This window comes from Bombina bombina, chromosome 7 (assembly GCF_027579735.1).
Source record: "Bombina bombina isolate aBomBom1 chromosome 7, aBomBom1.pri, whole genome shotgun sequence".
Classification (NCBI taxonomy): Eukaryota; Metazoa; Chordata; class Amphibia; order Anura; family Bombinatoridae; genus Bombina; species Bombina bombina.
In genome coordinates, this window is record NC_069505.1 from 462,224,553 (window position 1) to 462,368,731 (window position 144,179).

The window sequence follows — 144,179 nt, forward strand, 5'->3', positions numbered from 1 at the left end:
GTAATGTGTATAACTGTGTGTGTAATGTGTATATCTGTTTGTAATGTGTATAACTGTGTGTGTAATGTGTATATCTGTTTGTAATGTGTGTAATGTGTATAACTGTGTGTGTAATGTGTATATCTGTTTGTAATGTGTGTAATGTGTATAACTGTGTGTAATGTGTATAACTGTGTGTGTGTAATGTGTATAACTGTGTGTGTAAGGTGTATAACTGTGTGTGTGTGTGTAATGTGTATAACTGTGTGTGTAAGGTGTATAACTGTGTGTATGTGTGTAATGTGTATAACTGTGTGTGTAATGTGTATAACTGTGTGTGTAATGTGTATAAATGTGTATAACTGTGTGTGTGTAATGTGTATAACTGTGTGTGTAATGTGTATAACTAGTATAATTGTGTGTAATGTGTATAACTGTGTGTGTCTGTAGTCTCACACACACAGGGTTAATCGCTATACTGTATATAATACTAGTCACACACACAGGGTTAATCCCTATTCTCTATATGATACTAGTCACACACACAGGGTTAATCGCTATACTGTATATAATACTAGTCACACACACAGGGTTAATCCCTATACTGTATATGATACTAGTCACACACACACGTGGTTATTCACTATACTGTATATAATACTAGTCACACACACAGGGTTAATCACTATACTGTATATAATACTAGTCACACACACAGGGTTAATCCCTATACTGTATATAATACTGGTCACACACAGGGTTAATCACTATACTGTATATAATACTAGTCACACACAGGGTTAATCAGTATACTGTATATAACACTAGTCACACACAGGGTTAATCACTATACTGTATATGATAGTAGTCACACACAGGGTTAATCACTATACTGTATATAATACTAGTCACTGTCACAGACATGGTTAATCACTATACTGTATATGATACTAGTCACACACAGGGTTAATCACTATACTGTATATGATACTAGTCACACTCAGGGTTAATCACTATACTGTATATGATACTAGTCACACACAGGGTTGATCACTATACTGTATATGAGACTAGTCACACACAGGGTTAATCACTATACTGTATATGATTCTAGTCACAGGCACACTCAGGGTTAATCACTATACTGTATATGATACTAGTCACACTCACACACAGGGTTAATCACTATACTGTATATGATACTAGTAACACACAGGGTTAATCACTATACTGTATATGATACTAGTCCCACACAGGGTTAATCCCTATACTCTATATGATACTAGTCACACACAGGGTTAATCCCTATACTGTATATGATACTAGTCACATACAGGGTTAATCCCTATACTCTATATGATACTAGTCACAGTAACACACAGGGTTAATCACTATACTGTATATGATACTAGTCACAGTAACACACATGGTTAATTACTATACTCTATATGATACTAGTCACAGGCACACACAGGGTTAATCATTATACTGTATATGATACTAGTCACAGGCACACACAGGGTTAATCACTGCTCTATATAATACTAGTCACAGGCACACACAGGGTTAATCACTATACTGTATATACTAGTCACAGGTACACACAGGGTTAATCACTATACTGTATATGATACTAGTCACACACAGGGTTAATCACTATACTGTATATGATACTAGTCACACACAGGGTTAATCCCTATACTCTATATGATACTAGTCACACACAGGGTTAATCCTTATACTGTATATGATACTAGTCACACACAGGGTTAATCCCTATACTCTATATGATACTAGTCACAGTAACACACAGGGTTAATCACTACGGTATATGATACTAGTCACAGTAACACACAGGGTTAATCCCTATAGTCTATATGATACTAGTCACAGGCACACACAGGGTTAATCACTATACTGTATATGATACTAGTCACACACAGGGTTAATCCCTATACTGTATATGACATTAGTCACACACAGGGTTAATTCCTATACTCTATATGATACTAGTCACACACAGGGTTAATCCCTATACTGTATATATTAGTCACACACAGGGTTAATCACTATACTCTATATGATACTAGTCACACACAGGGTTAATCCCTATACTATATATGATACTAGTCATACACACAGGGTTAATCAATATACTGTATATAATACTAGTCACACACAGGGTTAATCACTATACTGTATATGATACTAGTCACACAGGCACACACAGGGTTAATCACTATACTGTATATGAAAATAGTCACACGGGGTTAATCACTATACTGTATATGATACTAGTCACACACAGGGTTAATCACTATACTGTATATGATACTAGTCACACAGGCACACACAGGGTTAATCACTATACTGTATATGAAAATAGTCACACAGGGTTAATCACTATACTGTATATGATACTAGTCACACACAGGGTTAATCACTAGACTGTATATGACACTAGTCACACACACAGGGTTAATCAATATACTGTATATGATACTAGTCACACACACAGGGTTAATCACTATACTGTATATGATACTAGTTACACACACAGGGTTAATCACTATACTGGATATGATACTAGTCACACACTGGGTTAATCCCTATACTGTATATGATAAGTCACACACATGGTTAATCACTAGACTGTATATGACACTAGTCACACACACAGGGTTAATCACTATGCTGTATATGATACTCACACACAGGGTTAATACATCACGTGTATGTAATTAGCTTGTTCTACAGTTCACAGATTGTGTGATACCTATAAAGCGCGTGCACTGACGGGTGTGCACGCGCAGTTCTACTGCTCTTTACAATAGACCCAGTTACAAATAGTAGTATAGAAGGCAACAGTAATGTAAGTAAAGCGCCAGTAGAGGGAGCCAGAGAAACACATGTAATCTTTCAGCTGTGTGTCAGTCTAAAGTGACTCCGCCCATTTATCCATATAGCTGCTCGGGATTTGTGCCGCAGTGCATGGTGGGAGACAATGGAGATAATTAATAGACGCTGCAGCTGATAGCAACGACATGCGTACTAAGCACGCGGATTTTTACGTGGTGACGTCATTAGACTGCACGCTGAGAGGCTTTACATTTTATGTGGTTAGTAGAAGCTCGTGCGCGCGCTCTTATGCGGGTAACCGGGTTAGTCATTCACCTTTAGATGGCGCTATAATCAGTGTAATGTATATAACTGTGTGTGTTTGTAATGTGTATATCTGTTTGTAATGTGTATAACTGTGTGTGTAATGTGTATATCTGTTTGTAATGTGTGTAATGTGTATAACTGTGTGTGTAATGTGTATATCTGTTTGTAATGTGTGTAATGTGTATAACTGTGTGTAATGTGTATAACTGTGTGTAATGTGTATAACTGTGTGTGTGTAATGTGTATAACTGTGTGTGTGTAATGTGTATAACTGTATGTGTATAACTGTGTGTGTAATGTGTATAACTGTGTGTGTAATGTGTATAAATGTGTATAACTGTGTGTGTGTAATGTGTATAACTGTGTGTGTAATGTGTATAACTAGTATAATTGTGTGTAATGTGTATAACTGTGTGTGTCTGTAGTCTCACACACACAGGGTTAATCGCTATACTGTATATAATACTAGTCACACACACAGGGTTAATCCCTATTCTCTATATGATACTAGTCACACACACAGGGTTAATCGCTATACTGTATATAATACTAGTCACACACACAGGGTTAATCCCTATACTGTATATGATACTAGTCACACACACACGTGGTTATTCACTATACTGTATATAATACTAGTCACACACACAGGGTTAATCACTATACTGTATATAATACTAGTCACACACACAGGGTTAATCCCTATACTGTATATAATACTAGTCACACACAGGGTTAATCACTATACTGTATATAATACTAGTCACACACAGGGTTAATCAGTATACTGTATATAACACTAGTCACACACAGGGTTAATCACTATACTGTATATGATAGTAGTCACACACAGGGTTAATCACTATACTGTATATAATACTAGTCACTGTCACAGACATGGTTAATCACTATACTGTATATGATACTAGTCACACACACACAGGGTTAATCACTATACTGGATATGATACTAGTCACACACAGGGTTAATCCCTATACTGTATATGATAAGTCACACACATGGTTAATCACTAGACTGTATATGACACTAGTCACACACACAGGGTTAATCACTATACTGTATATGATACTCACACACAGGGTTAATACATCACGTGTATGTAATTAGCTGGTTCTACAGTTCACAGATTGTGTGATACCTATAAAGCGCGTGCACTGACGGGTGTGCACGCGCAGTTCTACTGCTCTTTACAATAGACCCAGTTACAAATAGTAGTATTGAAGGCAACAGTAATGTAAGTAAAGCGCCAGTAGAGGGAGCCAGAGAAACACATGTAAGCTTTCAGCTGTGTGTCAGTCTAAAGTGACTCCGCCCATTTATCCATATAGCTGCTCGGGATTTGTGCCGCAGTGCATGGTGGGAGACAATGGAGATAATTAATAGACGCTGCAGCTGATAGCAACGACATGCATACTAAGCACGCGGATTTTTACGTGGTGACGTCATTAAAATGTAAAGCCTCTCAGCGTGCAGTCTATGTGGTTAGTAGAAGCTCGTGCCCGCGCTCTTATGCGGGTAACCGGGTCAGTCATTCACCTCCTAGATGGCGCTATAATCAGTGTAATGTATATAACTGTGTGTTTAATGTGTCTAACTGTGTGTGTTTGTAATGTGTATAACTGTGTGTGTAATGTGTATATCTGTTTGTAATGTGTGTAATGTGTATAACTGTGTGTGTGTAATGTGTATAACTGTGTGTGTGTAATGTGTATAACTGTGTAATGTGTGTAATGTGTATAACTGTGTAATGTGTGTAATGTGTATAACTGTGTAATGTGTGTAATGTGTATAACTGTGTGTGTGTGTAATGTGTATAACTGTGTGTGTAATGTGTATAACTGTGTGTGTAATGTGTGTAATGTGTATAACTAGTATAATTGTGTGTAATGTGTATAACTGTGTGTGTCTGTAGTCTCACACACACAGGGTTAATCACTATACTGTATATAATACTAGTCACACACACAGGGTTAATCCCTATACTGTATATGATACTAGTCACACACAGGGTTAATCCCTATTCTCTATATGATACTAGTCACACACACAGGGTTAATCACTATACTGTATATAATACTAGTCACACACACAGGGTTAATCCCTATACTGTATATGATACTAGTCACACACACAGGGTTAATCACTATACTGTATATAATACTAGTCACACACACAGGGTTAATCCCTATACTGTATATAATACTAGTCACACACAGGGTTAATCACTATACTGCATATAATACTAGTCACACACAGGGTTAATCAGTATACTGTATATAATACTAGTCACACACAGGGTTAATCCCTATACTCTATATGATACTAGTCACACACAGGGTTAATCACTATACTGTATATGATACTAGTCACACACATGGTTAATCCCTATACTGTATATAATACTAGTCACACACAGGGTTAATCACTATACTGTATATAATACTAGTCACACACAGGGTTAATCCCTATACTCTATATGATACTATTATAAATGTGTATAATGTGTGTGTGTGTAATGTGTATAACTGTGTGTGTGTGTAATGTGTGTAACGTATATAACTGTGTGTAATGTGTGTAACGTATATAACTGTGTGTGTGTAATGTGTTTAACTGTATGTGTGTGTAATGTGTTTAACTGTATGTGTGTGTAATGTGTATGTGTGTTTAATGTGTAACTGTGTGTAATGTGTATAACTGTGTGTGTGTGTAATGTGTGTGTAATGTGTATAACTGTGTGTGTGTAATGTGTATAACTGTGTGTGTGTAATGTGTATAACTGTGTGTGTATAATGTGTATAACTGTGTGTGTGTATAATGTGTATAACTGTGTGTGTATAATGTGTGTGTAATGTGTATAACTGTGTGTGTGTGTGTAATGTGTATGTGACAGACCCCTCTGTCAACCTCCCTACGGATTATGGATTCAGGCATTATGTTAAGTCACCCTGTGCCCATTATAGGTACAGGGTGCAAATCCAACAGTACTGGAGGGGTTAACTTCAGTTTTGAGTAACTGTTAGTTTTGAGTAACTATTGTCTAAGACAGTTGTTGTTAGCAGTTGTAGTTGTTGCACCAGTTTTTAAGCAGTGGCTAGAAGCAAAATAAATAGCTGATTTAGACTTACACTTGGACTGAATTATTTAGACGACATTTTTAAGATGAGGATGTCTCTGCCTAACTAAAAGATATTGCGGATCCTACTGCCTCTCCGCTACAATTGGTGGCAGCGGTGGGATAGTCCTCATAGCCCAGAAGAACAACTACACATCCGGACCTAATGGGAATACAGTATGAAAGGCTGAAAAGAGCCACCCTTAAAGACCTGCTAGAACAACGGGGCAGACAAGCCAGTAACCTCAGGAAGAGGGAGATTATTACAATACTGACCGAGATGGACGGAGTACCAGGGCCCGAAGGAACCAATGATCCCAGCATATCAGACAGAACTCCCGAAGAAGCAAGCTTTGACTGGGCGGTTAAAATAAGACTGGCACATTATGGCCCCAACCCGACTGCCGAAATTATCGACCGGGTCATAGCAGCTGTGGATGCCAACCTACTTCGCCAAAGCAGCGCTGCAGCAGCCCAAGTCACAGCAACCCCAGTGGAAAAGAGGTACATTTTGCAGCTTTTAAAAACTTCATGGAAACAGAAGGAGAGATTGATGGGTACCTTGCGGATTTTGAGAGGCAATGTGCACTACACAAGGTACCCGCAGAGGACTGGGTCACGATATTATCCGGCCGGGCCAGCGAGGCTTTTCGGGCCATTCCAGATGAGGAAGTCGGGGATTATAATGCTGTAAAAGAGGCTCTGCTCTCCAAGTATGCGATTACACCGGAGGAATACAGGAGAAGGTTCAGAGACACTGTTAAACTAGCTGGAGATTCCTACGTCGAGTGGGCATATAAGGTGCACCGCACAGCAGCTCACTGGATAGCGGGGTGCCAAGCCATATCTGGGGAATACACATGAACAGTGTACAGCTCCACAGTATCACAGGTGCAGGTGGTGAGAGGGACTGTCAACCTCGACAAAATGTAGAAAAATAGAAAATCCACAGCACCACTAAGTTTTCAATGCTTTATTGAGACATCTTTATCCCATGCAGGTACAAAGTAGATAGGCAGCAACGTTTCGGGATGTTATCCCTTAATCATGCTAATGAGCCTCATCTGTTGAGGTACATTTATAGGCCTACATATTAACCCCATGTATAATGTTACAAAGTGATTTCTATCACCTAACACTACCACCTAGTGGTTACAAAAATTATTACAATGTTAAACACATAAGTAAAGTTAAAAACAATATACAATTTACCTATTCATATGTTGTTAAAATACATATAATTTCTTACCAATACTTGATTTTTACAAAGTAATTCATTATCTAAGGACTATTGCAATTTTTTATACTACATAAGTATATATTACAGAAATACTTTAAGGTCCAGTTCTCTATTAATGCCTTTAGGAATTAGAGCATCCAATTTATATATCCAGTATGACTCCTTTTGTTTTAATATGGTTTCCCTATTGCCCCCTCTTCTTAAATTATCCACTCCATCAATTATTTGCCACCTTAACTGGCTTATATTGTGGCCTGCACTCAAGAAGTGACATGATACAGGGGCTTCTTGGTCCCCACATCTGATATTGGATCTGTGTTGACTCATCCTATCTCGTACCCTTCTGGTGGTCTCACCGATATAGATTTTGGAACACGGGCATTTAATGAGGTATACGACATAGGATGAGTCACACGTATAGAAATTGTTAATGCTAAATTTTTTTCCGGTTTGGGGATGTTGAAATTCTGTCCCTTTAATAACTGCACTACAGCTTGCACAGCCCAAACATGGAAAGGTTCCATAACTCTTTTTAGTTATGTATTTCTGTTTCTTCCTAGATCCTAAATCATTTCTAACTAGAATGTCCCCCAGGTTTTGAACCCTGCGGTATGCCATCATTGGTGGGTTTTTAAAGGATACAACATCCATATTGCAATTTTTCAAAATGTGCCAGTGTCTGGATATAATGTTTCTAATTTCTCTATTAATGGGGTTAAACTGTGTTACACACACTACCCTCTCTTCATTCTCTTTCTTAGAAACACTAATTCCTTTCTCCTCCGGCTCCTGAACCCTTTTAATCTCACTTTCAATCAATTTCACAGGGTATCCCCTTTGTATAAATTTATCCCCCATTTCTTGAAGTCTATTCTTGACTAGTGATTCTTCATTGACTATCCTTTTCACTCTTTTAAATTGACTACGTGGTAGGGAATTTTTTAAGGGTTCATTATGGAAGCTCTCATACCTTAGTAAAGTATTTCTGTCTGTTTCCTTTCGGTGTAAATCAATCTTAAAATTACATGTTTCCTTATCAATATGTATTACTGTGTCCAAGAATACCACCTTTTCTTCACTGAAGGTTAATGTGAATTTTAAATTATTAACAGCCAGATTTAGTTCATCAACAAATGCCACTAGGGTACCAACGTCACCCCACCATACGCCAAATATATCATCTATGAAGCGCCACCATGACGCTCCATACTTAATGAACAACTCATTTTCATATACAAATTTTTCTTCAACACTATTCATGAATATATTGGCGTATGCTGGGGCGACGTTGGACCCCATGGCTGTGCCTCTTATTTGGAGAAACCAGTCATCTTGAAACAGGAAGTAGTTATTATATAATACCATTCTTAACAAACTCTCAAAGAACAGTATTTGAGCCTCATTATATAATGTAGAATTTCTGAGTGCCAAAATGCATGCACCTATGCCACTTTCATGATTAATTACCGTATATAAACTACTTACATCAAGTGTATACAAAATACATTTTGCTTTATCCAATGGTAAACCTTTTAATTTTTCAATAAAATCATTTGTATCCTTAATGTATGATGTTATTTTCTGTACCTCTGGCTGCAAAATTCTATCCAGATAAGTAGCTATATTAGTAAAGACTGACTCAATTCCTGCCACAATTGGCCGCCCAGGGGGTTCTGATAAACTTTTATGTATTTTTGGGACTGTATAAAAGATTGGAGTTTTAGGCCAATCCACATATAGATATTCACATAATTTTTTGTCTATAATGCCAATCTTAGATGCCCAGTTTAACACTCTTTTTATTTCTGCCTGTATTTTAATCACTGGGTTACTCTGTAATGGCTTATAGGTATTAGCATCTCCCAATTGTTGTTTAATTTCTGTGACATAATAGTTGGTATCTAAAACTACGGTGGCTCCTCCCTTGTCTGCTCTCCTTATCAATATATCTTTTTCTTTAAGTGTATCTATAGCTTTCTTCTGAGATGCTGTTAAATTAGGTTTATATCTCTGGGTTTTTTTTGACTTAATGCTGTTATATTTAGCCTTTAATTTCATCATATCACATTTGACCAATTCAATGTAAGTTTCCACACTATTATTACCCTGGGTTGGTATGTAAGTACTTTTCTTATATAAACCAGTAGATTTTAAAGTTAGCATATTCCCTCTAGGAGTAACAGTGTTATTAATCATTCGTGGACTCTCATTAAACATACATTTTAATCTTAGTGTCCGAAAAAATCTGTATAGGTCTTTCTCTAATTCAAAAAAATTAATGTCTTTTACCGGACAAAATGACAATCCTTTTTCTAATGTCTCGTACTCACTATCTTGCAGAGTCTTACTTGAGATATTAATCACTGTGGGCTCTTCTTTTTCGCCTTGTTGGCTTTCCTCCTCGGCTGGTATCTGCGGTCTTTCTCCATGCCGCTTGTGTTTGCGGCCGCCTCTGTGGCGCTTCCTGATGACGTCAGCGATTCGTCGCTCGACTCTAAAAAACTTTGCCCATCTGACGATTCAGTGCTGCTGGCTCTGTTTCCACCATCTTTGAACTTCTCTTTGCCTTGATTTCGATTGGCCCTCTGTGTTTTACCGGCCCCTCTTCTCCTCCAATGTGTAGGCTCACATCTCCATCTGTAGACATGCCCCTGGAGGTAATCCATTTCGTCTCGCTGGAATTTTAACCTCTTCTGTTCCTGCAGCTCTTTCTTCAAGGTATTAATTTTATCATCAACCTCCTTTATTTTTTTATCAAAATCCTCCAATGCCAGCATTTGTTGTAAGTCCTCTTTTTTCTTGTCTATTTCCAGCTCTTGTTTATCGATCTCTTGTTGCAATGACTCCACTGTTAGCACAATAATGTCGTAAGAACATTTATTTAATATTGCCTCAAATTTCTCGCAATATTGTGGATTGTCCTTAAGTAGAGTAGGTTGTGTGGACATGCGTAATCCTCTTGGGATCCTTTTCACCCTAAAGTATTCAGCAAGGGTAATCGCATGTAATTCCCATATCATATTTTTTCTTTTTAATCTCTCATACTCTTGTCCGCTTTTTTCTTTTGAGGCTTCTTTGAGGAAATCCCTAGACCCCCGAATGAGTGTGGTAATCCTGGCCGCATCAACATCTGAATAGGTAAAAGTCTTTGTACCATCAACTTTGGGTATTGCATCCATAATATCCGGACACAACAATTACCTGGAGCAGGTAAACACCATAGACAGTCTGTAATATCACAGAATACACATGAACAGTGTACAGCTCCACAGTATCACAGGTGCAGGTGGTGAGAGGGACTGTCAACCTCGATAAAATGTAGAAAAATAGAAAATCCACAGCACCACTGTAAGTTTTCAATGCTTTATTGAGACATCTTTATCCCATGCAGGTACAAAGTAGATAGGCAGCAACGTTTCGGGATGTTATCCCTTAATCATGCTAATGAGCCTCATCTGTTGAGGTACATTTATAGGCCTACATATTAACCCCATGTATAATGTTACAAAGTGATTTCTATCACCTAACACTACCACCTAGTGGTTACAAAAATTATTACAATGTTAAACACATAAGTAAAGTTAAAAACAATATACAATTTACCTATTCATATGTTGTTAAAATACATATAATTTCTTACCAATACTTGATTTTTACAAAGTAATTCATTATCTAAGGACTATTGCAATTTTTTATACTACATAAGTATATATTACAGAAATACTTTAAGGTCCAGTTCTCTATGAATGCCTTTAGGAATTAGAGCATCCAATTTATATATCCAGTATGACTCCTTTTGTTTTAATATGGTTTCCCTATTGCCCCCTCTTCTTAAATTATCCACTCCATCAATTATTTGCCACCTTAACTGGCTTATATTGTGGCCTGCACTCAAGAAGTGACATGATACAGGGGCTTCTTGGTCCCCACATCTGATATTGGATCTGTGTTGACTCATCCTATCTCGTACCCTTCTGGTGGTCTCACCGATATAGATTTTGGAACACGGGCATTTAATGAGGTATACGACATAGGATGAGTCACACGTATAGAAATTGTTAATGCTAAATTTTTTTCCGGTTTGGGGATGTTGAAATTCTGTCCCTTTAATAACTGCACTACAGCTTGCACAGCCCAAACATGGAAAGGTTCCATAACTCTTTTTAGTTATGTATTTCTGTTTCTTCCTAGATCCTAAATCATTTCTAACTAGAATGCCCCCCAGGTTTTGAACCCTGCGGTATGCCATCATTGGTGGGTTTTTAAAGGATACAACATCCATATTGCAATTTTTCAAAATGTGCCAGTGTCTGGATATAATGTTTCTAATTTCTCTATTAATGGGGTTAAACTGTGTTACACACACTACCCTCTCTTCATTCTCTTTCTTAGAAACACTAATTCCTTTCTCCTCCGGCTCCTGAACCCTTTTAATCTCACTTTCAATCAATTTCACAGGGTATCCCCTTTGTATAAATTTATCCCCCATTTCTTGAAGTCTATTCTTAACTAGTGATTCTTCATTGACTATCCTTTTCACTCTTTTAAATTGACTACGTGGTAGGGAATTTTTTAAGGGTTCATTATGGAAGCTCTCATACCTTAGTAAAGTATTTCTGTGTTTCCTTTCGGTGTAAATCAATCTTAAAATTACAAGTTTCCTTATCAATATGTATTACTGTGTCCAAGTGGTGCTGTGGATTTTCTATTTTTCTACATATCTGGGGAAGAGGTGCTGCAGCTATTCCTGTTGGAACATTGCTTCAACAAGTTATCCGCAGGAGTTAGAGAGTGGGTTCGGGACCGTAAATCCTCCACTCTGCATGAAGCTGCTCGCCTGGCAGATGAGTATACGGATGCCCGCAAACTGGACATTGCTACCACTAAGATCCCTGCCAGAGTGGAGTACATACCCACAGTCACCCCAGCAGCTACCAGTTACCAACCCCTGGCGCACCGCTCTACCACACCGCCTTCAGCCACGAACTATCCTCAGACAGCCCGGTTCAACTCACGGGATTACTCACAGCCTATTCGGTGCTTTGGATGTAAGCAACTAGGGCACAAAAGACCAGAGTGTCCCCTAAACACAACGAAACGAGCACAGTCCTGGATAAGATCTGCCGGCGGAAACCCACGTAACCCTCAGCCTGCTGCCCACTGCGTAGAGGAGGAAGAATGCTGGGGCATCCTACATGAAGCAGACCCCGTGCAAGCTGCCCACCGGGATAACCGGCAACAACACCGGCAACTGGTTAAAGTGAATGGGAAGGAGGTCAGTGGTCTACGGGATACTGGTGCTACCATGACCTTGCTCCAAAAGAACTTGGTGTCTAAGAACCAGCACACCGGAGACACTGTGGCTGTGAGGGTAGCAGGGGGCGCTGTGTTCCGCCTACCTGTTGCCCAGGTACATTTGGATTGGGGAGTGGGCTCTAGACATGTGAATGTGGGGGTCATAAAGGACTTACCAGCTGATGTTCTCCTTGGAAATAACTTGGGCCCCCCTTGTTTCTGCCTACGCTCCCATGGGTCCCGCCGATGTTAACCCTGTGACTACCCGTGCCGCAGAGACTGACCCACCTGCTGCTGAGCCCCAGGACGCTGAGCTCAGTAAATCTGTCCCCTATTGATACGTGGAAGTCCCGCTACAATGCGCTGATGAAGGAGAAGAGTCAAGTAGAAGATAAAATGGTCACGTTAAACAATCGCGTAACGGTGCTAGCGGGAGAGAAGAGGAGCGCAGAGCAAAAAGCTCGTTTAGAACGGGAATCTCTGCTAGACAAGCTGCACCGACAGACCGCAGAAAACACCAGCTTCAGAGTGGAACATGAAACATTAAAGACTTAGCGACACTGGTGGAGAAGCTGACGCTGGCTCATAGTCAGGCGCAGCAACTCAAGGGCACCCTACGTCAGTATGACGGGCTTGTGGATACCTATAAAGAGCAGGTACAAAAAACTCGTAAAGAAGCTGATGAGATTTGTCTCCAACTGGAAAGAAGCGTCTCTGAAAACAAAAACTTGAAGGAATGTTTAGCCCTGGTCTGGGCACTGAAGAAGTTGATCCCTTATTTATATGGACAGGAATTCTCTCTCATAACGGGAATGCAGATGGATTGTCCTGGCAAACTGACATTCCTACCACCTCCTAGTCCGGTCATCCCCAAATTGACTCGCCAAAGGGTCAAGCCGGGTCTGCCGGAGTCTTCAGTGGATACAAAAGAACAAGAAGAAAAAATCCATAACAAAGATACAGACATTATACAAAAATACATTAACTGAATATAAAAGTTTTATCCACTTTCTCTTGACCTTTATAACTTAAAAAATAATCGTAGCAAATTCAGCTTTTAACACCTATGGCATATTTTATTATTAACCTGAAAACTAAATATAGGGGAGAAAAAGGAAAAAAAAAAGAGAAAGAAAGAGAGGAAAAAAGACCCCCCCCCCTCTCATTCTCCTCTTCCCCTCGTCGAGTGTCAAGAATATATCCTCATTGTTTCAGTTCAGTATCGTAATATTATGGGTCTCTATAGCCCCTAATCCAGGCCGCAGGAAAATCACCTAATAATACCAAATCATAAAAACTATCTGAACTTAAAAATGGGTATAGAATGGTTTTTTTTTAACTGCTTCCGGATATATCTTAATTATCGGTAACCATTTTGCTAAGAACTTCCTAACTTCCCTGAAAGGGAAGTTGCACCAGTTTTTAAGCAGTGGCTAGAAGCAAAATAAATAGCTGATTTTAAATTTAAACTTGGACTGAATTATTTAGACGACATTTTTAAGATGAGGATGTCTCTGCCTAACTAAAAGATATTCCGGATCCTACTGCCTCTCCGCTACAGTGTATAACTGTGTGTGTGTAATGTGTATAACTGTGTGTGTGTATAAATGTGTATAAGTGTGTGTGTGTGTGTGTGTAATGTGTATTACTGTGTAATGTGTATAACTGTGTGTGTAATGTGTATAACTGTGTGTGTGCGTATGTAATGTGTAACTGTGTGTGTAGTGTGTATATAACTGTGCAATATGTATGTGTGTGACTGTATACTCACTGATAGCACCTATACTACTAATACACACTCACAGCTATAAAAATATACTGAATCTACCATAAATACCCTACATTTTTATGTGTACAAGGGGGGAATCACAGTAATAGTTGTATAATGTTGTGTAATCTGTATAACTGTATGTGTGTAATGGGTATAAATGTGTGTAATGTGTATAGTGTGTAATGTGTATAACTGTGTGTGTGTGTAATGTGTATAACTGTGCGTTATGTGTATAACTGTATAACTGTGTGTGTGTGTAATGTGTATAACTGTGTGTGTGTGTAATGTGTATAACTGTAATTTATATAAGTGTGTAGTGTGTATATAACTGTGCAATATGTATGTGTGTGACTGTATACTCGCTGATAGCACCTATACAGGTATACCCCGCTCATACAGCGGGTTAGGGACCAGAGCCCCGATGTAAAGTGAAAAGTGCCTTAAAGTGAAACAAGGCGGTTTTAGCTTTCTTTTCACTTGCCAGTGTGTTTAAAGACTTAAAAACATGTTTGAACTAACATATTATTAGGGGTGCAATAGTGCTACGTTTAGTTTAACACTCGCACAGAACAGTATTCAATGAATACTGTACCTGTAAAATAGGGACAATTACTGTAGTAAAATTTGCCAGACTATAGCACTGAGACACAGATTGCACTGTAATGCTGTAAACAGAGTGAACTACGCATAATAAAATGGTGCCATTCACTTTTCTCGCAATCTCACAATGATTACAGTACTGTTTCAAAATCCTTGGAGGTTGAACTTCAACTCCACAAAGCGCTGTATTAGCAAAGCACTGTAAAGTGAAGCGCTGTAAAGTGAGGTATACCTGTACTACTAATACACACTCACAGCTATAAAAATATACTGAATCAATACCCTACATTTTCATGTGTACAAGGGGGGAATCACAGTAATAGTTAATAATGGCATTGCAGCCTTACTCGGGAATTAGCTCTAATGCCTTGTCTTGAGATTGCTGGCGGAATTGCATTGGGATATAATGGGTAGAAAATCATACTATAAATGTCTTTTTATATAGTTTAATATCTCACTGATTCTGCCTATAATCTTCTTTGTATCACTAATATTTCTGTAATGAAGTCACCCTCCTTTTGTCTTTATTTTAGCGGTGAGTGACCAGGAGAGTACCTGTTAGTGTCACAGACATCGCCTAAAGCACTAGAACCAGTTCTTGCAGTATCAGAGCTGATTCACGTGTGACCAACATGAAGACAACTGGGATAAACCAAACCTCAGAGATCTACATGGTGACTGGGGAGGTGAGAACGATTAGTCATATTTTCGCTTATCTGCTGCTGTGTGTGACGTCTGGTGCTGAGCGGCCTTTATACAGCACACTCATAGCACAACCACAGTGGGAGTGAGCACACTGATTATATGGTCTGTTCATGGTCACTGGCCCAGCTCTGGGTTTGTTCATGGTCTTTATACAACACACAGCACAACCCCAGGGGGAGTGAGCACACTGACTATATGGTCTGTTCATGGTCACTGGCTGAGCTCTGGGTTTATTCATGGTCTTAATACAACACACACAGCACAACCCCAGGGGGAGTGAGCACACTGATTATATGGTCTGTTCATGGTCACTGGCCAAGCTCTGGGTTTGTTCATGGTCTTTATACAACACACACACACAGCACAACCCCAGGGGGAGTGAGCACACTGACCATATGGTCTGTTCATGGTCACTGGCCAAGCTCTGGCTTTGTTCATGGCCTTTATACAACATACACACAGCACAACCCCAGGGAGAGTGAGCACACTGACCATATGTTTGTTCATGGTCACTGGCCAAGCTCTGGGTTTGTTCATGGTCTTTATACAACACACACAGCACAGCCCCAGGTGGAGTAAGCACACTGACTATATGGTCTGTTCATGGTCACTGGCCAAGCTCTGGGTTTGTTCATGGCCTTTATACAACATACACACAGCACAACCCCAGGGAGAGTGAGCACACTGACCATATGTTCGTTCATGGTCAATGGCTGAGCTCTGGGTTTCTTCATGGTCCTTATACAACACACACACAGCACAACCCCAGGGGGAGTGAGCACACTGACCATATGGTCTGTTTATGGTCACTGGCAGAGCTCTGGGTTTGTTCATGGTCATTTTCACAGTGCACTTTGTGGTTTTAATATTAAATTCTATTAAACATGTAATTATTTTTTATTTTTGAAGGAACAAATGGAGTTTGATGAAGTTGCAGTTTATTTCACGGAGGAGGAGTGGGGCTGTTTAACTGAAGAACAAAAAGAGCTTTATAAGGATGTGATGATGGAGAATTACCAGACCCTCAGGTCTCTAGGTAATAATTTATATAACTCTACAGGGAATGGGACAAAGACGCATATAAGTGACACCTAATCTAGTGTTAAACACATATAAGTGACACCTAATCTAGTGTTAAACACATATGTGACACCTAATCTAGTGTTAAACACATATGTGACACCTAATCTAGTGTTAAACACATATGTGACACCTAATCTAGTGTTAAACACATATAAGTGACACCTAATCTAGTGTTAAACACATATAAATGGCACATAATCTAGTGTTATACACATATAAATGACACATAATCTAGTGTTAAACAGCTATAAAATCTGTGTGTTATTACAGACCTTTGTTACATAATAAAATCATACATGAGATATACAGCCCTGTGTACCTTCCCTTGTACTGCTCCTGCCCTGTGTACCTTCCCTTGCACTGCTCCTGCCCTGTGTACCTTCCCTTGTACTGCTCCTGCCCTGTGTACCTTCCCTTGTACTGCTCCTGCCCTGTGTACCTTCCCTTGTACTGCTCCTGCCCTGTGTACCTACCCTTGCACTGCTCCTGCCCTGTGTACCTTCCCTTGCACTGCTCCTGCCCTGTGTACCTTCCCTTGCACTGCTCCTGCCCTGTGTACCTTCCCTTGCACTGCTCCTGCCCTGTGTACCTTCCCTTGCACTGCTCCTGCCCTGTGTACCTTTCCCGTGTACTGTTCCCTGCCCTGTGTACTGTTCCCTGCCCTGTGTACCCTTCCCGTGTACTGTTCCCTGCCCTGTGTACCCTTCCCGTGTACTGTTCCCTGCCCTGTGTACCCTTCCCGTGTACTGTTCCCTGCCCTGTGTACCCTTCCCGTGTACTGTTCCCTGCCCTGTGTACCCTTCCTGTGTACTGTTCCCTGCCCTGTGTACCCTTCCTGTGTACTGCGCCCTGCTTGGTCATCTAGCTGAGGTGCCACCACCAGTTATACATCACACACTGTGCTACTGGCCCATAGTGATCCTGTCATACCTGTGCTACTGTCACCATAAGGGCAGATGACCCTTATTTACAATGCAGGGTCTCATGTCACAGTAAGCTAAAGTGATGACCAGGACTTGAAACAATATCATTTGTTCTTTTACATTCACAAGGGTTGGTTTATTACACAAGCTCTAGCGTTATTGTTTATGGTGAAGTTGAGTTCCTATCTATATTAAGACCAGGCTAAGTAAATTTTATAAAATAACAATCTAAGAGTAGGTGTTAATGTTTGGTGTCATACATGAGATATACAGCCCTGTGTACCTTCCCTTGTACTGCTCCTGCCCTGTGTAACTTCCCTTGTACTGCTCCTGCCCTGTGTACCTTCCCTTGCACTGCTCCTGCCCTGTGTACCTTCCCTTGCACTGCTCCTGCCCTGTGTACCTTCCCTTGCACTGCTCCTGCCCTGTGTACCTTTCCCGTGTACTGTTCCCTGCCCTGTGTACCCTTCCCGTGTACTGTTCCCTGCCCTGTGTACCCTTCCCGTGTACTGTTCCCTGCCCTGTGTACCCTTCCCGTGTACTGTACCCTTCCCGTGTACTGTTCCCTGCCCTGTGTACCCTTCCTGTGTATTGCGCCCTGCTTGGTCATCTAGCTGAGGTGCCACCACCAGTTATACATCACACACTGTGCTACTGGCCCATAGTGATCCTGTCATACCTGTGCTATTGTCACCATAAGGGCAGATGACCCTTATTTACAATGCAGGGTCTCATGTCACAGTAAACTAAAGTGATGACCAGGACTTGAAACAATATCATTTGTTCTTTTACATTCACAAAGGTTGGTTTATTACACAAGCTCTAGCATTATTGTTTATGGTGAAGTTGAGTTCCTATCTATATTAAGACCAGGCTAAATACATTTTATAAAATAACCATCTAAGAGTAGGTGTTAATGTTTGGTGTCATACATGAGATATACAGCCCTGTGTACCTTCCCTTGTACTGCTCCTGCCCTGTGTACCTTCCCTTGTACTGCTCCTGCCCTGTGTACCTTCCCTTGCACTGCTCCTGCCTGTGTACCTTCCCTTGCACTGCTCCTGCCCTGTGTACCTTCCCTTGCACTGCTCCTGCCCTGTGTACCTTCCCTTGCACTGCTCCTGCCCTGTGTACCTTCCCTTGCACTGCTCCTGCCCTGTGTACCTTCCCTTGTACTGCTCCTGACCTGTGTACCGTCCCTTGCAGTGCTCCCTGCCCTGTGTACCGTCCCTTCCACTGCTCCCTGCCCTGTGTACCGTCCCTTGCACTGCTCCCTGCCCTGTGTACCGTACCTTGCACTCCTCCCTGCCCTGTGTACCGTCCCTTGCACTGCTCCCTGCCCTGTGTACCGTCCCTTGCACTGCTCCCTGCCCTGTGTACCGTCCCTTGCACTGCTCCCTGCCCTGTGTACCGTCCCTTGCACTGCTCCCTGCCCTGTTTTCCGTCCCTTGCACTGCTCCCTGCCCTGTGTACCGTCCCTTGCATTGCTCCCTGCCCTGTGTACCGTTCCTTGTACCCTTCCCGTGTACTGTTCCCTGCCCTGTGTACCCTTCCCGTGTACTGTTCCATACCCTGTGTACCCTTCCCGTGTACTGTTCCCTACCCTGTGTACCCTTCCCGTGTACTGTTCCCTGCCCTGTGTACCTTTCCTTGTACTGCTCCCTGCCCTGTGTACCCTTCCCTTGTACTGTTCCCTGCCCTGTGTACCCTTCCCTTGTACTGCGCCCTGCTTGGTCATCTAGCTGAGGTGCCACCACCAGTTATACATCACACACTGTGCTACTGGCCCATAGTGATCCTGTCATACCTGTGCTACTGTCACCATAAGGGCAGATGACCCTTATTTACAATGCAGGGTCTCATATCACAGTAAGCTAAAGTGATGACCAGGACTTGTAACGTTATCATTTGTTCTTTTACATTCACAAAGGTTGGTTTATTACACAAGCTCTAGCGTTATTGTTTATGGTGAAGTTGAGTTCCTATCTATATTAAGACCAGGCTAAGTACATTTTATAAAATAAGCATCTAAGAGTAGGTGTTAATGTTTGGTGTCATATAGTGACATATATGTGCTCATATAACCTGTGAATTATGCCCATACAGGATATGTTCATGTGAAACCTTTAATCGTTGCGAAGATTGAGCAGGCAGAGGAGCTGTATATGTGTAGTTTTCCAATAACCAAAGGTGAGTAATGAAATTTTATATATAGTCCCTTTTCTTGTTTAGTAACTTGACCATTTATCTTGGCTCACCCTAATAGCACTCACACTTTTTTTGATGGATAGAAACACCTTAGCCCCAACCCATGCCTGATGTCATACTTTTTGTTCTGCCGTACCAATGTGATGGTCACTTACTGCTATTGGGAAACCATTACTGTCTGTTATCTGAATCCTAGAACAGCCATTAGTCGTCCTTTACGATATTTTCCTTTTGGTCTACGTCTCTGTATGTTTATGGGGAGATATAGTTTTATAATCTTTATTTTATGTCCGCCCCAGAGCACCATAAACTCTATAGATGCTGATCCCATTTGCGCTTTATTAACTAGATGGACTTGGAGAGACCAGGTTAATATTCCGTCTCTTCTAATCATTGTTATGTGGAACCTAATGCAAATGTAAAACGCTTCCAGACCTTTTTCCACTGATCTGCATAGTTTTCATGCTGTGCTCCTTATACCATTAGCAGCTGCTGATCAGTGCAAATCTCATCTACAGATCCCGAGTGTCTTATATCTCCTACATCGTTGTAGGCGTTTCGAGCTGAATATTAAACAAAGCATAACATTTGCTTTTCGAATCCAATTCTATGCGTAGCTCCTGCTTATGTGGACCATCTGCCTAAAGTTGATGCAACTATTACATGAATGAAGAAGAAACCTACATTTAGGGGTAGATTACAAGTTGAGCTCTAAATATTGCTTACGCTAAAGTGATATTTGCGCTCATCTTAATAATACCAGCGCATGCTAAAGTGAGGAGCTGAAAGATCTTTCTACAAGTGATGTTTTACAAAGGTCCTCAAAAGAGCAAATATCTCCTACATGAACTACAAACTGCTGCTTTATAGAAGCCCATGTCGTACATCCCTGTTCTGCAAGTTAAATGTCCGCAGATCAGCAGATGCCAAATGTGGTAGGAATATAAAAAAAAATCTCTTAAAGTCAAAATAAGTCTTATTAATAATAATGGCAATATTTATTTTCATTAATGTTATGGTCTTTTTTAATTACCTCTCTTGTAATTCTGTTTTGATGAGTGCTGTTAACGTGATACACTGTAAACTGATATGAAAAATATGCAGTCCATGCATAACTCCCTTGTAATTAAGTTAATTGCCTCGAATGTTAGAATTTTTAGGAGGTTTTATACAACCGGACAGAGATAAGCATTTCATTTCTGTCTCTCCACTGTAAAGGTGACCTGGTGTGAGTGTCACTCATACAGTATCATGTAATGTATTCTTTAGTTCACTATAGGCTTTCTTAGTTTCTAGGTTTCATGGTTTACATATCTATTTTCATGACTTTTTAGCTATATCCTATTAAACATAGCAATTGTTAATAATATAACTGTGCACAAATAATAATAAATATAACCAGAAAAAAAGTCCAATAGATGAAAGGAAATGAGTCCACTTTATTTCCAGATCAATTCCAAACAGGAATTGGCAACGCAGTTTTCTTTGTTTTACGCTGTGTTTTCGTTTTAAGGTAACTGAGTTTCCAATTCCTATTTGAAAGTGATCTGGAAATAAAGTGGACTCATTTCTTTTCATCTATTGGACTTTTTTTCTGGTGATATTTATTTATTATTTGTATACAGTGATATAATATTCACAATTATTATTTTTAACACTTATTTTCTTTTGTGATTATAACATTGGTTTGTGACACTATATTGTTGAATTATTTGTAGATATATCAGCCTACAACAATTATTATTTTCAGCACTTATTATTATCGTTCCACAATTTTCAGAACTAAATTGCAGAAAAGGTGACAAAATAATTGTATATTGCATTTTTTTTTATTACGAACAACTAAAGCTTTTATATTAAATTGTTAAGGTCCTTGCTGTCACTTTTTAAACATGGCTATTATAGTGGTTTACAAATATAGGAAGTCAGGGAGCCATTGAAAAGGTTTCTTGTGTTTAGTAAACTGCCCATAAGCCCTAGTATGTTGTTTAGAGGAAAGTGTAGGGGTCATAGCCGGTCTCCTCCCCTTGTAGTAGACATTACCCCAATTCAGATGTGTTTTGTTTTTTTTAGCCTACAATAAATTAAAGTCCCCATTAAAATATTCTTAAATATTCTTGCGTTAATGTATCACATGACTTATATTGTATTTCTTGCCAACAGGTAGATTCAAAGACTACGATATTCCTTATCAAGACCAGAGGCTCATGGGAAATTTATGTTCTGAATGTGGGAAATGTTTTGCCAGGAAATCGAGCCTTATTAGACATCAAAGAATTCATTCAGCAGAGAAAGCATTTTCATGTTTTATTTGTTTCAAAATATTTATGCAAAAATCAGATCTTATTAAACATCTGAAAACTCATTCAGGAGAAAACCAATTTTCATGTTCTGAATGCGGGAAATTTTTTAACAAATCATCAAGTCTTATGACTCACCAGAAAATCCATTTAGAAAAGAAAGCATTTTCATGTTCTATATGTGGGAAATGTTTTACTCTGAAATCATATCTTATAGCACATCTCAAAATCCATACAGGAGAGAAAGAATTTTCTTGTTCTGAATGTGGAAAATGTTTTCTTAGGAAATCGGATCTTAATAAACATCTGAAAATTCATACGAGAGAGAGAGAATTTTCTTGTTCTGAATGTGGAAAATGTTTTACTCGGAAATCACATCTTATTACACATCTGAAAATTCATACAGGAGAGAGAGAATTTTCTTGCTCTGAATGTGGAAAATGTTTTCTCATGAAATCAGATCTTAATAAACATCTGAAAATCCACACAGGAGACAAAGCATTTTCATGTTCCGAATGTGGGAGACGTTTTCTTAGGAAACCGGATCTTACAAAACATCTAAAAATTCATACAAATGTGAGAGAATTTTCATGTTCTGAATGTGGAAAATGTTTTGCTCGGAAATCGCATCTTATTATACATCTGAAGATTCATACTGGAGAGAAAGCATTTTCATGTTCTGAATGTGGCAAATGTTTTCTTAGGAAATCGCATCTTATTATACATCTTAAAATTCATACTGGAGAGAAAGCATTTTCATGTTCTGAATGTGGGAAATGTTTTATTCAGAAATCTAATTTTATTATTCATCAGAAAACACATACTAGACATAAAGTATTTTCATATTCTGATTGTGGGGAATGTTTAAATAAGGAATCACAAATTACTGCACACCAGAAAGTTCATACAGGAAATATCTCACCTTGATGTTCAGAAACTGCAATGATGTAAACAACAGTATTAGGTCCAATAAGCTTCCTTTACCACTTGGTTCTCACAGAAGTGGTAGCAGAGCTCAAACAGGTGGACTGTAGAACAAAATGTTATATACTATAGGTGTTAGCTTCTGTACTAATCATCTGTGAGTTGCTGGGTGTCACGATAGAGGGTGGAGTGGTTCTGCAGTCAACATGCCCTTCCTGATTTCTGAAAAGGACCAGTATCCAACAGGGAGACTTGTGCAATCCTCATAACTATTGAGTCTGTAGCACAGACCCGCAGGTCACATCCTGCTCAGTGTGAAATTAATTCAGTTGACTCCAACAAGGTAATATAAGTCCATTAATCACAGTGACACAGCCAAAACTTTGTAAATTCTTGAAGGATTTTGTATAAATAGCACATCTTATCTCACTCCAGGTACCATACAACAATAACCACCAACACTTTCTTAGACACTATCAGTTAGCAGCCATAAAACCTACAATTAAGGAATTGTGACAAATTGGCATCCTGATGGCAAGTCAATTCAATAGTTCCTGAATGGTCAGTAACTTGACTCCAAAAAAAACAATCAGAGGAGCACCTACTTTCTTTGCAGTTTAATATTGAGTTTCCCTGGCTACAGAGTCTTATTAATCCCACTTACTTTCAGTGCGCAAAACAGAGAAGGTAGAAAGCGCACCATATGTATTGTGATATTATAGCTAAAGCCCCCGCATTTCTGGTAACATTATACAATACTTTTTTTTTTCTCTTTATTTACTTTTTAAGTAGTATTGACTTTCTTTTTGTCTATTTTAGTCTATCAGGTATTTTTTTTTCCTTCTGAGAGCCTCATATGCATATTTGAGGGGGGTGGGGGGGTTCTCAGCCATTATGGTCTATTAGAAGAGCCACAAAAACTTTATTGCTTTACTATTAATAATGATTACTAATGTTTTTTTTGTATTTTTACTTAACCGCTAATATTAATTCATGTAATTTGGAATTAATCTCATATCAGAATATTTTTTGTACAAACACTTGATTAGTCATAAATAATTTGTTGATTGTATTATATTTGTGTTCATGCTTGTTTTCAGCAATGTAAACCTTATAAATAGAAATAAAATTGTCATGTTTATTAACGTGTGCAGTCAGCGTGTAAGAAACATTGGATTAGATTATTAACGTGATAAGTCGATTTATTGTTTGTGTAAGGCTGAGCGCAAAATAACGCCCCATTGGGTATTACTAGTTGTTGTTTAATCAAAGCATTTTAATGACTCTGATGCATTTATTATATGCTCTACCCAGTGGTCATCAATTGTGGCCCTCCAGAGGTTTTGGAAATACATTTCCTATGATCAGACAGCATTTCAGCTTGGGAAATGTAGATCCAAAACCTCTGGAGGGTCACAATTAATGACCCCTGCCCTATTCTTTCAGTGACAAATAAGGGTAGCGGTGCGCTAGTTGTGCTCATATTACAAGTCATCGGTTGAGTTTTGCGCACACATGGTATCTGAAATATATCTTAGTTTTTTTTTAAACCTGGGCATTAATTGTCATTGCTTGCTATGGTACTTTTTAAAAACATGGCAGTTGTATAGCAAAGAACTCAACCAAACACTCCTACTAGAGCGTAGTTTTGCTATCGGCTTTGTACTAAAGCATGAACTGACATACATTTTAGTGCGGGTCCTCAGACATTTATTATCTGCACGACATTAGCACCGGAGATATCTGACGTGACTAGTGTAGCGTGTAATATACTGCTACTTATACCATATATATTAACCTTTGGTTTGTAATATGAGCACACAGTACCAGCTCACCATACCTCTTACAATTGTGTGTCACTAGTAATCTAGGTCATTAACAGTGAAACGTTCTGTACACACAGCCTAGATGCATTAATCACACGACCAATGGGCTTCCAATGCACTGCTTACTGCGGTTTCATTTGACAGCTCCAAAATCTCCACAAATCATCTCCAATACTGGTTTCTTTTCACCTACATTAGTGACGTCAACTTGTTCTCCTGTAAGGGACAGAGGGCGTTATTGGTGCATGAAAGCATTTATTACGCTTTGAAGAAACTGCGTACTGGGGGAGATTTATATTGACCAGGATAGTTTTGTAACTGACTTCCCAGAAGCCATTTAGGGCACTTTTGTACATGAATTCTAATGGTTTGAAATTGAGGCCAATGACTGTAGTGTTCTGTAGATTATTAAATAATTGTACTAAAGCAATCAGATATGTTTGTACTTGATTTTGATTAATAGACTCAGTAATACCATTTCCAAGGTGTCGTCATGCATGATAACTATACATATTTGTGAACAGCTGAAACACAACACCCAATAGTTAAGGGAACCGGATATTTTTACTGTTCCATATTAAAGAGAATATTTACAAAATGAATGATGGTTCTGTTTTGTGTTTATGTGCAGAGTAAACGATTTTATTTATTTAGTTTTTTAGCATATTGCAAACAAGATACATCAACAGAACATGAAAAATGATAAACAATCCGTGTATCTCACAATGTTGAATATTTCTTGAATAACCAAAAAGAGATCACTCTTGGATTTCATGTCTTAATAATGGTAAATAAACCACAGATCAGAAGGAAGCAAGTACAGCTTATAATGATAACAGCAATAATGAACAATTTAACCAACATCAGTGCTCTCAATTGACAGGCAGTATATTCTGCCCACTGTCCATGGTTACAACTGATATAAGTAAAACAATAATACAATATTTGTAAGAGATATGTTAGGGTGAGATGGTCTGTGTGAGCTAAGGTTAGGGTTAGTAAGATGGTCTAGGCGAGACGAAGTTAGGGTTACTGAGATAGGTCTGGGTGAGATGAAGTTAGGGTTACTGAGAGGTCTGGGTGAGATGCAGTTAGGGTTACTGAGATACGTCTGGGTGAGATGAAGTTAGGGAAGATGGTATAAATGTGACACCTGCAAGAGGAAAGGAAGACGCTATAAATGTGACACCTGCAAGAGGAAAGGAAGACGCTATAAATGTGACACCTGCAAGAGGAAAGGAAGACGCTATAAATGTGACACCTGCAAGAGGAAAGGAAGACGCTATAAATGTGACACCAGCAAGAGGAAAGGAAGACGCTATAAATGTGACACCAGCAAGAGGAAAGGAAGACGCTATAAATGTGACACCTGCAAGAGGAAAGGAAGACGCTATAAATGTGACACCTGCAAGAGGAAAGGAAGACGCTATAAAATGTGACATCTGCAAGAGGAAAGGAAGATGCTATAAATGTGACACCTGCAAGAGGAAAGGAAGATGCTATAAATGTGACACCTGCAAGAGGAAAGGAAGATGCTATAAATGTGACACCTGCAAGAGGAAAGGAAGACGCTATAAATGTGACACCTGCAAGAGGAAAGGAAGACGCTATAAATGTGTCACCTGCAAGAGGAAAGGAAGACGCTATAAATGTGACACCTGCAAGAGGAAAGGAAGACGCTATAAATGTGACACCTGCAAGAGGAAAGGAAGATGCTATAAATGTGACACCTGCAAGAGGAAAGGAAGACGCTATGTTACACCTGCAAGAGGAAAGGAAGACGCTATAAAATGTGACATCTGCAAGAGGAAAGGAAGACGCTATAAATGTGTCACCTGCAAGAGGAAAGGAAGACGCTATAAATGTGACACCTGCAAGAGGAAAGGAAGACGCTATAAATGTGACACCTGCAAGAGGAAAGGAAGACGCTATAAATGTGACACCTGCAAGAGGAAAGGAAAACGCTATAAATGTGACACCTGCAAGAGGAAAGGAAGACGCTATAAATGTGACACCTGCAAGAGGAAAGGAAGACGCTATAAATGTGACACCTGCAAGAGGAAAGGAAGACGCTATAAATGTGTCACCTGCAAGAGGAAAGGAAGACGCTATAAAATGTGTCACCTGCAAGAGGAAAGGAAGATGCTATAAATAAGGGGTGGGAAAGACTCAGAGTTCCTCCTGTATTTATATTATGATAAAAAGATGATGATTGTGACAATAAATATGTCTGTCACTTATGTACAACCTGATACTACACCTTACCAGTTGTTTGAAGAGCAGATAAAATGACAAAATATACAGCTGTATAGGGATGATGCATTTATTTATTTAATATACAATAAGGTGTTTGTTTTTAGGAGAATGCAGAGTAATCTGACGAGGAAGCAACAGCCCCTTCACCCTCAGGCATAGCCCTAACTAAAGCACAGCCCCCTCTTTACCAATAGTTCCTTACTCCCCCTAAAGCAAAGCCCCCTCCTCCCCCTCACGCATAACCCCCCCATCATACATACAGCCCCCTCCTCACCTTCACCCACAGCCCCCATCATACACACAGCCCCCTCCTTACCTTCACCCACAGCCCCCCTCCTCCCCCTCATACACAGCCCCCTCCTCACCCACACACACAGACTCCTCCTCCCACTCATACACAGCCCCCTCCTCACCCTCACACACAGCCCCCCTCCTCACTCTCACACAGTCCCCTCCTCCCCCTCATACACAGCCCCCTCCTCACTCTCACACACAGTCCCCTCCTCCCCCTCATACACAGCCCCCTCTCCTCACCCTTATATATAACCCCCTCCTCACCCTCATACACAGCCCCCTTGTCACACACAGCCTCCTCTCCTCATACACAGCCCCCTCCTCACCCACACACACAGACCCCTCCTCCCCCAGAAACACAGCCCCCCTCCTTATCCTCATACACAGCCCCCCTCCTTATCCTCATACACAGCCCCCTCCTCCCCCCCTCACACGCAGCCCCCTCCTCACCTTCATACACAGCTCCCTCTCCTCACACACAGCCCCCTCTCCTCACCCTCATACACAGCCCCCTCGTCCCCCTCATTCACAGCCGTCTCCTCCCCTTCATACACAGCCGTCTCCTCCCTTTCATACACAGCCGTCTCCTCCCCTTCATACACAGCCGTCTCCTCCCCTTCATACACAGCCCGCTCTTCTCATACACAGCCCCCTCCTCACCCTCACACACAGCCCCCTCCTCCCCCTCATATACAGCACCCACCTCATACACAGCCCCCTCCTCCCCCTCACACACAGGCCCCCTCCTCCCCTTCATATACAGCACACCCCTCATACACCGCCCCCTCCTCACCCTCACAAGCAGCCCCCTCCTCACCCTAACACACAGCCCCCTCCTCACCCTCATACACAGCCCCCTCCTCACCCTCATACACAGCCCCCTTCTCACCCACACAAACATCCCCCTCAAACACAGCCCCCTCCTCTCCCTCACACACAGCCCCCTCCTCACCCTCATACACAGCCCCTCTTCTCACCCACAGCCCTCTCCTCCCCCTCACACACAGCCCCCTCCTCCCCCTCATACACAGCCCCCTTCACACCCACACAAACATCCCCCTCATACACAGCCCCCTCCTCTCCCTCACACACAGCCCCCTCCTCACCCTCACACACAGCCCCCTGCTCCCCCACACACACAGCCCCCTGCTCCCCCACACACACAGCCCCCTCCTCCCCCTCATACACAGCCCCCTCCTCACCCTCATACACAGACCTCACCCACACACACAGCCCCCTCTTCCCCCTCACACACAGCCCCCTACTGACCATCATACACAGCCCCCTCCTCACCCTCATACACATTCCCCTCTTCACCCTAACACAGCCCCCTCCTCCCCCTCATACACAGCCCCCTCCTCACCCTCACATACATCCCCCTTTCTCACACACAGCCTCCCCTTCATATACAGCACCCCCCTCAAAAACAGCCCCCTCCTCACCCTCACAAGCAGCCCCCTCCTCACCCTCATACACAGCCCACTCCTCACACACAGCCCACTCCTCACCCTCATACACAGCCCCCTCTTCTCACACACAGCCCCGTCCTCACCCTCATAAACAGCCGCCTCCTGACCCTCAAACCCAGCCCCCTTCTCACCCACACAAACATCCCCCTCATACACAGCCCCCTCCTCTCCCTCACACACAGCCCCCTCCTCACCCTCACACTCAGCCCCCTCCTCACCCTCACACTCAGCCCCCTCCTCACCCTCATAAACAGCCGCCTCCTGACCCTCATACACAGCCCCCTCCTGACCCTCATACACAGCCCCCTCCTCACCCTCATAAACATCCCCCACACACACACAGCCCCCTCCTCCCCCACACACACAGCCCCCTTCTCCCCCTCATATACAGCCACCTCCTCCCCCTCATACAAAGCCCCCTCCTCCCCCTCATACACAGCCCCCTTCTCACCCTCATACACAGACCTCACCCCCACACACAGCCCCCTCTTCCCCCTCACACACAGCCCCCTACTGACCCTCATACACATCTGCCTCCTGACCGTCATACACAGCCCCCACCTTCCCCTCATAAACAGCCCCCCCTCATACACAGCCCCCTCCTCCCCCTCACACACAGCCCCCTCTTCTCACATACAGCCCCCTCCTCCCCCTCATACACAACCCCCTCCTCCCCCTCATACACAGCCCCCTCCTCACCCTCATACACTGCCCCCTCCTCACACACAGCCCCCTCCTCACCCTCATACACAGCCCCCTCTCCTCACCTCACACACAGCCCCCTCTCCTCACCCTCACATACAGCCCCCTTTCTCACACACAGCCTCACCCTCACACACAGCCCCCTCCTCACCCTCACACACAGCCCCCTCTCCTCACCTCACACACAGCCCCCTCCTCACCCTCACACACAGCCCCCCTCCCCCACATACACACAGCCCACTCCTCATACACACAGCCCCCTCCTCCCCCTCATACACAACCCCCTCCTCCCCCTCATACACAACCCCCTCCTCACACACAGACCCCTCCTCACCCTCCTATACAGACCCCTCCTCCTCCCATACACAGCCCCATCCTCACACACAGCCCCCTCCTCACCCACAGCAAACCCTACCCCTCACGCACAGCCCCCCATCATACCCACAGCCCCCTCATCATACATAGCCCCTTCCTCCCACTCATACACACAGGCCCCTCCTCCCCCTCTTACACACAGCCGCCTTCTCCCCCTCATAAACACAGGCCTCTCCTCCTACACAGACCCCTCCTCACCCTCACACAGCCCCCTCTTACACAGCCCCCTTCTCTTCCCCCTCATATAGAGCCCCGCCATCATACACACAGCCCCATTCTCACACACAGACCCTTCCTCACACACAGCCCCCTCCTCATACACAGACCCCTCCTCATCCTCACACACAGCCCCTCCTCACCCTCATACAGCCCCCTCCTCACCCACACACACAGCCCCCTCCTCACCCACACACACACAGCCCCCTCCAGGCTCCTCACCTTCACTCACAGCCCCCTCCTCACCCTCACACACAGCCCCCTGCTCACCCTCACACACAACCCCGCCATCATACACACAGCCCCCTCCTCACCTTCACTCACAGCCCCCTCCTCACCCTCACACACAGCCCCCTCCTCACCCTCACACACAGCCCCCTCCTCACCCTCACACACAGCCCCCTCCTCACCCTCACACACAGCCCCCTCCTCACCCTCACACACAGCCCCGCCATCATACTCCCAGCCCCCTCCTCACCCTCACACACAGCCCCCTCCTCACCCTCACACACAGCCCCCCTCCCCCACATACACAGCCCCCCTCCCCCTCATACACAACCCCCTCCTCCCCCTCATACACAACCCCCTTCTCTCCCTCATACACAGACCCCTCCTCACACACAGACCCCTCCTCACCCTCCTATACAGACCCCTCCTCCACCCATACACAGCCCCATCCTCACACACAGCCCCCTCCTCACCCACAGCTAACCCTACCCCTCACGCACAGCCCCCCATCATACCCACAGCCCCCTCATCATACATAGCCCCTTCCTCCCACTCATACACACAGGCCCCTCCTCCCTCTCTTACACACAGCCGCCTTCTCCCCCTCATACACACAGGCCCCTACTCCTACACAGACCCCTCCTCACCCTCACACAGACCCCTCTTACACAGCCCCCTTCTCTTCCCCCTTATACACAGCCCCGCCATCATACACACAGCCCCTTCCTCACCCTCATACAACCCCCTCCTCACCCTCACACACTGCCCCCTCCTCACCCACACGCACAGCCCCGCCGTCATACACACAGCCCCCTCCTCACCCTCATACAGCCCCTCCTCACCCTCACACACAGCCCCCTCCTCACCCTCACACACAGCCCCCTCCTCATCCTCACTCACACAGCCCCGCCATCATACACACAGCCCCCTCCTCACCTTCACTCACAGCCCCCTCATCACCCTCATACAACCCCCTCCTCACCCTCATACAGCCCCCTCCTCACCCTCACACACAGCCCCCTCCTCACCTTCACTCACAGCCCCCTCCTCACCCTCACGCACAGCTCCCTCCTCACCCTCACGCACAGCCCCGCCATCATACACACAGCCCCCTCCTCACCCTCACACACAGCCCCCTCCTCACCCGCACTCACAGCCCCCTCCTCACCCGCACACACAGCCCCCTCCTCACCCGCACGCACAGCCCCCTCCTCACCCGCACGCACAGCCCCCTCCTCACCCGCACGCACAGCCCCTTCCTCATCCGCACGCACAGCCCCGCCATCATACACACAGCCCCCTCCTCACCCTCACGCACAGCCCCCTCCATCATACGCACAGCCCCCTCCTCACCCTCATACAACCCCTCCTCACCCATACACACAGCCCCCTCCTCACCCACACGCACAGCCCCGCCATCATACACACAGCCCCCTCCTCACACACAGCCCCCTCCTCACCCTCACACACAGCCCCCTTCTCAACCTCATACAACCCCCTCCTCACATTCATACACACAGCCCCATTCTCACACACAGACCCTTCCTCACACACAGCCCCCTCCTCATACACAGACCCCTCCTCATCCTCACACACAGCCCCTCCTCACCCTCATACAGCCCCCTCCTCACCCTCATACAGCCCCCTCCTCACCCTCACACACAGCCCCCTCCTCACCCACACACACACAGCCCCGCCATCATACACACAGCCCCCTCCTCTCCTCACCTTCACTCACAGCCCCCTCCTCACCCTCACACACAGCCCCCTCCTCACCCTCACACACAGCCCCGCCATCATACACACAGCCCCCTCCTCACCTTCACTCACAGCCCCCCCCTCACCTTCACTCACAGCCCCCTCCTCACCCTCACACACAGCCCCCTCCTCACCCTCACACACAGCCCCCTCCTCACCCTCACACACAGCCCCCTCCTCACCCTCACACACAGCCCCCTCCTCACCCTCACACACAGCCCCGCCATCATACTCACAGCCCCCTCCTCACACACAGCCCCCTCCTCACCCTCACACACAGCCCCCTCATCATACATAGCCCCTTCCTCCCACTCATACACACAGGCCCCTCCTCCCTCTCTTACACACAGCCCTCTTCTCCCCCTCTTACACACAGGCCCCTCCTCATACACAGACCCCTCCTCACCCTCACACACAGCCCCCTCTTACACAGCCCCCTTCTCTTCCCCCTCATACACACAGCCCCCTCCTCACCCTCACACACAGCCCCGCCATCATACTCACAGCCCCCTCCTCACACACAGCCCCCTCCTCACACACACACACAGCCCCGCCATCATACCCACAGCCCCCTCATCATACATAGCCCCTTCCTCCCACTCATACACACAGCCGCCTTCTCCCTCTCTTACACACAGCCGCCTTCTCCCCCTCTTACACACAGCCCCCTCCTCATACACAGCCCCCTCTTACACAGCTCCCTTCTCTTCCCCCTCATACACACAGCCCCCTCCTCACCCTCACACACAGCCCCCTCCTCACCCTCACACACAGCCCCCTCCTCACCCTCACACACAGCCCCCTCCTCACCCTCACACACAGCCCCCTCCTCACTCTCACACACAGCCCCCTCCTCACCCTCACACACAGCCCCCTCCTCACCCTCACACACAGCCCCCTCCTCACTCTCACACACAGCCCCCTCCTCACCCTCACACACAGCCCCCTCCTCACCCTCACTCACAGCCCCCTCCTCACAGCCCCCTCCTCACCCTCACACACAGCCCCCTCCTCACCCTCACACACAGCCCCCTCCTCACCCTCACACACAGCCCCCTCCTCACCCTCACACACAGCCCCCTCCTCGCCATCATACACAACCCCGCCATCATACACACAGCCCCCTCCTCACCCACACGCACAGCCCCGCCATCATACTCACAGCCCCCTCCTCACCCTCACACACAGCCCCCTCCTCACCCACACGCACAGCCCCCTCCTCACCCACACGCACAGCCCCGCCATCATACACACAGCCCCCTCCTCACCCACACGCACAGCCCCCTCCTCACCTTCACACACAGCCCCCTCCTCACCCTCACGCACAGACCCCTCCATCATACACACAGCCCCCTCCTCACCCACACGCACAACCCCCTCCATCATACACACAGCCCCCTTCTCAACCTCATACAACCCCCTCCTCACACACAGCCCCCTCCTCACCTTCATACACACAGCCCCATTCTCACACACAGCCCCTTCCTCACACACAGCCCCGCCATCATACTCACAGCCCCCTCCTCACCCTCACACACAGCCCCCTCCTCACTCTCACACACAGCCCCCTCCTCACCCTCACACACAGCCCCCTCCTCACCCTCACACACAGCCCCCTCCTCACTCTCACACACAGCCCCCTCCTCACCCTCACACACAGCCCCCTCCTCACCCTCACACACAGCCCCCTCCTCACCCTCACACACAGCCCCCTCCTCACCCTCACTCACAGCCCCCTCCTCACCCTCACACACAGCCCCCTCCTCACCCTCACACACAGCCCCCTCCTCACCCTCACACACAACCCCGCCATCATACACACAGCCCCCTCCTCACCCACACGCACAGCCCCGCCATCATACTCACAGCCCCCTCCTCACCCTCACACACAGCCCCCTCCTCACCCTCACGCACAGCCCCCTCCTCACCCACACGCACAGCCCCCTCCTCACCCACACGCACAGCCCCGCCATCATACACACAGCCCCCTCCTCACCCACACGCACAGCCCCCTCCTCACCTTCACACACAGCCCCCTCCTCACCCTCACGCACAGACCCCTCCATCATACACACAGCCCCCTCCTCACCCACACGCACAACCCCCTCCATCATACACACAGCCCCCTTCTCAACCTCATACAACCCCCTCCTCACACACAGCCCCCTCCTCACCTTCATACACACAGCCCCATTCTCACACACAGCCCCCTCCTCTCCCGGTGTGTCCCGTTATTATGGCACTGACTTCGGGTCGCTGTCACACACAGCCGGTAACTCACATTACTGATCTCTTTATATAAAGTATAATGCGGTTACCCGGCATTAGCTAGTTCCTATCCCGCAACAGGACCTTATGAAGCACCACAGATGACTCACTTCCGGGTCCGTTAGCTAATTAGGATCCAGCTGCTTTTCATAAAATTACCCGGAAGTGTGACACAATGAGCTGAGGACGGTACTGAGGTCTGTGATGAGTTTATAACCTTAGGCTTAGGGAGAGGCAGTAACCCGGGAAGCTGGGGGTTAAACATGAGAACTAACCAAACGTATAAATATTATTATTAGCTCATCTATAGGAACTTACTGTTGATTGGCTGAGCTGATACTGACATCTCCCACAGACCTATTGGTAGCAGAATCGTTTGTTTTTGTAATTAACTTCCCTATAGGGAGATACACAGCAGCAGATTATTGCCTCTTTATTAGACTCACACATCATAATCCGCTAAACTAATCAGAGAGGAGGGAAATGAGCCTCAATATGTAACTGATACCTTGTCTCTGATTGGGATATTAGTGATGTAGGCACTGATCTGTACAGTAGTATCTAGTATGTGACACTTATACTCTCTAGTTATAGGTTAGTGTGAGTGACAAGTAAGTACCTGTTAGTGTCACACATCATAATCAGCTAAACTAATCAGGGAGGAGGGAAATGAGCCTCAATATGTAACTGATACCTTGTCTCTGAATGGGATATTAGTGATGTAGGCACTGATCTGTACAGTACTGTAGTATGTGACACTTATACTCTAGTTATAGGTCAGTGTGAGTGACAAGTGAGTACCTGTTAGTGTCACACACATCATAATCAGCAAAACTAATCAGGAATGAGGGAAATGAGCCTCAATATGTAACTGATACATTGTCTCTGAATGGGATATTCGTGATGTAGGCACTGATCTGTACAGTAGTATGTGACACTTATACTCTAGTTATCGGTCAGTGTGAGTGACAAGTGATGAGTACATGTTAGTGTCACACACATCATAATCAGCTAAACTAATCAGGGATGAGGGAAATGAGCCTCAATATGTAACTGATACCTTGTCTCTGATTGGGATTTTAGTGATGTAGGCACTGATCTGTACAGTAGTATGTGACACTTATACTCTAGTTATAGGTCAGTGTGAGTGACAAGTGAGTACCTGTTAGTGTCACACATCATAATCCGCTAAACTAATCAGGGAGGAGGGAAATGAGCCTCAATATGTAACTGATACCTTGTCTCTGATTGGGATATTAGTGATGTAGACACTGATCTGTACAGTAGTATGTGACACTTATACTCTAGTTATAGGTCAGTGTGAGCGACAAATGAGTACCTGTTAGTGTCACACACATCATAATCAGCTATACTAATCAGGGAGTAGGGAAATGAGCCTCAATATGTCACTGATACCTTGTCTCTGATTGGGATATTAGTGATGTAGACACTGATCTGTACAGAAGTATGTGACACTTATACTCTCTAGTTATAGGTCAGTGTGAGTGACAAGTGAGTACCTGTTAGTGTCACACACATTATAATCAGCTAAGCTACTCAGGGAGGAGGAAAATGAGCCTCAATATGTAACTGATACCTTGTCACTGATTGGGATATTTGTGATGTAGGCACTGATCTGTACAGTAGTATGTGACACTTATACTCCCTAGTTATAGGTCAGTGTGAGTGACAAGTGAGTACCTGTTAGTGTCACACATCATAATCAGCTAAACTAATCATGGAGGAGGGAAATGATCCTCAATATGTAATTGATACCTTGTCTCTGATTGGGATATTAGTGATGTAGGCACTGATCTGTACAGTAGTATGTGACACGTATACTCTAGTTATAGGTCAGTGTGAGGGACAAGTGAGTACCTGTTAGTGTCACACACATCATAATCAGCTAAACTAATCAGAGAGGAGGGGAATGAGCCTCAATATGTAACTGATACATTGTCTCTGATTGGGATATTAGTGATGTAGACACTGATCTGTACAGTAGTATGTGACAGTTATACTCTAGTTTTAGGTCAGTGTGAGTGACAAGTGAGTACCTGTTAGTGTCACACACATCATAATCAGCTAAACTAATCAGGGAGGAGGGAAATGAGCCTCAATATGTAACTGATACCTTGTCTCTAATTGGGATATTAGTGATGTAGATACTGATCTCTACAGTAGTATGTGGCACTTATACTCTCAAGTTATTGTTCAGTGTGAGTGACAAGTGAGTTCCTGTTAGTGTCACACATCATAATCAGCTAAACTAATCAGGGAGGAGGGAAATGAGCCTCAATATGTAACTGATACCTTGTCTCTGATTGGGATATTAGTGATGTAGACACTAATCTGTACAGTAGTATGTGACACTTGTACTCTCTAGTTATAGGTCAGTGTGAGTGACAAGTGAGTAGCTGTTAGTGTCACACACATCAAAATCAGCTAAACTAATCAGGGAGGAGGGAAATGAGCCTCAATATGTAACTGATACCTTGTCTCTGATTGGGATATTAGTGATGTAGACACTGATCTGTACATTAGTATTTAACACTTATACTCTCTAGTTATAGGTCAGTGTGAGTGACAAGTGAGTAGCTGTTAGTGTCACACATCATAATCAGCTAAACTAATCAGGGAGGAGGGAAATGAGCCTTAATATGTAACTGATACCTTGTTTCTGATTGGGATATTAGTGATGTAGACACTGATCTGTACAGTAGTATGTGACACTTATACTCTCTAGTTATAGGTCAGTGTGAGTGACAAGTGAGTACCTGTTAGTGTCACACACATCATAATCAGCTAAACTAATCAGGGAGGAGGGAAATGAGCCTCAATATATAACTGATACCTTGTCTCTGATTGGGATTTTAGTGATTTAGGCACTGATATGTACAGTAGTATGTAACACTTATACTCTCTAGTTATAGGTTAGTGTGAGTGACAAGTGAGTACCTGTTAGTGTCACACACATCATAATCAGCTAAACTAATCAGGGAGGAGGGAAATGAGCCTCAATATGTAACTGATACCTTGTCTCTGATTGGGATTTTAGTGATTTAGGCACTGATCTGTACAGTAGTATGTGACACTTATACTCTAGTTATATGTCAGTATGAGTGACAAGTGAGTACCTGTTAGTGTCACACATCATAATCAGCTAAACTAATCAGGGAGGAGGGAAATGAGCCTGAATATGTAACTGATACTTTTGCCTCTAGTTATCAACGTGTCTACTTACCTGCCTTCGCCGGCCCCAATACGCTCACCTAAGATCGCCTACTATCGCCGCCACAGACCTGAATACGCTCGGCAAAGTTATCAATAAAGCTGTCAAAAAGCCGCGCACCAAGTACAGGGCGATGAGCAGCGGACTGTGATAGTTATCACTCATCCGATCTCGCTGCTCTTCGGATTTTTCCCAGCTTTATTTCTAGCCTGTCACTAAGCACCCACACTAAACTACACTGTTCTACCCCCCTATACCGGCGCCCCCAGAGCCCCCCGCAACTAAATAAAGTTCTTAACCCCTAGACCCCGCCACAACTATAATAAATGTATTGACCCCTAAACAGCCGCTCCCGGACCCCGCGGCCACCTACATTATACCTAGTAACCCCTATCCTGCCCCCCCCCTATACCGCTGCCACCTATAATAAATTTATTAACCCCTATCCTGCCGATCCCGGACCCCGCCGCAACTAAATAAATTGTTTAACCCATAAACCGCCGCTCCCGGACCCCGCTGCCACCTATATTAAACTTATTAACCCCTAATCTGCCCCCCCTACACCCTCGCCACCTATAATAAATTTATTAACCCCTATCCTGCCCCCCCTACACCGTCGCCACCTATAATAAATTTATGAACCCCTATCCTGCCCCCCCTACACCGCCGCCACTATAATAAAATGATTAACCCCTAAACCTACGTCTAACCCTAACCCCCCCTAACTTAAATATTAATTAAATACATATAAATATTATAACTCTTATTAACTAAATGAATCCTATTTAAAACTAAATTCTTACCTTTAAAATAAACCCTAATATAGCTACAATATAAATAATAATTATATTGTAGCTATTTTAGGATTTATTTTTATTTTACAGGCAAATTTCAATTTATTTTAACTAGGTACAATAGCTATTAAATAGTTATTAACTATTTAATAGCTACCTAGTTAAAATAAAGACAAATGTACCTGTAAAATAAATCCTAACCTAAGTTACAATTACACCTAACACTACACTATCATTAACTAAATTATTCCTATTTAAAACTAAATACTTACCTGTAAAATAAACTCTAAGATTGCTACAATGTAATTAATAATTACATTGTAGCTATTTTAGGATTTATATTTATTTTACAGGTAACTGTATTTATTTTAGCTAGTTAGAATAGTTATTAAATAGTTATTAACTATTTAATAACTACCTAGCTAAAAAAAATACAAAATTACCTGTAAAATAAATCCTAACCTAAGTTACAATTAAACCTAACACTACACTATCATTAAATTAATTAAATAAATTAGCTACACATAACTACAATTAAATAAACTAACTAAAGTACAAAAAATAAAAAGTTACAAACATTTAAAAAATATTACAACAATTTTAAGCTACTTACACCTAATCTAAGCCCCCTAATAAAATAACAAAGCCCCCCAAAATAAAAAAAATGCCCTACCCTATTCTAAATTACGAAATTTAACAGCTCTATTACCTTACCAGCCCTTAAAAGGGCCTTTTGCGGGGCATGCCCCAAAGTATTCAGCTCTTTTGCCTGTAAAAGAAAAATACAACCCCCCCCCCCAACATTAAAACTCACCACCCACACACCCCTACTCTAACCCAAACCCCCCTTAAATAAACCTAACACTACCCCCCTGAAAATCATCCTACCTTTAGCCGTCTTCAGCCAGCCGACCACCGATGGAACAGAAGAGGATATCCGCAGCGGCCGAAGTCATCATCCAAGGGGCGTTAAAGAAGTCTTCCATCCGATTGAAGTCATCATCCAAGGGGCGCTGAAGAAGTCTTCCATCCGATTGAAGTCATCATTCAAGGGGCGCTGAAGAGGTCTTCCATCCGATTGAAGTCTTCATCCAGGCGGCGTCTTCAATCTTCATCCATCCGGAGCGGAGCCATCTTCAGACGTGCCGACGCGGAGCCATCTTCTTCCACCGACGACTTCCCGACGAATGACGGTTCCTTTAAGTGACATCATCCAAGATGGCATCCCTCGAATTCCGATTGGCTGATAGGATTCTATCAGCCAATCGGAATTAAAGTAGGAAAAATCTGATTGGCTGATTGAATCAGCCAATCAGATTGAAGTTCAATTTGATTGGCTGATCTAATATGCCAATCAGATTGAGCTGGCATTCTATTGGCTGTTCCGATTTTTTCATTTTTTGTAATTTAGTTTAGTGTATTTAATTGTATGTAATTGTAGGTAGTTTATTTAATTAATTTATTGATAGTGTAGTGTTAGGTTTAATTGTAACTTAGGTTAGGATTTATTTTACAGGTAATTTTGTAATTATTTTAACTAGGTAGCTATTAAATAGTTACTAACTATTTAATAGCTATTGTACCTAGTTAAAATAAATACAAAGTTGCCTGTAAAATAAATATAAATCCTAAAATAGCTACAATATAATTATTCGTTATATTGTAGCTATATTGGGGTTTATTTTACAGGCAAGTATTTATTTAGCTTTAAATAGGAATACTTTAGTTAATAATATTTAATTTATTTAGTTAGATTTAAATTATATTTAATTTAGGGGGGTGTTAGGGTTAGATTTAGCTTTAGGGGTTAATACATTTATTAGAGTAGCGGCGAGGTCCGGTCGGCAGATTAGGGGTTAATACTTGAAGTTAGGTGTCGCCGATGTTAGGGAGGGCAGATTAGGGGTTAATACTATTTATTATAGTGTTTGCGAGGCGGGAGTGCGGTGGTTTAGGGGTTAATACATTTATTAGAGTGGAGGCGAGGTCCGGTCGGCAGATTAGGGGTTAATAAGTGTAGGTAAGGTAGCGGCGACATTGGGGGGGGGGGCAGATTAGGGGTTAATAAATATTATGTAGGTGTCGGCGATGTTAGGGGCAGCAGATTAGGGGTACATAGGGATAATGTAGGTGGCGGCGGTGTGCGGTCAGCAGATTAGGGGTTAAAAAAATTTATTAGAGTGGCGGCGATGTGGGGGGGACCTCGGTTTAGGGGTACATAGGTAGTTTATGGGTGTTAGTGTACTTTAGAGCACAGTAGTTAAGAGCTTTATAAACCGGCGTAAGCCCATAAAACTCTTAACTACTGACTTTTTTCTGAGGCTGGAGTCTTGTTGGTAGAGGGTCTAATGCTCACTTCAGCCAAGACTCTAAATACCGGCGTTAGGAAGATCCCATTGAAAAGATAGGATACGTAAATGGCGTAAGGGGATCTGCGGTATGGAAAAGTCGCGGCTTGGAAGTGAGCATTAGACCCTTTCCTGACTGACTCTAAATACCAGCAGGCGGTAAAAAGCAGTGTTAGGAGCCCTTAACGCTGGTTTTGACGGCTAACGCAGAACTCTAAATCTAGGTGAAAGTAACTCTGCCTTCCCTCTGTTATAAATCTTATTGAATTTTAAGTAGTAGAGACAAGTAGGAAGAGGGAAGTATAGCTATGCCTCATTTATAAAAGGGGTCTAAAGTGTACTTAGAAAAGAGCCTGTGATCGGTTTTAATCTCCTTTGCTCTGTTAACTTTTTTCCATTAACCATAAACCTTAAACCAATCTCCTCTACACCTCCCTATATAAATACCAAAAAATAATCAAGAGAATGGAAATTAAGTTCACAATATATTTAGCTTTTACTTTTTCCCCTTTTTCTTTTTCCCCTTTTTCCTCAAGGGATTTAGCTTATATTCTCCTACCACAGGAGAGATTTTGTGAGAGTATTAATAGTCCCATCTAAAAGTTTGTAGTTTTACTACTGTTTGAGGCCCTCTGAAGATTTTTGAAAAAGAAAAGGTAAGATAGTACCTGACCCAGTTTTACCCAGTTTTACGGGTTCTGTCAGTCCCAGGTTAGCAGCCTCAGAGTACAAGCTCCGGTACAACTTCTAAGCTCCCCCGCGCAGCACTGGTGGAGGGGAGCAGGTCAAAGAAGCAGAGCTTTTTCAACAGCGTAAGGCAGCCTCACAGCGAAGGAAGGCGTCTGTCCTCCCAGGGCCATTCTTTTTAACGGCTTCGGAAGGTTCAATCTAGACAGCCAAGCAAAACAGCTCCTGCGCCAGCATCAAGAGGGACCGACCCGCCCCCAAGCGTGTGCAAGATTCCGGACAGAGCAGGCACAACCCACCAAGTCTCTGCTTCTAGAGTAATCACACCAGGGGATTTTCCAGCTGGACGCCGCCTATCCAAACCACAAAACGGTAGGCTCTCTGGTCACTCAATGGTAATTTATAGCTGCATCCTCAGGGGCTCCTATCTCAGGATCCTCACAGGACAGTTGTAGGTGCTTTTAAACCTATCGATCTTCCACTCCCCTTCACGCAGCACCGGTGGGAGGGGGGGTGAGGCTGGGGTTCAAAGTAGCACAGGTACTAAAACATAAGATTTATTCAGCTCCGTGTGTTGTTTATATGAGGGCTAAGTGTTAGAGAGTATTTGTTCTTCTCCTTTTTTAGATAGTAGCCTGTTCCTCCTTAGCATAAGTAAGAGACACTTTAACTCAGTCTGTAGTTTGCTGCAGACTGCAGCTCAGTGCGTTCGCTTTGCACTGCTGAAGTGTTTTGGAGCATGTGTTTGTTTGCTGTGTGAGTCACCCACGGACTAGGGTTTAGGCGCGGTTTCACTGCCAGTAGCTCTTGCAGGGAGCAGAGGGCAAGCGTTCACACGTCCTCACGCTTGTGCTCCTCCCAGAACACTCTAGAGCATGCAATTTTAAGCAACTTTCTAATTTACTCCTATTATCAATGTTTCTTTGTTCTCTTGCTATCTTGATTTGAAAAAGAAGGCATCTAAGCTTTTTTCTTTGTTCAGAACTCTGGACAGCAGTTTTTGATTGGTGGATGAATTTATCCACCAATCAGCAAGGGACAACCTAGGTTGTTCACAAAAAATGGGCCAGCATCTAAACTTACATTCTTGCATTTCAAATAAAGATACCAAGAGAATAAAGAAAATTTGATAATAGGAGTAAATTAGAAAGTTACTTAAAATTGCATGCTCTATCTGAATCACGAAAGAAAAAATTTGGGTTCAGTGTCCCTTTAATGTTCACTGGCTGAGCTCTGGGTTTGTTCATGGTCTTTATACAACACACACACAGCACAACCCCAGGGGGAGTGAGCAGACTGACCATATGGTCTGTTCATGGTCACTTGCTAAGCTCTGGGTTTGTTCATGGTTATTGTCACAGTCAGTGTAGTCTGTGTGGTTTACACTTTGAGTTAATTCCTGTTTTAATGGTTTGATTTATGTTTTACATTTGAAGGAACAAATGGAGTTTGATGAAGTTGCAGTTTATTTCACGGAGGAGGAGTGGAGCTGTTTAACTGAAGAACAAAAAGAGCTTTATAAGGATGTGATGATGGAGAATTACCAGACCCTCAGGTCTCTAGGTAATAATTTATATAACTCTACAGGGAATGGGACAAAGACGCATATAAGTGACACATAATCTAGTGTTAACACATATAAATGACACATAATCTAGTGTTAAACACATATAAATGACATATAATCTAGTGTTATACACATATAAGTGACATATAATCTTGTGTTAAACTCATATAACTGACACCTAATCTAGTGTTAAACACATATAAATGACACATAATCTAGTGTTAAACACATATAAGTGACATATAATCTTATGTTAAACACATATAAGTGACACATCATCTTGTGTTAAACACATATAAGTGACACATAATCTAGTGTTAAATACATATAAATGACACATAATCTAGTGTTATACACATATAAGTGACACATAATCTAGTGTTAAACACATATAAGTAACACATAATCTTGTGTTAAACACATATAAATGACACATAATCTAGTGTTAAACACATATAAGTGACACATAATCTAGTGTTATACACATAATCTAGTGTTAAACACATATAAATGACACATAATCTAGTGTTAAACACATATACGTGACACATAATCTTATGTTAAACACATATAAGTGACACATAATCTTGTGTTAAACAGCTATACAATCTGTGTGTTGTTATTACAGACATTTGTTACATAATAAAATAATGCATGAGATATACAGCCCTGTGTACCTTCCCTTGTACTGTCCCTGCCCTGTGTACCTTCCCTTGTACTGCTCCTGCCCTGTGTACCCTTCACTTGTACTGCTCCTGCCCTGTGTACCTTCTCTTGTACTGCTGCTGCCATGTGTACCTTCCCTTGTACTGCTCCTGCCCTGTGTACCTTCCCTTGTACTGCTCCTGCCCTGTGTACCTTCCCTTGTACTGCTCCCTGCCCTGTGTACCTTCCCTTGTACTGCTCCTGCCCTGTGTACCTTCCCTTGTACTGCTCCTGTCCTGTGTACCTTCCCTTGTACTGCTCCTGCCCTGTGTACCCTTCCCTTATACTGCTCCTGCCCTGTGTACCTTCCCTTGTACTGCTTCCTGCCCTGTGTACCTTCCCTTATACTGCTCCCTGCCCTGTGTACCTTCCCTTGTACTGCTCCTGCCCTGTGTACCTTCCCTTGTACTGCTCCCTGCCCTGTGTACCTTCCCTTGTACTGTTCTTGCCCTGTGTACCTTCCCTTGTACTGTTCCTGCCCTGTGTACCTTCCCTTGTATTGCTTCTGCCCTGTGTACCTTCTCTTGCACTGCTCCTGCCCTGTGTACCTTCCCTTGTACTGCTCCTGCCCTGTTTACCCTTCCCTTGTACTTCTCCTGCCCTGTGTACCTTCCCTTGTACTGCTCCTGCCCTCTGTACCTTCCCTTGCACTGCTCCTGCCCTCTGTACCTTCCCTTGTACTGCTCCTGCCCTTTGTACCTTCCCTTGTACTGCTCCTGCCCTGTGTACCTTCCCTTGTACTGCTCCTGCCCTGTGTACCTTCCCTTGTACTGCTCCCTGCCCTGTGTACCTTCCCTTGTACTGCTCCCTGCCCTGTGTACCTTCCTTTGTACTGGTCCTGCCCTGTGTACCTTCCCTTGTGCTGATCCTTCCCTGTGTACCTTCCCCTGCACTGCTCCTGCCCTGTGTACATTCCCTTGTACTGCTCCTGCCCTGTGTACCTTCCCTTGTACTGCTTCTGCCCTGTGTACCTTCCCTTGTACTGCTCCTGCCCTGTGTACCTTCCCTTGCACTGCTCCCTGCCCTGTGTACCTTCCCTTGTACTGCTCCTGCCCTGTGTAACCTTCCCTTGTACTGCTCCTGCCCTGTGTACCTTCCCTTGTACTGCTCCTGCCCTGTGTACCTTCCCTTGTACTGCTCCTGCCCTGTGTACCTTCCCTTGTACTGCTCCTGCCCTGTGTACCTTCCCTTGCACTGCTCCCTGCCCTGTGTAACCTTCCCTTGTACTGCTCCTGCCCTGTGTACCTTCCCTTGTACTGCTCCTGCCCTGTGTACCTTCCCTTGTACTGCTCCCTGCCCTGTGCACCTTCCCTTACACTGCTTCCTGCCCTGTGTACCTTCCCTTGTACGGCTCCTGCCCTGTTTACCCTTCCCTTGTACTGCTCCTGCCCTGTGTACCTTCCCTTGTACTGCTCCTGCCCTGTGTACCTTCCCTTGTACTGCTCCTGCCCTGTGTACCTTCCCTTGCACTGCTCCCTGCCCTGTGTACCTTCCTTTGTACTCCTTCCCTGTGTACCTTCCCTTGTACTGCTCCTGCCCTGTGTACCTTCCCTTGTGTTGCTCCTGCCCTGTGTACCTTCCCTTGTACTGCTCCTGCCCTCTGTACCTTCCCTTGCACTGCTCCTACCCTCTGTACCTTCACGTGTACTGCTCCCTGCCCTATGTACCTTCCCTTGCACTGCTCCTACCCTCTGTACCTTCCCTTGCACTGCTCCTACCCTCTGTACCTTCACTTGTACTGCTTCCTGCCCTATGTACCTTCCCTTTCACTGCTCCTACCCTCTGTACCTTCCCTTGCACTGCTCCTGCCCTGTGTACCTTCCCTTGTACTGCTCCTGCCCTGTGTACCTTCCCTTGTTTTGCTCCTGCCCTGTGTACCTTCCCTTGTACTGCTCCTACCCTCTGTACCTTCCCTTGTACTGCTCCTGCCCTGTGTACGTTCCCTTGTACTGCTCTTGCCCTGTGTACCTTCCCCTGTACTACTCCCTGCCCTGTGTACCTTTCCTTGTACTGCTCCCTGCCCTGTGTACTTTCCCTTGTACTGCTCCCTGCCCTGTGTACCTTCCCTTGTACTGCTCCCTGCCCTGTGTACCTTCCCTTGTACTGCTCCTACCCTGTGTACCTTCCCTTGTACTGCTCCTGCCCTGTGTACCTTCTCTTGTACTGCTCCTGCCCTGTGTACCTTCCCTTGTACTGCTCCTCCCCTGTGTACCTTTCCTTGCACTGCTCCTGCCCTGTGTACCTTCCCTTGTACTGCTCCTGCCCTGTGAACCTTCCCTTGTACAGCTCCTGCCCTGTGTACCTTCCCTTGTACTGCTCCTGCCCTGTGAACCTTCCCTTGTACAGCTCCTGCCCTGTGAACCTTCCCTTGTACAGCTCCTGCCCTGTGTACCCTTCCCTTGTACTGCTCCTGCCCTGTGTACCCTTCCCTTGTACTGCTCCTGCCCTTTGTACCTTCCCTTGTACTGCTCCTGCCCTGTGTACCTTCCCTTGCACTGCTCCTGCCCTGTGTACCGTCCCTTGTACTGTTCCTGCCCTGTGTACCTTCTCTTGTACTGCTCATGCCCTGTGTACCTTCCCTTGCACTGCTCCTAACCTGTGTACCTTCCCTTGTACTGCTCCTGCCCTGTGTACCTTTCCTTACACAAAGACTGTGACATGTTCTGCGGGGGAGGGAGATGACTATAGACAGATGTCAGTAGGATAAAGACTGTGACATGATCTGCTGACGAGGGAGATGACTATAGAGACGGATTTCAGTAGGATAAAGACTGTGACATGATCTGCTGGGGAGGGAGATGACTATAGAGACGGATGTCAGTAGGATAAAGACTGTGACATGATCTGCTGGGGAGACAGATGTCAGTAAGATAAAGACTGTGACGTGATCTGCTGGGGAGGGAGATGACTATAGAGACAGATGTCAGTAGGATACAGACTGTGACATGATCTGCTGGAGAGGGAGATGACTATAGAGACAGATGTCAGTAGGATAAAGACTGTGACATGGTCTGCTGGGGAGGGAGATGACTATAGACGGATGTCAGTAGGGTAAAGAATGTGACATTATCTGCTGGGGAGGGAGATGAGTATAGAGACAGATATCAGTAGGATAAAGACTGTGACATTATCTGCTGGGGAGGGAGATGACTATAGAGACAGATGTCAGTAGGATATAGACTGTAACATGATCTGCTGGAGAGGGAGATGACTATAGAGACAGATGTCAGTAGGATAAAGACTGTGGCATGATCTGCTGGGGAGGGAGATGACTATAGACAGATGTCAGTAGGATAAAGACTGTGACATGATCTGCTGGGGAGGGAGATGACTATAGACAGATGTCAGTAGGATAAAGACTGTGACATGATCTGCTGGGGAGGGAGATGACTATAGAGACAGATGTCAGTAGGGTAAAGACTGTGACATGATCTGCTTGTGAGGGAGATGACTATAGACAGATGTCAGTAGGATAAAGACTGTGACATGATCTGCTGAGGAGGGAGATGACTATAGACAGATGTCAGTAGGATAAAGACTGTGACATGATCTGCTGGGGAGGGAGATGACTATAGAGACAGTTGTCGGTAGGATAAAGACTGTAACATGATCTGCTAGGTAAGGAGATGACTAGAGACAGATGTCAGTAGGATGAAGGCTGTGACATGATCTGCTGAGGAGGGAGATGACTATAGAGACAGATGTCAGTAGGATAAAGACTGTGACATGATCTGCTGGGGAGGGAGATGACTATAGAGACAGATGTCAGTAGGATAAAGACTGTGACATGATCTGCTGGGGAGGGAGATGACTATAGAGACAGATGTCAGTAGGATAAAGACTGTGACATGATCTGCTGAAGAGGGAGATTACTATAGACAGATGTCAGTAGGGTGAAGTCTTTGACATTATCTGCTGAGGAGGGAGATTACTATAGACAGATGTCAGTAGGGTGAAGTCTGTGACATGATCTGCTGAGGAGGGAGATTACTATAGACAGATGTCTGTAGGATAAAGACTGTGACATGATCTGCTGGGGAGGGAGATGACTATAGAGACAGATGTCAGTAGGATAAAGACTGTGACATGATCTGCTGGGGAGGGAGATGACTATATACAGATGTCAGTAGGATAAAGACTGTAAAATGATCTGCTGAGGAGGTAGATGACTAGAGACAAATGTCAGTAGGATAAAGACTGTGACATGATCTGCTGGGGAGGGAGATGACTATAGAGACAGATGTCAGTAGGATAAAGACTGTGACATGATCTGCTGAAGAGGGAGATGACTATAGACAGATGTCAGTAGGATAAAGACTGTGACATGATCTGCTGGGGAGGGAGATTACTATAGACAGATGTCAGTAGAGTAAAGACTGTGACATGATCTGCTAAGGAGGGAGATGACTATATAGACAGATGTCAGTAGGATAAAGACTGTGACATGATCTGCTGAGGAGGGAGATGACTATAGACAGACGTTAGTAGGATAAAGACTGTGACAGGATCTGCTGAGGAGGGAGATGACTATAGACAGATGTCAGTAGGATAAAGACTGTGACATGTTCTGCTGGGGAGAGAGATGACTATAGACAGATGTCAGTCGGATAAAGACTGTGACATGTTCTGCTGGGGAGAGAGATGACTATAGACAGATGTCAGTAGGATAAAGACTGACATGATCTGCTGGGGAGGGAGATGACTCTATAGACAGATGTCAGTAGGATAAAGACTGTGACATGATCTGCTGGGGAGGGAGATGACTATAGACAGATGTCAGTAGTATAAAGACTGTGACATGATCTGCTGAGGAGGGAGATGACTATTTAGACAGATGTTAGTTGGATAAAGACTGTGACATGATCTGCTGGGGAGGGAGATGACTATAGACAGATGTCAGTAGTATAAAGACTGTGACATGATCTGCTGAGGAGGGAGATGACTATAGACAGATGTTAGTAGGATAAAGACTGTGACAGAATCTGCTGAGGAGGGAGATGACTATAGACAGATGTCAGTAGGATAAAGACTGTGACATGTTCTGCTGGGGAGAGAGATGACTATAGACAGATGTCAGTCGGATAAAGACTGTGACATGTTCTGCTGGGGAGAGAGATGACTATAGACAGATGTCAGTAGGATAAAGACTGACATGATCTGCTGGGGAGGGAGATGACTCTATAGACAGATGTCAGTAGGATAAAGACTGTGACATGATCTTCTGGGGAGGGAGATGACTATAGACAGATGTCAGTAGGATAACGACTGTGACATGATCTGCTGAGGAGGGAGATGACTATATAGACAGATGTTAGTTGGATAAAGACTGTGACATGATCTGCTGGGGAGGGAGATGACTATAGACAGATGTCAGTAGGATAACGACTGTGACATGATCTGCTGAGGAGGGAGATACTATAGAGATAGATGTCAGTAGGATAAAGACTGTGACATGATCTGCTGGGGAGGGAGATTATAGACAGATGTCAGTAGGATATAGACTGTAACATGATCTGCTGGGGAGGGAGATGACTATAGACAGATGTCAGTAGGATAAAGACTGTGACATGATCTGCTGAGGAGGGAGATGACTATAGACAGATGTCAATAGGATAAAGACTGACATGATCTGCTGGGGAGGGAGATGACTATTTACAGATATCAGTAGGATAAGGACTGTGAAATGATCTGCTGGGGAGGGAGATGACTATAGACAGATGTCAGTAGGATAAAGACTGTGACATGATCTGCTTGGGAGGGAGATGACTATAGACAGATGTCAGTAGGGTACAGACTGTGACATGATCTGCTGGGGAGTGAGATTACTATAGACAGATGTCAGTAGGGTAAAGACTGTGACATGATCTGCTGGGGAGGGAGATGACTATAGACAGATGTCAGTAGGATAAAGACTGTGACATGATCTGCTGGGGAGGGAGATGACTATAGAGACAGATGTCAGTAGGATAAAGACTGTGACATGATCTGCTGGGGAGGGAGATGACTATATACAGATGTCAGTAGGATAAAGACTGTAAAATGATCTGCTGAGGAGGTAGATGACTAGAGACAAATGTCAGTAGGATAAAGACTGTGACATGATCTGCTGGGGAGGGAGATGACTATAGAGACAGATGTCAGTAGGATAAAGACTGTAAAATGATCTGCTGAGGAGGTAGATGACTAGAGACAAATGTCAGTAGGATAAAGACTGTGACATGATCTGCTGGGGAGGGAGATGACTATAGAGACAGATGTCAGTAGGATAAAGACTGTGACATGATCTGCTGAAGAGGGAGATGACTATAGACAGATGTCAGTAGGATAAAGACTGTGACATGATCTGCTGGGGAGGGAGATTACTATAGACAGATGTCAGTAGAGTAAAGACTGTGACATGATCTGCTAAGGAGGGAGATGACTATATAGACAGATGTCAGTAGGATAAAGACTGTGACATGATCTGCTGAGGAGGGAGATGACTATAGACAGACGTTAGTAGGATAAAGACTGTGACAGGATCTGCTGAGGAGGGAGATGACTATAGACAGATGTCAGTAGGATAAAGACTGTGACATGTTCTGCTGGGGAGAGAGATGACTATAGACAGATGTCAGTCGGATAAAGACTGTGACATGTTCTGCTGGGGAGAGAGATGACTATAGACAGATGTCAGTAGGATAAAGACTGACATGATCTGCTGGGGAGGGAGATGACTCTATAGACAGATGTCAGTAGTATAAAGACTGTGACATGATCTGCTGAGGAGGGAGATGACTATTTAGACAGATGTTAGTTGGATAAAGACTGTGACATGATCTGCTGGGGAGGGAGATGACTATAGACAGATGTCAGTAGTATAAAGACTGTGACATGATCTGCTGAGGAGGGAGATGACTATAGACAGATGTTAGTAGGATAAAGACTGTGACAGAATCTGCTGAGGAGGGAGATGACTATAGACAGATGTCAGTAGGATAAAGACTGTGACATGTTCTGCTGGGGAGAGAGATGACTATAGACAGATGTCAGTCGGATAAAGACTGTGACATGTTCTGCTGGGGAGAGAGATGACTATAGACAGATGTCAGTAGGATAAAGACTGACATGATCTGCTGGGGAGGGAGATGACTCTATAGACAGATGTCAGTAGGATAAAGACTGTGACATGATCTTCTGGGGAGGGAGATGACTATAGACAGATGTCAGTAGGATAACGACTGTGACATGATCTGCTGAGGAGGGAGATGACTATATAGACAGATGTTAGTTGGATAAAGACTGTGACATGATCTGCTGGGGAGGGAGATGACTATAGACAGATGTCAGTAGGATAACGACTGTGACATGATCTGCTGAGGAGGGAGATACTATAGAGATAGATGTCAGTAGGATAAAGACTGTGACATGATCTGCTGGGGAGGGAGATTATAGACAGATGTCAGTAGGATATAGACTGTAACATGATCTGCTGGGGAGGGAGATGACTATAGACAGATGTCAGTAGGATAAAGACTGTGACATGATCTGCTGAGGAGGGAGATGACTATAGACAGATGTCAATAGGATAAAGACTGACATGATCTGCTGGGGAGGGAGATGACTATTTACAGATATCAGTAGGATAAGGACTGTGAAATGATCTGCTGGGGAGGGAGATGACTATAGACAGATGTCAGTAGGATAAAGACTGTGACATGATCTGCTTGGGAGGGAGATGACTATAGACAGATGTCAGTAGGGTAAAGACTGTGACATGATCTGCTGAGGAGGGAGATGACTATATAGACAGATGTTAGTTGGATAAAGACTGTGACATGATCTGCTGGGGAGGAAGATGACTATAGACAGATGTCAGTAGGATAAAGACTGTGACATTATCTGCTGGGGAGGGAGATGACTATAGACAGGTGTCAGTAGGATAAATGCTGACATGATCTGCTGGGGAGGGAGGTGACTATAGACAGATGTCAGTAGGATAAAGACTGTGACATGATCTGCTGGGGAGGGATATGACTATAGACAGATGTTAGTAGGATAAAGACTGTGACATGATCTGCTGAGGAGGGAGATACTATAGAGACAGATGCCAGTAGGATAAAGACTGTGACATGATCTGCTGGGGAGTGAGATGACTATAGACAGATGTCAGTAGGATAAAGACTGTGAAAGGATCTGCTGAGGAGGGAGATGACTATAGACAGATGTCAGTAGGATAAAGACTGTGACATGTTCTGCTGGGGAGAGAGATGACTATAGACAGATGTCAGTCGGATAAAGACTGTGACATGTTCTGCTGGGGAGAGAGATGACTATAGACAGATGGCAGTAGGATAAAGACTGACATGATCTGCTGGGGAGGGAGATGACTATAGACAGATGTCAGTAGGATAAAGACTGTGACATGATCTGCTGGGGAGGGAGATGACTATAGACAGATGTCAGTAGGATAAAGACTGTGACATGATCTGCTGGGGAGGGAGATGACTATAGACAGATGTCAGTAGGATAAAGACTGTGACATGATCTGCTGGGGAGGGAGATGACTATAGACAGATGTCATTAGGATAAAGACTTTGACATGATCTGCTGGGGAGGGAGATGACTATAGACAGATGTCAGTAGGATAAAGACTGTGACATGTTCTGCTGAGGAGGGAGATACTATAGAGACAGATGTCAGTAGGATAAAGACTGTGACATGATCTGCTGAGGAGGGAGATGACTATAGACAGATGTCAGTAGGATAAAGACTGTGACATGTTCTGCTGGGGAGAGAGATGACTATAGACAGATGTCAGTTGGATAAAGACTGTGACATGATCTGCTGAGAAGGGAGATGACTATAGACAGATGTCAGTAGGATAAAGACTGTGACATGATCTGCTGGGGAGGGAGATGACTATAGACAGATGTCAGTAGGATAAAGACTGTGACATGTTCTGCTGGGGAGGGAGATGACTATAGACAGATGTCAGTAGGATAAAGACTGTGACATGATCTGCTGAGGAGGGAGATGACTATAGACAGACGTTAGTAGGATAAAGACTGTGACAGGATCTGCTGAGGAGGGAGATGACTATAGACAGATGTCAGTAGGATAAAGACTGTGACATGTTCTGCTGGGGAGAGAGATGACTATAGACAGATGTCAGTCGGATAAAGACTGTGACATGTTCTGCTGGGGAGAGAGATGACTATAGACAGATGTCAGTAGGATAAAGACTGACATGATCTGCTGGGGAGGGAGATGACTCTATAGACAGATGTCAGTAGTATAAAGACTGTGACATGATCTGCTGAGGAGGGAGATGACTATTTAGACAGATGTTAGTTGGATAAAGACTGTGACATGATCTGCTGGGGAGGGAGATGACTATAGACAGATGTCAGTAGTATAAAGACTGTGACATGATCTGCTGAGGAGGGAGATGACTATAGACAGATGTTAGTAGGATAAAGACTGTGACAGAATCTGCTGAGGAGGGAGATGACTATAGACAGATGTCAGTAGGATAAAGACTGTGACATGTTCTGCTGGGGAGAGAGATGACTATAGACAGATGTCAGTCGGATAAAGACTGTGACATGTTCTGCTGGGGAGAGAGATGACTATAGACAGATGTCAGTAGGATAAAGACTGACATGATCTGCTGGGGAGGGAGATGACTCTATAGACAGATGTCAGTAGGATAAAGACTGTGACATGATCTTCTGGGGAGGGAGATGACTATAGACAGATGTCAGTAGGATAACGACTGTGACATGATCTGCTGAGGAGGGAGATGACTATATAGACAGATGTTAGTTGGATAAAGACTGTGACATGATCTGCTGGGGAGGGAGATGACTATAGACAGATGTCAGTAGGATAACGACTGTGACATGATCTGCTGAGGAGGGAGATACTATAGAGATAGATGTCAGTAGGATAAAGACTGTGACATGATCTGCTGGGGAGGGAGATTATAGACAGATGTCAGTAGGATATAGACTGTAACATGATCTGCTGGGGAGGGAGATGACTATAGACAGATGTCAGTAGGATAAAGACTGTGACATGATCTGCTGGGGAGGGAGATGACTATAGACAGATGTCAGTAGGATAAAGACTGACATGATCTGCTGGGGAGGGAGATGACTATTTACAGATATCAGTAGGATAAGGACTGTGAAATGATCTGCTGGGGAGGGAGATGACTATAGACAGATGTCAGTAGGATAAAGACTGTGACATGATCTGCTTGGGAGGGAGATGACTATAGACAGATGTCAGTAGGGTAAAGACTGTGACATGATCTGCTGAGGAGGGAGATGACTATATAGACAGATGTTAGTTGGATAAAGACTGTGACATGATCTGCTGGGGAGGAAGATGACTATAGACAGATGTCAGTAGGATAAAGACTGTGACATTATCTGCTGGGGAGGGAGATGACTATAGACAGGTGTCAGTAGGATAAATGCTGACATGATCTGCTGGGGAGGGAGGTGACTATAGACAGATGTCAGTAGGATAAAGACTGTGACATGATCTGCTGGGGAGGGATATGACTATAGACAGATGTTAGTAGGATAAAGACTGTGACATGATCTGCTGAGGAGGGAGATACTATAGAGACAGATGCCAGTAGGATAAAGACTGTGACATGATCTGCTGGGGAGTGAGATGACTATAGACAGATGTCAGTAGGATAAAGACTGTGAAAGGATCTGCTGAGGAGGGAGATGACTATAGACAGATGTCAGTAGGATAAAGACTGTGACATGTTCTGCTGGGGAGAGAGATGACTATAGACAGATGTCAGTCGGATAAAGACTGTGACATGTTCTGCTGGGGAGAGAGATGACTATAGACAGATGGCAGTAGGATAAAGACTGACATGATCTGCTGGGGAGGGAGATGACTATAGACAGATGTCAGTAGGATAAAGACTGTGACATGATCTGCTGGGGAGGGAGATGACTATAGACAGATGTCAGTAGGACAAAGACTGTGACATGATCTGCTGGGGAGGGAGATGACTATAGACAGATGTCAGTAGGATAAAGACTGTGACATGATCTGCTGGGGAGGGAGATGACTATAGACAGATGTCATTAGGATAAAGACTTTGACATGATCTGCTGGGGAGGGAGATGACTATAGACAGATGTCAGTAGGATAAAGACTGTGACATGTTCTGCTGAGGAGGGAGATACTATAGAGACAGATGTCAGTAGGATAAAGACTGTGACATGATCTGCTGAGGAGGGAGATGACTATAGACAGATGTCAGTAGGATAAAGACTGTGACATGTTCTGCTGGGGAGAGAGATGACTATAGACAGATGTCAGTTGGATAAAGACTGTGACATGATCTGCTGAGAAGGGAGATGACTATAGACAGATGTCAGTAGGATAAAGACTGTGACATGATCTGCTGGGGAGGGAGATGACTATAGACAGATGTCAGTAGGATAAAGACTGTGACATGTTCTGCTGGGGAGGGAGATGACTATAGACAGATGTCAGTAGGATAAAGACTGTGACATGTTCTGCTGGGGAGGGAGATGACTATAGACAGATGTCAGTAGGATAAAGACTGTGACATGATCTGCTGAGGAGGGAGATGACTATAGACAGACGTTAGTAGGATAAAGACTGTGACAGGATCTGCTGAGGAGGGAGATGACTATAGACAGATGTCAGTAGGATAAAGACTGTGACATGTTCTGCTGGGGAGAGAGATGACTATAGACAGATGTCAGTCGGATAAAGACTGTGACATGTTCTGCTGGGGAGAGAGATGACTATAGACAGATGTCAATAGGATAAAGACTGACATGATCTGCTGGGGAGGGAGATGACTCTATAGACAAATGTCAGTAGGATAAAGACTGTGACATGATCTGCTGGGGAGGGAGATGACTATAGACAGATGTCAGTAGGATAAAGACTGTGACATGATCTGCTGAGGAGGGAGATACTATAGAGATAGATGTCAGTAGGATAAAGACTGTGACATGATCTGCTGGGGAGGGAGATTATAGACAGATGTCAGTAGGATATAGACTGTAACATGATCTGCTGGGGAGGGAGATGACTATAGACAGATGTCAGTAGGATAAAGACTGTGACATGATCTGCTGAGGAGGGAGATGACTATAGACAGATGTCAATAGGATAAAGACTGACATGATCTGCTGGGGAGGGAGATGACTATAGACAGATGTCAGTAGGATAAAGACTGTGACATGATCTGCTTGGGAGGGAGATGACTATAGACAGATGTCAGTAGGGTAAAGACTGTGACATGATCTGCTGAGGAGGGAGATGACTATATAGACAGATGTTAGTTGGATAAAGACTGTGACATGATCTGCTGGAGAGGAAGATGACTATAGACAGATGTCAGTAGGATAAAGACTGTGACATTATCTGCTGGGGAGGGAGATGACTATAGACAGGTGTCAGTAGGATAAATACTGACATGATCTGCTGGGGAGGGAGATGACTATAGACAGATGTCAGTAGGATAATGACTGTGACATGATCTGCTGGGGAGGGATATGACTATAGACAGATGTCAGTAGGATAAAGACTGTGACATGATCTGCTGAGGAGGGAGATACTATAGAGACAGATGCCAGTAGGATAAAGACTGTGACATGATCTGCTGGGGAGTGAGATGACTATAGACAGATGTCAGTAGGATAAAGACTGTGAAAGGATCTGCTGAGGAGGTAGATGACTATAGACAGATGTCAGTAGGATAAAGACTGTGACATGTTCTGCTGGGGAGAGAGATGACTATAGACAGATGTCAGTCGGATAAAGACTGTGACATGTTCTGCTGGGGAGAGAGATGACTATAGACAGATGGCAGTAGGATAAAGACTGACATGATCTGCTGGGGAGGGAGATGACTCTATAGACAGATGTCAGTTGGATAAAGACTGTGACATGATCTGCTGAGGAGGGAGATGACTCTATAGACAGATGTCAGTAGGATAAAGACTGTGACATGATCTGCTGGGGAGGGAGATGACTATAGACAGATGTCAGTAGGATAAAGACTGTGACATGATCTGCTGAGGAGGGAGATGACTATATAGACAGATGTTAGTTGGATAAAGACCGTGACATGATCTGCTGGGGAGGGAGATGACTATAGACAGATGTCAGTAGGATAACGACTGTGACATGATCTGCTGAGGAGGGAGATACTATAGAGATAGATGTCAGTAGGATAAAGACTGTGACATAATCTGCTGGGGAGGGAGATTATAGACAGATGTCAGTAGGATATAGACTGTAACATGATCTGCTGGGGAGGGAGATGACTATAGACAGATGTCAGTAGGATAAAGACTGTGACATGATCTGCTGAGGAGGGAGATGACTATAGACAGATGTCAATAGGATAAAGACTGACATGATCTGCTGGGGAGGGAGATGACTCTATTTACAGATATCAGTAGGATAAGGACTGTGAAATGATCTGCTGGGGAGGGAGATGACTATAGACAGATGTCAGTAGGATAAAGACTGTGACATGATCTGCTTGGGAGGGAGATGACTATAGACAGATGTCAGTAGGGTAAAGACTGTGACATGATCTGCTGAGGAGGGAGATGACTATATAGACAGATGTTAGTTGGATAAAGACTGACATGATCTGCTGGGGAGGGAGATGACTATAGACAGATGTCAGTAGGATAAAGACTGTGACATGATCTGCTGGGGAGGGAGATGACTATAGACAGATGTCAGTAGGATAAGGACTGTGACATGATCTGCTGAGGAGGGAGATGACTATATAGACAGATGTTAGTTGGATAAAGACTGTGACATGATCTGCTGGGGAGGGAGATGACTATAGACAGATGTCAGTAGGATAAAGACTGACATGATCTGCTGGGGAGGGAGATGACTCTATAGACAGATGTCAGTAGGATAAAGACTGTGACATGATCTGCTGGGGAGGGAGATGACTATAGACAGATGTCAGTAGGATAAAGACTGTGACATGATCTGCTGAGGAGGGAGATGACTATATAGACAGATGTTAGTTGGATAAAGACCGTGACATGATCTGCTGGGGAGGGAGATGACTATAGACAGATGTCAGTAGGATAACGACTGTGACATGATCTGCTGAGGAGGGAGATACTATAGAGATAGATGTCAGTAGGATAAAGACTGTGACATGATCTGCTGGGGAGGGAGATTATAGACAGATGTCAGTAGGATATAGACTGTAACATGATCTGCTGGGGAGGGAGATGACTATAGACAGATGTCAGTAGGATAAAGACTGTGACATGATCTGCTGAGGAGGGAGATGACTATAGACAGATGTCAATAGGATAAAGACTGACATGATCTGCTGGGGAGGGAGATGACTCTATTTACAGATATCAGTAGGATAAGGACTGTGAAATGATCTGCTGGGGAGGGAGATGACTATAGACAGATGTCAGTAGGATAAAGACTGTGACATGATCTGCTTGGGAGGGAGATGACTATAGACAGATGTCAGTAGGGTAAAGACTGTGACATGATCTGCTGAGGAGGGAGATGACTATATAGACAGATGTTAGTTGGATAAAGACTGTGACATGATCTGCTGGGGAGGAGGATGACTATAGACAGATGTCAGTAGGATAAAGACTGTGACATTATCTGCTGGGGAGGGAGATGACTATAGACAGGTGTCAGTAGGATAAATGCTGACATGATCTGCTGGGGAGGGAGGTGACTATAGACAGATGTCAGTAGGATAAAGACTGTGACATGATCTGCTGGGGAGGGATATGACTATAGACAGATGTCAGTAGGATAAAGACTGTGACATGATCTGCTGAGGAGGTAGATACTATAGAGACAGATGCCAGTAGGATAAAGACTGTGACATGATCTGCTGGGGAGTGAGATGACTATAGACAGATGTCAGTAGGATAAAGACTGTGAAAGGATCTGCTGAGGAGGGAGATGACTATAGACAGATGTCAGTAGGATAAAGACTGTGACATGTTCTGCTGGGGAGAGAGATGACTATAGACAGATGTCAGTCGGATAAAGACTGTGACATGTTCTGCTGGGGAGAGAGATGACTATAGACAGATGGCAGTAGGATAAAGACTGACATGATCTGCTGGGGAGGGAGATGACTATAGACAGATGTCAGTAGGATAAAGACTGTGACATGATCTGCTGGGGAGGGAGATGACTATAGACAGATGTCAGTAGGATAAGGACTGTGACATGATCTGCTGGGGAGGGAGATGACTATAGACAGATGTTAGTAGGACAAAGACTGTGACATGATCTGCTGGGGAGGGAGATGACTATAGACAGATGTCAGTAGGATAAAGACTGTGACATGATCTGCTGGGGAGGGAGATGACTATAGACAGATGTCATTAGGATAAAGACTTTGACATGATCTGCTGGGGAGGGAGATGACTATAGACAGATGTCAGTAGGATAAAGACTGTGACATGTTCTGCTGAGGAGGGAGATACTATAGAGACAGATGTCAGTAGGATAAAGACTGTGACATGATCTGCTGAGGAGGGAGATGACTATAGACAGATGTCAGTAGGATAAAGACTGTGACATGTTCTGCTGGGGAGAGAGATGACTATAGACAGATGTCAGTTGGATAAAGACTGTGACATGATCTGCTGAGAAGGGAGATGACTATAGACAGATGTCAGTAGGATAAAGACTGTGACATGATCTGCTGGGGAGAGAGATGACTATAGACAGATGTCAGTAGGATAAAGACTGTGACATGTTCTGCTGGGGAGGGAGATGACTATAGACAGATGTCAGTAGGATAAAGACTGTGACATGTTCTGCTGGGGAGGGAGATGACTATAGACAGATGTCAGTAGGATAAAGACTGTGACATGATCTGCTGAGGAGGGAGATGACTATAGACAGACGTTAGTAGGATAAAGACTGTTACAGGATCTGCTGAGGAGGGAGATGACTATAGACAGATGTCAGTAGGATAAAGACTGTGACATGTTCTGCTGGGGAGAGAGATGACTATAGACAGATGTCAGTCGGATAAAGACTGTGACATGTTCTGCTGGGGAGAGAGATGACTATAGACAGATGTCAGTAGGATAAAGACTGACATGATCTGCTGGGGAGGGAGATGACTCTATAGACAAATGTCAGTAGGATAAAGACTGTGACATGATCTGCTGGGGAGGGAGATGACTATAGACAGATGTCAGTAGGATAAAGACTGTGACATGATCTGCTGAGGAGGGAGATGACTATATAGACAGATGTTAGTTGGATAAAGACTGTGACATGATCTGCTGGGGAGGGAGATGACTATAGACAGATGTCAGTAGGATAAAGACTGTGACATGATCTGCTGAGGAGGGAGATACTATAGAGATAGATGTCAGTAGGATAAAGACTGTGACATGATCTGCTGGGGAGGGAGATTATAGACAGATGTCAGTAGGATATAGACTGTAACATGATCTGCTGGGGAGGGAGATGACTATAGACAGATGTCAGTAGGATAAAGACTGTGACATGATCTGCTGAGGAGGGAGATGACTATAGACAGATGTCAATAGGATAAAGACTGACATGATCTGCTGGGGAGGGAGATGACTATAGACAGATGTCAGTAGGATAAAGACTGTGACATGATCTGCTTGGGAGGGAGATGACTATAGACAGATGTCAGTAGGGTAAAGACTGTGACATGATCTGCTGAGGAGGGAGATGACTATATAGACAGATGTTAGTTGGATAAAGACTGTGACATGATCTGCTGGAGAGGAAGATGACTATAGACAGATGTCAGTAGGATAAAGACTGTGACATTATCTGCTGGGGAGGGAGATGACTATAGACAGGTGTCAGTAGGATAAATACTGACATGATCTGCTGGGGAGGGAGATGACTATAGACAGATGTCAGTAGGATAATGACTGTGACATGATCTGCTGGGGAGGGATATGACTATAGACAGATGTCAGTAGGATAAAGACTGTGACATGATCTGCTGAGGAGGGAGATACTATAGAGACAGATGCCAGTAGGATAAAGACTGTGACATGATCTGCTGGGGAGTGAGATGACTATAGACAGATGTCAGTAGGATAAAGACTGTGAAAGGATCTGCTGAGGAGGGAGATGACTATAGACAGATGTCAGTAGGATAAAGACTGTGACATGTTCTGCTGGGGAGAGAGATGACTATAGACAGATGTCAGTCGGATAAAGACTGTGACATGTTCTGCTGGGGAGAGAGATGACTTTAGACGGATGGCAGTAGGATAAAGACTGACATGATCTGCTGGGGAGGGAGATGACTATAGACAGATGTCAGTAGGATAAAGACTGTGACATGATCTGCTGGGGAGGGAGATGACTATAGACAGATGTCAGTAGGATAAGGACTGTGACATGATCTGCTGGGGAGGGAGAGGACTATAGACAGATGTTAGTAGGACAAAGACTGTGACATGATCTGCTGGGGAGGGAGATGACTATAGACAGATGTCAGTAGGATAAAGATTGTGACATGATCTGCTGGGGAGGGAGATGACTATAGACAGATGTCATTAGGATAAAGACTTTGACATGATCTGCTGGGGAGGGAGATGACTATAGACACATGTCAGTAGGATAAAGACTGTGACATGTTCTGCTGAGGAGGGAGATACTATAGAGACAGATGTCAGTAGGATAAAGTCTGTGACATGATCTGCTGAGGAGGGAGATGACTATAGACAGATGTCAGTAGGATAAAGACTGTGACATGTTCTGCTGGGGAGAGAGATGACTATAGACAGATGTCAGTTGGATAAAGACTGTGACATGATCTGCTGAGAAGGGAGATGACTATATACAGATGTCAGTAGGATAAAGACTGTGACATGATCTGCTGGGGAGGGAGATGACTATATAGACAGATGTCAGTAGGATAAAGACTGTGACATGATCTGCTGGGGAGGAAGATGACTATAGACAGATGTCAGTAGGATAAAGACTGTGACATGATCTTCTGGGGAGGGAGATGACTATAGACAGGTGTCAGTAGGATAAAGACTGTGACATGATCTGCAGAGGAGGGAGATGACTATATAGACAGATGTTAGTAGGATAAAGACTGTGACATGATCTGCTGAGGAGGGAGATGACTATAGACAGATGTCATTAGGATAAAGACTTTGACATGATCTGCTGGGGAGGGAGATGACTATAGACACATGTCAGTAGGATAAAGACTGTGACATGTTCTGCTGAGGAGGGAGATACTATAGAGACAGATGTCAGTAGGATAAAGTCTGTGACATGATCTGCTGAGGAGGGAGATGACTATAGACAGATGTCAGTAGGATAAAGACTGTGACATGTTCTGCTGGGGAGAGAGATGACTATAGACAGATGTCAGTTGGATAAAGACTGTGACATGATCTGCTGAGAAGGGAGATGACTATATACAGATGTCAGTAGGATAAAGACTGTGACATGATCTGCTGGGGAGGGAGATGACTATATAGACAGATGTCAGTAGGATAAAGACTGTGACATGATCTGCTGGGGAGGAAGATGACTATAGACAGATGTCAGTAGGATAAAGACTGTGACATGATCTTCTGGGGAGGGAGATGACTATAGACAGGTGTCAGTAGGATAAAGACTGTGACATGATCTGCAGAGGAGGGAGATGACTATATAGACAGATGTTAGTAGGATAAAGACTGTGACATGATCTGCTGGGGAGGGAGATGACTATATAGACAGATGTCAGTAGGATAAAGACTGTGATGTGATCTGCTGGGGAGGGAGATGACTATAGACAGATGTCAGTAGGATGAAGACTGTGAGATGATCTGCTGAGGAGGGAGATGACTATATGGACAGATGTCAGTAGGATAAAGACTGTGTCATGATCTGCTGAGGAGGGAGATGACTATAGAGACAGATGTCAGTAGGATAAAGACTGTGACATGATCTGCTGATGAGGGAGATGATTTTAGAGATGGATGTCAGTAGGATAAAGACTGTGACATGATCTGCTGGAGAGGGAGATGACTATAGAGACAGATGTCAGTAGGGTAAAGACTGTGACATGATCTGCTGGGGAGGGAGATGACTATAGACAGATGTCAGTAGGATAAAGACTGTGACATGATCTGCTGGGGAGGGAGATGACTATAGACAGATGTCAGTAGGATAAAGACTGTGACATGATCTGCTGGGGAGGGATATGACTATAGACAGATGTCAGTAGGATAAAGACTGTGACATGATCTGCTGAGGAGGGAGATGACTATAGACAGATTTAATTCAAATTGAATTGATGGCACCACTCATAAGTAATATATAGGATCTTAACCGTTCAATAATAAGGTCACTGGCCCTAGTATCATCCAATAATATGTGGTTAGGTGCTATGTATCAACAAGTTACATTACAGGTTGGTTAGTTAGAGAAACTAACCGCAAAAAGATACTTTATAAGCACTCGAACAGACCCCTAATAGTATGGAGTAGAAACGGAATCACACAAATTAAAATGTAAATCTTTATTAGAAATATTTAAAATTAGGTTGATTAAAACTAAAATGCTGGTCTGAGAATCCCAGTACAGAGACTGGATATTATAAACTAGAACCTCTTAGTATAAAGATATCTAATGGCAGAATAAAGGACACTGGCTTAAACTGCACAATTATAGGCAATGTAAACTAGGGTCAACACAGTATAATTGTGCCGAGTGGTATAATCTCTGCCAAAATTGACTGTTGTGTACTCTTATTGCTACAAGAATAACATAATTGATCACAGGGAAGTTGGTAGTGAAAGTATCTGTGTTAAACACATAGGTAAAGTGATGTTATGAGGCAGTGATATTTAGAGGAGGAAATCACCTGTTTAGTAAATATGTTGTATTGGCCATAGTTAGCATAGTTATAAAATTAACAGCTTTATAGTTATAAAGCACATCTGGCCTATTATAATTATGAAAAACTTATAGGAAATTTCTTAGATGATTAGAAAAATTACTGCAATAGTGAATTTGCACTGTTCACCCTAATAAGAATTCTGGGTAGTAAAAGTAATATCACTTAACCTTGTATAAAGGGTTAAATAAGAACTTACTAGGGCCTAGATTTGGAGTTTGGCGGAAGCCGTGAAAACCAGCGTTATAGGCTCCTAACGCTGGTTTTAGGCTACCGCCTCTATTTGGAGTCACTCAAAAAAAGGGTCTAACGCTCACTTTTCAGCCGCGACTTTTCCATACCGCAGATCCCCTTACGTCAATTGCGTATCCTATCTTTTCAATCGGATCTTTCTAACTCCGGTATTTAGAGTCGTGTCTGAAGTGAGCGTTAGAAATCTAACGACAAAACTCCAGCCGCAGAAAAAAGTCAGTAGTTAAGAGCTTTCTGGGCTAACGCTGGTTCATAAAGCTCTTAACTACTGTACTCTAAAGTACACTAACACCCATAAACTACCTATGAACCCCTAAACCGAGGTCCCCCCACATCGCCGCCACTCGATTAAATTTTTTTAACCCCTAATCTGCCGACCGCCACCTACGTTATACTTATGTACCCCTAATCTTCTGCCCCTAACACCGCCGACCCCTGTATTATATTTATTAACCCCTAACCTGCCCCCCACAACGTCGCAGCCAGCTACCTACAATAATTAACCCCTAATCTGCCGACCGCAAATAGCCGCCACCTACATTATAGCTATGTACCCCTAATCTGCTGCCCCTAACACCGCCGACCCCTATATTATATTTATTAACCCCTAATCTGCCCCCCTCAACGTCACCTCCACCTGCCTACACTTATTAACCCCTAATCTGCCGAGCGGACCTGAGCGCTACTATAATAAAGTTATTAACCCCTAATCCGCCTCACTAACCCTATAATAAATAGTATTAACCCCTAATCTGCCCTCCCTAACATCGCCGACACCTAACTTCAATTATTAACCCCTAATCTGCCGACTGGAGCTCACCGCTATTCTTATAAATGTATTAACCCCTAAAGCTAAGTCTAACCCTAACACTAACACCCCCCTAAGTTAAATATAATTTTAATCTAACGAAATTAATTAACTCTTATTAAATAAATTATTCCTATTTAAAGATAAATACTTACCTGTAAAATAAACCCTAATATAGCTACAATATAAATTATAATTATATTATAGCTATTTTAGGATTAATATTTATTTTACAGGTAACTTTGTAATTATTTTAACCAGGTACAATAGCTATTAAATAGTTAAGAACTATTTAATAGCTAAAATAGTTAAAATAATTACAAATATACCTGTAAAATAAATCCTAACCTAAGTTACAATTAAACCTAACACTACACTATCAATAAATTAATTAAATAAAATACCTATAATTATCTCCAATTAAACCTAACACTACACTATCAATAAATAAATTAAATACAATTCCTACAAATAAATACAATGAAATAAACTAACTAAAGTACAAAAAATAAAAAAGAACTAAGTTACAAAAAATAAAAAAATATTTACAAACATTAGAATTATATTACAACAATTTTAAACTAATTACACCTACTCTAAGCCCCCTAATAAAATAACAAAGCCCCCCAAAATAAAAAAATGCCCTACCCTATTCTAAATTACTAAAGTTCAAAGCTCTTTTACCTTACCAGCCCTGAACAGGGCCCTTTGCGGGGCATGCCCCAAGAAGTTCAGCTCTTTTGCCTGTAAAAAAAAAACATACAATACCCCCCCCCAACATTACAACCCACCACCCACATACCCCTAATCTAACCCAAACTCCCCTTAAATAAACCTAACACTAAGCCCCTGAAGATCTCCCTACCTTGAGTCGTCTTCACCCAGCCGAGCCAAATTCTTCATCCAAGCGGAGCAAGAAGAGGTCCTCCATCCGGTAGAAGTCTTCATCCAAGCGGGGCAGAAGAGGTCTTCCATCCGATTGAAGTCTTCATCCAAGAGGCATCTTCTATCGTCATCCATCCGGAGTGGAGCGGCAGCATCCTGAAGACCTCCGACGCGGAACATCCATCCTGGCCGACGACTGAACGACGAATGATGGTTCCTTTAAATGACGTCATCCAAGATGGCGTCCCTCGAATTCCGATTGGCTGATAGGATTCTATCAGCCAATCGGAATTAAGGTAGGAATATTCTGATTGGCTGATGGAATCAGCCAATCAGAATCAAGTTCAATCCGATTGGCTGATCCAATCAGCCAATCAGATTGAGCTTGCATTCTATTGGCTGTTCCGATCAGCCAATAGAATGCAAGCTCAATCTGATTGGCTGATTCAATCAGCCAATCAGATTTTTCCTACCTTAATTCCGATTGGCTGATAGAATCCTATCAGCCAATCGGAATTCGAGGGACGCCATCTTGGATGACGTCATTTAAAGGAACCGTCATTCGTCGTTCAGTCGTCGGCCAGGATAAATGTTCCGCGTCGGAGGTCTTCAGGATGCTGCCGCTCCACTCCGGATGGATGACGATAGAAGATGCCTCTTGGATGAAGACTTCAATCGGATGGAAGACCTCTTCTGCCCCGCTTGGATGAAGACTTCTACCGGATGGAGGACCTCTTCTTGCTCCGCTTGGAGGAAGAATTTGGCTCAGCTGGGTGAAGACGACTCAAGGTAGGGAGATCTTCAGGGGCTTAGTGTTAGGTTTATTTAAGGGGGGTTTGGGTTAGATTAGGGGTATGTGGGTGGTGGGTTGTAATGTTGGGGGGGGGGTATTGTATGTTTTTTTTTTTACAGGCAAAAGAGCTGAACTTCTTGGGGCATGCCCCGCAAAGGGCCCTGTTCAGGGCTGGTAAGGTAAAAGAGCTTTGAACTTTTTTAATTTAGAATAGGGTAGGGCATTTTTTTATTTTGGGGGGCTTTGTTATTTTATTAGGGGGCTTAGAGTAGGTGTAATTAGTTTAAAATTGTTGTAATATATTTCTAATGTTTGTAAATATTTTTTTATTTTTTGTAACTTAGTTCTTTTTTATTTTTTGTACTTTAGTTAGTTTATTTCATTGTATTTATTTGTAGATATTGTATTTAATTTATTTATTGATAGTGTAGTGTTAGGTTTAATTGTAGATAATTATAGGTATTTTATTTAATTAATTTATTGATAGTGTAGTGTTAGGTTTAATTGTAACTTAGGTTAGGATTTATTTTACATTTAAATTTGTAATTATTTTAACTATTTTAGCTATTAAATAGTTCTTAACTATTTAATAGCTATTGTACCTGGTTAAAATAATTACAAAGTTACCTGTAAAATAAATATTAATCCTAAAATAGCTATAATATAATTATAATTTATATTGTAGCTATATTAGGATTTATTTTACAGGTAAGTATTTATCTTTAAATAGGAATAATTTATTTAATAAGAGTTAATTAATTTCGTTAGATTAAAATTATATTTAACTTAGGGGGGTGTTAGTGTTAGGGTTAGACTTAGCTTTAGGGGTTAATCCATTTATTAGAATAGCGGTGAGCTCCAGTCGGCAGATTAGGGGTTAATAATTGAAGTTAGGTGTCGGCAATGTTAGGGAGGGCAGATTAGGGGTTAATACTATTTATTATAGGGTTAGTGAGGCGGATTAGGGATTAATAACTTTATTATAGTAGCGCTCAGGTCCGCTCGGCAGATTAGGGGTTAATAAGTGTAGGCAGGTGGAGGCGACGTTGTGGGGGGCAGATTAGGGGTTAATAAATATAATATAGGGGTCAGTGGTGTTAGGGGAAGCAGATTAGGGGTACATAGGGATAATGTAAGTAGCGGCGGTTTATGGAGCGGCAGATTAGGGGTTAAAAATAATATACAGGGGTCAGCGATAGCGGGGGCGGCAGAATAGGGGTTAATAAGTGTAAGGTTAGGGGTGTTTAGACTCGGGGTACATGTTAGAGTGTTAGGTGCAGACGTAGGAAGTGTTTCCCCATAGCAAACAATGGGGCTGCGTTAGGAGCTGAACGCGGCTTTTTTGCAGGTGTTAGTTTTTTTTTCAGCTCAAACAGCCCCATTGTTTCCTATGGGGGAATCGTGCACAAGCACGTTTTTGAGGCTGGCCGCGTCCGTAAGCAACTCTGGTATCGAGAGTTGCAGTGGCGTTAAATATGCTCTACGCTCCTTTTTTGGAGCCTAACGCAGCCATTCTGTGGACTCTCAATACCAGAGTTATTGTAAAGGTGCGGCCAGAAAAAAGCCAGCGTTAGCTACGCGGGTCCTTACCGACAAAACTCTAAATCTAGCCGTAGGGTAGCAAAAAACTATGTGTTAACCTTAGGAGAGCGAATTGTACTAAAAATAGTAATTTGACTAGTAGATACTATATAGTAACAGGCTCACTGCCTGTGTCAAACTATTGTAAAAGTTATACTGTAATAAATAGATTCGGTAACATAATGTATTACACACTATATATCATACCAGTATATATTAATTTGCATCAGATAAGGTTAATATTGGTATAATCACCTGGATGAATTAGATAATGGTGAGTTAACTGTATTATTGCTATTAAGATTAGACTACCAGCTTCCTAATTTATAGGATATCCTTAGTTGGAAATTGCATGTTAAGCAAAAGAGGTGTTTTGTGTGCTTGGTGTTAACTTTGGCAGACGTTGCAATGCCTGTCTTTCCCATTCATTGCCCAAGTAGATATTGATTTTATTAAGCAATAGGTTTAGCAAAAATAATTGTATTAGCCTAAGAGGGCTAACATTAAGCCCAAATAAAAATAATGGCTATTATAAATTGCTATGTTGAGTGCTGGTATAGCAAATTGCGCAGCCAGGGGCTAGTATCACTTTAAATCACACACTGCATTAGCAAACTTTCAGCGTTCATATACTATGGACCATTGCCAATTCAACGCTCATTCATGCTCAGTGTCAATAGTAGCAGACACCTAGTATTATGCTCTCTGCTTAGTTACAACTTAAATAAATTGGTGAGGAAGCCTATATTGGCAGAGAACTTCTTGCTATTTCAATTCACTGCGAGTCCTTTCAGTGTTTATGTAGTGTCAAACACTGTCTATTGGAGCACTCCGAGTTATAAAATATCAACAACGAAAGATATATTATCCTCTGCTTAGCTGCTTCCTCGCTTCCTAAATTCAATTGGTCAGTAATGTAAATAATTATACAGGCAGAGAGCTAGTGCGTTTTAAGGTTCATATTGAGTGCTAGTAGTTCTGAGGTGCTAATGCATTGTGAGCCGCTGCCATTAGTGATGCACTCCGCTATAAGGTATATTGTCACGAATACAAACTACTAAATTGTAGCTATAATGCGGTCTCAAATAGAGTTTGCATACTTATAGTCTTGTGGTCACCAGTTAGTAAATAATTCATACGTTAGGCAAGAGTTCTAATTATATTATTATTATTGCCAGCAAGTGAACTTTAAAACTACAACGAGCTTCCATAAGCTCCCCCTTCCTCCCTTGACATGTTTCGCCGGGTTTCCGGCTTTATCAAAAGGCAGGGCGCCGCGGGAAACGCGGCTATTTATAAGTCTCGCTCCTCCTCCTAAAATTCTTGTGACCAATCAGAAACCTCCAATCTCGTATCTGTATACAGGAGGATTTACATAAAGACAAGGCATTCTCAATTGACTCTGGTATGCTACTGATGTGATGATGTTAATATATATTGCCGTCCTCTGTTAAGAATAAAAAATGAAATTACATTTTATGATATCGTTCTGTTAGATAAAGGAGTTGATATTTCTTGCTAATTTATAATCACTATATCTAGGCACTGATGGTAAGTGTATATTCCAGAATGTACTCAAAGGGTACTTTTTTGGCATTGCTCAATTATATAATACTACTATTGTGAGTTAAATTATCTCCAGCAAAATGTAGCAATGCTAATAATATTACTAGTGTAGTTGTGTCTAATGTCAAATCATAATTGTTTTTAGGTACTATTCTGACAATTTTCATGTCAGACTATGGTGACATTATACTGTGTATATTGTGCTCCCAAAGTGTCTGTGTATATTACTGATGATATTAATATTAATAATTACTAAATTCATGTTTAATGTTATTAATGAATTTACATGAATATAAATAAAGTGCAATTTATACATTGTGTGATTGTGTATTCTCTTTATGCATTAATAGTGCTCTTGGTTTTAGTTATTATTGGTTCAAGTTTAGAATTAATTTATTATTAATTTTCCTAAGTGATGCTTGTGCACACAGTGAAAAATAATAAACCCCAAGTGATAAAACAACTAATTGTGAAAAATTAATAAATCTTAAGGAAAATGTTTATATGTGTTATAAGTGAGGGAAAAACAATTTTTTTTTTTTTTTTTTTTTTTTTTTCAAAAGCTTTTTATTAAGGACGTAATTTCAACAAACAATCTTTCCAAGTTAAGGCAATAACAGTATACATACAATGAATTTACATGAAAGATATGGATATGTGCATGGGGATTGGTTGGATTGAAGGGCAGATGAGATCAGCAATCTTTCCCAACATGAAAGTCCTCGTTTTTACAGAGGTATCTCGTGTATATACAGTAGTTTTTCTAGAACATAATCTCATAACAACAATCTACACTGGTGTAATTTTTAAGGTAATAAATCAGTCAATAGAGGACACACATCAATAGGGTTGAGAGATGGTGTTACACTATACTATACTATATTAAATTAAACTGCAGACTCCCCATAATATTGGGTCGTTAATGTGGAGGGGACTCCCGGACCCCTCTCCGCCTATCTGTGGTTTACAGCGTAGGTTCCGTTTTCTATGTTGTCTTATTGCAGGCCTGTCTCAACAGGGGGGTATCTGGGATAGGGGTGAAACTCTGAAGTGATCGCATTGTTTCAAGAAAAAAGGGGGGGCAATGTTAGGGGGCACAAGGGAGAGGCCGAAGGGGGTATACTTTGGGTTTTATAGATATCTAGGTGTCGGCTGGGCGGTTTAACAGGGACTCCCAAGGTTCCCAAGTAAGGCAATAATTTTGCAGTTGCCCTCTTTCCCTGGCTACAAAATTTTCCATATTCTTAATGTAGTTTACACCTTCCAGTACACTCTGCAGTCTTGGGGGTTGGCTCTTCTTCCAGTTCCTAGCTATAAGGAGCTTGGCATAGATGAGGATATAGATCAGAAGGTTCTTTTTAATCTTGGGTATGCTATCAAGCTCTAAATGTAATATGGCTAGGGCGGGGTTCAAGTCAGTCGTTAATCCTAAATCTCTACAGACCTTTTCTACCTTTTTCCAGTAATCCGTCAATCTAGGGCACGTCCACCAGATATGTAGGGGAGACCCAGGTTCTCCACATCCCCTCCAACACTGCTGTGAATGCCCGGGAAAGAGCTTCTGTAGCTTTGTGGGCACCAAGTGCCATCTGGTAATTACTTTAAAGTATAGTTCGTATAAGGTGATGCAGTGAGTTGCTTTTTTCGTTAAGCTAATTGCTTTGTGCCAAGTCTCAGTTGTAAATGTTAGCTGTAAGTCTCTCTCCCAGGCATCCATATGTATTGTCTTTTGGGAGGTTGTTTCCTCTATGAGGCAGTGGTAGTGTATCGAGAGAGGTTTAAACTGTTGAAGATTGGCCATCCATCTTGCCTCCCACATAGTCAATTATCTCATTGAGTCGTCTAGAAATCCCCAGGATTTCATTAATGTGCGCAATCTTAATAGATCGAATCTCAGGTTGGGGGTCAAGGTAGGGGAATCCAACATATCCTGGTGTGGTCGTAGCTTGGCATTATTATAAAAATCCTGTAAAGTATTTATGTCTGAGTCAGTCCAGGCGTTAAGATGGGCGTTGGGTAATCCTATCAAGAGGCCTCTTATGGAGTGCACTGGTGAGGGGTGTGGGGCTATCAATTTATTATGTCTTAGTTTAAACCATGTCTCTTGGCAGCCCTTCACGATGTTGTTTGCAATGTGTACTCTAATTTGCCAATGTGGAGGTAGCCAAAGCAAGTCCTCCAAGTTAATGTATGCTGGCAGTGATGCCTGTTCTAGTTCTCTCCATCTTGTCAGGGGGAGTTCTTTAGCCCAGGCTGTAACATGTGTTATCATTGCCGCTTCATAATATTTCCTGACATTGGGAAGGCCCAAGCCTCCCTTCTCCAGTGGCATGTGTAGAATATGTGCTGCTACCCGAGGTCTCTTATCATGCCAAGTATAGGCGTTAAAAAGAGCCTGGAACTTTCTGAGTAAGGTGCATGGAACTGGTAGCGGAATGCACCGGAACAGATACGTAAGTTTAGGAAGAATCATCATTTTAAGAGCTGCTATCCTACCTAACCAAGAAATCTCGTCGTAACGTTTGGAGTGAAGCTCTGCAGTGATATTTGTTAGGAGATTTTCAAAGTTCTCTTTTATCACCGTGGCTTTAGCATGGGACAGAAAAACTCCCAAGTGACGAATTCCTTTGGAGGACCACTTAAAAGAATAGGTGGATTGGATAGAGGCACTCTCATTCTGTGGAATATTAATGGAGTATGCTTCCGTTTTAGTCACATTCAATTTATAATATGAGATTTCCCCAAATTGTTGGAATAGGGCCATTAATGGGCGTAGAGAATTAATGGGGTCTGAGAGAAAGACTGTAAGGTCATCTGCAAAGAGTGCCAATTTCTGGGGGGTATCATGTAGTTGTACACCTTGGATCTCTCTAGATTCTCTAATGGCGAGCGCCAGAGGCTCGATCGCAAGGACAAATAGGAGAGGGGAGAGTGGGCACCCCTGCCTGGTCCCATTTCGGATCGTTATTTTGGGCGAACAAAATCCCAGTCCCCGAACAACTGCTGTGGGAGTGGAATATAAAGCTTTGACCGCCTTGACGAAGGAGTCCGGAATTCCGAACGCCGAAAGGGTCTGGAACAGGTAGTCCCATCTCACCCTGTCAAACGCCTTTTCGGCATCTAGTGACAGGGTGAGCATTTGGAGGTCCATATCCGCAGCCTCCGAGAATATATTTAGGAGGCGTCGGGTATTATCCGTGCCCTGTCGGCCCTGGACAAAGCCCACTTGATCCAAGTGTATGAGCATCTGCAGGTGCTTCCCCAGTCTATTCGCCAGCATTTTAGCGTAGATTTTGGCATCAACATTGATAAGGGAGATGGGTCTATAACTAGAGCACAGTAGGGGATCTTTACCTTCTTTGGGGATTGTTGTGATGTTGGCCTCCAAGAGTTCGGCCAGAAAGCTACCTCTGGATGCAGCATCACTAAACAATCGGAGTAGTATCGGAGCTACAATTGGGCTGAGTGCACGGTAAAATGTTACTGTAAAACCGTCCGGGCCTGGGGCTTTATGAGGTGTCAGTTCGCTTATGGCTATTTTAATCTCTGTTAGTGTAAATTGTTGTTCTAGTTCCGTCCTGGCTTCTTCAGAAAGGGTGGGGATAGGCAGTCCTTTTAAGAACCCCTGGATATCACTATGGTTGGCTTTAGCCATCCCTTCAGTTGCCTCAATGTCGTACAGGGAGGAGTAGTAAGCTGCAAATGCAGCGCCTATGTCTTTGGGCGCATGTACTGCTCCTCTACGTGTCTCAATGTGGGGTATTCTCTTTTGCTGCGTGCGCTTGCGGAGTTTGTTAGCGAGCAGTTTGTCTGCTCTATTCCCTTTATAGTAATAGAGTTGTTTGAGTTTGTGTAGGTTCTCTTGGACCCTTATCAAATCTCGTTTGGCTATTTCATCTCTAATAATTCCTATTTGGCGTGCCATCTGGGGGCTGGGATGTGTTTTATTCGTCTGCTCGAGTACGCGTAGGTCACCGTAGAGCTTCGCCAAAGACTGACTTCCCTCTTTACGAAGTCGAGCTGTTTTTTTAATGAAATGTCCCCGAAGAAATGCCTTAAGAGCTGCCCACACCATGTCTATGTTAGTATTCCCTATGTCATTGTGTGTTAGGAATTCCTTAACGGTCTCTTGTAGTGCTGGGAGTTCAACGTTAGACAGCCATTGTTCTGGGAGTCTCCATGGGGGTCTACCAGAAAGGGACTGTAGTTTAGAAAAGTCTAGATAAACCATGTCGTGGTCGGACCACGTGCAAGGTCCGATGTTGGGGTTTGTAAAGTGATCTAGGGACCAAGAGTCACAGAATATGTAATCAAGTCGAGAGTATGAGTTATGGGCTTTGGAATGGTGTGTAAAGTCTTTTTCTAGAGGCGCTAGACATCTCCATGCATCATATAAATTATGTTGGTAGATGAGTTTCCGAAAAGCATTGGAGGTGGATGAAAGAGTCCTATCTGAGTGTGTCGTGAGGGTGGATTGTTTGTCTTTGGAGGGGTCCCATACCATGTTGAAATCTCCCCCTATTATTAAACTTCCCCTTTTGATCTGATCAACATGTATCAAGAGTTTACGGAGAAAGGGGATTTGCTTGGCATTAGGTGAATATAGGGAAACTAAGGTAAATAAGGTGTCATTGAGTGTGCAGATAAGTATCAGGTATCTACCTTCACTATCCTTTTCGATATATTCCAGTTTGTAGGACAGGTCTTTACTAATTAATATGGCAACACCTCTATTTTTGCTTTCAGAATTAGAGGCGATCTCACAGGTCGGGTATTGTTTGGAGATCCCAGGGAGTCGGGGTTCTCCGGACCAGTGGGTTTCTTGCAGGAATAAGATATGTAATTTGTGTGTTAGAACATAGTTCTACAACAGCTTTCTCTTAGTGGGGGAGTTTAAGCCCTGCGCATTCAACGTAGCTACACGTATTGGGGCCATTATAGTAATGGTCTAGGGGCTATCGGGATCGCTAGGGTTAAGGGATTAGCTTGAAGATAGGGTGTGGGAGTCACTTTTTCCTTAAGGGAGTGAAAGTCTGCCGTACAGCTTTGAGCGTGGGGTGTTAAGGTGGGTGACCTCTATGACTGTCTAAAAGTGATATATGTACACTTTCGCAATGAGTGTTCCGTCTGGTCTATGCCAGAGAGACACAACTAAATTTTTGGGGGGTTGCTATGCGGAGAGGGGTCCAGGGCCCCGCCGGCCCAGTGTGGAGTTTATAAAGCCACAGATAAAAAAGAGAAGGAAAAATAAAAGGAAATACAAGTAAATAGATACAAAAATGAAATGAAATGAAGTAAACATAAGGCATATGTATTATATCAGTAAGTTGCTTGTATATGGAGTAAAATATTCAATGCTGTATATCTCAAAGGTTAAAACAGTAATCTCAACAGGAGAAACACGAAACAAAATAAGACAATGTAACAGGAAATGATTGGGGGCGAAACATCTATTACTTCCCATTGTATGGCCATAGACGATGTTGTATCAAAACAGGGGCCTATATAGCATTCAATGTTTAATATCTCCCCATTAGGGTTACAATGTGATGTTCATAGTAAGTTGGGTTACTAGTGGGGGGTTCAGCATTTTCCCCTCAAGAGAGCGGAGGTTTGATTTCCCTCACTCGCTATTGGCTGTGAAACAATAGGGGAGAACAACAAACTATGTCTATGTTCGAGAACTAAGGGTCTCAAGGGGAGTTAAGTGGTGGGTTTATGGCTCTTCACCAGATAATGTGAGTGTTTATTAAAGAGTATAATCTATATGAATTTTGAAGGGTAGGGTATTTTCTAAAATAGTAGTGCCTCAATTTTAAGTTATCAACAGGAGAGATTAAGTATATACTTGATTCTGTTGGTTACATCCTCACCTTTATGTTTCTAGGATTCTAGTCACTTTGCAGCATAGTGGGTGAGCATTTGATTAGTAACCGTATATTACAATGTAACAAGGTTATAACGACACAGAGGCCTTCAGTAGGGGGAGCTAATACTATCAAGGGGGTATGGCCAGTGCCTACTCTTCTGGGCGTGAGGCACGCTGTTTCATGTTTCTAAGGGACAATAAAAATATTACAACAGAATCTATAACCAGTCGGTTGAACAGTTACATAGTGTGAGGCATCATAATAAAAAACACATGACATATTCATTTAAGAGCAAAAAACATATATGGCACAATTGGCTAGGTAGATGTATAGTGTAGCACAATGGTTTAGAGTCACTTTTGCCAATCTAGCCAAGAAATAGAGAAATGTAAAGTCCATGGCTAGTGTCTAACAGCATAGAAAACAAACAAATATTAACATATAAAACTGTTATGATCTCACCCATCTTCTTCCTGCTCATCTCCTGGAGACCTTCATAAATTGTGAGGGACATACCTCCCAAAGGAGGAATATCCCCCTAAGGGAATACAGTCAAAGTATCTTACGTAGGCAGGTACTCTATGGGTCTGTATTTTGGTGTGTGCCAACAGTGTCTCTGAGTTTCTTAAGGGATCCAGAGAGTCTTTCATCCGTTCCAGAGGGTCTCTGTGGTAATGGTTTCCAAGGTGGTGCTGATGCTCTTAGGCCAGATCCCCGCTCTGTACTTGTAGATTGGGCCTCTTTATCTGGTGGTAGGAGTTCCCATTTTTGAAGTAGTTCTCTCGTTTGCTGGGGAGTAGAGGTTATATATTGGTTACTATCTTTGGTGATAATAAGGCGTACAGGGAACCCCCATCTGTATTTCAAATCTCGCTCCCTCAGTATTTTGGTATACGGTTGATAGTGTCTCCGGATCTGTAACGTATGGGGGGAAAGGTCTGGATAGATTTGTAGTCCCAGATACTCCTCAGGGAGACGCTTGTCTCTGGCAAGTGCCTTGAGTATTTTCTCTTTGTACGTGTAGTAGTGGAATTTGGCTATCACATCTCTTGGTTGGCCACCATCTGCAGATCGTGCCCTGAGAGCTCTGTGGACTCTATCTATCAAGTGTTCATTATTTGTCGCAGGGCCCAGTATAGCTTCGGATAACTTCTGTAGGTACTTCTCAAGATCTTGTGGTAAAACAGATTCTGGGATGCCTTTAATTCGTATGTTGTTGCGGCGTGACCTATCCTCTAAGTCCGCCAATTTCAATTCTAGATCTGTAATTTGGATGGCTAAGGACTGGGAATAGGACAGAAGGTTGGTATGGTCTATTGCCAGATCCTCCTCCCTGCGCTCTAGCGCGTCTGTTCGTTCACCAATGAGGCCAATATCTCTTTTCAGATCCGCATGCGATCTGTCAAATTTTTTCGATAAAGATTCATGGTGTGATGCTAGTAAGGCTTTCATGGTGTCCATCATATTGTTATTCGTGCAAGTATCTGTCTCCAGGATCTGAGAGGCTTTCTTAACTAATGTTGAGTCAGTCTGAGTATCAGAGACACTGCCTGTGTCGGAGTATTCATCCTCTGATCTTGTTTGGGTAGTTTTTGGACGGTGTTGAAAGTGGTCAACCACCGTTCTTTTGAGTGTGGAGTGGGGTTTGTGCTTGCGTTTATGGGCCTGCGACATTTTGTAGTGGGTGCAGATGAAACTAACTATTGGCAGATTTCTTCTATGGCTGAGTACCTGCTTATTATCTGTGTGCTAGTACTGTAGCATTGATCGGCCGGCGGGGACACAGACTCTTAGGGGTTATTTACATATTGTCATAACCTAGATCTTCTAGGGGTGAGAAAGAAAAAAAAAATGCCTTCTCAGAAATAGCATAAGCTGCACACCTATAGTTCAGGTATTCGGTCTTAGTGAGAGTAGAAAGGTAAATACCCGGGGGATCCTTCCTTTATGGGATAAGTTTTAATTTCAAGTACAGTATTTGCTGTGTAAGGTGATATGTATGGCAGTTTCAGTTCTTATCACATACCCCCCTCCTTAGGGGAATTGTCTCCTATTGACGAAGTGGGGAAGGGGATGGTGATATGACTCACTTCCAGTGCGGTGAGAAATGGTAAGGAGAGGGGCTGCTCTGTCTGATTGTACTTATAAGGTATGCCCAGGGTCCCGGTATCAAAAGTACATGCAGCCAGCAAGCGTATGAATATAAGTTTATTGGTCTCTGCAGGGGAGACAGGTCTTGATGGGATAGAGCAAAGTGGGTATGTGCTGTCTCCCCAGAAAGTGGTTCAGAAGATCCTGCTCTAGTAGTGGCCTAGCCCGCTGAATGTTAAGTAGATGGGCTGATGGGCGTTTAGTGAGCCCATGCTGTAGTGGGCAAAATGAGTTTCCACAATTAGGGGCAATAGGATAGAGTGTCGCTCAGTTTGTTGCCCTTTTGAGTAAGTTTGTGTGCTGCTGCGTTAACAAACTGTTGAGTGGCCTTACTCTGGGATATGCTGCAGGGATCTGTGTAGCGTTCTAATTGTTGGTAGGCGTGGAGCGGTTCAGGGATGTATAGTTGGGCAGGGGAACAAGGGCTCAGGCTGTATCGATCACTTTTCTCACCTGACCTCTGTATTGTGGTTATGTCACTGGGCCCGCACCGCAGGTGCACAAGATGGCGGCGGTTCGCGCCAAGAAAGCTGTGGCGTGATTCAGGGTCTCCGGTCTCCTACGTTCTCCCCCGGTAGTCTCAGACAGGTCACTCTCCCACCTTCAGGCGAGATGGTCAGTTAGGGGTAAGTCCCGTTGGTTGTTTTGATGTTTGTGTGCGCTGGATCTCTGACCCCACCTAGGAGCCCTGTCACTGCCTGTAGTCTGCTGCACCGGAGCGGAGCCCCGACCCTCCGGGCAGCAGCGGTGGGTAAGTCAAGTTCTCTTTTACTCACAAGCGGGTCTGTGTGCCGGGTTGTCTGGTGTACTTTGCCTTTGTTGCTGCAATCTGTTAGGTATCGTCACAAGTTTCCGGTCAGGACAGGCCCCGGTATGGAGAAGTTGAAATCTTCTAGTAGGTATAGCAGCTGTCGATATAGTCAGGTTATTTCTAGCTAGCAGGAGTATGGATCACTGAAGGTTCTCTTCTAGAGATAAAAAAGCAATTTTAAACGGCTGTTTTATAGCTATTTTAAAGTGGGTATTAAGGAGCTCTCTCTAGACACGTCTCTCCTGCTTGACGGTTAGCTCCGCCCCCGGGAAAAACAATTTTTATGTGGACATGTAGTCCCTTATAATTATGGTTTAAATACATTTCTGATATAAATTTAATAAATCTTCAAGAAAATATTTATATATGTAAAAGGTGAGGGAAAAACAATTTTTATGTGGACATACTGTCCCTTATAATTATAATTTAAATACATTACTGATATATCACATTCCTTTTTAGATTTTATCTACATCCGTGCATTCCCATATATATAAGAATTTTTATATATCTAATTCTTGAAAGTGAACAATATCTGTTGGACTTTATTATAAATAAGTAAAGAAGTTGTTGTTTTCATTCAATCCATAAGGCTGTAGAGAGTTGAGGAGATAAATCCAACGGCTCTCTGCTCACAGAAGTTGTTGTTCAATGTCGCCCCCTCTGATTCCAAGTTTTACTGTCTGTATCCCGAAACAGCGGAAATCAGAGGTCTTGGATCTGTGTTTTTTGTAAAAATGGGATGCGACTGTTGTAATGATTTTCTTGTTTTTTAAATCTTTGTCAGCATTTCTGATGTTGCTTCAATGCTCCAACATCCGAGTCCTGAGTTTTCGTGTTGACATACCAACATAGACTTTATTACAACTACAGGTAATTCCATAGATTATAGATTCTGTGTTGCAATTAATATGAGAGTTGATAGTGTGAGTTTGATTAAATCTATCCTTAATAGATTTAAGTGGTAGAAGATGTTGACATACTGAGCAGTCTTCACTTGAAATTCCCTAGTGCAATGGGGTTAGGTTTACGTTTCCTTTTTTCAAAATGACTGGGGCTTAGAAGATCTTTAAGATTATTCGATCTTCTATATCCCACTTGAATTTTATCCCCAACAATGTCCTTCAGTATCGGGTCCGATTTCAGTATCCCCAAATGCTTATTGAGGATATTAACTACCTCTTTTACTTGAGGTGAATAGGTTACAATGATTCTGGTCGTATCATCTTTAGCCTTCTTCTTTTTGTACAGTAGTTGTTTTCTATCGGTATTTTCAGCTCTCTGTTTAGCTTTTTTTATTGACCGATTACTGTACCCTCTTGCTTGTAATCGGGTTTGCAATTCCATTGCTCTCTTCTTGTATAATTTAGGATCTGAGCAATTCCTCTTCATTCGGAGAAATTCTCCAATTGGAAGAGATCTTACAGTGTGGGGGCAGTGAGCACTATCTGAGTGGAGAAGGCTGTTGGTAGCTGTTTCTTTTCGGTAAACATCCGTAATAATTTCTCCATCTTGGTTCTTAATGATTTTTAGGTCTAAGAAAGTTATACTTTATTTGCTGAGTTCCCACGTAAGTTTGATGTTGTAGGCATTTGTATTGAGGATATTTAGGAATTCATCTAATTTCTTTGGGGGGCCCTCCCAAATGAAAAACACATCATCGATGTATCTTATCCACAGCGGTATGTGTTCAACAAATGTAGCATTTGCATCTGAGAAGACGACATGTTGCTCCCACCAGCCTAGAAATAAATTGGCGTAGGTGGGAGCACATGCCGTCCCCATTGCTGTTCCCCTGATTTGCAGATAAAACTGCTGATCAAATACAAAGTAGTGGGAGCACATGCCGTCCCCATTGCTGTTCCCCTGATTTGCAGATAAAACTGCTGATCAAATACAAAGTAGTTCCCGCGGCGCCCTGCCTTTTGATAAAGCCGGAAACCCGGCGAAACATGTCAAGGGAGGAAGGGGGAGCTTATGGAAGCTCGTTGTAGTTTCAAAGTTTACTTGCTGGCAATAATAATAATATAATTAGAACTCTCGCCTAACGTATGAATTATTTACTAACTGGTGACCACAAGACTATAAGTATGCAAACTCTATTTGATACCGCATTATAGCTACAATTTAGTAGCTTGTATTCGTGACAATATACCTTATAGCGGAGTGTGTCACTAATGGCAGCGGCTCACAATTCATTAGCACCTCAGAACTACTAGCACTCAATATGAACCTTAAAACGCACTAGCTCTCTGCCTGTATAATTATTTACATTACTGACCAATTGAATTTAGGAAGCGAGGAAGCAGCTAAGCAGAGGATAATATATCTTTCGTTGTTGATATTTTATAACACGGAGTGCTCCAATAGACAGTGTTTGACACTACATAAACACTGAAAGGACTCACAGTGAATTGAAATAGCAAAAGTTCTCTGCCAATATAGGCTTCCTCACCAATTTATTTAAGTTGTAACTAAGCAGAGAGCATAATACTAGGTGTCTGCTACTATTGACAATGAGCATGAATGAGCGTTGAATTGGCAATGGTCCATAGTATATGAACGCTGAAAGTTTGCTAATGCAGTGTGTGATTTAAAGTGATACTAGCCCCTGGCTGCGCAATTTGCTATACCAGCACTCAAGATAGCAATTTATAATAGCCATTATTTTTATTTGGGCTTAATGTTAGCCCTCTTAGGCTAATACAATTATTTTTGCTAAACCTATTGCTTAATAAAATCAATATCTACTTGGGCAATGAATGGGAAAGACAGGCAATGCAACGTCTGCCAAAGTTAACACCAAGCACACAAAACACCTCTTTTGCTTAACATGCAATTTCCAACTAAGGATATCCTATAAATTAGGAAGCTGGTAGTCTAATCTTAATAGCAATAATACAGTTAACTCACCATTATCTAATTCATCCAGGTGATTATACCAATATTAACCTTATCTGATGCAAATTAATATATACTGGTATGATATATAGTGTGTAATACATTATGTTACCGAATCTATTTATTACAGTATAACTTTTACAATAGTTTGACACAGGCAGTGAGCCTGTTACTATATAGTATCTACTAGTCAAATTACTATTTTTAGTACAATTCGCTCTCCTAAGGTTAACACATAGTTTTTTGCTACCCTAGTAAGTTCTTACTTAACCCTTTATACAAGGTTAAGTGATATTACTTTTACTACCCAGAATTCTTATTAGGGTGAACAGTGCAAATTCACTATTGCAGTAATTTTTCTAATCATCTAGGAAATTTCCTATAAGTGTTTCATAATTATAATAGGCCAGATGTGCTTTATAACTATAAAGCTGTTAATTTTATAACTATGCTAACTATGGCCAATACAACATATTTACTAAACTAGGTGATTTCCTCCTCTAAATATCACTGCCTCATAACATAACTTTACCTATGTGTTTAACACAGATACTTTCACTACCAACTTCCCTGTGATCAATTATGTTATTCTTGTAGCAATAAGAGTACACAACAGTCAATTTTGGCAGAGATTATACCACTCGGCACAATTATACTGTGTTGACCCTAGTTTACATTGCCTATAATTGTGCAGTTTAAGCCAGTGTCCTTTATTCTGCCATTAGATATCTTTATACTAAGAGGTTCTAGTTTATAATATCCAGTGTCTGTACTGGGATTCTCAGACCAGCATTTTAGTTTTAATCAACCCAATTTTAAATATTTCTAATAAAGATTTACGTTTTAATTTGTGTGATTCCGTTTCTACTCCATACTATTAGGGGTCTTTTTGAGTGCTTATAAAGTATCTTTTTGCGGTTAGTTTCTCTAACTAACCAACCTGTAATGTGACTATAGACAGATGTCAGTAGGATAAAGACTGACATGATCTGCTGGGGAGGGAGATGACTCTATAGACAGATGTCAGTAGGATAAAGACTATGACATGATCTGCTGGGGAGGGAGATGACTATAGACATATGTCAGTAGGATAAAGACTGTGTCATGATCTGCTTGGGAGGGAGATGACTATATAGACAGATGTTAGTAGGATAAAGACTTTGACGTGATCTGCCTGGGAGGGAGATGACTATAGACAGGTGTCAGTAGGATAAAGACTGTGACATGATCTGCTGAGAAGGGAGATGACTATAGAGACAGATGTCAGTAGGATATAGACTGTGACATGATCTGCTGATGAGGGAGATGACTATAGAGACGGATGTCAGTAGGATAAAGACTGTGACATGATCTGCTGGATAGGGAGATGACTATAGAGACAGATGTCAGTAGGGTACAGACTGTGACATGATCTGCTGGGTAGGGAGATGACTATAGACAGATGTCAGTAGGATAAAGACTGTGACATGATCTGCTGAGGAGGGAGATGACTATCGAGACAGATGTCAGTAGGATAAAGACTGTGACATGATCTGCTGGGGAGGGAGATGTCTATAGAGACAGATGTCAGTAGGATAAAGACTGTGACATGATCTGCTGGGGAGGGAGATGTCAGTAGGGTAAAGTCTGTGACATGATCTGCTGGTGAGGGAGATGACTATAGAGACAGATGTCAGTAGGATAAAGACTGTGACATGATCTGCTGGGGAGAGAGATGTCAGTAGGGTAAAGTCTGTGACATGATCTGCTGGGGAGGGAGATGACTATAGAGACAGATGTCAGTAGGATAAAGATTGTGACGTGATCTGCTGAGGAGGGAGATGACTATAGACAGGTGTCAGTAGGGTAAAGACTGTGACATGATCTGCTGGGGAGAGAGATGACTATAGACAGATGTCAGTCGGATAAAGACTGTGACATGATCTTTTGAGGAGGGAGATGACTATAGACAGATGTCAGTAGGATAAAGACTGTGACATGATCTGCTGGGGAGGGAGATGACTATATAGACAGATGTCAGTAGGATAAAGACTGTGACATGATCTGCTGGGGAGGGAGATGACTATAGACAGATGTCAGTAGGGTAAAGACTGTGACATGATCTGCTGGGGAGGGAGATGACTATAGACAGATGTCAGTAGGATAAAGACTGTGACGTGATCTGCTGATGAGGGAGATGACTATAGAGACGGATGTCAGTAGGATAAAGACTGTGACATGATCTGCTGGAGAGGGAGATGACTATAGAGACAGATGTCAGTAGGGTACAGACTGTGACATGATCTGCTGGGGAGGGAGATGGCTATAGACAGATGTCAGTAGGATAAAGACTGTGACATGATCTGCTGGGGAGGGAGATGACTATAGACAGATGTCAGTAGGTTAAAGACTGTGACATGATCTGCTGGGGAGGGAGATGACTATAGACAGATGTCAGTAGGATAAAGACTGTGACATGATCTGCTGGGGAGGGAGATGACTATAGACAGATGTCAGTAGGATAAAGACTGTGACATGATCTGCTGGGGAGGGAGATGACTATAGACAGATGTCAGTAGGATAAAGACTGTGACATGATCTGCTGAGGAGGGAGATGACTATATACAGATGTCAGTAGGATAAAGACTGTGACGTGATCTGCTGGGGAGGGAGATGACTATAGAGACAGATGTCAGTAGGATAAAGACTGTGACATGATCTGCTGAGGAGGGAGAGGACTATAGACAGGTGTCAGTAGGGTAAAGACTGTGACATCATCTGCTGGGGAGGGAGATGACTATAGACAGATGTCAGTAGGATAAAGACTGTGACATGATCTGCTGAGGAGGGAGATGACTATAGAGACAGATGTCAGTAGGATAAAGACTGTGACATGATCTGCTGGGGAGGGAGATGACTATAGACAGATGTCAGTAGGATAAAGACTGTGACATGATCTGCTGGGGAGAGAGATGTCAGTAGGGTAAAGTCTGTGATATGATCTGCTGGGGAGGGAGATGACTATAGAGACAGCTGTCAGTAGGATAAAGACTGTGACGTGATCTGCTGAGGAGGGAGATGACTATAGACAGGTGTCAGTAGGGTAAAGACTGTGACATGATCTGCTGGGGAGAGAGATGACTATAGACAGATGTCAGTCGAATAAAGACTGTGACATGATCTGCTGAGGAGGGAGATGACTATATAGACAGATGTTAGTTGGATAAAGACTGTGACATGATCTGGGGAGGGAGATGACTATAGACAGATGTCAGTAGGATAAAGACTGTGACGTGATCTGCTGAGGAGGGAGATGACTATAGACAGATGTCAGTAGGATAAAGACTGTGACGTGATCTGCTGAGGAGGGAGATGACTATAGACAGATGTCAGTAGGATAAAGACTGACGTTTTTATATATATATATATTCAGTTCTATATGATTAGGCTATTCAGGACAATGAAGTTTTATACTATATGCTGCTTATTTCTTACTTAACCAGTGAAATCTTTTTATGCAGGATATGCTTATGTGAAGCCGTCTCTAGTTACAAGGATTGAGCGGGGTGAGGAGCCGTATGTATGTGGCATCTTGCAGATCCCTCATGAGGAACCTCACATAAACAGTAATGGTGAGTAATGAAATCTTCTGTCTCAGTCATATTTTTTGTTTAGTGCCAGAAAATGCACCTGTACCCAACATGAGTAAAATGTGACACACACAGCTATTTGAAACAATAACAAATCACTTTTTTTTTCTATGGATTTTGAAATTTTTGAAATTCAAAGCCTTGAAACTCATTTTTTAATGTTTTGAGTAAACGTAAGATCAATCTGACCTTAGGAGGACAACCATGATCTGAATAAAATCAATATCATGAATAAATCATTTCTAAGCCTCTGGATGGTCTTCTGCTGAGATCTTCACTGACCTTGATCTTTATGGGTCCTGTGCAGATCAGGGTGACAATTCAATGACAATGTTTAAAACCTTTTTTGACACTTAACACAACATGAATCCCCAGAACTTTGCTTCCTTGATTCGGATAGAGCATACAATTATAAACAACTTTCCAATTTATTTCTATTATTTGCTTCATTCTCTTGGTATCCTTTGTTGAAAAGCATACTTAGGTAGGCTTATGAACTGGGAGTTATCTGTTGATTGGTGGCTGTACAAATATCCTTCTTATCATTGGCTTGCTGATGTGTTCAGCTAGCTCCCAGTAGTGCATTGCTGTCCCTTCAATCAAGGATACCAAGAGAATGAAGCAAAACTGATAATAGAAGTTGGACATATGTTTAAAATTTCTCTGTTTGAATAATGAAAGAAACAATTTGTTTTTGTTTTTTTTTGTCCCTTTAAATGGTCTGGTTATGTCTTGTGTGTCTGTAATGTTTAAGCTACTTTCCAATACTTTAATGATGAGATTTTTCTAGACGTTTGATAGATAATTTAGTTCCTATTTACTCCTCCATACTATCAGGAATATGTTTGTTCCGTGGTTTCATTGTTTTTGGTAAAAATAAATTTTGAGGCCAACTCAGCAAATTTTTGTTGGGTTTCTGATTTCAGGTGGATCTAATTCTAATGTTCTGCTGTTCTCAGCCTGTTTAGTGCAACCAGTAGAAATGCTATTTAGTTTCTAGTTTAAGGCACTTCTTGTTTATGAATGTGGAACTCAACTACACTGAGGCTCACACTATTAACTATTCCACCACCTGGCACATCTGAGAATAAGGGTAGGTATAGGGGCAGTTGAGGTTGAAGCAAGACATATAAACTAAAGACACAGGAAAGAAACATAATCCAAGAGGTGAACCGCTTCCACCCCTGTTTCTTGGAGAACCACCTCAGAATAAGGTGACTAAACACAGGGGTAAGACAAGGTAGCAAAATCCAGAAAAGAAGACCATTGCTAGGAAAGTCCAACTACTAATACAGGAAACACAAGAAACAGATACAGTAAAAACTTCCCTTGCAAGAAGACTTTCTCAGTCGTCAATCTCTACATCCAAGGGAGTGGTCTCTTCACCAAGAAGTATTCAATCAGATTATGGATCTTTGGGGGTCTCCCAGAGATAGGTCTGATGGCCTCTCATTTGAACTACAAACTTTCCAGGTACATTGGGAGGTCCAGTGATCCTCAGGCAGAGATAGTAGATGCTCTAGTAGTTCCTTGGTCTTTTTTGATCCTGCTTATCTGTTTCCGCCTCTGGTTCTTCTACCCAAAGTGATTTCCAAGATAAGCCTAGAGAAGTTGTCTGTAATCCTGATTGCCCCAGCATGGCCTCGCAGGATTTGGTATGCTGATCTGGTTCAGATGCCAGATGCCCTCCTTGGCCTATGCCTCTGCGGTCAGACCTTCTATCTCAAGGTCCATTTTCTTTCATGTAATTAGCAAGAGTCCATGAGCTAGTGACGTATGGGATATACATTCCTACCAGGAGGGGCAAAGTTTCCCAAACCTCAAAATGCCTATAAATACACCCCTCACCACACCCACAAATCAGTTTTACAAACTTTGCCTCCCGTGGAGGTGGTGAAGTAAGTTTGTGCTAGATTCTTCGTTGATATGCGCTTCGCAGCAGGCTGGAGCCCGGTTTTCCTCTCAGTGTGCAGTGAATGTCAGAGGGGTGTGAAGAGAGTATTGCCTATTTGAATTCAATGATCTCCTTCTACGGGGTCTATTTCATAGGTTCTCTGTTATCGGTCGTAGAGATTCATCTCTTACCTCCCTTTTCAGATCGACGATATACTCTTATATATACCATTACCTCTACTGATTCTCGTTTCAGTACTGGTTTGGCTTTCTACTACATGTAGATGAGTGTCCTGGGGTAAGTAAGTCTTATTTTTGTGACACTCTAAGCTATGGTTGGGCACTTTTATATAAAGTTCTAAATATATGTGTTTAAACATTTATTTGCCTTGATTCAGGATGTTCAACATTCCTTATTTCAGACAGTCAGTTTCATTATTTGGGATAATGCATATGAATAATCAATTTTTCTTACCTTAAAATTTGACTTTTTTTCCTGTGGGCTGTTAGGCTCGCGGGGGCTGAAAATGCTTCTTTTTATTGCGTCATTTTTGGCGCTGACTTTTTTGGCGCAAAAATTTTCTTTGTCATTTTGTTGACGTTTTTGCGCCAAAAATGTTGGCGTCACCGGATGTGGCGTCATTTTTGGCACTTAAAGCATTTAGGCGCCAAATAATGTGGGCGTCTTTTTTGGCGCTAAAAAATATGGGCGTCATTATTGTCTCCACATTATTTAAGTCTCATTGTTTATTTGCTTCTGGTTGCTAGAAGCTTGTTCATTGGCATTTTTTCCCATTGCTGAAACTGTCATTTAAGGAATTTGATCAATTTTGCTTTATATGTTGTTTTTTCTATTACATATTGCAAGATGTCTCAGATTGACCCTGAATCAGAAGATACTTCTGGAAAATTGCTGCCTGATGCTGGATCTACCAAAGTTAAGTGTATTTGTTGTAAACTTGTGGTAACTGTTCCTCCGGCTGTTGTTTGTAATGAATGTCATGACAAACTTGTTAATGCAGATAATATTTCCTTTAGTAATGTTCCATTACCTGTTGCTGTTCCATCAACATCTAATATTCAGGGTGTTCCTGTTAACATAAGAGATTTTGTTTCTAAATCTATTAAGAAGGCTATGTCTGTTATTCCTCCTTCCAGTAAACGTAAAAGGTCTTTTAAAACTTCTCATTTTTCAGATGAATTTTTAAATGAACATCATCATTCTGATTCTGTTTCTGATAATGATTTTTCTGGTTCAGAGGATTCCGTTTCAGAGATTGATACTGATAAATCTTCATATTTATTTAAAATGGAATTTATTCGTTCTTTACTTAAAGAAGTCTTAATTGCATTAGAAATAGAGGAATCTGGTCCTCTTTATACTAAATCTAAACGTTTGAATACGGTTTTTAAACCTCCTGTAGTTATTCCGGAGGTTTTTCCCGTCCCTGATGCTATTTCTGAAGTAATTTCCAGGGAATGGAATAATTTGGGTAATTCATTTACTCCTTCTAAACGGTTTAAGCAATTGTATCCTGCTCCATCTGACAGATTAGAGTTTTGGGACAAAATCCCTAAGGTTGATGGGGCTATCTCTACTCTTGCTAAACGTACTACTATTCCTACGGCAGATAGTACTTCCTTTAAGGATCCTTTAGATAGGAAAATTGAATCCTTTCTAAGAAAAGCTTACTTATGTTCAGGTAATCTTCTTAGACCTGCTATATCTTTGGCGGATGTTGCTGCAGCTTCAACTTTCTGGTTGGAAGCTTTAGCACAACAAGTAACAGATCATAATACTCATAGCATTGTTAATCTTCTTCAACATGCTAATAACTTTATTTGTGATGCCATCTTTGATATCATTAGGGTTGATGTCAGGTATATGTCTTTAGCTATTTTAGCTAGAAGAGCTTTATGGCTTAAAACTTGGAATGCTGATATGTCTTCTAAGTCAACTTTGCTTTCCCTTTCTTTCCAGGGTAATAAATTGTTTGGTTCACAGTTGGATTCTATTATTTCAACTGTTACTGGGGGGAAAGGAACTTTTTTACCACAGGATAAAAAATCTAAAGGTAAATTTAGGTCTGCTAATCGTTTTCGTTCCTTTCGTCACAATAAGGAACAAAAGCCTGATCCTTCCCCTACAGGAGCGGTATCAGTTTGGAAACCATCTCCAGTCTGGAATAAATCCAAGCCTTTTAGAAAGCCAAAGCCAGCTCCCAAGTCCACATGAAGGTGCGGCCCTCATTCCAGTCCAGCTGGTAGGGGGCAGATTACGATTTTTCAAAGAAATTTGGATCAATTCGATTCACAATCTTTGGATTCAGAATATTGTTTCACAAGGGTACAGAATAGGCTTCAAGATAAGGCCTCCTGCAAGAAGATTTTTTCTTTCCCGTGTCCCAATAAATCCAGTGAAGGCTCAAGCATTTCTGAAATGTGTTTCAGATCTAGAGTTGGCTGGAGTAATTGTGCCAGTTCCAGTTTTGGAACAGGGGCTGGGGTTTTACTCAAATCTCTTCATTGTACCAAAGAAGGAGAATTCCTTCAGACCAGTTCTGGATTTAAAAATATTGAATCGTTATGTAAGGATACCAACATTCAAAATGGTAACTATAAGGACTTCAGCAAGGGCATTATATGTCCACAATAGATTTACAAGATGCATATCTGCATATTCCGATTCATCCAGATCACTATCAGTTTCTGAGATTCTCTTTTCTAGACAAGCATTACCAGTTTGTGGCTCTGCCGTTTGGCCTAGCAGCAGTTCCAAGGATTTTTACAAAGGTTCTCGGTGCCCTTCTATCTGTAATCAGAGAACAGGGTATTGTGGTATTTCCTTATTTGGACGATATCTTGGTACTTGCTCAGTCTTCACATTTAGCAGAATCTCATACGAATCGACTTGTATCGTTTCTTCGAGAACATGGTTGGAGGATCAATTTACCAAAGAGTTTGTTGATTCCTCAGACAAGGGTAACCTTTTTAGGTTTCCAGATAGATTCAGTGTCCATGACTGTCGCTGACGGACAAGAGACGTCTGAAATTGTTTTCAGCTTGTCGAAACCTTCAGTCTCAATCATTCCCTTCGGTAGCCTTATGCATGGAAATTCTAGGTCTTATGACTGCTGCATCGGACGCGATCCCCTTTGCTCGTTTTCACATGCGACCTCTTCAGCTCTGTATGCTGAACCAGTGGTGCAGGGATTATACAAAGATATCACAATTAATATCTTTAAAACAAATTGTACGACACTCTCTGACGTGGTGGACAGACCACCATCGTTTAGTTCAGGGGGCTTCTTTTGTTCTTCCGACCTGGACTGTGATCTCAACAGATGCAAGTCTGACAGGTTGGGGAGCTGTATGGGGGTCTCTGACAGCACAAGGGGTTTGGGAATCTTAGGAGGCGAGATTACCAATCAACATTTTGGAACTCCGTGCGATTTTCAGAGCTCTTCAGTCGTGGCCTCTTCTAAAGAGAGAGTCGTTCATTTGTTTTCAGACGGACAATGTCACAACCGTGGCATATGTCAATCATCAAGGAGGGACTCACAGTCCTCTGGCTATGAAAGAAGTATCTCGAATACTTGTATGGTCGGAATCCAGCTCCTGTCTAATTTCTGCGGTTCATATCCCAGGTATAGACAATTGGGAAGCGGATTATCTCAGTCGCCAAACATTACATCCGGGCGAATGGTCTCTTCACCCAGAGGTATTTCGTCAGATTGTTCAAATGTGGGGACTTCCAGAAATAGATCTGATGGCTTCTCATCTAAACAAGAAGCTTCCCAGGTATCTGTCCAGATCTAGGGATCCTCAGGCGGAAGCAGTGGATGCATTGTCACTTCCTTGGAAGTATCATCCTGCCTATATCTTTCCGCCTCTAGTTCTTCTTCCAAGAGTGATTTCCAAGATTCTAAAGGAGCATTCGTTTGTTCTGCTGGTGGCTCCAGCATGGCCTCACAGGTTTTGGTATGCGGATCTTGTCCGGATGGCTACTTGCCAACCGTGGACTCTTCCGTTAAGACCAGACCTTCTATCGCAAGGTAGTTTTTTCCATCAGGATCTCAAATCCTTAAATTTGAAGGTATGGAGATTGAAGGCTTGATTTTCAGTCATAGAGGTTTCTCTGACTCCGTAATTAATACTATGTTACAGGCTCGTAAATCTGTATCTAGGAAGATATGTTATCGAGTCTGGAAGGCTTACATTTCTTGGTGTTCTTCTCATCATTTTTCTTGGCATTCTTTTAGAATTCCTAGAATTTTACAGTTTCTTCAGGATGGTTTGGATAAAGGTTTGTCTGCAAGTTCCTTGAAAGGACAAATCTCTGCTCTTTCTGTTCTTTTTCACAGAAAGATTGCTCATTTTCCTGATATTCATTGTTTTGTACAGGCTTTGATTCGTATAAAACCTGTCATTAAGTCTATTTCTCCTCCTTGGAGTTTGAATTTGGTTCTGGGGGCTCTTCAAGCTCCTCCGTTTGAACCTATGCATTCGCTGGATATTAAATTACTTTCTTGTAAAGTTTTGTTTCTTTTGGCCATCTCTTCTGCTAGAAGAGTTTCTGAATTATCTGCTCTTTCTTGTGAGTTTCCTTTTCTGATTTTTCATCAGGATAAGGCGGTGTTGCGAACTTCATTTAAATTTTTACCTAAGGTTGTGAATTCTAACAACATTAGTAGAGAAATTGTGGTTCCTTCATTGTGTCCTAATCCTAAGAACTCTAAGGAAAGATTGTTGCATTCTTTGGATGTAGTTAGAGCTTTGAAATATTATGTTGAAGCTACTAAAGATTTCCGAAAGACTTCTAGTCTATTTGTTATCTTTTCTGGTTCTAGGAAAGGTCAGAAGGCTTCTGCCATTTCTTTGGCATCTTGGTTAAAGTCTTTGATTCATCATGCTTATGTTGAGTCGGGTAGAACTCCGCCTCAAAGGATTACAGCTCATTCGATTAGGTCAGTCTCTACTTCCTGGGCATTTAGGAATGAAGCTTCGGTTGATCAGATTTGCAAAGCAGCAACTTGGTCTTCTTTGCATACTTTTACTAAATTCTACCATTTTTATGTGTTTTCTTCTTCTGAAGCAGTCTTTGGTAGAAAAGTACTTCAGGCAGCTGTTTCAGTTTGATTCTTCTGCTTATAATTTCAGTTTTTTTCATTATAAGATTTAAACTTTGTTTTGGGGTGTGGATTATTTTTCAGCGGAATTGGCTGTCTTTATTTTATCCCTCCCTCTCTAGTGACTCTTGCGTGGAAGATCCACATCTTGGGTATTCATTATCCCATACGTCACTAGCTCATGGACTCTTGCTAATTACATGAAAGAAAACATAATTTATGTAAGAACTTACCTGATAAATTCATTTCTTTCATATTAGCAAGAGTCCATGAGGCCCACCCTTTTTGAGGTGGTTATGATTTTTTTGTTTAAAGCACAATTAGTCCAATTCCTTATTTTTTATGCTTTCGCACTGTTTTCTTATCACCCCACTTCTTGGCTATTCGTTAAACGGATTTGTGGGAGTGGTGAGGGGTGTATTTATAGGCATTTTGAGGTTTGGGAAACTTTGCCCCTCCTGGTAGGAATGTATATCCCATACGTCACTAGCTCATGGACTCTTGCTAATATGAAAGAAATGAATTTATCAGGTAAGTTCTTACATAAATTATGTTTTTCCATCCAGATCTCAAGTCTCTGAACTTGATTGCATTGAAATTTAATGTTTAGTCCTTAAACATAGGGGTTTCTCTCATCCTGTGATTGAAACCTTGATTCAGGCTCTGTAGCTAGACAAATCTATCACAAGGTCTGGAAGGTATTTATGTCTTGGTGTATAGATCATGGTTTTTCCTGGCATTCTTTCAGAATTCCTAGGATTTTGCAGGATGGTCTGGATAAAGGGCCTATCTGACAGCTCTCTGAAGGGGCAGATTTCTGCTCCTTCAGTTTTGTTACACAGAAAGATTTCTAATCTTCAAGGATGTTCATAGTTTTGGTCCGTATTAAACCTGTAATCTAATTTCTTCTCCATGGAATTTTAACTTGGAATTAAGAGTTTTGCAGGCTACTCCTTTTGAACCAATGTTTAAAGTGCCATAAAACAGGTTGAGATCTGTGCATATCCTAAAAGGGCTAATTAATTTAAAATAGTTTGCATAAAAAAATGGTTTAAAAATTGCTGGTAAGTATTTTTAAATAAATTCACAAATAAGCAAAATGAATGACATAGCTAAATTGCCTGGAGCAGCTAACTCCACCTCTCTTATCAGTGTTTAGACATAGGCATTGTATTTAAACTGAGTTCACAGCTTCTAGGCAGCTCCAGCAGATAATACCTATTCACTTTTGTATTCTACCAAAAGCACAATAAACATAGATACAGCCATAAATGGAAATGTGTGGGAGGAGTTAGAGCTTTACAATTAAGAAACTAAAAATAAAGGTTTAATGGCGAGGCACTGCAGTATAAATTTGCAGGTAAAGTAATTAAACTACAAATTATATTATTTTGTCTCTATCCTAACTTGTTTTATGTCCCTTTAAGATGGATATTAAACTTCTTGGAAAATATTATTTATTTTGGCTTTTTCTTCTGCTAAAATAGTTTCTGAGTTCTCCTTTCTTGGGAACCTCCTTATCTGATTTTTCATCAGGATAAGGCTGTTTTATGGATTTCATTTGATTTTATGCCTAAGGTTGTTTCTTCACACAACATTAGCAGAGAGATTGTTGTTCTTTCTTTGTGTCCGAATCCTAAGAATACTTCAGAGAGATGTTGTTAGGGCATTGAAATATTACATTGATGCTTCTAATGACTTTAGACAAACTTCTAGTTTATTAATTATTTTTTCTGACCATGGGAAGGGGTAGAAAGCTTCTACTGTTTCTTTAGCCTCTTGGTTAAAACTTTTGGTTGACAAAGCTTATTTTGAGGCAAGTCAGCCTCCACCACAGAGGACTACTGCTCATTTTACTGGATTAGTTGCCACTTCTTGGACTTTTTTAACTTATTGCATTAAAAAAAAGAGAGAGGAGGGTGGAGGAGTTAGCCCTGCTTCTGAGCGGTCGCACTATACATGAGCTCCAGCTAGTTTTACCAAATTTATCTTTTATTTCGACCGCTCAGAGCAGGCAACTTCTACATTGACCAACAAGGGACTAAGCAGCAGAGTGTTCTCTGCAAACGTGATGGATTAAAACCTTGGCTCAGCGCTACAACTCAGATCTGCAGAGATTGCTCCAGCAAGAGAGGAAGGCGCCATCTTGACAACTCAGCCACGCTGCTATTACCTTTCTGAAAGCAGTTTACTCTGGCAAAATTAAAGCCTTAATAACTCCTTCAACATGGCAGAACACTTCTCCCATACACTCATCGTAGATACGCTCAAGGCTTTCGAACGAAAAATGGATAAGTGTTTTGAGGACTTACTTAGCTCGTTGCGCACAGAGCCTACATGCAGCGCCACTAACCTAGAGGGTCCCGAGACAGCATTACCTGGCTGTACTGCTCATTCTACCCACCAGGCCCCGACTCAGCTTGATCATGCGATCGCTCCCACCGCAGCTTGGAATGAGGCACTACCTCTGCCTGAGGACATGTATGACATCCTGGGAAAAGGTGTCCTGCTCAAACCGGACCGATCAATAGCCACGCTGATGTTAGAACGTAAGCTGTATCCCCGGCTACCAAGATCTCCCGCAACTACCTGGCTGGTAACTAGAGACTCCGGTCACCTCACTTCAGCACCTCACTCCCGCCGCCGCAACTTGCCTTACCCCTTCATCTGCGCAGCTGGTCCCATACTACCTGGCTTTAGAAGTGGCATCGGCTGATCTCCCACGAAGCATAGCCTGCTTCCTGTATATCTCTGGCACTCTTGATCAGAAGCAGCTCCCAACATGTACGAGACTATAGCAACTAGTAACACCTGTTTGCAAACCTTTGGAATACCCTGTAACAGAGACTTCTCCATTTCACATCCCTGTAAAAACTATAGAGCGTTATGCAGATCAGACGGGGACACTCATAATGCTCCTATATGTCTCTGCCAACAACCTTTGCCCTAGAGACCGTGGAACGTCCACAGTAACTGCTCCAGCTCTCATCCCTAACTTCTGATTCATTATTTTCAGGAGCCCAATATGTCTTGTATCTGCTTTCAAGTGTTTGCTTCATATTATTAACATATTTAGGTGTTTATTTCCTCTACTGTGATAGCAGACTGAATGACACTAACACCATCTACTTATATATACTTGTTTATAACTGTCTATAGTGCTTAGAATGGTTCTAACACTCTCTTACACACTTGTGGTCTCAGTATATCTAGAACAAGGTGAGGTTCATGGTACAGTAGCTATTATATAGTTGAAGACACCGCAAAGGTAAATCCTAAAGGTAAAGCATATTCAGTCTCCCCTGGGATGTCAGCCTCTATTATGTTTCACAAAGGGACAAATTAATACATTACATAGCACAGGGTCTCGCACTCTTTTCTGCCCAGTAAATGGCCTCATAGCATGCAGGTCTTTAATTCACATATAAGAGTACTACAAAGTCCTCTATTTACAATAGCTTAGCTCCATCCACTTATGGGTGTGAGAGACATATCAACCACTTGAGAGAACCCCTAGTATATATACCTGGTTCCTAATCTGGGGCTGTCTTATGTATTTAGTAGCAGACCTTACAGAGATATACCATTTAAACTCCGCACTGTAATTACATAACTACATTTTTGTTTAAAGGTACTGGTATGAGCAAGTGTCTCCTTTTTTTTTTTTTTTTTTTTTTCTCTTTTTGCATTATATACTTAACTTATGTTCTGCATAGCCACTAATTTAGCTTAGAGTATATGCATCTAATACCTCTAGACCTAGACCCAGTTTAACCCATCATTCTTCAGCATACCTACACCTACTGAGTCCTAATAATCCCCTGTCTCCCTTGTTACTTAACCCCAGATAATATACGTCTCTAACAGGGGCTCAATCTCCTTCCCCCCACTTCCTCTGTTCTCTCTTTCTCATCTTTTCTTCTCTCCCTCTATTTCATCTCTTTTAAGCAGCTCTGGTTAGCTGATTTTCCCCGTCTTGCTTTCTTCAATACCAGGTCCAAAAGTGACCATTCATAATGCTAATTTCCTCCCTCAGTGTCCATCAGCGTGGTTAGGTTCAAAAGTAACCTTTGTTTTCATGGAGGAACTCATTTCAATTATTTTCTACACATAATATATAAAAGAGGTTTAAGATGACTAACCATATAGCTTTCATGTACCATTCCTGCTTTAACCAATATATATCTGTTTGTTATATAATCTGATATCTGTATTTTATGGTATCTCACATATGCTGTATTATCTCTATAACCTCAACAAAAAAAAAAAAAAAAAGAGAGAGAGAAAAAAATGATTGGGGTTGTGGATTTAATTTCTCAGTGGAAAGTTTTTTTACAACCCTCCATTTATTTGATTTACTCATGGACTCCATAGCTTGGGTATTAGTTGCCATAAGTAATGGATCGTGGACTCTCACCACCTGTATGACAGAAAACATAATTTTTGCTTGATAAATTTAATATATTTTATGGTGGTGAGAGTCCACAAGATTATGATTATAAAAAAAAGTCAGCAATCACCTCCAAAGGTACTGTTAGTAAGTCCAAATATAAGGCTACTTTGCTTCAGAATAATAATAAAAACATACCTTTGTTGTATCAATATAAAAAAACTATATAAGAATGTATGATTATACCACTAACCTATATTTGAGAAAGCACCAGTACTACGCAAAACGCGTCAAGTAACATCACAATCCACCTGTACCTACGCTCTATGTTTCTTCTGTGATTTGTTTTTTAAACATTGATACAATAAAGATACGGTTTTTATTCTTATTCTGAAGCAAAGTAGCCTAATGCTCAGACTTACTAACAGTACCTTTGGAGGGGATTGCTGACTTTTTGTGTAATTGCGAGCTGGTGAGGCGGGAGCTTTCGGCATCCTGAGCAGTCAGTGTGCACTGGTTTCTGTGGAGACAACGGCACTACCCCTCCGCTACATAATGTACAACCTTTTCAAGCTTTAGTAAACTTAACCATACATAAAAAATATGTATGATTATATATAGGTATAGATATATACAGAGATATATATATAGGAATATATTTAAAAATACTTAGAACATTTTCTGCTTTGTGCGCAACATTGGAATGTGAAATATTTACTGTACATACACAGATAAACACTTTATTAAATATGAATAGTACGTGAATATGTTTTTACATGTTTATATCTACTTTATATATGCACTTATATATACTTATGTTTTTATATGTGTGTGTGTATATATATATATATATATATATATATATGTCTGCAAATACACACACACATATAATTGCATCTGTACACACATATAAATATAAATATATACATATACATCTTTAAACGTGTATATGTATGCATGTATGTATCTCTATGTTTAAAGCCCTTTGCTTTTTTTTTCTCTAACACCTGAGACCTAATATCTTTCGAGCCTTTATAACTTTTTTATTATGAGTGTAAATGTACTTTTGATGTGTTTTATGGCATTTTTTTTACTCGCGTAACAGTTAACCAGAGCTCTGAGGTCGCGCTATCCTGACGCAAATTTACTTCAATTGTGCTCAAGTGATTGCATTTACTTTCAACTTGTAATACGCGTTCTACATCTGACGCGTGCAAATAGCTGCAATAAACCCGATATCGCTCGCTTGTGACTGTTAGTGCGCCACTCGTAATCTGGCCCAATATTTCCTCTCTCACCTCATCTACAAACCTCTACATCTTTTCAGTCCTGTTATCGCTACGTCCCTCTCTCACCTCCAAGACTTCTCATGCACTTCTCCTGTCCTCTGCAACTCTCTACCTTTCTCCCTTGTCTCCCACCTTGTATAGCTTCAGATAACCCATCTGTTTTTCATCCTGCTCTGACTTACTGCTGCAGCTACAATCCACATGATGACAAGCTACCCCAAACCTTATGATATATACCCCAACCCTTATATCATGATTGTTACGGTTGCCTCCAGGCTGGCTGGAAGTTGGACCGTAGAAAAGGATGCTCCTAGCGCTCACCAAAGAATCATCAGCACCATAGTCAGCAATCCCTGTAGTGATATTAGCTGAAGCTGTCCCCTACAAACATGAGTCAAAGCTGCAAGTTAGAGGGACAGAAAATAGGTCTCATGTGCTGGAGCACACAGCCTGCTTTTATTGAGGTTACATGCAAACAGGACACTCTCAGGGGGAGGCATAAAATCCCCCATCACACATTTGATATTAGATAGAGACACTCCCTTTGACAGGCCACAACATTTACTTCAGCAGATAACATTACACACAATAAAACAATGCAGTCCACCTTATCAATACTAGTCTGATTAGACAATGGGAAAGTTGATCACTAAACCTAATTAGAGCTAATCCCAGCAGACTTGTATTTAGAATAGGTTTCTTGAAGCTGAACAAAATTTAACTCTTAATGGCACACAATGAAACTGAACCAAGTGGGAGAAAGCCAGGGACAAGTCATTTCACAGGTCTGGGGACATAGTCTTAAAGGGGCATTGTTCATTAAAGTCACAATATGTCCCCAGATGGTTCTTAAAGGGCCACACACACCCAACAAAAGTCAATATGTCCTCAGGGGCACAATCTTCCAGGGGCCATAGTCATGTGGAAGGAGGCTGGCAAATAGGCTTCTCCAAAATCCAGGGAAGCAGGGCAATTTTTCATTTAAAGGGCCAGTTACAAACAGCAGTTTGTAACATATCTCCCCTTTTGGAGGGAGACTAACCAGGCACCTGACCTTCTGCCGGTCAGTGCCCAAGTTAGTCTCGCAACCCACCCACAAATAATCGCTAGCAGCAAAGTAGCCCCCCCACAATACGTAGTACTGGCCTGTAAGTTCCAGGTTGCAGGATGAAAGTGCAGCATCCTCGGCCTTCCTGGCGCAGCTGGGCAAATAGCTGATGGTACTTGTGGGGCAGAGGCCAGCGGCACTCTGCCCTGGTGCCAGCGCTTCTGCTGGGGTGAGGGGTTTGCAGGCCAGTCCTGTAACAAGGGGGTCTGTAGGGCAGAGGCCAGCAGCGCTCTGTTCTGATGCCAGCTCTTCTGCTGGGGGAATTGGGGCATAGTCCTGCCCGGTGGCAAAGGGAACGTGGGGGTCAGTGGGGGTTAACATCTCCACTGTTAACCCTGGGCCCAAGTTAGGAGTTAGCTGGGGAGGGGGAGATTGGCTTACCTCCTCCTCCTGATACTCCGGTGGCCGTTGGGAAGGGAGGTCGATGCTCCCCGCTTCCTGTGGAACATGCTGCGGCTGGGGAGAGAGACCGGTTGTCTCCTCTCCCTGGAAGGCACACTCCGGCTGGGGAGGGAGGTCGATGCTCTCCCCTCCCTGTAGCTGGGTCTGTCGCTGGGGATCTGGGCCGCCTGCCCAGCATCCCTGTAGGGCCGGTAGAGAGACTGCGGTCCCATCTCCACCTGCCTGCTGGGGGTCCTCCCAGGACCAGTCTATGAGGCCTGCTGCCTCTGGTATCTCTGGCTGGGGAAGGGGACTGGTTGTCTCTTCCCTCTGCACGGTATACTGCCGCTGGGGAGGGAGGTCGCTGCTCTCCTCTCCCTGTGGAACATGCTGCGGCTGGGGAGAGAGACCAGGTGTCCATACCCTCAAACTCCACAGTTGGCGCTCAAAGGCTCGTGCTGCTTCGTTCTCAGTAGCCAATTCCCGGATGAGGCGACTGACTACCTCCTGCGCAGGGTCTGGACCATATCGGACTAGCCGCCTCTTTACCTCTGGAACGAAATCCGCGCCCTCATAGCGACGGATCAGGTTGAGGTGCTCTTCACAGGGTTCTGACCAGTATCTTGTCAGCTCCATGCTGCTGTAGGTAGGGACGCTGTGCAGTGGCTAGCGTTGCCCTCAATAACTTTCCTACGATACCAGTGCTGTTGTGGTGCTGCTCCTTGCGCTAGGACGCCAATCCCACCGCTGCCGCCAAATGTTACGGTTGCCTCCAGGCTGGCTGGAAGTTGGACCGTAGAAAAGGATGCTCCTAGCGCTCACCAAAGAATCATCAGCACCATAGTCAGCAATCCCTGTAGTGATATTAGCTGAAGCTGTCCCCTACAAACATGAGTCAAAGCTGCAAGTTAGAGGGACAGAAAATAGGTCTCATGTGCTGGAGCACACAGCCTGCTTTTATTGAGGTTACATGCAAACAGGACACTCTCAGGGGGAGGCATAAAATCCCCCATCACACATTTGATATTAGATAGAGACACTCCCTTTGACAGGCCACAACATTTACTTCAGCAGATAACATTACACACAATAAAACAATGCAGTCCACCTTATCAATACTAGTCTGATTAGACAATGGGAAAGTTGATCACTAAACCTAATTAGAGCTAATCCCAGCAGACTTGTATTTAGAATAGGTTTCTTGAAGCTGAACAAAATTTAACTCTTAATGGCACACAATGAAACTGAACCAAGTGGGAGAAAGCCAGGGACAAGTCATTTCACAGGTCTGGGGACATAGTCTTAAAGGGGCATTGTTCATTAAAGTCACAATATGTCCCCAGATGGTTCTTAAAGGGCCACACACACCCAACAAAAGTCAATATGTCCTCAGGGGCACAATCTTCCAGGGGCCATAGTCATGTGGAAGGAGGCTGGCAAATAGGCTTCTCCAAAATCCAGGGAAGCAGGGCAATTTTTCATTTAAAGGGCCAGTTACAAACAGCAGTTTGTAACAATGATAATAATAATCAACAGGTTTTAAATAGATTTAATGGTTATTTTCCTGGACTACAGTACAGTGTAGATTTTATTACTTTTAAAAAATGGATAAAATGGTCTTGTGTATCTTAAATTGAACATATTTGGGGGGGGGGGGGGTGGAGCCAGCTAGCTAAAAGAATGGTCGCATGTTTCTATAGCTCCGGCTCTAACTGCCTTAAAATTGCACTAGGACACCAGTGGGAGACAAATTACATCCCTGAAATCAACGGGCTACTTGTTTTCCAGATATTTAACCCTAAGAACATGCTAATGTTTGTTGCTGATGTAACAGTTTGGAGTTGACACCGGAGGCTTATGTTCAGTTACATAGGCGGCAGCCATATTCTTGCCCAAGTGGAATAGCGTTATAGCTAAGATGGAGAGCGCGCATCAGATCCTAACTGGTCTTAGCAGACTCTTGGAGTCTTACCAGCTTATGTTCAATTCTGGCACTATCAGGAAAACAGATGGAGGTGTAACGCATTTGGGGAAGGAGCAGCTTGGAGAAGAGCCCCAGGTAACGTACGCTAAGGCGGACTTTCCTGAGAGAGATGGGGGAGTGAATACTATAACTGAGGGCACAGCATTGACGTTAAGGCCTGAGATCACCAAACATGCTCCCAAGGTTTGTATGCTCTATCTAAAAGTGACAAGCCCATCAGCGGCGGCTGTCACTTCTGGTGTGCCACCTGCAAAATATTATAGAAGACAGGCACCAAAAAGAGCTCTGATAACTCAGAAGATACACTTGGTGAGACACAAACACCTAAAGAAGTCAGTTGTGGGAGGCCAGCTAAAACTAATCCAATGGACTGGACAATTATGAAACCTACACCCACCCTCTAGATCTGGTATTGGTTAGGACTTTCCTGAAGACTCCATATAATGAACATTCATGCTGTTTAGTTTTCATTTCATTATACACATGTTCCTAGGTTAATTGTGTTTGTTTGGAAAGCTAGTTATTATTATATTGGTACGTATGTTTCAAACGTTGCCACATATCTTTGGAGTTTGTGTGATTAAGACATGTGAAACCTCCCTACAGCACATTACTCTTCCTAAATATTATTATTTATAAGTTAGCTATCTATCCTTAAGATCTTTGCAATAACCTACAGGTTATTATGCACAATGCTGAATTAAGTGCTAACATCCCCATTTGAGTAATCTTAGCCACAGAAGTGGTTTACTGGTGTTATCTTATAACACTAGCAGTCATTTATTTATTTAGTGACTCCTTTTCAGTGTTGGCTGCTACATTCATCTCTAATGTTAGTTCTAAACGGAAGAGGGACTTGTAATAATTCTCTATGAAGATTAGTTTGCTTGTACGCAGCTTCCCACTCTGTTCTATTATAGTGATGTGCAACATTTTTCTATGTATATACAGTTTTCTCAGATAATAATCTCATGTCATAAATGCAGTATCATGTGATATGGTTTGATTTGGTGCCCCTTGGCTTAGTGTGGTTCATGTGGCTTCTCGCTGTAATATTTTCTTGTTAACTGATGCAGGTACCTGTTGCGGGGTATTGACTATTATATTTATATGCAAATACTGTTTTGGAACTCAAACCTTCCAGTTTATAGTTATTTTTATGTTACGTGTGTTACATAATGGAGTTAAGATATTACACTTTTATCGTTGATGATATTTATACCCAATGCTCTTGGTTATTAAGTTTTAGTCTATATTGCACCGGGGTAGACAACTTTTAGGAGAACTGATAGCATAACTTGATTCGGCTCATATGTTCTTCATACATTTTTTAACTAACCTATACCTATGTCTTCCGCCTGCGGCCGGGGCAGGGAGATCACTAGATTACTAAGATGTTGAACTTTCTATGGATGAAGATGTGGTTTGATTTTATGACTTACTGTCTATCCCCAACATTACATATATATTATCTTATAACTAGAATATGTACAACACTGCCGTGTGGGTAATATTGAGCTAATGTCTTCATAAGCTCTATCACTCTATGATCTGCATACAGGGAGTGCAGAATTATTAGGCAAATTAGTATTTTGACCACATCATCCTCTTTATGCATGTTGTCTTACTCCAAGCTGTATAGGCTCGAAAGCCTACTACCAATTAAGCATATTAGGTGATGTGCATCTCTGTAATGAGAAGGGGTGTGGTCTAATGACATCAACACCCTATATCAGGTGTGCATAATTATTAGGCAACTTCCTTTCCTTTGGCAAAATGGGTCAAAAGAAGGACTTGACAGGCTCAGAAAAGTCAAAAATAGTGAGATATCTTGCAGGGGGATGCAGCACTCTTAAAATTGCAAAGCTTCTGAAGCGTGATCATCGAACAATTAAGCGTTTCATTCAAAATAGTCAACAGGGTCGCAAGAAGCGTGTGGAAAAACCAAGGCGCAAAATAACTGCCCATGAACTGAGAAAAGTCAAGCGTGCAGCTGCCAAGATGCCACTTGCCACCAGTTTGGCCATATTTCAGAGCTGCAACATCACTGGAGTGCCCAAAAGCACAAGGTGTGCAATACTCAGAGACATGGCCAAGGTAAGAAAGGCTGAAAGACGACCACCACTGAACAAGACACACAAGCTGAAACGTCAAGACTGGGCCAAGAAATATCTCAAGACTGATTTTTCTAAGGTTTTATGGACTGATGAAATAAGAGTGAGTCTTGATGGGCCAGATGGATGGGCCCGTGGCTGGATTGGTAAAGGGCAGAGAGCTCCAGTCCGACTCAGACGCCAGCAAGGTGGAGGTGGAGTACTGGTTTGGGCTGGTATCATCAAAGATGAGCTTGTGGGGCCTTTTCGGGTTGAGGATGGAGTCAAGCTCAACTCCCAGTCCTACTGCCAGTTTCTGGAAGACACCTTCTTCAAGCAGTGGTACAGGAAGAAGTCTGCATCCTTCAAGAAAAACATGATTTTCATGCAGGACAATGCTCCATCACACGCGTCCAAGTACTCCACAGCGTGGCTGGCAAGAAAGGGTATAAAAGAAGAAAATCTAATGACATGGCCTCCTTGTTCACCTGATCTGAACCCCATTGAGAACCTGTGGTCCATCATCAAATGTGAGATTTACAAGGAGGGAAAACAGTACACCTCTCTGAACAGTGTCTGGGAGGCTGTGGTTGCTGCTGCACGCAATGTTGATGGTGAACAGATCAAAACACTGACAGAATCCATGGATGGCAGGCTTTTGAGTGTCCTTGCAAAGAAAGGTGGCTATATTGGTCACTGATTTGTTTTTGTTTTGTTTTTGAATGTCAGAAATGTATATTTGTGAATGTTGAGATGTTATATTGGTTTCACTGGTAAAAATAAATAATTGAAATGGGTATATATTTGTTTTTTGTTAAGTTGCCTAATAATTATGCACAGTAATAGTCACCTGCACACACAGATATCCCCCTAAAATAGCTATAACTAAAAACAAACTAAAAACTACTTCCAAAACTATTCAGCTTTGATATTAATGAGTTTTTTGGGTTCATTGAGAACATGGTTGTTGTTCAATAATAAAATTAATCCTCAAAAATACAACTTGCCTAATAATTCTGCACTCCCTGTATATTATGATGCTTGCTATATTCTCCTCCTTCTTAGAATGGGCTCACTCTGTTATTTCTTTTTTTTCCCCCTTCTTATTATCTTATATATTTACATATTTTCATACCCAAATATGTCATTGTTTAATTGGAGAGATGAGACACTACATTTTCTGCCCTCACATATGATATAAATAGTTTAGTCTAAGCTTGGGGAAATAGTTGCTTTTTTTATATATTGAGTTTAACGCTTAGATATAGGCCCTCACAAATAACTCTGAAGGTTGAACCTGAAGCTGCTAAGTCACATATATATATATAGATGGCATTTGAGTCGTTGCTACCGAACTTCTGATATACATATATTATATATGCTTAATTTTTTTTTTTACCCGGTTGGCTCCACACATTTCTCCCCCCACTTTTATATAGTACTCTGGGTACTCATCTAATCCCCAGAGGTTACATGCATGGTTTCCCTTGTAGCATACCGCTCTTAATCCAGTTTTATTTTAAGACCTATTACAATATTGATAGAGGTTTAATTTAATTATTATTTTAGTAGATTGGGGTATATAACTTGAGAACAGGGACTATAATGTCCAGTTACTGTACATATCTATTAAAGGGGTTTCGATATTTAAAAATAGGTTCCTTTATGTGTCCTCTTAATTACTACTGGAGTCTGGCGTCGGCCCAAGGGCCCTGGGTGGAACCAGATTCTGGACACTTTATATTGTATCATGGCCCTTTGACTTATATAAACTTACGTTATGCAGCTTTGTATATGGATAGTTCTGTTTCCTGGTTAATGGTCCTATGTTTCCCTTTTTGTCTCCTCTGCCTCAATTGTATAACGTTTAATAGCCAAGGTGCTGTAATAGGTCTCTACTTTTTTCTTTTTTTTCTTTCTTTTTTTTTGTTTATAAATATGAGTAAAAAATATACATTATGGATAACCATGATTTGCGATATACATTTCACAGATCATAAGCTTATTTTACTCTTTTTCATTTAAAAGTCATACAGAGATTTTATTCTTTGTGGTATGAGAAATGTATAGTAACATGAGTGCTAGAGAATCACAGTGTATGCAGATACGTTTCAAAGCTAGATAATGTGTAAGACCGACTGGTAGCCGATGGTCACAGCATAACTGTCATTTTTTTATTTTTAACTTTAATCATTTTATCCCCCTCTTTTTGTATATTAGTGTGTTGGTATATATATTTTTGAGACTTATAATAAATTCACCCTTTTGATCAAGCCTGAGTTTGCTGGGTTCCTTTTGCTGGTTACTGTGTACAACATGTCTATATTAATATGTTAGATTGTTCTTAGGTTAAAAAGCAGGAAATGTGAGGTTTATCTTCAACATGTTCAGTATTTCTGTGATGTAACAGATTTGATTATATGCTGAGGTTTAAGCGACCAATGTGTTCTTCTCTCTACATATCTATATGATTTTTATTCTGCATTTTTAACCTCAATAAAAATTATTTAAAAAAAATAAATAAAATTGAACTTATTGGGTCCTGAGGACAATTCTTGATGGTCTTTTTAAGAGTAATTTAGTGGTACTAGATACTAATTTGAAGCAGTAAATTGTTTGTTTATGTATGTAGGCAATAATGTAAAAATTTTAGTCATGTTAGGGTAGCATTCCTTTTTATTTTAGCTTTTATTATAAAGAAATTGCATTTTTTTATTTTTAAAGGAATTTTAGCATATATATATAATTCTACTCTCATTTATTTTATTTTTTTTCAACAGATAAAACCATGAGTTGGGATATTCCTAATCAAGTACAGAGTGCAAATGTACACTTCCGTCTCTTTAATTATCATCGAAAACTTGAGAGGAAGAAATCATTTTCATCTTCTGAATGTAAAAAACTGTTCACCAAGGAATCAAGACGTATTGTGCATTCTGGTTATGGAAAATTTGTTACCCGCAAATCAAGTCTTATTATTAATAAGAAATTTCATACCGGAGAAAAATCATTTTCATGTTCAGAATGTGGGAAGTGTTTTACCCTGAAAACAAGTCTTCTTAGACACCAGAAAAAACACACAGGAAAAAAAACATTTTCATGTCCTGATTGTGGGAAATGTTTTACCCTGAAAACAGGTCTTCTTAGACACCAGAAAAAACACACAGGAGAAAAACCATTTTCATGTCTCGATTGTGTGAAATGTTTTACCCAGAAAATTAGTCTTGATAGACACCAGAAAATTCATACAGGAGAGAAACCATTTTCATGCTCAGAATGTGGAAAGAGTTTTATACAGCGCTCAAGTATGATTGCTCATCAGAAAACTCATACATCAGAGAAAGCATTTTCATGTTCTGAATGTGGGAAATGTTTTTACCAGAAACCAAGTCTTATTAAACATCAGAAAAATCATACAGGACAGAAAACCATCTCATGCTCTGAATGTGGGAAACGTTTTACTCAGAAATCATCTCTTATTAGACATCTGAACATTCATACAGGAGAGAAAGCATTTTCATGTTCTGAATGTGGAAAATGTTTTTACCAGAAATCAAGTCTTGTTAATCATCAGAAGATTCATACAGGAGAGAAAGCATTTTCATGTTTTATATGTGGGAAATGTTTTACCCTTAAATCAAGTCTTATTACTCACCAGAAAATTCATACAGGAGACAAAGCATTTTCGTGTTCTGAATGTGGGAAATGTTTTTACCAGAGATCAAGTCTTATTTATCATCAGAAAAATCATACAGGAGATAATTTTTTATGTTCTCAATGTGGAAAATGTTTTACCTATAAGTCAACTCTTATTACTCACCAGAAAATTCATACAGGCGAAAAAGATTTTTCATGTTCTGAATGTGGAAAATGTTTTACAGATAAATCACATCTTTTGACTCATCAGAAAATTCATACTGGAGAGAAAGCATTTTCATGTATTGAATGTGGGAAATGTTTTACCAAGAAATCAAGTCTTAATTCTCACCAGAAAATTCACACAGGAGAAAAAGAATTTTCATGTTCTGACTGTGGGAAATATTTTAGACAGAAATCAACTCTTCTTACTCATCAGAAAATTCATAAAGGAGAGAAAGTATTTTCATGTTCTGAATGTGGGAAATGTTTTACCTTGAAATCAGCTCTTATTAGACATCAGAATATTCATACAGGTGAGAAAGAATTTTCATGTTTTGAATGTGGGAAATGTTTTACCAAGAAATCTTCTCTTACTAATCATCAGAAAATTCATACAGGAGAGAAAGTATTTTCATGTTCTGAATGTGGAAAGTGTTTTACGAAGGAATCACATCTTATTATACATAAGAAAATTCATATAGGAGAGACAGGATTTTCGTGCTCTGAATGTGGGAAATGTTTTACCAAGAAAGCAGCTCTTATTAATCATCAAAAAATTCATACAGGAAAGAAAGTGTTTTCATGTTCTGAATGTGGGAAATGTTTTACCAAGAAATCGCATCTTATTAGACATCAGACATTTCATACAGGAGAGAAAGCATTTTCATGTTCTGAATGTGGGAAATGTTTTACTCAGAAATCGCATCTGATTACTCATCAGAAAATTCATACCGGAGAGATAGTATTTTCGTGTTCTGAATGTGGGAAATCTTTTACTAAGAAATCACATATTATTAAACATCAGAAAATTCATATAGGAGAGAAAGGATTTTCATGTTCTGAATGTGGGAAATGTTTTACCAAGAAATCAAATCTTACTAGACATCAGAAAATTCATACATAAGAAAAAGTTTTATCACGTTCTGAATGTGGTAACACTTCTCACTGGAATTTAGAACTAAATGATAATATAGCAGGAAACAGTTTAAGACAGGAGCTCCAACTATAAACTCAATAAGCTCTCTTTCTGCTTATCCAAGTGTGAACTCGAAGCAGCACTAGTCCATAGCGTAGCTCGACCCTGCACTAAGAAATAGTACACAAATAAAGAAGTGGATGGTAAAAAATATTAACTTGGCCGACATTTTTTTAATGTGCCCTATACTTTTAATAAATAGCTTAAGGATCGCAATCAGCTCTCATATTACAAGTGATGAGTTAAGTGTTGCGCTTGACACAAAATAGTACTGCAAAATGTAGAACGTTTGGAGATCGGAATTAACGTTTTAACGCTTGAATATATATACAACAAAACAGATTTAGAGCACCTGTGTAATCCGAAATTCAGATTTTAGCGAACCCTAGTGCTTTTGCTTGAGCACTAAAGTATTGGTTTTAACTTGTAATATGACCAAAAAATAAACATGCTATTGGTATCTAGCCCTTTTATGTTAAATACAAAATTCCATTTTCTGGCCATTCAGGTGTTGTTGTTTTTTGTTTTGTTTTTTGCTTCCTGATATTTCCCATTGCCTCTGTGTCTCCAGACTGCTGATTGGTGGCTATATTTCATATCTTCATGACTCCTTATTCCCATATGCTTACAAGAATACACTAAACATCTAAACTTAGTGTGCTAGATTACAAGTAAGCGCTAATTCTGCTCAAGTTAAATCAATGCCACCCCTATTCTTGCGCTTATATTCCAAGTTGAAAGTAAAAGGTTTAGTGTGTATGCAAAATATTGAGGACAGATAGTGTGGCCACACTAACTCCCTTTCCCCATGGATTTCTATGGGGTGTGCTATAAAAGCCTCTTCTGGTTTTCACTCTCGTGCTAGAACAACTGCGCTAAAGCCAAAGTACATTAAGAACACTTCAAATACCTATGTTCTTTACTTAGAAGAAAATGTTCTTTTTAATTTATATATATATATATAAATATAAATCTATCAATATGGATCTATAAATATCTATATATGTGTGTGTGTGTATGTGTGCACATACATATTTGCACATAAATACACAAGTATACATACAAATATATGTACACTTTTGAGCCCTTCCCTGTCAAACACCTTGCAATATACCATATCTCTTTTAAACTCTTTTTATACATTTATGTTAAAGGGACACTCAAGTCAAAATATTTACACTTTTTGAGTCACCTGCTCCTACTGAGCATGTGCAAGAATTCACAGAATAAATATATATGCATTTGTGATTGGCTGATGGCTGTCACATAGTACGTGTATGCATTTGTGATTGGCTGATGCTTGTCACATGATACAGGGGGAGTGGAAATAGACATAACTGAAATTTGTCAGAAAAAAATCTACTACTCATTTGAAGTTCAGACTAAGGGCTATTGTATTGTCTTTTATCATGTGTTGTTTTGCAAATCTACTGTATTTACTGGTCAAGATGTGTGTGTATATAAATATGAGGTTAATGCTTTATTTTAAAGTGTTTTGTGAAACTTTTATTCTAGCCTTAGCCGTGCTAAATGTTTTAGCGCTGTTTTGTGTTGGGCTCGAACCTTTCAACTTGTTATATGCGACGTTTGGTACAGCTGCAATATCCATTAAAAGTATAAGGTGCGAAAGAGATATCGGCCGCACTATCCAATGAAAGTATAGGGTGCTAAAGAGATGTCGGCCGCACTATCCAATGAAAGTATAGGGCGCTAAAGAGATGTCGGCCACACTATCCAATGAAAGTATAGGGCGCTAAAGAGATGTCGGCCGGACTATCCAATTAAAGTATAGGGTGCTAAAGATATGTCGGCCATACTATCCAGTTATTTAAACCGATAAACCACCTTAGTTGGAGATGTGGACGTCAATAGTGGCATGTGCCACATGTAGTGGTGGTGTGATGTCCTCAAATATCTTGATTTTGGTTGTTTATTATGAAAGAAATAGAACTGATGTTGAATATAAATCTTCCTTTAGACTCCCTCATTTGATTCCTTAACAAACGGCTGAAAATTACTTCCACACCTGCGAGGAAACTGTTATGAAATAATGTGAAATACCTTTAAATATCTTATAGTCGAAAATTGGAAGTACAAATAAATCCCTACTATCCAGATGAGGAGGCACAAGGTAGCTGAGTTTGTTGACCTTAAAGAATTCAGTTAAAATATAGAAATGTATCTGCAAAATATGATTTCTGATGTAATAATTGTTTTTTTTTTTGTAATATTTGTTTTACACCAATGTAGTATATTTTATGTTTACCTTCAATAAAAAAACACCTTGAAAACCTTAATTAAAGACATATTTGGAGATTTTTAAGGAGCAAATTATAGACGAAACATTTAGTGCATAGGCCTTAATTTAATTTAAAATAATATATTTCCTCTTTCTTTACAAGATACAAATACATTTAGTATGATTTAAATAAAGTACTTAAATATGGAACTTATGTTATTATATTTTATGTTTGTACTGTAAAATGTCAACTTCATTTTTATTGTTGTTTTTATATATTTTATTGTATTGTTAAACAGCAATACTTGATTTATGGCGTAGATAAATGTACAGTAATATGGTTTCTTTAGTGCTAGTGACCAAGTTACACCATTCCTACTTGAGGGAGAAGTAATTTGTTTACATCTACATGAGATGCCTGATATACAGTACCGTAATATAGTTTCTCTAGTGCTAGTGACAAAATGACCAATTATCTAAATGTCTCTGGGTTGGTGAAAGTATTCAAGAATGCTCACCAGTCCTTATATTTTCTTTCATACAGTTGGTAGGAGTCCATGAGCCATTACTTCTGGGAACCACCCTAACCCGATACCAGAAGGAGGCAAAGATTCCCAAACCCCAAGAGCTCTATAAAACCCCTTTTATCTCACTGGTCTTGTCTTTGCCTCCGCTGGAGGAAGGTGAAGAATGAAGATGCGCATGTTATTCTTCAGTGAGAAGTGTTCTCAGATTGAGTTGAGGCCTGTTTCCCCTCAGAGTGCAGTGTTTGTTGGAGGGATGTATTTGGAGTTTGGGTAGTGCCATATCTTTCACCTGTTGGGAATTAGTCACAAGCCTTCCATGGGTGTCGCAGGGACCTGCCCTTTGCCTCCTTTTGTTTGGTCATCGATATACTCCTATTCCATAGCCTCTGCTGATATGTTTCAGCACTGGTTTGGCTTTCTGCTGGTTTATTCCAGTAGATGAGTGCCTATAGGAAAGTAGTGTTTTTTATTTAATATAGGCAACCTAATAGGTTATTTAATTTGTTTATATATATATATATATATATATATATATATATATATATATATAGCCTTGGGACAGATTAATTTTTAAGTTATTCCCCTTTAAAAAAAAAATCTTGATATATATTTTTAGCATGCGTCATTTTTTTGTGAGCGTATTGTTTCATTGTATTTGCACTTGTCTATTAGGCAAGCTTTGTATTTTGCTTACTTCAGAGGTTAAATATCCTAAGGAAGCTAACAATAAGTCTGGAAATCATTTAGACTTATTTTATAAATCTATGGTTAAACCTCCTGAGGTATTTCCTATTCCTGATGTAGTCTCTGAAATAGTTGTTTGGGATAGGGCTAAACCAAGTAATTGCCTTAATCCTTCTGCAAAGTTTAAGAAAATGTATCCTTTACCGGCTTCTGATATTTAACTTTTGGAAACTGTTACTAAAGTTGATGGGCCCATTCAACCTTGGTTAAGCATATTACTATCTCTTTGGAAGATAGATCTTCCTTTATAGATCCTTTAGATAGAAATTTAGAATCCTTTCATAGTATTTTCAGCAAGCAGGATATATTTTTAGACCATCAGTTTCTATTGCTGGTGTTGTTGCTTCCATTTGGTTAAATAGTCTTTCTTAGCATTTTTCTGATTATTGTGCTAGCTAGTGAAGATTTTTTGAACCTTTTGGAATTGCTTAAAAGTGTTAATGCTTTCATTTGTGATGCTGTTTTTTACATCATTAAGATTAATTTTAAGAATATGTCTTTGGCGGTACTTTCTAGAAGTGCTTTATGGTTAACGTCTTGGTCTGTTGATATGGTTTCTAAATCCAGGTTTTTAACTCATCAGTACAGGGATAATTCTGATTCCTCCTCTCAGAAACAAAATTCATCTGGCTCTGTCTGGAAGCCTAGCTCAAACTGTAACAAGTTTAAGCAGTCCAAAAAATTTGACTCCCTCATCCAAGTCTGCATGAAGGCCGATCCAGAGGCTCTGGTAGGGGCAGGTTATTCATTTTTCAGGAGGTTTGGTTTCAGTATGTTTAGGATCCCTGGTTCTAAATATAGTCTGTCAGGGTTACTCGATAGGTTACAGAACACAACATCTCAAAGGAATGTGTATTTGGTCCATTGTTCCAAAAAATCTAGTGAAGGCTCAGCCCTTTTTTAAGTAAGTTTCAGATCTTTAATTTATGTGAGTGATTATTCCTGGCCCTCTGTTTTAACAGGGGATGGGATTTTATTCAAATCTCTTCATTGTGCCAAAGAAGAAAGGAACTCTCAGACCAGTTTTAGATCTAAAAGCTCTGGGCGATTTTCTCAGAGTTCCGACTTTTAAAACGGAAACTATTGTGCCTTTTGTTCAGCAAGGTCTGTTTACGTCCACAATATATTTAAAGTATGCTTATCTTCATGTTCCAATTCACAGGGAACATTATCAGTTTCTGAGGTTTGGCATTTTCAGTTTGCTCTACCATTTGGTCTGGCTATTCTCAAAGGTTCTGGGTCCCCTTTTGTGTGTGATCAGGTCTCAGGACATTGCAGTGTTTCCTTACCTGGACACGATATCTTGGTTTTATGCTCTATCTTTACATTTATCAGAATCTCAACCATCCGATTGTTGTTGTTTCTTCAATAAATTTTTAAAGAGTTATTTGGTTCATCGGCAGAGAGTTGTTTTTCTTGGAGTTCAGATACATCCAGTTTCATTGAATCATTCATTGAAAGATCAAAGAGGGGTGAAGCTTGTCAAAACATTCAGTCTCTTTCTTTTCCCCCAGTCACTCTTTGCGTGGAGGTCTTAGGTCTCATGATTGCTGCTTCGGATGCTATTGCTCGTTTTCACATGGCCTCTTCAGCAATGGTGCATGGATCATACTCCGCTTTCCAAAAAATATCTATCTAGATCACAGAAAAAGTAAGTCCCTGTTTTGGTGGCTGAATCATGAGCTTATTGTGCAAGGGGCTTCTTTTGCTCATCCTTTTTGTAATGTGATCTCTAAATATGCAAGAACTTTAGGATTCTCTGGTAGCTCCAGGGTCATTTCGGCTAACCTATGTTTTTCCTCCTCTGGTTCTTCTTCCCAGAGTAATTTCCAAGATCAGGCAAGATAATTCATCTTTATTTCTGGTTGATCCAGCTTCATCTTGCAGGGTTTGGAATGCCGATCTGCATCAGATGTCCAGCTGCCCTCCATGGTCATTTCCTCTGCGTCTGGACCTTCTGTCTCAAGATTCATTTTTACACCAGGATCTCTAAGTCTGATGGCATGGAGATTGAACAGTTAGTTCTCAGAGAGCTTTTCCTGATTCTGTAATTGAGACTTAGATACAGGCCCACAAGCCTGTGACTATGGAGATTTTTCCTAAGATCTGGAGGGCCTTTATTTCCTAGTGTATTGATCATGGGTTTTTTTTCTGGTATTCTTTTAGAATTCCTAGGATTTTGCAGGATGGTTTAGATAAGGCTTTATCTGCCAGCACTTTGAAAGGTCAAATCTCTGCTCTTTCAGTTTTGTTCTAGAAGAAGATTGTTAATCTCCCTGACATTCATGGTTTTGTTCTAGCTTTTTGCTAGAATTCAACCTGTTATTAAAGGGACAGTTTAATCAATAATAAACTTTGATGATTAAGATAAGGCATGCAATTTTTTATTTTTTTTTATTTTATTTTTTATTGAGAGAAACACATGTGAACATCAAGTATTACATCATACAATAACATCACAAAATATGATCCCAAGGAATCAGGAACAGAAACAGGCAATACAATTTCAACAGAGAATTATCTTCAATATTTCTCATTTGCACATAACATATAAATTCTCAAATATCTCAGAAATTTCTCAAGAGCCTAAGACACCTAGGTACCTCACATGTAATTATCTCCCATATTTTCCATTTTATTATTATTAATTATTTTATTTAAATGTCAACAGTAATTTACAAAAACAAATGTCAGAAGAAATCACAAAAATCAAACAGTTCAAAATTGTTTTACATTTAAATCAAGAACAGTGAGCAAGTAAATATTCTGCTAAATTTTATCTCTGAATTAGTCAACCCAACCATGGGTTGCCAAAGCCAAAAAAGAGAAAGAGAAGAAGGAAGAGGGGAAAAAAAAGGGGAGGAAGGAGAACAAAACAAGAGAAAAAGGAAGGGGAAGGACAACCCAGAAAGAATCCACTCCCCCCCCCCCCCCCGCCGCCGAAGCCAGAAACTAGGGAAGAGAGTGCAATTGTATGAGACCAGGGGAATCCCAGAAAATCATCTAAGCTCCTCTCAACTAATAAATTGTTACCAGTTTCTGAATGGGAATATTAAGTCATTCATCTCTGTATCTGGCAATGACCTAATAAAGGCTGACCATTTGGCAAAAATTGTCTGATGTCAGAGTCATTATCTAGATTAGTGTCCCTTTGTTCTAGCAAGCATTTGTTTTTTTCAAACAATTCTTGATCTCTGGAATAGATGGGGCTATTCTTAATTTCCAATTTTTAAGAATAAGATATCTAGTCGCCAGTATAGAAAGAAATATCAATTTATCATTTGGATTATTGTGCTTTGTACCAAAGATGATCTGTTGCTGTGTAAGAGCCAGTTGAGAGACTTTTAAGGTTTTATTGAACCAAAACTCTAGCTTCCACCAAAGATGCCTTATTTTAGGACAGGTCCAAATCATGTGCATTAAGTCAGCTGCAGGGAGCGCACATTTTGGGCATTTATTAAAAGCAAAATTATGAATTTTATGGCCCTTTTCGGGAGTGAAATATGCATTGTGTAGGAGTTTGACATGCATCTCCCGCCAGGTGGCTGATAGAGTCACCTGGGCTACTTTGCAAATTGAGGATTGGACAGTTTTTATATCAATGTTTGATTAAGGTAACAGTCGATTCCATAGGGAAGTAATTTTCTCCAGTTCTAATTCACCCTTGCTGAGTTTAATTAGCTGATAACACATAGAGATGGATCTGACACCGTTTTTGAACAAAGTGAGCCAGCTTTCTAATTTACCCAGAGTCCAATTCCAGCCTGTCTCACTCATCAACTCACAGAGGAGTTGCCTGCTTTGCAAATATGCAAAGAATTCCTTGTTCTTAATTTGAAACTCTGTTTTTAATTCATCAAAAGATTTGACACATTTTCTCTCTGTGTCCCAGAGTTGTATCAACCTGTCCAAGCCTAGGTTATGCCATTTTTTAAATGTTACAGAGTTCAACCCTACAGGAAATTTTGAGTTCCCCCTTAGTGGGAGATACTGAGAAACTTTACAATTTAAGGATAGTGAACTACTCACTTTCCACCAAGCCTTCAATGGGTTAGAAAAGGATTTAAGCCGTTTGATTTTGCCTGGTAATTCTTTGGGTGGGCAGTGAATTAAGGCTAGCGGTAGGTAAGGACTACATATATCTTCCTCTAAGGGGTTATTCGTGACATAATTACTGTGTGAAATCCAATCAGCCACCACCCGGACCAAGAAAGCATAGTTGTATGAACGAATATCTGGTAATGCAAGGCCACCGCTGCTTTTTGGAAGAGAGAGTTTACTTAGGGATATTCTGGGTCTTTTCTCCTGCCAGAGAAATCTACTAAGTATGCTATTGAGACAGCGGATATCCCTTTCCAACATAATTAGAGGAACGTTCTGTAATACATAAAGAAGTTTCGGAAGCAAAATCATTTTGAATAGGGCGATCCGACCGGAGATAGATAGTGGCAGGGATTGCCAATTTTTAAGTTTCTCCTTAATATTTGCTAGAATTGGAGAAAAATTGAGATCGTAGATCTCCCCTGATAAAGTAGGGATAAAAATACCTAAATATTTGAGAGAGTTTCTGGCCACAGAAAAAGGGATAACAGAAGGAGAGTTACTATTCTGTCTGAGCCATAGCAATTCTGACTTTGCTTCATTTATCTTGTAACCTGAAAAGGACCCGAATCTGGCAGTGATATCTAAAAGTTTAGGGATACTGGTTTTGGTATCCGAGAGATATAAGAGAAGATCATCGGCATAAAGAGCAATTTTTATGACCTGGTTACCTATTCTAATTCCTGACAACTGTTGTCTAACCATGATTGCCAACGGTTCGATTGAGATGTCGAAGAGTAGGGGGGACAAGGGGCACCCCTGGCGTGTTCCCCTCCCAAGAATTATCTGTGGTGAGAGGGTTTGATTAACCATCAACCTTGTACATGGTGCTTTATACAAATTCGTGATAAAATTTAAGAACTGGTCCTTAAAACCAAAATTAACCAGAGAGGTAAATAGATGATCAAAATGTATTGAATCAAACGCTTTCTCTGCATCTATCGAGGCGATAGCTGAGTCCGGTTCCATCCCGTCTCCCCCACTCTCCGACATCTGCATGGTCCTAAAATACTCCGCAATAACTATAGCCTCCCTAATTTTTGCTGAGGAGTTTCGACCATAGAGAAACCCAGCCTGATCCGGGTGAATAACAGTGGCGAGTGGTGTCTGAAGGGGCCCGGCAATAACTGAACATAGAATTTTGTAGTCTCCATTTAAGAGAGCTATGGGTCTATAAGACTCCCTGAGGGTGGGATCTTTCCCAGCCTTCAGAATTAGAGTAGTGTTGGAGGCAGAAAAGGAGGCAGCCACTGGATTACCCTCGGCATACATACTATTATATAGATTTTTAAGGTAGGGGGTGACCTCAGAGCTCATAATTTTATAAAACTAATTCGGAAGGCCATCTGCCCTGGTGCTTTATTAGTGGCGAGCTCGGAAATGATTTTTTTTATCCCTATTTCGGTAATTGGGGCATTGAGAGAATCAGCCATCTCAGCCGAAATTTTAGGACAGGAAATTTGACTCCAAAATTGTACTGCTTCAGTAAGGTTTGAACTCCTGTAGGAGTACAATTCCTGATAATACCTAACAAATGCCTCAACAATTTCATCCGATTTATTAAGATAGATACCATTCTGTTGAATATTCTCAATATGAGGTGACTTTTTCTGCCTTTTGACCAGGTTCGCCAACAATTTGCCAGATTTATTTCCGAATCTATAGATCCTGGCTTGAAATCTTAGATCCCTCTGGGTTTCCTGAAAGACAGCGAATGCGTCTCCAGCGTTTTTGGCCCGGACATATTTTGCCCAGTTTGTAGCAGATTTTTCCAGCAGATAAGAGTTATAAGAATTAATTATTGCGTTAGTAATTTCTTTCTCTCTTGTTCTAATTTTTCTAAGCCTAATTTTTTCTGAGCACTGCCTTCGCTGCCTCCCAGAAAACCAGAGGGGAACCTATGTGGGCTTGATTATGTTGTAGCTAATCGGAAAATTTGAGTTTGATCCAGTTTTTAAATTTCAGATCGGTCGCAAGATATGAAGGAAAGTTGAAGCGTGTTGATCTGTTTTTAAGGTGGTTGAGCTGGAACTCCAGTGATACAGGACCATGGTCTGAAAGAAAGATAGGCAGTATATCTGCTTTTACTTCTGACAGCTTTAGCCTATCATTAATGAGAAATAGATCAATTCTAGAAAGGGTTTTATGAGCCCTGGATAGACAAGTATAATCCCTGACATCAGGGTTCTGAAGCCTCCAGACGTCTTTTATCGCAAGATTCTGCGTAATTAATTTTATTAATTTAGATTCTAAGTTGTCCTTTTTTTGTTTGAGTGTTTTATTGGAGTTTCTAAGTCTGTCCAATGGGCAATGAGGAGACATGTTGAAATCGCCACCAAGGACCAGATGGCCTTCCTGAACGGAGAGAATTTTGGCCTGGATCCTAAACCAGAAATCTGGATCCAATTTGTTAGGAGCATAAATGTTACACATGGTAAAGATTATTTTTCCGATTTTTAGTTTTATTATCACGAATCTTCCTTCATGATCTACTTCGCTGTGAATGACCTTTAGGTTAATTTTTTTCCCTATTAGAATGGCCACCCCTCTCTTCCTTCCAACCCCCGGGGAAAAGAAAATTTCTTTCACCCAGGAAGATCTGAGTTTCAGGGACTCCCTTGATGTCAAATGTGTTTCTTGTAAGAATGCTGTGTCCGTCCCGAGTTTCCTCAAGTGCGTAAGAATGGCTTTTCTCTTAATGGGGGTAGAAATCCCACCCACATTCCAGGAAATTAATTTAAAATTTGCCATTTAAAATCAAACTAGTAACATGATACAGGTAGTGCGGAGGGGGGGAGGAAAGGAAAAAGAAAGAAAAAGGAAAAGGAAAAGGGGGGGGGAGTAGATAACCTCACCTGGGGAATGCCCCTCTGGACCAGCATGGTTAATGTTCATGACAGCTTAAGAAAAAAGAGGAAAAAAATAAAAAAAAGAACCATACAGTAGTGGCCTATTTTCGGCCTAGCAATTGTGTTCCTACCAAGTTAAAATCTTTCAGGTGTTGCTCTACCTCTTGCATGTTGTTTAGTATATAAACATTCTCACCCTCTGTAATTTTAAGTTTTGCGGGGTAAATAATAGTGGCTTTGTATCCTTGTTGGATTAGTTTGGTGCAAGTGGGGGCTAGTGCCTTCCTTTTAGATGTTGTCTCAGCTGAAAAATCCTGGAACATGAAGATTTTAGTTTCCCCAAGTGTAATAGGTTGGTTCTTTCAATAAAATTGCATCAATGTAATTTTATCTTGAAAGTTTAAAAGTTTTACTATCACTGGTCTGGGTCTGTGGTTACCTTTGTTGTCCACCCAGGGTCTGCCTAGCCTATGTGCCCTTTCCACTGTGATATGTGGGTAGTTAGATGGAATTTTAAGAAGTTGGGGTAGTAATTCAGAGATAAAAGAGTTTAAGTCCTCATATTTCTTATCCTCTGGGACTCCTATTAGCCGAATGTTATTCCTACGGGGCCCGGTTCTCGAGATCTTCGAGTTTAGCCTGTATTGTGGTAATAGAGAGATTAGTAGATTCTATGTTAGCGCTATGAATAGTGGTAAGATCCTCCACATCTGACACCCTTTGTTCAATTTCGTTAATTCTGTTGGCAAACTGTCTAACTTCTTGTGATAGCAGTGTAATATCTTGTCTGATCTCTAATTTGAGCGCATTAAAATTGGGAGTTAGGGCTTCCGTAATTTTAGTGACTAAGACTTGCATATCAAGTGTATCAGTCATAGGGAGTACAGCGGCAGATGTTACTTGTAAATCAGTTGGAGCATCTGAGGTGTTCTTCGCTCTCCTATCTCTTTGCCTTGCGGTCATGACTGGCGAGGGAGTCTTAGAGTGAGAGTGAAAAAATGTATCCATGTGCCAAAATCAAGAAGAAAAAAGAAGGGGGTAAACTATTTATATTGGGGGAGAGGAACCTCCCAGTGCAAAGGAAAAAAAAAGGGACAGGAAAAAGTGAGGTAGGGGGTGGAGGAATCTAAGTGTGGGGAGTAGTGCAGGGACAAGGGTTGTGCTAGTTATTAACCTGGTTGGCAGAAAGAAGGAAGAGAAAAGAAGAAAGACAGCTGATAACCAGGAAGTGAATTAGGGCTCGCTCGCCGAGTCAGGCACAGCCTGACAGCAATGGTAGTATTTTAAAAAGAGGTTGGTAAACTGTACACAATAATTGCTCTGTAATATTACCTAGAGGCTAGTACCTGTTACTTGAAGGAATAAACTCAGACCCTGGGTGATTTAACTATAGCAGGGTGAAAATTGTAGAGTCAATCAATTTTATGTGGTATGTCCCTGACACTTATTTTTAAGGGGAGTGGTCAGAGGAATTAGATATATTGAACTGAATCAAGTTTGTTTATATAAGAACCTCCCTCACTTGTCTTGGCACCTTTCAACTAGATTGTCTCTACAGGGCTATGTTTAGAGCTCTGCTTAGTCTAGGCATGCCTTGTAGCGTGTAAAATAATTTTGTGCAGAATAGCAGAATATTAACTTGAGTTCAATTTATAAGTAACTAAGTGTAATTAGAAAGGTATCTTTCATTGGAAAAAAAAAAGGAATTTATATAGCAGGTGATGCACTATAAGAATTCTTAATTATACCTCTGTAGCTGTCCAGCAAACAATTATTTAACTTTGAAACATCAATAACAGCTACAGTATGCATGGCTGACAGCTGCAGTAGGAAAATATAACAAGGTCAGTTCAACTTTATAATTTTTTAATATTTGAAAAACATCAGAGCTTTGTACATAACAAACAAGCAGTGAGCTAAGAGAAAAATCAAAGGAGCAAATACTAATTGCTGAGAACAGATATAGTATAGTTTAAGTAACCTCATAGGGTTAAATTTGCTGTGAGCAGTGCTGAGTATACCTCTGAACCTATCCAGCAATTGACTATTAACTTTCAAGTGCCTTGAGGTATCAACAAAAACAGCTATTATATAATTCACTGACTACTACAGCAAATAAATGAATAATGCACAAAATTAAATTTTAACTTAGTGATATTCTGTTATTAAGATAGCACCAAAACCTTATATCTCACATGACCACACATAGGGCACGATCCGATATAGATCGCAGTTTGCGGCGCAAGCGAGGGAACCGGCGTCGCCCGCAGTTTCAGCTCGCAACTCGAGCTATCCCATATAAGTCGCCGTCAGATGCTAACGTGCCGTAAGTCTGACAAACCAGCGATGTCCAGAAATCTGCGCAAGTACAAATTTCTGGCGTCGCCAGTGACTTGCGCCACGTTAGAAACTGCCGGCGCCTATAAAACCTGACAAAAGTCTAAAACACCCGCACTGTCTAACACGCCTCCCTAACATAGCCCGACACGTCTAACCCTCTATCCACTATCCCCCCTCACTATCCTAACAATAAAAAAGCTATTAACCCCTAAACCGCCGCTCCCGTACCCCGCCGCAACCTAATAAAGTTATTAACCCCTAAACCGCCGCTCCCGTACCCCGCCGCCAGCTATATTATATCTATAACCCCCTAAAGTGAGCCCCTAACACCGCCGCCATCTATATTAAAATTATTAACCCCTAATGTAAGCCCCTTACACCGCCGCCATCTCTATTAAAATGATTAACCCCTAATTTAATCTACCTACCCCGCCGCCAGCTATATTATCTATATTAACCCTAAGTATATTATAGTTAATATAGGTATTACATTATATAAACTATATTAACCCTAATTATATTAGGGTTAATTTCTCCAACATAGGTGTGTCCGGTCCACGGCGTCATCCTTACTTGTGGGATATTCTCTTCCCCAACAGGAAATGGCAAAGAGCCCAGCAAAGCTGGTCACATGATCCCTCCTAGGCTCCGCCTACCCCAGTCATTCTCTTTGCCGTTGTACAGGCAACATCTCCACGGAGATGGCTTAGAGTTTTTTAGTGTTTAACTGTAGTTTTTCATTATTCAATCAAGAGTTTGTTATTTTCAAATAGTGCTGGTACGTACTATTTACTCAGAAACAGAAAAGAGATGAAGAATTCTGTTTGTATGAGGAAAATGATTTTAGCAACCGTAACTAAAATCCATGGCTGTTCCACACAGGACTGTTGAGAGCAATTAACTTCAGTTGGGGGAACAGTTTGCAGTCTCTTGCTGCTTGAGGTATGACACATTCTAACAAGACGATGTAATGCTGGAAGCTGTCATTTTCCCTATGGGATCCGGTAAGCCATGTTTATTACGATTGTAAATAAGGGCTTCACAAGGGCTTATTTAAACTGTAGACTTTTTCTGGGCTAAATCGATTGATTATTAACACATATTTAGCCTTGAGGAATCATTTTATCTGGGTATTTTGATATAATAATATCGGCAGGCACTGTTTTAGACACCTTATTCTTTAGGGGCTTTCCCCAAGCATAGGCAGAGTCTCATTTTCGCGCCGGTGTTGCGCACTTGTTTTTTGAGAGGCATGGCATGCAGTCGCATGTGAGAGGAGCTCTGATACTTAGAAAAGACTTCTGAAGGCGTCATTTGGTATCGTATTCCCCTTTGGGTTTGGTTGGGTCTCAGCAAAGCAGATACCAGGGACTGTAAAGGGGTTTAAAGCTTAAAACGGCTCCGGTTCCGTTATTTTAAGGGTTAAAGCTTCCAAAATTGGTGTGCAATATTTTCAAGGCTTTAAGACGCTGTGGTGAAAATTTGGTGAATTTTGAACAATTCCTTCATGTTTTTTCGCAATTGCAGTAATAAAGTGTGTTCAGTTTAAAATTTAAAGTGACAGTAACGGTTTTATTTTAAAACGTTTTTTGTACTTTCTGATCAAGTTTATGCCTGTTTAACATGTCTGAACTACCAGATAGACTGTGTTCTGAATGTGGGGAAGCCAGAATTCCTATTCATTTAAATAAATGTGATTTATGTGATAATGACAATGATGCCCAAGATGATTCCTCAAGTGAGGGGAGTAAGCATGGTACTGCATCATTCCCTCCTTTGTCTACACGAGTCTTGCCCACTCAGGAGGCCCCTAGTACATCTAGCGCGCCAATACTCCTTACTATGCAACAATTAACGGCTGTAATGGATAATTCTGTCAAAAACATTTTAGCCAAAATGAACCCTTGTCAGCGTAAGCGTGGCTGCTCTGTTTTAGTTACTGAAGAGCATGACGACGCTGATATTAATATCTCTGAAGGGCCCCTAACCCAATCTGAGGGGGCCAGGGAGGTTTTGTCTGAGGGAGAAATTACTGATTTAGGGAACATTTCTCAGCAGGCTGAATCTGATGTGATTACATTTAAATTTAAATTGGAACATCTCCGCATTTTGCTTAAGGAGGTATTATCCACTCTGGATGATTGTGAAAATTTAGTCATCCCAGAGAAACTATGTAAAATGGACAAGTTCCTAGAGGTGCCGGGGCTCCCAGAAGCTTTTCCTATACCCAAGCGGGTGGCGGACATTGTTAATAAAGAATGGGAAAGGCCCGGTATTCCTTTCGTCCCTCCCCCCATATTTAAAAAATTGTTTCCTATGGTCGACCCCAGAAAGGACTTATGGCAGTCAGTCCCCAAGGTCGAGGGAGCGGTTTCTACTTTAAACAAACGCACCACTATTCCAATAGAGGATAGTTGTGCTTTCAAAGATCCTATGGATAAAAAATTAGAAGGTTTGCTTAAAAAGATGTTTGTTCAGCAGGGTTACCTTCTACAACCCATTTCATGCATTGTCCCTGTCACTACTGCCGCATATTTCTGGTTTGATGAACTGCTTAAGGTGCTCGATAGTGACTCTCCTCCTTATGAGGAGATTATGGACAGAATCAATGCTCTCAAATTGGCTAATTCTTTCACTCTAGACGCCTCTTTGCAATTGGCTAAGTTAGCGGCTAAGAACTCTGGGTTTGCTATTGTGGCGCGCAGAGCGCTTTGGTTGAAATCTTGGTCGGCTGATGCGTCTTCCAAGAACAAGCTACTAAACATTCCTTTCAAGGGGAAAACGTTGTTTGGTCCTGACTTGAAAGAGATTATCTCTGATATCACTGGGGGTAAGGGCCACGCCCTTCCTCAGGATCGGCCTTTCAAGGCAAAAAATAGACCTAATTTTCGTCCCTTTCGTAAAAACGGACCAGCCCAAGGTGCTACGTCCTCTAAGCAAGAGGGTAATACTTCTCAGGCCAAGCCAGCTTGGAGACCAATGCAAGGCTGGAACAAGGGAAAGCAGGCCAAGAAACCTGCCACTGCTACCAAGACAGCATGAAATATTGGCCCCCGATCCGGGACCGGATCTGGTGGGGGGCAGACTCTCTCTCTTCGCTCAGGCTTGGGCAAGAGATGTTCTGGATCCTTGGGCGCTAGAAATAGTCTCCCAGGGTTATCTTCTGGAATTCAAGGGACTTCCCCCAAGGGGGAGGTTCCACAGGTCGCAGTTGTCTTCAGACCACATAAAAAGACAGGCGTTCTTACATTGTGTAGAAGACCTGTTAAAAATGGGAGTGATTCATCCTGTTCCATTAAGAGAACAAGGGATGGGGTTCTACTCCAATCTGTTCATAGTTCCCAAAAAAGAGGGAACGTTCAGACCAATCCTAGATCTCAAGATCTTAAACAAATTTCTCAAGGTCCCATCGTTCAAGATGGAAACCATTCGAACTATCCTTCCTTCCATCCAGGAAGGTCAATTCATGACCACGGTGGATTTAAAGGATGCGTATCTACATATTCCTATCCACAAGGAACATCATCGGTTCCTAAGGTTTGCATTCCTGGACAATCATTACCAGTTCGTGGCGCTTCCTTTCGGATTAGCCACTGCTCCAAGGATTTTCACAAAGGTACTAGGGTCCCTTCTAGCGGTGCTAAGACCAAGGGGCATTGCAGTAGTACCTTACCTGGACGACATTCTGATTCAAGCGTCGTCCCTTCCTCAAGCAAAGGCTCACACGGACATTGTCCTGGCCTTTCTCAGATCTCACGGCTGGAAAGTGAACGTGGAAAAGAGTTCTCTATCCCCGTCAACAAGGGTTCCCTTCTTGGGAACAATTATAGACTCCTTAGAAATGAGGATCTTTCTAACAGAGGCCAGAAAAACAAAGCTTCTGGACTCTTGTCGGATACTTCATTCCGTTCCTCTTCCTTCCATAGCTCAGTGCATGGAAGTGATCGGTTTGATGGTGGCGGCGATGGACATTGTTCCTTTTGCGCGCATTCATCTAAGACCATTACAACTGTGCATGCTCAGTCAGTGGAATGGGGACTATACAGACTTGTCTCCGAAGATACAAGTAAATCAGAGGACCAGAGACTCACTCCGTTGGTGGCTGTCCCTGGACAATCTGTCTCAAGGGATGATGTTCCACAGACCAGAGTGGGTCATTGTCACGACCGACGCCAGTCTGATAGGCTGGGGCGCGGTCTGGGGATCCCTGAAAGCTCAGGGTCTTTGGTCTCGGGAAGAATCTCTTCTACCGATAAATATTCTGGAACTGAGAGCGATATTCAATGCTCTCCAGGCCTGGCCCCAGCTTGCGAGGACCAGGTTCATACGGTTTCAATCAGACAACATGACGACTGTTGCGTACATCAACCATCAGGGGGGAACAAGAAGTTCCCTAGCGATGGAAGAAGTAACCAAAATTATTCTTTGGGCGGAGTCTCACTCCTGCCACCTGTCTGCTATCCACATCCCAGGAGTGGAAAATTGGGAAGCGGATTTTCTGAGTCGGCAGACATTGCATCCGGGGGAGTGGGAACTCCATCCGGAAATCTTTGCCCAAGTCACTCACCTGTGGGGCATTCCAGACATGGATCTGATGGCCTCTCGTCAGAACTGCAAAGTTCCTTGCTACGGGGCCAGATCCAGGGATCCCAAGGCGGCTCTAGTGGATGCACTAGTAGCACCTTGGACCTTCAAACTAGCTTATGTGTTCCCGCCATTTCCTCTCATCCCCAGGCTGATAGCCAGGATCAAGCAGGAGAGGGCGTCGGTGATCTTGATAGCTCCTGCGTGGCCACGCAGGACTTGGTATGCAGATCTGGTGAATATGTCATCGGCTCCACCTTGGAAGCTACCTTTGAGACGAGACCTTCTGGTTCAGGGTCCGTTCGAACATCCGAATCTGGTTTCACTCCAGCTGACTGCTTGGAGATTGAACGCTTGATTTTATCGAAGCGAGGATTCTCAGATTCTGTTATCGATACTCTTGTTCAGGCCAGAAAGCCTGTGACTAGAAAGATTTACCACAAAATTTGGAAAAAATATATCTGTTGGTGTGAATCTAAAGGATTCCCTTGGGACAAGGTTAAGATTCCTAGGATTCTATCCTTCCTTCAAGAAGGATTGGACAAAGGATTATCTGCTAGTTCCCTGAAGGGACAGATTTCTGCCTTGTCGGTATTACTTCACAAAAAGTTGGCAGCTGTGCCAGATGTTCAAGCCTTTGTTCAGGCTCTGGTTAGAATCAAGCCTGTTTACAAACCTTTGACTCCTCCTTGGAGTCTCAATTTAGTTCTTTCAGTTCTTCAGGGGGTTCCGTTTGAACCCTTACATTCCGTTGATATTAAGTTATTATCTTGGAAAGTTTTGTTTTTAGTTGCGATTTCTTCTGCTAGAAGAGTCTCAGAATTATCTGCTCTGCAGTGTTCTCCTCCTTATCTGGTGTTCCATGCAGATAAGGTGGTTTTACGTACTAAACCTGGTTTTCTTCCAAAAGTTGTTTCTAACAAAAACATTAACCAGGAGATTATCGTACCTTCTCTGTGTCCAAAGCCAGTTTCAAAGAAGGAACGTTTGTTGCACAATTTGGATGTTGTTCGCGCTCTAAAATTCTATTTAGATGCTACAAAGGATTTTAGACAAACATCTTCCTTGTTTGTTGTTTATTCAGGTAAAAGGAGAGGTCAAAAAGCAACTTCTACCTCTCTCTCTTTTTGGATTAAAAGCATCATCAGATTGGCTTACGAGACTGCCGGACGGCAGCCTCCCGAAAGAATCACAGCTCATTCCACTAGGGCTGTGGCTTCCACATGGGCCTTCAAGAACGAGGCTTCTGTTGATCAGATATGTAGGGCAGCGACTTGGTCTTCACTGCACACTTTTACCAAATTTTACAAGTTTGATACTTTTGCTTCTTCTGAGGCTATTTTTGGGAGAAAGGTTTTGCAAGCCGTGGTGCCTTCCATTTAGGTGACCTGATTTGCTCCCTCCCTTCATCCGTGTCCTAAAGCTTTGGTATTGGTTCCCACAAGTAAGGATGACGCCGTGGACCGGACACACCTATGTTGGAGAAAACAGAATTTATGTTTACCTGATAAATTTCTTTCTCCAACGGTGTGTCCGGTCCACGGCCCGCCCTGGTTTTTTTAATCAGGTCTGATATTTTATTTTCTTTAACTACAGTCACCACGGTACCATATGGTTTCTCCTATGCAAATATTCCTCCTTAACGTCGGTCGAATGACTGGGGTAGGCGGAGCCTAGGAGGGATCATGTGACCAGCTTTGCTGGGCTCTTTGCCATTTCCTGTTGGGGAAGAGAATATCCCACAAGTAAGGATGACGCCGTGGACCGGACACACCGTTGGAGAAAGAAATTTATCAGGTAAACATAAATTCTGTTATAGTTAATATAGTTACTATAGTATTTATATTAACTATATTAACTCTATCTAACCCTAACACCCCTAACTAAATTTATATTAAATTAATCTAATTCATTTATAAACTAAAATATTCCTATTTAAATCTAAATACTTACCTATAAAATAAACCCTAAGATAGCTACAATATAATTAATAATTACATTGTAGCTATGTTAGGGTTAATATTTATTTTACAGGTAAATTGTTAATTATTTTAACTAGGTATAATAGCTATTAAATAGTTATTAACTATTTAATATCTACCTAGTTAAAATAATTACCCAATTACCTGTAAAATAAATCCTAACCTAAGTTACAAATACACCTACACTATCAATAAATTTAATAAACTACAAACATCTATCTAAAAATACAATTAAATTAACTAAACTAAATTACAAAAAAAAACAAACACTAAATTACAAAAAATAAAAAAAAGATTACAAGATTTTTAAGCTAATTACACCTATTCTAAGCCCCCTAATAAAATAATAAACCCCCAAAATAAAAAAAATTCCCTGCCCTATTCTAAATTAAACAAATCATTTTAATAGAGATGGCGGCGGTGTAAGGGGCTTACATTAGGGGTTAATAATATTAATATAGCTGGCGGCGGTATAGGGGGATTAGATTAGGGGTTAATAATTTTTATATAGGTGGCGGCGGTGTAAGGGGTCAGATTAGGGGATAGATAAGGTAGATGACAGCGGTGTAAGGGGTTCTAATTAGGGGATAGATAAGATAGATGGCGGCGGTTTTAGGGGCTCACAGTAGGGGGTTAGTTTATGTAGATGGCGGCGGGGTCCGGGAGCGGCGGTTTAGGGGTTAATAACTTTATTAGGGATTTCGGGGGGAGGGGATCGCGGTTGACAGGTAGATAGACATTGCGCATGCGTTAGGTGTTAGGTTTATTTTAGAAGATCGCGGTTGACAGGGAGATAGACATTGCGCATGCGTTAGGTGTTAGGTTTATTTTCTAGTTAGTTTAGGGAGTTACGGGCTCCAATAGTCAGCGTAAGGCTTCTTACGGCTGCTTTTTGTGGCGAGGTGAAAATGGAGTAAGTTTTCTCCATTTTCGCCACGTAAGTCCTTACGCTGCATATTGGATACCAAACTGCGCTGGTTTGGTATACCTGCCTATGGCCCAAAAAACTACGGGCGACGGCAGAAATATACGCGCGTAACTTCTAGGTTACGCCGTATATGTGATACCAAATCAGCGTAAATATTGGCGTCGCCGGCTTTTGTGGGCGACGATTTTTATCGGATGGACCCCATAATGTGTTAAAAAAATCAAATCAACAGCTCTGGTTGTTGGGTGAAAATGTAGTGCAGTATCTTTTTTTTTTCCTTCCTCCTTCAACTGGCCCAGAACAATGTAGTTTACTTTAATATAGTGACGTTTTTTAAATAGCTTGAGATGATGCTGATTTCTTTATATTACAACCTGAGTATTTGTCTAGGTGTGAACTTACTTGAGAAAAACAGAAATAGAGATTTCTACAGGAAGTAAATATAGTATAAGAATACTGATTGTGTCTCTAGACCTATCCTGCAATTAACTATTTATTCTGTAATACAAAAGATTAAATTTTAGCTTTATAGTAATTTAAAGTTTACAAACACCAGAACCTTATATATCACATACCCACAAACAATATGCTGAAACAAAAATCAGAACAGCAAGCACTGGTTGCTAGGTGCAAATATAGTACAATTTGAATGTTTCTGAATATAAGCTTATTAAACCCAGCCAATTAATACACAGGAAAATACATTGTAGCAATAGGTAGTTGCATTTCTGTAACTATATGCAAGATATTCTAAGCATTTAACAAGTATTGCCAACCAGCTATGTCTTCACAGTATATGCTGGCAAGTGAGAGAGCATATATATATATGTTTGTTATATTTTTTCTTTTCCCTCTTTATTTTCCAACAAACTTTTCCAATGGCAAAAAATAGATTTTTTTTTTTTATTTCTCCCAGAGTCTTTTGAAGTCTCTTTTGTTTAGTAACTGTCCTTAGACATAATGTACCCCACTCTCAATTCTAAAGTCCGTCTGCCCCCTCCGCAGTTATCCACTTCCCCCCTCAAAAAAATGCCAGGTGGTGAGACCCCTAAGCATGCCAAGGACGGTGGATTGAAATAGGAACTCACCCCTTCCAATGTTGTCTCACCGGCAGTCAGTTATCTTTCAGCCACAGTAACCCGGTGAACAGCTCTGCCTGGGGAATGTTGTTCCTGTCGCTTCCTGTGTCGCCACACTACCAGGCTTCCGTAGTCACCTCCCCTCACGCATCATCGGTGGGAGGGGAGAGAGTGGCGCCGCTCCGACACCGTGACCAGCCAACGAAAACAGCCCCCTCACTGAGCCAGTTATCAGTACTGCTGAAAGAACCACAGAATAGCAGCAAGTAAATTTGGGGTGACACGGAGAGTTCAGATTCCGTCTGGCAGAATTGGTTTAACGTATTGAGGGGGGGGGAGGATTTCCTAGGTAAAACGGCACAGTTCTTACGGAGCGGGCAGATTGGGTCCCAAACCGGAAAGAGAGGCCAAGATAGTGAGGTACAAATGCAAGTCTGTCAAAAGAACTTAAATAAGGGATACAAGGTAATCAGAGAGGTAAAAAGTATATTAATATAACCATGTTGGTTAGGCTAAACTGGGGAGTGGGTAATAAAGGGATTACTTATTGTTTTAAACAATAACAATTCTGAAGTAGACTGTCCCTTTAAGCCAATTTCTCCTCCTTGGAATCTAAATTTGGTATTGAGCCTATGCATAAGGTGGATAATAAGCTTCTCTCTTGGAAAGTTTTGTTTCTTTTGGCCATATCTTCTGCTAGAAGAGTTTCAGAGTTTGTCTGCTCTTCTGCGTGATCCCCTTATCTTATTTTTCATCAGAATAAGGCAGTTATGAGGACTAAATATGACTTTACCTAAGGTTGTGTCTTCGGATAATTATCGTCCCTTCTTTATGTCCTAATCGTAAGAGTTCTTCAGAGAAGCTTCTTTATACCTTGGATAAAAGAGCCTTTAAGTACTATGTAGATGCTACTAAGGATTTCAGACAAACTTCTAGTTTGTTGGTTCATTTTTCTGGTTTCAGGAAGGGTTTAGAAAGCTCCTGCCATTTCTAGCTTGGAACTTTTGATTCACAGGGCTTACTTGGAGGCAGGTCAGCCTCAACCTAAACAGATAACTGCCCATTCTACCAGATCAGTTTCCCAGGGAGGTGGGAGGGGTTTTATAGGGTTTGGGAATCTTTGCCTCCTGGTGGCATGGAAGTGTGGTTACCAGAAGTAATGGATTGTGGACTCTCACCACCATGAATGAATTTATCTTGCTAACTATATTTTCGTATGTGATGGAGATGCAGAGATTACAAAAGTGCAAAATGAAAATTCTAATAAAAAATCATACAAAACAAATAATTGAACCATTCAAACAGAAATACATAGGAATAACTATTATTGTTAAGTTCCATCAAAAATCATTAACATTTTTCACCAAAAATTGTATTTCTTTCCTAAGATATGTTAAGTCCACGGCTTCATCATTTACTGTTGGGAATATCACTCCCGGCCAGCAGGAGGAGGATGTGGAATTTATTATTAAGGGTTGACAGAAACGCAAGAGAGGCTAAGATCGCAAGTTTTGCAATCAGACCGGTCTCCGACTTTTTACCGCGTAGGCCTCACGCTGGGGGAAGTCCTTTGATATAGACTCCCCAGCGTATCTATTAAAGGCGGTCTCTTCTGATTTTGCGCCTCCTGGGACGTAGCCTTTCACGCCGATCATGTGACACTCCTTTCTCTATGCCCGGAGCGGTGTCGGCTACGCAGTAGAGTATCACAGAACGGAGTTTGGTGATTTAGAATTCTCCATCTCGGCCTTCATTTTGTATTATCGCAGGACATAGGGGAGGTAAGCACCTCAGTTACGGCTGAGGTGTGGTGGTACTGGGATAATTGTTTTATGCTAACAAGTTAATATATAAAATTTAGCAGCTTCATGTCCATTTCCCCTGCTGAGGACTCTTGTTATAATTACTAAGTATTTAGACCCCTTGTTTTTTTGTTAACGCATATGCAAGAGGGCGGTTAAAATCTCACACAGAGTTTCTTAAAGGATCAATACACATATCCTGTTTCTTTTTTCTCTATGTTTTTTAAGGCCATGTCTGACATGGAGCCAGGAGTCTGATGTCATGAATCAGTGTTTATTGTGCTTAGAGGCACAAGTTGCTGCGCCTATGCAATTTTGTTCTTCATGTGTTAAGAAGACATTGCAGTCTAAAGAAAACATTTTATATGCAGAGCCCAACATCTCTCAGGACGATGCTCTTCAGGTGTTGCCACAGCTTTCTCCTGTTTCATCCCAAGCCTCAATGGTGTCACATGCAATGCCCTGCAGTTCCTCTCAGTCTCCGGGTGGAGTTTATTTGCAAGCAGAAATTGTTGCCCAGGTATCGTCAGCTGTATCTGCGGCATTAGCTGCCTTTCCTATATTGAAGGGAAAACGCAAGAGGAAAATTAGAGATTCAGATTGTAAAGTTTCTGATCCAGCTCTTGCTACCCAAGTTGCCATACTTTAATAAATCTGATGAGGAAGATACGTCGGTAGCCTCTGAGGTTGAAATCTCAGATTCGGACAGCATAATGCCTTCTTCTGATGCTGAAGTTGTCACCTTTGGATTTAAGCTTGAACACCTTTGTGTACTGTTAAAGGTGGTTTTGGCTACTCTGGATGACTTCCACACCCCTGCCATTGTCATACCTAAGAAATCAAGTAAGCTTAATAGTTATTTTGATGTTCCTTCCTCTTCTGAGGTATTTTCGGTTCCTGACCCTGCTACGGAGATTATTACACAGGAATGGGAGAAGCCAGGGATACCTTTTATCCCGTCTCCTATTTTCAAAAAGATGTTTCCTGTAGCTGACTCCGTTAAAGAACCATGGCACACGGTACCTAAAGTAGAAGGGGCCATTTCTACTCTGACTAAGAGAACTACTATTACCATTGAGGATAGCTGTTCCTTTAAGGCAGTGCTTTCCAAACTGTGTGTCGGGACACACTAGTGTGTCGGCAGCAGTGTGTAGGTGTGTCCCTGCTTCAGCACAATTTTTTTTAAATTTTTATTTTTTTTTTTGGTTTCTGACTTTCCGCCTGCCTGCTATGCATACCACATGGTTGACACATGATTGATACCTAGTGGGTCACAGATCATCTTAACCAATTGGCGCAGCTCAGTGGGAACTGAAAGTATTCCCATTGGCGGCTTTGGCGGCACATTGGCTCCTGACTGAACGTGTAGTCTCCTTAATTGGCTTGTGACTGCATGTGTAGTCAGTTAGTGGGACAGCAGTGTGTTTGCAGCACGGGCAGTAGTCAGTAGGGCTCACGGAGCTCTGAGGGCGGCAGCTTAAACGCTGAGCTGAAGTCAGAGGGTTTTTTTTGCAGCTAGCTCCCAGTAGTGCATTGCTGCTCCTGCTCTTGATATATGGATAGGAAGTGGAAGCTTAAAAATGCTTCATGATGAAATGCGAGTATCTTTATCTAATATTCCACCAAATATTCAGAAATTGTGTTCATCCCATCAACCTCATAAATCCCATTAAAATAGTAAGTAGCTATTGGTGTTATTAAACTTTTTTTTAATTCTTGCACATACATACTGTTACTTGTAAATACATATTATTATTATTATATAATTTATGTATGTGTCCGAATATTTTAAAACAAGTTAGTTTAACCTTCTTTTTGCTAGTAGAACTGAATTAATTACTGTGTCGCGAAATGATGTAGGTCTAAAAAGTGTGTCACCAACATGAAAAGTTTGGAAAGCTCTGCTTTAAGGACTAAACATAGTTGCCAACATTTGAAAATAATTTCCAGGGACACTTTGCAGCTATCAATTACCTGCAAAAAAATGTTTAACCACACCCCCTGCCCTAAAGCCACGCCCACTTTGCAAAACCCATATAATTAGCATAATTTAGCTCTGCCTATTTTGTATGGTGCAGAATATATATATATATAATTAAAATATGAAAATAGAAGTAGAATGTACAGAATGGAATTAAAGGGACAGTAAAGTAAAAAAAAATATTTCATGATTTAAATAGGGCATGTCATTTTAAACAACTTTCCAATTTACTTTTATTACCAATTTTGCTTTGTTCTCTTGGTATTCTTAGTTGAAAGCTAAATCTAGGAGGTTCATGTGCTAATTTCTTAGACCTTGAAGACTGCCTCTAATTTGAAAGCATTTTGACAGTTTTTCACCACTAGAGGGCGTTAGTTCATGTGTTTCATATAGATAACATTGAGCTCAGGCACGTGAAGCTCCTAGGAGCCAGCACTGATTGGCTAAAAATGCAAGTCTGTCAAAAGAACTGAAATAAGGGGGCAGTTTGCAGAGGCATAGATACAAGGTAATCACAGAGGTAAAAAGTATATTATTATAACTGTGTTGGTTATACAAAACTGGGGAATAGGTAATAAAGGGATTATCTACCTTATTAAACAACAAAAAATCTGGTGTTGACTGTCCCTTTAATGAAATAAATGGCCCATGCATCATATGCTACTGCTATCTCATTGTGTTGAAAACATTCCAATTCTCCTTCTTACATTTTTATGTAAACCATTCCACGGAGGTCATAATTCAATTTTATTGTACAAAACACTACAATTTTATAGTTAATGGCTCTTTAGAAGCCACTCCACTGCTTATGTTTTTAAATGGATACCACCACCCTGTTTCTGATCCACCTGATAGGATTTCTGTAGTTTCAATTTCCAGCCTTTACATATTTTATTGAACTTCAATGGTTGAATGAAATATATACGAGAACATACGTTTTGAAACATTATAATTTAATAGAAACAATATGTTAAATATATTAAATCAATAACAATAAATAAATGTTACTAGAACGTTAAATTAACGGAAAAAAAAATTCTCACCTTTTCCAACTTTTCCAATACTTTTTTTAAAACAAACTGTCATAGTCACATTTGTAGCCTTAAATGTGATGTCATAGAACTATATTTTTTAACTGTTAAAGCATTGAATTATGCTACAAAACAAACAATATATATATATATATAATTTTCTATTAACAAAAACTCAAGTATTGCATAAATCAATCTTTGTAGTCAACAGGCCCATGTCCTCAGTTTAATTTAAACTTAAAGTTTATAGTTCAGGTTTCCAAACTGCATGCCCTTCCTCTTCAGGTGCTCTCTTCAGCATGTTTGTTGTTCTCTCTGTTCTCTTCGTTGTTTTAAGGTTTTGTATGTGATCGAACCTGCTTTCTTAACAAGCTCAGTGCTCGGCTTCCATTCGTAACAGGCGACAGATGAAAATAAATTAACTTTTGCTGTCAAAATGCCAACTAGCGTATTTCTAATTTCTGTAGACTCATAATGAACACTTGAGGAAGACCGTGCTTGTTTGGTGTTTTACCTAACTGATTCCTCAGTTCTGTTTGTACCTTTCTCACCATGTTATATATGGTTTCACAATATGCGTTACTGTGTGGAATCAGCAGTAGGTATTTTGAAAGTCTGCAAAGAAGAGGGTACATTTTCTTGCCAGATGATGGATGGGTAAGATTAGAAATATTTTGCCATATGCTATCAATCCTTACTGAACTTTGATCTTGCTCTTCTATCAATCCAATCTCTGTGTTTCTTGATATTTGGTACAGTTTGTACTCACACTGCAAACTATCAACCTCTCTGTCTGCAATAATACCAGGAAAGTTAGTGAGGATGTCCATTATTTCTTTAAAAGGTACAAACAGGCGTTTTCTTGGATCAAGAAATCTTGCAGCTGTTAAAACTGTATTCTCCATGGGAAACCTTTTCTTCATGTAGCCAAGGGCTGCACAGTAAAATTCCCTCACATCTGAGTAAAAAACTGTGATGGCATTTTCATTTAGATCATCCTCATGGACTCTAAGAGCCTGTCGAGCAGCAAATCCAATAAAAAATTGCCTCTTTTTGGTTTTCAGTGGAACAGAAATCAACATCCAACAACTCTTCCGTTTGGTTTGCTAATATTTTAGATTTCACAAGTTTATTTTAGATTTCACAAGTTTACTGATGAAATATTTATACAATTCCATCATCTCTTCATGTAAAACATGAACTTTTGGTTCATTTGATTGCAACATTATGTTGAAGTTGTCCACTTTGTTGAGAATTGCATGAACAAAGAAAAGGTAGATCATTGTTATTCTATTTTCGTACAGTGAGACTAAGCGTTTTTCTCTTTCAGTTCCCTTATTTCTTCCTCTGCCATCTTCTCCATCACCAAAGTAAGTGGAAAAATAACCTTTTAGTGCATCCCATTTAGAAAGAATGCTTTCCACACATTTCATTTGGGGTAGCCATCGTGTTGAGCAGTGCTTCAGTACTTTCCTGACATCTGTATTGCAGAAAATCATTAAGTCTCGTAAATCTTCTGGAACAGGCTTTTTCAAAGTGATAATATGTGTCAATTATAAGGTCTTCAACACTCACTGACAACATTTTTGCAGCTCGTTGACTTAACAAATGGGCCAAGTGGCATGCACAGCCCACACCAAACACTGTTGATTGTTTCACTTTTATTCTGCTCAGCACACTGTTGTGTCTACCAACCATCACACTTGCGTTGTCACTGCTGTAGGCCACACAATTTTTCCAATCCAATGCTTTCTTTGAAATGACATAATTTATCCCATTAAAAATGTTTTCTCCAGTTGCTTTGTTACAAGGAAACATGTCAAGTAATGATGTGATGACATTTATTGAATTTTTTTCATGGTGCCTTAGTAAAACTGGGAGCAGTTTATCTTTGCTATCGCTGCTGCCATCGGTAGCCAAGGAAAACCATCCTTCATTGTTGTCCAACAATGCATTTAACACTTTCTTTTGTGCTTCTGGTGCTATAATACCATTGCACAAGTGCGTAGCTTTTGTTCTTCCACATGTAAATTTTGAAGAAACTTCTCCTGGGAACATTTCTATGAAGAGTTTTGCAGCATGGTCACTGGACAGGAATGCAATGTTATGTTCAGTCATAAATCCAGTCCAAAGCACTGCAGCTCGGTTGGCCTGTTCATGTACTGGAGCTGTGTTAGCCGTTGATGCCCAGCTTGTTATTTTTTTGCTCGATATTCCTGCACAATACATGTCTGCCTTTAATATATGGACTTGGGATTCTATGTGCACTCTGATATCATTAATGCCACCATGTGGAATTTTTATATCTTTAGAACAGTATGTGCCAAAGGCATATGAACTACCCATTCTACTTGCCTTAATAAACGGAAATTGAGAAGGCCAAATGGAGTTAAAATGGCACAAACGTTTTTTTCTCGCAGCTGAAATTTTTTTTTGGTGGGGGCACTGATATTGGGATGACCTTGATTGCTGGACTCACTGACATCAGGTTGACACTGATTGCTGGACTCGCTGACACCAGGTTGACACTGATTGCTGGACTCGCTGACATCAGGTTGACCCTGATTGCTGGACTCACTGACATAGGGTTGACCATGATTGCTGGATTCAATGACATTGGGTTGACCCTGATTGCGGTCTAGAAGAATAGCACTTAATTGTCTTCTCTCTTCTGTATTGCTGGAGTCTGACAGAGAGATAGGCAAATCTTCAGCTGTCTCTCTCATATCGCATAGTGGGACTTTGTTCTCCTCGCTCAGCTGACCTTTGCTCTGCTATCCCTTTCTCAACTGGCAGAGCAAGACTTGGTTGCCCTCTCTTTTTGACAACTGTTTTAAGTGGCAGAGCAGAAATAGGTCTTTGCTTTTTTTCCTTATCAGGTGGTAAAGGTTTCCACTGCCTTTAATCTCTTGAGTGGCAACCTCTGACTCAGTTCTCCAGGCTCTTTCTGAAATGGAAGAATCAGACTTTGTTCCTCTTCAGGCAGTCTCTCAGCTGGAGGAGTGCCACTTCCATGTCCTTCCTCTTCAGGCACTCTCTCAACTGGAAGAGTGCTACTTGCATGTCCTCCTTCAGGCACTCTCTCAGCTGTCTCTCCTTGCTCTTCAGTTACTATATCAGTTGGTGTAGCAACATCTACCTGTCTTTGTCTTACAGGCCCTTTCTCATCTATGGTACCTTTCTCAGCTTTCTTCTTAAAGAAATGTAATATGCTACGATTTTTCGAGCTCATCTTTTCTTTATCTAGATAATTTGCTTTCTCCTTTAATAAAAACAAAAACTGTATGTGCTCTAATCTGGGGTTAATAGATAGATAGTTTTATAATCTAGTTTGTGTCAAGAAATCAATCTACAAATAGTTGATGACCCCTACATACTTTTACTCTGGGAACAATATATATATATATATATATATATATATATATATATATATATATATATATATATACATACAGTATATATATATATATATATATATATATATATAAAAAAGTCCCAACACAGTGCACTCCATATACTGAATTAGTAAATGCCTTGGGTGCTTAATCAAGATGAATTACACAGAAGAGAACAGAATAGCACTCCACAGGTCTTGCAAATAAAATAGTCACTTTAATAGTGAACGTTTTCGGGTCACAAAGGACCCGTCCTCAGACTTACAAGTAAGTCTGAGGACGGGTCCTTTGTGACCCGTAAACGTTTACTATTAAAGTGACTATTTTATTTGCAAGACATGTGGAGTGATATTCTGTTCTCTTTTGTATATATATATATATATATATATATATATATATATTAGAAGAAAAATGACGGAGGGGACGCAGCTGCTGGGAGCTAGTATATGGTGACCCACCAGTTCATAGATAAATACTGGTATGGCCTTGAATATAACAGTATTGTGGTGCAGACCCTTGAAATAAATTATATGGATTTAAGAGAGAGAAGGAATCCTGAACAAAGTATATCAGGATGAAAGACAGGGAATTCAGCACTCTTTTCAAAATATGTTTTATTTAGCTCATCAAAGTAAAATAAGGAGTATCCAAAAAATAAGCTTATGTGGCAACAAGAGAGGACAATCTCTGGCACTGATATAGCGAGACTTATTGTCTCAGATATACACATACAATATGTCTATATACAATGGACCAAAAAATGTACAAAAAGAAAATTAATAAACACAAAATTAATATACAAACCTGACCGGTCAGGGGTTAATGTGAATGCATGAACCTGATACATTTACTAACCTAGAGTTAGAAAGGTATACCAATGTTACAGCAGATAGCTTAATCTGCTGTTTGTTATCATGACAGACAAGGATATCTCATTGTATGAACAGTAAAGTGAATATATTTCATAGGAAGCCTTTGTCAGACTACTACACCCTGCTGCGAACGGCACCTTCAAATATAAGGTTAATTGCCGGGCAGGTATAGGAATGGGATCTAATTAAGTACTGACATTGCGCCCAAAAAATATAGTACAACTATGGGCAGTACATAAAAGGCATATTCTTAGAAATGTGCATACATATATAAGCAGAGATATATTAATAAGACACACTTATCAAACTACTACACCCTGCTGCATACGGCACCTTATTACATAAGGCTTAATGCCGAGCAGGTATATTGATGGGATCTAAGTAGTTATTGATAATGTATCTCAAAATATGTACATTCGTCTGTTAGTAGGCAAGCAGCAAACAGTGTAAACGTAAGCAAGGAAAATAACTCAGCAGAAATGAGTGATAAGCAGGTAGTAGCGTATATTTCTGTTAGTCGCTAGACAGTCCCTTGCAAGAAGTCTTTAATGCATGAGGATGGAAAGTTCATGATAAAGATGGCAAGCAAAAGTGCAAAGTAAAGAACTGCTTGTTAGTTTTGCATAGTGTTGGTGTTTCTTTAACCATAAAGATAGCAATCTCATCCTCTATTTTGAGACTTGTAGTTTAACCCTTGCAACCGGGTAGCGATATCCAGATCAGATATAGATGTGCCTATCTATCAGGCAAGAGATATAATAGCATACGACCTGTCTCCTGTACAGTCCTAGGACTGATATATGGTAGGTAGTCCTTGGTGGTTCCCCAGGAACATCTTACAAGAGATCCTTCGTGAGCGTTAGCTTGCAAAGCTTCTGTGTTCAGTGGCGTTCACACAAACCACATGTTCCGTGTCAGCTTGTCCAATGCCGACGCGCGTTTCACCCGCTGGGTGTGTCGGGCTTCGTCAGGGCATAATGACGTAGGGAGCATCTCCTCTCCCTTTTAAACTTAGAAGGATACACGCCCCTGTTGAAAAGCTTTAAAGCTCAATGGTGCTAACCAAGATAATTAAAAACAAGTGAACTCACTATATAGTGTCTGAATTCTAACATTACTAATAGTGAAAACATAGCAAACCTGGCTTATAAACCTAAATGGAAAGATATAGGTATATGTACAGAATAAGTCATAATTTGGTCATGTATATTGCAAGGTAAATTTAAGAAAATTACCAAGTGATGCCTACGGCAATAGGGGCCCTAAATTTAGAATACTCAATTGAAAGAGATGTGTTATATTACAAGTGTGAAAGACTAATATAGAAGTGTAAGAAAGGATTACAGATATATCCCTTCCTTAAGAAAGTACTCAATGGAGTAATTGTTATATCACTGTATGGTAAACATATGTCTGATAGCGAGGAATAGGAGTAGGGTTAAGATGACATCCATGCCTTATAGAAAGCAGGCCATGTCTATCCTGTCATTCAACCCATTGGGTGTCTGGGTTTGTAGGATCGTAATCCACCTACATTCCTTCTGGAGGAGGACTTTATCATTGTCACCCCCTCTGTTATTGGTAATGCCTCTGTCAATACCAATGAATGAGAGGGAGTCAGGATTGCAGGCATGAATTTCTTCAAAATGTTTGGCCACATTACTCTTGGGATTTTTATATTTAATGTCATCCCTATGTTCAGTTATCCTGTCCTTTATGGCTCTCCTGGTTTTACCCACGTAAAAATGTGGGCAACTACAGGAGAGGAGGTAAATAACCCCTTCAGTACTGCATGTAATGTGGTGTTTTAGTTTGTATATTTTGCCTGTGTGGGTTGAAAACATTTTGGTTTTCACCATGTATTTGCACGCCACACATCTTCCACAGGGATGGTTTCCAGTGGACCTATGTGTGGTAAGCCAAACTGACTTCTCACGAATTTGTCTCTCAGGTTGGGTGCTCTTCTGGCAGTGATTGTGGGGTGATCTCCTACTTCTCTAGATACCCCTTCATCACTCGTTAGGACGTGCCAGTTTTTTTCCAGTATCTTTCTCAGGGCTTTCCAGTGGCAATTGTAATCCGCTATTAGTCTAATTGGACCCTGTTTAGCTTTTTGTTTGGGTATGAGAAGTTGCTCTCGGTTCAGATGAGCTGCTTCATTTAGAGCTCTGTTTACAACTCTTTTAGAGTACCCCCTGTTTAGAAAACGTTTATGCATCTCTATGGCATGCTCATAGTATTTTGTTTTAGTGGAGCAGTTACAACGTAGTCTAAGGAACTGCCCCTTAGGTATCCCCTTCTTAAGATGGTCAGGATGGTGGCTTGTCGCAAGAAGCAAACTGTTAGTTGCAGTAGTTTTGCGAAAATTCTCAGTCACAATAGAGCCCTGGTTGAGGTTAATCTTGATAAGTTCAACTTTATAAAAGACCTCCACCTGTTTGCCCGAAAAATTGTGTTGTCACAATTAATGAAGGGCAAAAGCAAACACCTAGTGGACGATGTCGCCATTACTTTGGAGGATAAGTCTACGTTAGAAAATTTACAAAGCCTATTAGAAGAAAATGAAGGAAGCCAATACGTTTCTACCCAGATTAAGGATCTTCCTCACTATAATAAAACCACTTCTAATTTTAAGGCGAAATCAAAATATATGCCGCAACTATCAATGGTGCCAGCAGTCAATATTTTTGTAAGACAAGTTGAGAAAGAGGTGAATCGTATGTCTTTTACAGGAATTGTTAATGATAATTTAACAAAACCTGAACGCAAAGCACTCAATGATCTCATTAATGCAAAAGGATTTCTAATCAAGCCCGCGGACAAAGGTGGAAACCTAGTCCTGTGGGATGAGAATATGTATGTCCTGGAAGCAAAACGTCAACTTCTGAATAAGAAGCACTACAAATCATTGACGTATAATCCAACATCTTCCCTACAATTCAAGCTTTTTAATATATTGAAAAGGGCTAAGAATGATGGCCTGATTACTACTCCTGAACAGAAATATCTTTACCCTGAGCATCCAATAACACCTGTCTTCTATTGTATTCCTAAAATACATAAGAATGCAAACCATCCACCTGGCCGCCCAATAATTGCCGGCATTGGCAGTTTAACTGAAAATCTAGGCAACTACGTAGATTACTTTCTTAGGCCATTTTTGAGTACACTACCATCGTACATCCTGGATACGGCAGACTTCCTAAGGAAAATCGATAACCTGTCAGTCCCTCCAGGTGCTATTATGGCCTGCTTGGATGTGGAAGGATTATATTCGTCCATTCCACACAATGTTGGATTGAAGGCATGCCACCACTTCCTTGCGATGAGAGGTACACAAACACAACAGCACACTGACTTTGTCATGGAACTGTTGGAGTTCATCTTGACTAATAATGTGTTTCTTTTCGACAATAAAGTGTATGTTCAGCAGCAAGGGACAGCTATGGGGGCAAAATGTGCCCCCACATATGCTTGCCTCCATTTGGGAGCCTGGGAGATGGAGGATGTCTACCAGAGCCCTCTCTTTGAGGAGAACATCCACATATGGCTTCGATATGTGGATGACATCTTCCTCATATGGGAGGGCTCTGAAATAGGCCTTTCTGCTTTTGTAGAAACTTTGAATAAAAATGATAAAAATATCTATCTCACACTGCAAAGCAGTAAGGAGGAAATATCCTTTCTGGATATCAAGATTAACCTCAACCAGGGCTCTATTGTGACTGAGAATTTTCGCAAAACTACTGCAACTAACAGTTTGCTTCTTGCGACAAGCCACCATCCTGACCATCTTAAGAAGGGGATACCTAAGGGGCAGTTCCTTAGACTACGTCATAACTGCTCCACTAAAACAAAATACTATGAGCATGCCATAGAGATGCATAAACGTTTTCTAAACAGGGGGTACTCTAAAAGAGTTGTAAACAGAGCTCTAAATGAAGCAGCTCATCTGAACCGAGAGCAACTTCTCATACCCAAACAAAAAGCTAAACAGGGTCCAATTAGACTAATAGCGGATTACAATTGCCACTGGAAAGCCCTGAGAAAGATACTGGAAAAAAACTGGCACGTCCTAACGAGTGATGAAGGGGTATCTAGAGAAGTAGGAGATCACCCCACAATCACTGCCAGAAGAGCACCCAACCTGAGAGACAAATTCGTGAGAAGTCAGTTTGGCTTACCACACATAGGTCCACTGGAAACCATCCCTGTGGAAGATGTGTGGCGTGCAAATACATGGTGAAAACCAAAATGTTTTCAACCCACACAGGCAAAATATACAAACTAAAACACCACATTACATGCAGTACTGAAGGGGTTATTTACCTCCTCTCCTGTAGTTGCCCACGTTTTTACGTGGGTAAAACCAGGAGAGCCATAAAGGACAGGATAACTGAACATAGGGATGACATTAAATATAAAAATCCCAAGAGTAATGTGGCCAAACATTTTGAAGAAATTCATGCCTGCAATCCTGACTCCCTCTCATTCATTGGTATTGACAGCGGCATTACCAATAACAGAGGGGGTGACAATGATAAAGTCCTCCTCCAGAAGGAATGTAGGTGGATTACGATCCTACAAACCCAGACACCCAATGGGTTGAATGACAGGATAGACATGGCCTGCTTTCTATAAGGCATGGATGTCATCTTAACCCTACTCCTATTCCTCGCTATCAGACATATGTTTACCATACAGTGATATAACAATTACTCCATTGAGTACTTTCTTAAGGAAGGGATATATCTGTAATCCTTTCTTACACTTCTATATTAGTCTTTCACACTTGTAATATAACACATCTCTTTCAATTGAGTATTCTAAATTTAGGGCCCCTATTGCCGTAGGCATCACTTGGTAATTTTCTTAAATTTACCTTGCAATATACATGACCAAATTATGACTTATTCTGTACATATACCTATATCTTTCCATTTAGGTTTATAAGCCAGGTTTGCTATGTTTTTACTATTAGTAATGTTAGAATTCAGACACTATATAGTGAGTTCACTTGTTTTTAATTATTTTGGTTAGCACCATTGAGCTTTAAAGCTTTTCAACAGGGGCGTGTATCCTTCTAAGTTTAAAAGGGAGAGGAGATGCTCCCTACATCATTACGCCCTGACGAAGCCCGACACACCCAGCGGGTGAAACGCGCGTCGGCATTGGACAAGCTGACACGGAACATGTGGTTTGTGTGAACGCCACTGAACACAGAAGCTTTGCAAGCTAACGCTCACGAAGGATCTCTTGTAAGATGTTCCTGGGGAACCACCAAGGACTACCTACCATATACCAGTCCTAGGACTGTACAGGAGACAGGTCGTATGCTATTATATCTCTTGCCTGATAGATAGGCACATCTATATCTGATCTGGATATCG

General features: G+C 41.5%; 2 protein-coding genes across 2 annotated transcripts; both read left to right on the forward strand.

Moving 5' to 3' along the window:
- The first annotated feature begins 4,616 nt into the window (after nt 1-4,616).
- Nucleotides 4,617-24,471, forward strand: LOC128635992 (gastrula zinc finger protein XlCGF57.1-like). Its single transcript, XM_053689068.1, has 5 exons — nt 4,617-4,725; nt 15,717-15,869; nt 16,798-16,924; nt 20,001-20,084; nt 22,266-24,471. Exons 2-5 carry the CDS (start codon nt 15,816-15,818, stop codon nt 23,327-23,329), a joined length of 1,329 nt encoding a protein of 442 aa, XP_053545043.1. The 5' UTR covers nt 4,617-4,725; nt 15,717-15,815; the 3' UTR covers nt 23,330-24,471.
- A 10,372-nt stretch (nt 24,472-34,843) lies between these two features.
- LOC128666731 (zinc finger protein 260-like) lies at nt 34,844-110,784 on the forward strand. The gene is made up of 4 exons (XM_053721482.1): nt 34,844-34,915; nt 43,216-43,342; nt 85,106-85,216; nt 106,282-110,784. Exons 2-4 carry the CDS (start codon nt 43,222-43,224, stop codon nt 108,261-108,263), a joined length of 2,214 nt encoding a protein of 737 aa, XP_053577457.1. The 5' UTR covers nt 34,844-34,915; nt 43,216-43,221; the 3' UTR covers nt 108,264-110,784.
- Nucleotides 110,785-144,179: the final 33,395 nt, after the last annotated feature.

Coding starts and splice junctions, on each gene's coding strand:
- LOC128635992 (XM_053689068.1), top strand. CDS start 15,816: ATGAAGACAACTGGGATAAACCAAACCTCAGAGATCTACATGGTGACT. Junction 16,925..20,000: donor CCAGACCCTCAGGTCTCTAG/GTAATAATTTAT, acceptor ATGCCCATACAG/GATATGTTCATGTGAAACCT. Junction 20,085..22,265: donor TAGTTTTCCAATAACCAAAG/GTGAGTAATGAA, acceptor TCTTGCCAACAG/GTAGATTCAAAGACTACGAT.
- LOC128666731 (XM_053721482.1), top strand. CDS start 43,222: ATGGAGTTTGATGAAGTTGCAGTTTATTTCACGGAGGAGGAGTGGAGC. Junction 43,343..85,105: donor CCAGACCCTCAGGTCTCTAG/GTAATAATTTAT, acceptor CTTTTTATGCAG/GATATGCTTATGTGAAGCCG. Junction 85,217..106,281: donor ACCTCACATAAACAGTAATG/GTGAGTAATGAA, acceptor TTTTTTCAACAG/ATAAAACCATGAGTTGGGAT.